This window comes from Vanacampus margaritifer, chromosome 9, assembly GCF_051991255.1.
Source record: "Vanacampus margaritifer isolate UIUO_Vmar chromosome 9, RoL_Vmar_1.0, whole genome shotgun sequence".
In the NCBI taxonomy this organism is placed as follows: Eukaryota; Metazoa; Chordata; class Actinopteri; order Syngnathiformes; family Syngnathidae; genus Vanacampus; species Vanacampus margaritifer.
In genome coordinates this window covers 5,194,738-5,338,916 of record NC_135440.1, presented here as the reverse complement: position 1 = coordinate 5,338,916, position 144,179 = coordinate 5,194,738, and the positions used below count along the sequence as shown (strand labels likewise).

Genomic DNA, 144,179 nt, shown 5'->3' with positions numbered 1-144,179 from the left:
CAGTATCCAAGAACACAAGGAAATGATGAGGGACAGGACATGGGTGTGACAGCGACAATGATCCCACAAGGACTGACCAAAACCAGGGAACCAAATACACACACTAACGAGACAAGACACAAGTGGCTGAGGGCACGGATTGGTTGACATGATAAAACTTGACGAGACATTGACAAAGGGAGACACACTAGGAAAACATGACCAGTAAAACAAACCATGACAGTACCCCTCCCTCGAGGGACGGCTCCCAGATGTCCCTAAAACAAAAAAGTCCAAAAACAGGGCGGGCGGAGGCGGGAACCTGGCTCACCCATCAAGGCCAGTCCGGGGTAGTCCGGAGGGCCTCCTGGACGCCAGACGAGGGGAGCCTGGTGGCGCCCCGGACGCCACACTGGAGCAGAAGGCGACCACAACGTGCGCTGCCAGACGAGGAGAAGAGGACGTGCGCCTCCTGTCCACACTCATGGCCTTGAAGCCGCCATTAAAGAGGCGAAGAGACTTTGCACGAGAGCGAGGATGCCAGGGGGCTTGAGGCTGCCGTGGAGCCGGCACGGGGACTTGATGGGGTGCGGCGGCAGACGTGGTTCGGGGACTTGGAGGGGGGGGGGGGGGGGTGCTGCGGCAGACGTGGTGTGCGGCGGCAGACGTGGTTCGGGGACTTGAAACTGCAGCAGACGTGGTTCGGGGACTTGAAACTGCGGCAGACGTGGTTCGGTGACTTGAAACTGCGGCAGACGTGGTTCGGTGACTTGAAACTGCGGCAGACGTGGTTCGGTGACTTGAAACTGCGGCAGACGTGGTTCGGTGACTTGGAACTGCGGCAGACGTGGTTCGGTGACTTGAAACTGCGGCAGACGTGGTTCGAGAACTTGAAACTGCAACAGACGTGGTTCGAGGACTTGAGGCTGGCAACTCAGAGTGCCACCAGCCGGAGCCCGGCGACGCCAGACTTCATCCAACAACGCCGATAGTAGGGCTCCGGAGGCAAGTATTTGTTCCAGGGGTGACAGTGCTCCTGCTGGGTCCTTCTCAGGTGGGATCATTCTGTCAGAAAGGCTAGAGTTTGGTGGAGGACCCAAATGCAGGGAGCAAAAGCACCCAGGCAAGGATGCAATAAAAAAGGGGATTTAATTAAGAAAAAGGCAAACAAGGTACTTGGTGAAAATAACAAAGTCAACAATATCCAAAAACACAAGTCAAGGCAAAAACCAAACAGGAACACTGCGAAGCAAGGAAATGATGGCATGGCATGGCATGGCATGGCATGGCATGGCATGGCATGGCATGGCATGGCATGGCATGGCATGGCATGGCATGGCATGGCATGGGTGTGACAGCGACAATGATCCCACAAGGACTGACCAAAACCAGGGAACTAAATACACACACTAACGAGACGACATGACACACCTGGGCCAAGACACAAGTGGCTGAGGGCACGGATTGGTTTACACCGGGATGACAAGCACAGGAGGACATGATAAAACTTGACGAGACATTGACAAAGGGAGACACACTAAGAAAACATGACCAATAAAACAAACCAAAACACAGACCATGACATGTTGATGAAATCCAAAACATTGGTCCGATCGCTTTTATGTTTTCACAGGTTGTGACCTGTAACATCAAGACATACTTCTGTGCCTAATGCGTCACAAATAACTTTGTGTATTGTCCTGAAAAAAGTGTGAGGCTGACTTTGAGTTTAAAGTGGTGAAAATCTGGTCTACCATTTTGCTCTTTGAGTGCAAGGTGTTGATAATGATGTCATTCTTTTGTTTTTAGTGTTTATGCAATAGTAAAAAACAACAACAACAACTGTAAGACAACCAAGAGCAGCGTGAAAAGGCCTTAACTCAATTTAAAAACAAACAAAAAAGATATTGGTGCTCTCCAGTGTAACCACAAACACTAGTGATGCTGCCACCTGTTTTCTCAGAGACCAATAGACCACCATAACAAATTTCATGACGTGGCCTATTTCAGATATGATGTAAAACTTTTAATGGGTGTTTAGCGACCCAACGCACAGTGTAGCAACATCTTCATTGTGTTTATTTTTTATTTGATTTTGGTCTCTATGCTGCTGTTTGTTTTTTCTCATAACTGAACACTATGCTATTGTGCGTTTGTGGAACGAGCAGCTTCAAGGGGGTTACAAAGAAAAGAGTGGGGTAGGTGATGTTGTGGCATTGTGTGTGTGTGTGTGTGTGTGTGTGTGTGTGTGTGCGTGCGTGCGTGCGTGCGTGCGTGTGTGTGTGTGTGTGTGCGTGTGTGCGTTTGTGGAGTCCTGGGAAGAGGTTGACTTCAGAGGAGGGTGTGAGGTGTATTACAATTATGAGGTCAAAGGTTGTCTTATATTCCAGAGGCGCTGGTCCTTCCCAGCAGATCTTAACAACACGTCTGACGAAGAAGAATGTTCGCTTCTTGGCATGTATCCCCAACAACCAATTAGTATGAATTAAGTGTAATTACAGTGCTATTGTAATGGGCTTGTTGGGATTTACAGCAAAGAGCTCTAACTACTATGTAATGTGTGTTCTAATGAACATACAGTGCTTTCTCATTTTTAATTTTTAACAATTATATCATCTGTATTCTCCAGGTACTGTGATGTTAAAGTAAGTGGGCATACGATCAATTAAAATAAAATGGAACTTGAATGACCTGACTCAAAACATATATGTTTCTGATGTTGTATATGTCTGATAGTAGTCTTTATGGTTTGCTTTTAGAAAATAGTTTTCGCTAAGTAAAGAAAAAAAAACTGATGATTCATATATTGTAATACAGCTCAACATAAAGTAGGATTAGTGGGAGAGCTGCAAAATGGTCCCATGTGGGATGGATGGCAGACAAATGTGACACCAGAAGCCACTTACCACATTAAAGTGATATTTTATTTTGAAATAGCCTGGTCACAACCATCAAAAGCCCAAAACGGGTCACAATACAAGACAATTAAATTGTCGATACTGGACTCACCTGTTGTGTGTTATGTTGAAAACTCTGCCTAATTTCAGCCTAAATGCAGCATTGTTTTTTTTTTGTTGCTTTAATCCTTTTCCTCATTTAAAAGCAGCTCCCCAGTCTGGTTTTGGTCTTTTTACACAACAAATGTGTTCATTTCTATAATAAGAGTCAGTAGATGTATTAAATTTTGATAATAAAAAAAAAAAAAGAAAGATCTTCTTTTGCTGTGGCCCAGTATCAAATGTTCCACTTCTTAGTACTGGGCCACAGCCCAGTAGTTGGGGACCTCTACTGCAGGTCATTATTGGCCAATCCTACAAAACATAATTTCTTTGATCGGGGGTGGAAATAACATTTTGGTCCAGGTTTCATGCGGTGTGAAAAACGTAAACAGTTGAGTTGGGAGAGTAGTGAGAGAGGTGATTCGATTCTCACTGTGAATTTAAATGTAAGACAGATGAAGGAAAGTAATATGTGTCTAGGGAAGGGTGTTAGTCCACTTCCTTCAATACTTCCATTTACAGCATTTTGTACAGATGTCTTATTCAGTTTGGTTATCTCTAACCTGTCCTCCAGCACCGCCATCAGATCCATATTTTCACTGTCCCAACTTTCATCATTGCTTGTGAACCAACTACATGGACAGTATTTATGAAACCTCTGATGTACCAGAGGAAGAATGATTGAGCCCCAATGGTAATTTAATACTACTATTGCTGTAAAGATGTTTATATGATGTACAGTATAGATGGTACAATGTATAAGCCAAGTGAAAAACCGGGGTGTAGAATAAGTGCAGCATAAAGAGGCTAGTATGTATCAGTATGATTACATGCACTAAAGAAAAATTAAGAATTGCATTAAAATCACAATTACAACCACCTTCATGTGACCATTTTGGACTTGTGAAAAATGATTTAACATCCAGACTTTTCAATCAGAAGCCAAATTTCAAATGTTGTTTCACATTGATCAAGTATTAAAGCCGACTTTCTGTTCATTCTCCAATACCCGTGGCTGCAGGGCTCCAAAAACAATTAATTAAAAAAAAAAAGTAAGACTATGCAGGTCAGTTTAAAAAGTGGCAGAATATCTAATGTTCTATTTTCAACCGTCACATTACATTCACATTCGAATGAAAATATGTATGCTTGTATTGTGTATGACAAAAAAGAAAAGAAAAAAGTAAACAATATGCAGGTCTCCTCTATAGAGCCCTTATGTTTTGGGGCTGTCGCCGGGCAACACAGACTTTCAACTCACTTTACAGATTTTCTTTGGGGGGTAGGCCTAGGAACTGGCTAGGCCACTCCTGGGGCCTCATTTATCAAGCATGCGTACACACAAAAGTAAGCGTAAAGTCACGTGGGCGTACAACGTTTCCACGCAAAGTATGGGACTTGTGCGTGAGGACGTGCGTATATTTGTGCACAGCTCTGACCATGTGTACACACAAAACTTTATGGTAGAACAGTAAAACTACAGATAGAACGGTGATACAGCCACCAACAAGCTAAAATGAAGCAAGGCAAACATAGTTGGAGCCATCGAATAACTGCAGCCACATTTTAATGAAAGCACTATGACCACTGGTGTAGGCAGAAGGGGGACTGGAGGCGGGGCACTGCTCCGAAATGTGATTGAACACCTACCCCCACCCCCCTGAAATGTGATTGAACCCCCCAAGTGCCCAATAATTATCATAGCATGGCACCAAACGCAGTGAGGCCGCACGTCTTCCTAATGCAGCCTGCCAGCCTTTTTAAAGATGACTTCTAACTGTTATGCCCCTCCTGCACAGTAGTTGGTGCTATGTACCACAAAATGTTGTAATCCACCTCACTAAAAGAAGGAGAATCTCCCAGGGAGAGGATTCATTTGACATATTGTGGGCATTCTAAACCAAATGTCATGTTGGTTTTCCCGTGAGACATGAGTCACAGTTTAAAATCACTTATGTTCAGATGGATTGTTTTGGGCGGACATCGATAAGATTCTATTGTTTTGTACAAGCTAAAAATACATGCATTGTTGTTATACAGTATAGACCCTTCTAATGTGATGTCACGCAAGCCACAACGCAAGTGAATGAGAAATCAAGTAGTGTGACGTAGAAAATAGATCAAACAGTTGATAAATCAGCGACCAATGCTATGGTGAACTTGTGCGCGGTTTACGTATGCTCAAATTGCTCAAAGGGGGATTAGATCATTTTTTTCGGCTGCTGGCAGTGATTCTAAAGCAGGCAGAAGACAGTGAGGAGTTGAGTGAAAGACGAGCACAATGGCTAGATAAGCTACGACGCAACTGCTTTGCACCCACAAAAGGTACGAGGATATGCTCAGATTATTTTACATCAGGTAGTTTTTCCATATACAGTACAGTCATAACATTAACCTCTGTATGTTAATTCCAGGCAGATGGATGAATGTGCCATATATTAGTGACACAATCATTCATACATTTATGTATTTATTGCATAAGTATTCAAGTAATTTTTAGCAAAAATAAACAATTTTAACACGATTATCACAATACAACAAACATGCAGTCTCTTTGTTAGCAGCTAGCTAAGACTTCGATATACATACAGCAAGGCAATTATATCCTGACACGATTTAATGAATGGCAATTTACACCATGAAAGTAATGAACCACGTACTGTTTCAACCAAAAACAACATAGTTTGGCTTCCACTTCCACCTTGCCCTCCAACCAACTCCATTTTTTGTTGCTAGCGGCTCCAAATGGCCGGTTCCAATGAGTCACAGTAATGTAGTGTCCTACTAGGGACGTTTTTTTGTGACACTTAAAATATCCCACTTAAAATGGGATATTTCCCACCTTTTAACGAAAACGCTCGCCGAAAATCAAGCTCTCTCCATATATTCCTTATGGGGGGGGGGGGGGGTTGTCCTTCAGGAGGTGGAGCGGTAGCTAAGCAGTGACGTCACTGAGAAGGGTCTATAGCAGCACTCTTCAATGGTAGAAAATTCCAACAGATGCTAAATCCAGGCTTGGGGAGTAATGGATGGAATACATGTTCTGGCGGTACATATTCAGAATACAATTACATTTTATTAAACTGAAAAAAAGAAAAAAAACATGTCATCAGATTACAGGTACATTTATTAAAAATGTGGATTATTTTGTATGGCACAGTCAAGTCCTCGCCGCCAAGCAAGATTTCGTAGAGTTAAGTGGATAACTGGTCACAAATTAACAAGAGTTGGGCACTTCTGTTCATCAATTCACGTCGATGACAATGCTCACCTTTTGCTCAGTGCTTCCGCGCATTCGGCGAATACTTTATGATGCAAAGCTTCACAAATATACACGATATGAAAGAGACTCTATGTATTCACCCTTATCGACAGATGTAAACATGCTTCAGTCGGTGGCCAGTCCGTGTATTTTTCCGAGGCCTCGCGTCATTGTGCACTCGACAGAAGTGCCCAACTTTGAAAATAACTCAATGGGCCACTGTTGGTGGTCCCACATATAGGTTTTTGTTGGCCAGCAATTAACACAGTCAGGTCAGGAGCGCGCAAACGCATATCTACTGTTAAAACCGGGAGATCTCCAGCGCTCTTCTACCTTTAAAGCCGGGAGAGCGGTTAAGTCATTTTGTTTTGACCAATTCATGGCCTCTTAGCCGATGAAATGCATCAAAATACGCATGAGAGGGTGACGTAGGACTCGCAGCATGTTCTAGAATTTTATTTGACGCGATTGATGACGTGCGAGAGGACTTCAAATCAGTGTAACCAGCCGACAGTGGCATATTGTTAAGAAATATGTTTGTAGACAATGATGATGTTGAAAATTTCAACGGCTTTGTAACAGAATGGACGACGAATAATCACCACTCGATTCCCCGAGGGTAATATAACTGCGCTCCAGTGTTGAAGGTAAATATACCCGCAGATGCGACACAATTGTTTGTGGATTTATTTATTTTTAAATAATGAGGGTTTATAATAATAAACTTAGGTTTGTGTGAATGCTACAGGTGTAAGCTCTGAAATGTTTTTGCAATTATGTTTTTAACTGCTTCAGGAACTAAGATATTAATTGTTTTTAATATTGTTCAATTTCCAGGAAAACTTCAGGTTTTCGGGGGTTTTAGAGGCATGTTTTGCCAAGCGCTTTAGGCCTTAATGGGTTAAACGAGGTGGGTTAGTGGCTGGATATGTGTTTGTCTTTCTAGTGCGTTCTGTTTCCAAAGTGACTCAAAGAGAATGGATGGTGTCTGTTTTATATCATATATAGGATTCATTCATTGATTTTAAATAATAATGGATGGATATACAAAGAAACTTGATTTTGCATTGTAGGTGCTCAGGCTTCCTCTGGCAAGCCAAAATCATGCACATTAAACATCCATAAGACAAAAAAGACCAGACAAAAATGTAAAATATATATCGTATTGATTATTTTTGGTTTGGTCATTAGAAACTTGAATCATATTTGCAATAGGAGTAACTACTAATGGTATTGAAGTTACATTACGGAATACATTTTCAAAGTAACCCGGTCTGATTCCATCTACAGTAGTCTATGTTACCGTTAACGTTTTTAGTCTAGAAGTGGGCGATTTAATAACATTATTTATCAATAACATTACGTTTAATAACAACTATGTGCTTGTAACTAAAGTAGTAGTAGAAGGAGGAACAATATTATTTTTATCATTGGGTCTATGAAAGGCAATAAATTAATTAAAGGCAATAGCACAGAATATAAGTGTATTGTCTGTTACCGTCAATAGGATGACACTATACCAGAGGGAGTAGGAAAACTGTGTCCACCGCCCTTGTTTTCCCAAGAGTTCCCCCTATGTACCCCATTCTGTGAGACCCCTGAATGTGAGGCTGTCCAGGTTCAAATAAACACACACTTTCATGCTCAGATAAACACAAGAGTTTTCTGTACGAGTTTGATAATACATGCAGACATTTGGCCCTCATGAGGACACGGTAAAAAGCACACACACCCTGCGTCAGGCCAGTGGAGATGATGTCACTTTAAGATATACAAACATTGCACTCACTACATCTGCTCACTAGTCCGATCTATAAAACATGATATGGGATTAAACACACTCATCTAAGGCTGTGTTAAATGTAGACTGTCAAAAGGTGTGTTTGCATTGGGCTTTAAGTAATGGATTGTAATTACAGAAATATTGACTTGCAGAACACTTTTTCTACTCCATAAGTAATATTTTTAGTGTTACACTGAAGAGCACAAGACACCAACAAAATTATAGTTAGAAAAAAATACATTAAGTGGGAGAGTGTTTGATTCATATGCACTCAGGGTCTTATATGAAATGGTAATAGGTTTTAATATGGTACGGCCAGTGGGCTCATGGAAACTTTGATCTTTTACTACACAGCTTTTCTCTTTAATGGCTGATTCACTGGATGGCAACACACGACGAAAATGCTTTTGGCTTTTTAGCAGCACTTGACAAATGGCTTGACTTCACAGGGAATATCGCTAGACAAATTTCCCTGAATGGCTGCAAACGTTGAATATGACTAAGCAGCAAGATTGTTACATTAAATCTATAAAAATATTTGATTCTATCCATTAGGAAGGCATTTACAAATGTACATGCCACGTTGCTGTATTCAAAGTAAAACATGTGGGTTGGTGTGTGTGTGTGTGTGTGGGGGGGGGGGGGGGGGGATTCATCCATCATAACAGATGCATCTGCTATCAAGGGTACAGGATATAAGAAAAAATTATAATTGCATTTAGCTGAGACATTAACTGTGACCGAACTGAACTCAGTAATAATTATTTTAAAAAGATCATTGTGGGAATTAATGTTGTTTCTAACCTTTATTGTGGGAATGCTAAAAAGGATAATTGCCATGAATATATTTGCAATTTACAGTTGGGTGAGAGATTTGAACCCATGACCTCCTGTTTACTGGACAACGCACTTTGCCAAATGTGCCACTGAGCAGTATCAGAGAGCCAGTAATCATGAGAAGTTGTATGTATGGATGTGGCCGTTAAAAGTGGTACTTAGAAAAAGTTCAATGTCAGTCCCATTGAAAATAAATAGGGAAAAGTTGATATTTAACATGAAAATGTGCCAATACAGTAAGTAATGTGGAATCAGACGATATATTTCAAGGAATGCATGAATTTTTGAAGCAAGTTGAAATTTGAACAATGTAAAACGGATGTAATATGTAGGAGTTTTGCGCATCAAAACTTTCAATGTCCATCCCATTTAAAATGAATGGTTAAAAAAGTTGATTCCAAACGTTAAATAATGCGAAAACTGTAAGTAATGTGGAATCACATGACATTTTCCAAGATTGCGTGAATTTTTGAAGCAAGTTGAAATTTGAACGGTGCAAATCGTAAGTAATATGTGGGAGTTATCGCATGGCAAAAAAGTGTGGAGGATAAAATGCTATAAATACATAACAATCCCAAAAACATATGTGGGATTTTCTATGGCAGCAATGGCCAGTGGTCAGTCCAAAGGATCTTTGAGCGTTAAACAGCAGGTGAGGGTTCAAATCCCACCTTCACCAGATTACAGTTCAACTTTTCTTTTTATTAATTTATCTTTCAACTACATTTAAAACTTTGCAATTTTCACATAATTTATCTTTCAATTTACTTCATAAGCATTCAGCTATCATCATTCAGATTTCATCATTCCCACACAATTGCTGCAATTATTAGTGTTCTGATTTTAACTTAACATGGGAGAAAAGTGTTTCATCTAACTGTATCATTTGTTGTCAATATGTTTGTTTGTTTTAATACTTTTTCTGAGAAACTGGCGATGTATTGCTCAGCTCAATTTGGTGCCTAAGCCTAGTAGCCTGACAAGCCAGACCCACTTATTTGAAAGACAGAAAGTGGGTCTGGAAAGACTTCCATTGACCACTGTTCAGCCCTGTTCAAAACGAATCATACAATGAAAATGTTTTATTTGCTGTGACGTATTCTTCGTGAAGCAACGTGTCTCAGTTCTCCGACGCATTTTGAAACACACTCGGAGAACTGAGAAACCCTACACACTCGCACCCATTAACGGGAATGCGCAATAGAGGGACACAGCCTATTATGTCGCAACAGTAACCGGAAACAGCATAGGTGTGTGACGTACGGAAGTCGGAAGTCCCGCCTCCTCCGTCGCATATACCCCATTTGAGAATTGTAGAGGAAAAGAATGATTACGATACACTTGAAGACATTAAAATTAAGGTTAATAGATTTCGAGTCTGAAGACTCAAATTTTTTAAACCGACTCATAGAGTAAATAGATTCACTTTTTTTCCATTTTCAAATGCATAAACGACAATGTCATTAAGTGTTTACGTCAAGACAGAGCATGCGCAAACCAGATGCAGCAATCAATTACTTTTCTGGAAGGCTACTCACTACAAGAGTTGATCTTAGAAATATGGTATCCAACATCCCTATTAATATACAGTTTGAGTACTTTGGATATGTCTATATATTTGAACTGAACGTGATGGGTTTAAAAACACACACACACACACACACACACATCAAAATTGGGTCCCGTAAGCCATGAACTTGAAAAATTGTTGACAGGTCTTGTATTTGTCCTTAGCAAACTCCAAAGTCAGCCATGTTGACAACCAGCAGTCGTTTAAACCGCATATTGCTTTTTCGATAAGTATGTTTTCTATCCAGTCTCACTTTTGATTTTTCTTCCAAGAAGAAAATTTGATAGATTTAATGTGTCAAGGTTGGTTACAAAATTCATTTTAGAAGGCCCCAAAGTTATAAACAGGGTAGTGAACAATACATTGAAGAGGAATGTTGACGTACTTTTGGTATCAGAACTGAGCTAAGGGTTGAATATAAAATCACGTCTTTGAATGTGTGTTCATTTCCTGCACATCAAAGGGTGTTTTTTGGGGCTCCTGAGGTTCTCACAGACACCACACTGGTGTTTCCCTTCAGTTGACTCACAGTAAGAACACTTGAGGCAAAACACAAACCCTACAAGGAAACCCACATCCTAAAATTTTAAACTCTCTCAGCCTCCAAACAGATGTGCATCAGCTTCTAGCAATCCACATCTGCCTATGTGAAATGTCAGGTGTGGCGCATGCTGTTGCTATAACAAATGATAAACTTTTAAAGAAAACCGCTTCAAGTTATTTACTTTGTCACCTGGCTTTAAAAAGTAATATATGCACATTACAAAGGCATTATGGAAAGAAAAAAGCAGTGTTTTAAAAGAGACATATGTTAGGTAATTTCTCCATAATTTAACACAGTTGTGTCAATGGGGATGTGTGGATGTATCAATGACATACTGAGGACCAAATACACCAAGCATCTAAAACTGCAGTACATACACTTTTTGTTCTCTTTTTAGAGCCCTTGATGGTAGACAGACTTTTACCATGCTTGATTCCATTCATTTGAAGGAATCATTCATTACCAGTAAAGGGGTAACGAGTAGTATTAGCCTAGATCTTGAGACAGACAACATGGACTCCTGTCACAACATCATGATGTCTGCTGCTCAGTCAGACAAAGGTCATGTAAATTATATCCCACTCAGCATCCATTGCAGCCTAGTCATCCTGGAAGGGGGATTTACGCATTTGGGGCACCTTCTCAAGGTTTCTTATTTTTCCCCTGATGGGTTTTTGTTTGAGTTTTTCCTTTCCGTCTTGTCGTTAACATTTGTCAACTGTAGATGTGTGAAGCTCTTTTTTTGTGTTTTAGGGCTATATAAATAAATTTGACTTGATTTGACTTGACATATGTGAAGCACACACTAACAGGACTTGGCCACTGACCTCCTTCACCTCCTGGATTAACAGTAACAGTAACAGTAACAGGCAATGTTTTGTGTCTGTATAGACAACTCCATGGTTGACTGCTCGGCACACTGGCTGGCCACCTCTGACTTTTGCCGCGTTTCCACTGCAGGACGTTCGGGTATGGGGAGGAGGGTAGAGACTTTCACAGGAACCGTCCTCTCAGCCGGCCCGCTTGTGGCTGTGTCTCCACTGCGGAGTACGACCCATTTTGCAACATCGACACGTAAACGCCGTGCGACGGTTTCTCCCGTGACGTCACCTGAGCACCGCGTGACGGAAATCACGAGGAAAGAGAAAAACTTTAGGTGGTTGCTGTTTTTCTCTGCTTTTTATTTTATGTACTTGGCATGGATGGATGGTTTGAGTGAGAGGAGACGGCGTTTAGATGAAGAATTTGAAAAGGCTGACTCGCAAGTCACGAGTTTCGATCGAAACGTAATCGCCTTGCAACGGTTTCTGTGACGTCACCTAAGCACGGCGCCGCAAAAATTGGAACAACGAAGAAAGAGACAAACTTGTGGCGGTTGCCGTTTTTTTCTGCTTATTTTTATGTACTTGGCGTGAATGGATGGTTTGAGTGAGCGTCTAGATGAAGAATTGAAAAATCCTTTTTTGCCTTGTCAGGAACAACAGCATGACATGGTTCCTGACAAGGCAAAAAAGGACAGCGTGACGTGGAGACAGACTTACAACAACAGCAACAGCAAAAATGAACCGACACAGACAGGGGGGAGACAACCAACTAAATACACCAACACTAATGACATGACAAGACACACCTGGCTGAGGGCACTGATTGGATGACACATGAGGGTAATGGGGAAAGGTGGACACAATCAGGGTTGACACAGACACCACATGAGGAAGGGCAAGTGACCAGAAACGAGAGGAGTCAGACTTTTCACAATAAAACAGGAAATGACAAGACAAGGGGAAAACATGACAGGGAGTAAACAAGACTGAAAATAAACATGACAAATGTGTTTTCGCACAAAGCGCTGAGAAGGAACTTTTTTAGACTAAATAGTATGTCCCAGCTTAAGGTCAAATTATACTGAGTGCAACACTACTCTACCTCTATAAAACATTTCAACATGGTTAATAAAGAATTAAAGTGTTAATAATGTATAACAATGGTTAATATATGAAATGAAGAATTAAAAATGTTATAATATCTATCACTCACTCGATTTTTATAAACACACAGCTGACACCGCGCCAAAAGGTTTGAATCAGTTACGTAATTTCCGGTATCTCATTAGCGCGCATAAAGCCGCATACGTCATCAGCACGTGATCACGGAGGTTTCATCGGGGCTTTAGATACATTGTTTCGAGCAGTCTGTCTCACTCAGCTGACACATGCTCCGGAGTCTCAGTGTCAAACGTCCCATCTCTAATGTTTTTATCTTATTTCTAGAGGTGTCAGTCGATTAAAATGTTCCCAATTTATATCTAAATTTATAATAAAGTGTACAATATTTTTTCTCTAATTAAATACTCTTGTTAACATAAAAGTGGGAAGAAATGTTAACCTAATAGAAATATGGTTGCATTTTTTTAGTAATTGAATCAGTAATTTCATAACAATTCATTTAAAAAAATTACAATTAAAAATAGGTACTGTACTGTACTGTAAAAAAAAAAAAAAAAAAAACCAGCGTGACATTGATTTTCACTACACTACATGGCATAATTGCGTTTGTAAGACAATGGCGACAGCTCAGTGCATTTTTGTTTTTCATATTAAGAGCTGACAAATTTTTATCATGGAGTAACTTGTGAAATTCTGCACATTTTAAAAACTGTAAAATACAACTTGACGCCACTCCCCACAAATATATGCATTATTATTTAATTTATTATGGCTAAATTGTGTTATAGTGACGCCTTTGAACGACGTTGAATGCTTTTATTTTGTTAAGTACTGGGATGCGCTTAATTGTAAAGTGATACCGCTTTACTACAAGACAGAGCCGCTGGCATGTCTATGTGTTACACTTAAGAGCTATTTTCTGGAGTTGCTGAATAAAATACGCCTCCCATCTAAAAGATCAAGTGGCTTGGGGTCACTCCAACTGACAAGACTGCGTCCATTCGGCTCTTGGCTCTCACAGGGTTTGAGAGTGCCACGGACACCTCGTTGCTAACGGCTAACTGAGTGCGTTCTTCCAAAGCAGAGAACTGGTGTTCTGTCAGATCAGCATACCTCGTCAGATCAGCATACCCCTATACATAGTATTCACATGACTTCACCGACCCCCACCTACGCCTTTGATGGGGCAACAGCCAGCGAGACGCAAGCAAATGCTGAGGAGCGCTAGTGTTGCTTACTACAAGTTACTTTGATTCATTCATTTTGTTCATTCATTCCGGATTTTTACAAACCGCTTCACAATGGTGCACACGTGCCGTTCACGGGTGCAAAATTGGGCGAACAAAGATGTGAAATGAAACTTCTAGACAGTATTCACATGGCGTAATTTGCCCCACATTGTGTGCTGGTGTACACCAGTCCATGGAATGTCAAATGGGAACGACAAAGTGTCCGGAATTACAAAGATACATCAAAACGATTTCCAACCGACAAAGTCTACCAAAGTGTGTTCTGAACATTTTGATTAAGGTAAGTGTCATTGCAAGATGGTAAAAATGCTTTTACTATAATGCGATCGTAATATGTGAGCCGCTAGCCGTGGCTATTTCTGGCTAAAAATAGATTTGTGGTCAAGCTCTTCGATTTTGAGATATCTCCAAATACCCTCCTTAAGGTCTCTGATTTTCCTTTTCCAGCAGCCCAAAAGTTGAAATTGTTGTTTAAGTGTACGAAAATAAGTGATTAATCAACAATGTTGTTGTTGTTGTTGTTTTTGTTGTAACATGCTAGTGCTAGTAGCTAGCACCTTCGGGGAACTAGTTATTTTGGTTTAAAAATAACCCGAGATTCTTCACCTCAAGTTCACAAATGATAAATGCACATAGCAACCAAAAAAAGCCGAAAGACAGAAGCCGCTTTGAAAACAAAGCCATCCTACCTTGGAGCATTGCCATGTCGTCCGGTCCGGGCAGTATCCAATCGATTTCACTAACCAAACTTTTCAATGTGTACCGCTGCAAAGAATGTTGAGCTAAATCTTCTACATACATCTTCCTTACACAAGTGATGTTAGAGGAAGCTGTGGGTGACATTCATCAATAACAAAAGAACATTCGGTGCAAGCACAATAGAAGCAAATGAATACCATGTATAGTAAACTCTATCTATTGCCTCACCCTAAACTTAACCAAACACCCAACCTGTTCTTACTGCGCATGACCTGTTTCCTACAGCGCATGCACAGATGACTACTTCGACGGGTATGCTGTTTTGTCGAGACACCGGCGGTAGTGTTACACAGTTCAAATGGCTTCTCCACGCTAACATTCTGCCCCTTAAACATTGTGCGGTTTAGCTCCAGTGTAGTATAGTGCATTTCTATTGGGTAATTTTGACGTGGACGTTTTTGCTGTGTCATGACTAGAATTCCCTTCAGTAGAGGCTTTCCAAAAAAAGGGGCGGTCGTTAATCGAGCTTTTAAAAAAATAGTGCTGTTAGAGGCCCTTTAAGTTAACAAGATATTAACACGATAATTTTGACACCTTTACTTTTTTCATAAGCATTCCATATACTGTAGTTCAAAAGTTCATCGTATAATTTCATGCAGGGAGATGGCGGGATACAGTCACGTAGGTTGTGTTACGTGGAGTTATGTCAAATATTTATGAATGAAGAAAGCTATCTAGTTTTATACTCGAGTAAATTGTGTTTTACATCACGGTCTGTGTTTTCAAAGGGATCGCCATTGTAGAGTGACGTCACATTGTAGTCTTCGCAAGTGGGATTTACGAGTTCAAGGGGGCGTTTCCGTACACACTTTCTGTTTTGAACTTGGAAAAGTCAAGACTTCCGACCATCCTCGAATGCAGCATAAGCTCCCGGCTTTCTTTCAGTCCTTGTCGATTAATTGTTTAATCTTGCTTAGGTCACGCCCTTGCCATGTCCTGTCACTTGTGTTTCCTACTTTGAATCTTGTTTTGTACTTTGTTTGAGTCTATGTTTTTGGATCCCAAGTACCTTGTTAGATTAAATTACCTTTTGTCTTGGAGCATACCTGCCTCCCCTTCCTGTGTTTGGGTCTTCAACACCTTGAAAACTATTAGGAACATTGTTTTCTTCTCCCTACCCCCTTTCAGGCAAAATCATTTTTTTTTTCCGTTTCCCTCTCTTTTTTTTCTGTTCATATTATGAAACTACAATATGAATTGTTGCTCTTGTGTTCAGCATTAAGTCATTGCCTGAAATAAATGAAAATGAAATGAAACCTTGACACCATGCAATTGAATAGCCTATGTTTAATGCACAATTCCCAAACATCAATAATATTGAATTGAGCACGTTTTTAGTTTTGTCAGTTCATTTAATAACTACCAATGGAAAACTATTCCCCTTGTGTTCTTTCTGTAAGTCTTTTTCTCAAGGTCAAATGTTTGCCCTGATGATGTCATTAGCCACGGTGGAGATATAGTAAGGATGAATCATGAGAGGCTCATTAAAGATGTGGATATAATATCAGACAGGCTGCAAGAATCTGAAGAGAGATGTCCTGGCTCGGTCAAACAGCTGGGTCAAATCAGAGTATGAGTATATGATGCTGCCCCACCTTAGGTCACATGCGTCAAACTTCTGCAAACCAAAACCAGCCTGAGATGTAACATGACTGAATTGAATGGTTCTGTGGTTACCAATTAGAACTACTTATATATTCTGAGGAAAAATAAGTATTTTGGCTTTTGTATGAACTGCTACACACTGACAGTTAGGATTTAATCCAATTATCCAACCATCACTCTATTAAGAGCATATCCTCCCATGTGCTTAAAAGGGTACTCAAAGCCAAATCTTTTCTTTTTTTTGCTGATTAACTGTATAAATTGGTGTCTATTAATGCTGTCTACACAACCATGTCATTATTTTAACATTTGAGTGCATGTTTGTTGAAAGCTTGAATTTGGGGTATGTGTGGTGGCGCCATCTTCGGGTTAAACGTTGGGATGAACACAATTTGGCTGTTTGTCCTCTCATTGGATGAGCAGAGACTACTGACGTCACTTCTTGAGTCGGATGTATTCGCTCTGCCAACATGGTGTACACAAGCCCAACAGTCCTGGCGCTCCGGGTGGCAGAGTGGTTACCGTCACTTGCCTTTGGTGCAGATTGGCGTGAGTTCGCTTCCCCGCCTGGGAGATCAAATATGTGTGAGAGAGCACAAAAAAAAAAAGAAGCCCAACGGTCCTGCAGGCAACACCCCATTTGAGCGCCATTTTCAAATATTAGTGAGAATCTAGTCGGGGGTTGAGTTGCACTTTAAGTCAGAAAAGGGCGTTCCCTGTCAAATCTTGCTGGTGCGCGTATTCTCCCAGAGTCTTAAGCATTTTTTCTCTCCCGCACTCAGGAGGCTGTACTAGCACCTCTTGAAAGTGTGTTTTGATTCAATTAACTGTTTCCGTGCTCCACTGATGTCAGTCGCCGCTGACTAGTGCTGACAGCTTGGAGTTTGTCTGAAAGCGCCACACACAACAACTGCAGTCAGTGTAATTTTGGTGATGATGAGTTAGATTTTGAATATTTACGAAAGTAGTCACGGTAGATACATTGGCGCGGTTATCTCCTTCCTTAAATCCACTGTGGTTCGTAGCACTTTGTTGTTTTGCTGCCACTGACACTGTTATCTTTCTTTAGGCCCATGGCGAAAAAAATTGTCATGGAAAAATCAAAATGCACATTTTTTGGGTCAAAGTCCGATTTGTACGAGTTCCGAGACCTTCTAACTCCGAGGTTCCAATGTATTTACATTCCACAATTTGAACCAAAGATCAACCAACAGTAGTCAATGTTTATTCTTACACCTGACATACCTCAGCTCACTTTGATAGCAAAACATTGAAATAGATGGTTTCCAATTGGTTTGACTCCACAGACTAGGGGTCAACTGTGCATGTGTGAGAGATTAGGGAAAGGCCAAAAAGAAAAGATTCACAACAATGGCTGCCATTTATTTTATGTCATCTTCATATCTAAACATCTGAATAAAGTAAAATATTTAAATAAAAAAAGTATGCAGACGCACATTCAAGAAAAGTGAAGTGTCCATGCGTGGTCATGAACTTAAGGTGGACCACACCTAAATGACATACCAGCACCTTTTAACTTAGTCTCTGCTTGACCTGTCTGCATGAGCCATCCAAAAGTCATGTGTGTGTTTGTGTGTGATACGGTTATAACGAATCATCAGGGTCTACAGAAGCTTAATAAGTAACAATCAAAAATAAATCTGGACCAGGATTTCTCAGGCCCCTCGTTAGAAACTAATAAAGCCTTTCACACTGGACAGTAAACACACACTAATTTCTGGCTTGTAGGAACGTGTACAATCAGCGTTCATTACAACTCACATGGAGACTCTGAATCTTATTGGCGCAACTCTGCCACCCCTGGAGGGATATGATGTAACCACCACTGACTGGTGTTTGTGCAACTTACTTTTTTTTTTCTTTCAGGATTTGACTGCCAGTCCAGTATGTGTGTGTAATTACATACAGTAGGTCTCAGAGGTACAAGGTTAAAGTGGCTTTGAAGTCCCTGTCTAACCTAATAGATACCACAATGTGGTTTCCATCAATACGGAGAGTGACTCTGCAGGAGGTCCAGAGCCAAGCAGTGGAAACAGTGGTAACTGCTATAATAACAACAGTACATTGTCAGTCAAAGGCTTTGCCTCTGTAAAGTCACAAGGCACATACACCAACATTATATGAATACCGCAAGCCAGACGATAGGCAAAGTAAAAGTAAGAGGGCTGAATGAAACACAAAAATAAGTCTTCTGAGAGGATGTAGAAAACATACCGATGGCTGGAAATAATTTCACATAGTATGCTTCTTTTTTCCTATGGGAAAGCCCAAAGTAGAAAGGCGGTCAACACTAAAATCTTAGCCTTAATCAGTCTTGATCTGCCTGCATTGAGAGGTTTTAGTTCCATATGAGCATTATTGCAGAAATGAGGTGCCAGTTGAGGCCCAACAGAGTAGTTTGTGTTTGGTGAACTTGTCAGTCTTTGCAGATTGATTTCAGTTTTTGTGCAGTGAATTATGATGTTTTTGTTTAAACCTAACTAATACTAAAATGTTCTACCTTTGTGACACAATGGGGTTTAAATTAAGCTAATTTTATTGTATTAACTGTTGGATGTGGATCCAGGCTCAAATAAGTAAACTTATGACCAAACCACATGTAAAGTATGTAACAAATCTAATTTCCACATTTGAACAAATAAATACATAATAATAATAATAATAATAATAATATTGATGATGATACATTTGAGTAATAGTTTTCACTTCAAGATCATTTGAACATACTGAAACTTAATTTTCGCCTCAAATTTCTACATTTAATTTTACGTGAGTCTATGACCTTGTTGGATTTGTTTCCCCCCTACTACTCTTTAGCTGTAAATGTAAAAGTAATTGTAGTTATCCAACTACCTTCAATTTGTTTCACTCTTCTCCACCATCTGTATTAGAACTAACTAGGGGCCTGACTTTACTCTTAAAAGACACTTGCGGTTGTGTGCACATATCCCTGAGAATTTGAGTGTGTTATTTTATAATCTACAGAGACCCCAAATGAGGTTAAGGACTCTGATTGTCTGAGAAAAGCATTGTAAGGTAGTCTTGAATCTATCAAGCGAATAATTGTAAAAGATGGGTTAAGGGCATAAGTTGATTGAGTGAGTGATGTGAGCACACATCATGTGGCTGAATACTTCAGCGATACAGAAAACCTAAACAGCGATACACTTCTCGAAAGGAAAACCATTACCATAGTAACTCTGAAAACTCTGACATTGGTGGTACAGGGTTTGAACAGCCCGTATCAGGGGGTTCGGTAGCCCGTACTCCCGAAGCACCCACCAAGATCTCCTCGAGGGACACGGTCGAACACCTTCTACAAGTCCACAAAACGCATGTAGACTGGGTGGGCAATCTCCCACGCACCCTTGAGGACCCTGCCAAGGGTGTAAAGATGGTCCACTGTTCCACGGCCAAAAACCACACTGCTCCTACTGAATCCGAGATTCGACTTCCCGATGGACCCGCCTCTCCGGGAAGCTGAGAAATGTGATCCCTCTGTAGACACACATCATTCATGTCAGTCCCCCTTCTTTAAATGACGGACCACTATTTTGGTCTGCTAATCCAGAGTCACTGTCGCTGATGTCCATGCAATGTTGTAGAGGGGTGTCAGCCAGCACAGCCCCACATCATCCAGAACCTTTAGCAACTCCAGGAAGATCTCATCCATCCCCAGGACTTTGCCACTGAGGAGCTTTTTAACCACCACGGTGACTTCAACCCCAAGCCAAACCCCCACCTACCTCATTGTCCCCAGATTCTGCTTCCTCAAAGGAATTTCCTTGAAACCGTCTGGTAGTCATTTTCCATGGCCTCGCCAAAATCCTCAGATGCCCAGGTTTTTGCCTTTGTTCTGTGTTCCACTTGGCCAGCCAGAACTGCCAGCTGCTCTGGAGTTCCACAGGTCAAAAAGGCATCCCTTACCTCCAATGTCCACTAACGGGTTCAGGGATTGCTACCACGACCTTACAGCTACAGCTCAGAACAACCGCTTCAGGAATGGAGGCACAGAACATGGTCTACTTGGAGCCTCACAAAACATTTGGGTCTGCCAGGCTGGACCAGCATCTTCCCCACCATCGGGGCCAACACACCACCAGGTGGTGAACCCCAACATACAGGTGCCATGCTGGGGGTATAAGTATGCCCACACCTGCTCTGCACCTCCCACCGTGGACAACTCCACAAGAGTGGAAGGCAGTCCAACCCCTCTTGAGAGGACTGGTGCTACAGCCCAAGCTGTGTGTGGAGGCTACGTCTAATTGGAACTTTTCTGCCTCGCACATCTGCTCGGGTTGCTTCCCTTCCAGAGAGGTAACATTCCATGCCCCTAGAGCTAGCTTCTGTATAGCAGGGGATTGGATTGCCAAGGTACCCGCCTTTTGGCCGCTGCCCATTTCACAAAGAACCCAATCCCTTTCGCCCCTCTCACAGGTAGTGAGCCCATCGGAAGGGTGACCCACGTTGCTTTTTGGGTCCCCCATGGATAAAGGCCCGCGCACCAGGTACAGGTTTTCTTGGAAGGATTGATGGATTTTTTTATGCCTTTTTTTCCAGACATTTAATACCAGTATGAGTTTTCAACTCTTGAGCAGTCACCAATATTTAAAAAAAAAAATTCCCCAAAACAATTACAGATCATTTTAAAGAAAAAAATATTTATTGTGGTTTTCTAAAAAAACTGGTCATAAAACAGCCACAATAGGTATCGGCTGCTGTCGTGAGTACAGATACCTCAAAATATGGTACTTGCCCATCACTAGATGAGTTGGATGAGAGAGCCAAGAGAGAACAATTACACAGAGTATAATAAGGTTCCCTGTCATCTTAGGACAGACATTGATTCAAACGTTAACACAAAAGCTGTTAAATTGCCCCTCAGTATTCTGACATTCTTAACATACTGGGGGCATAGCAAATAAGATTTTGCAAGACAACCCCAAGTGCTCTACAACAACAACACCATGTGTCAACAAGCCAAATGTATGGCCTTGTAAAAGCCTCATGTGATGTGAGGAGCCTCCAAACAAAGGAGGGCTCAATTCATCTATGTTTAGATTACCTACAGCGGGCTTTTGTTAAATGAAGTTCGCAGAAAATGGGTTTTTTTTTCCCCCGTGAAAGATCATTTTAGGTTAGTATGCAGTGAAAGATTGCACAGTTTATTGAAGTTCCCATAACGTCTCAGACACATGTACAGTTTTTTTTAACTGTGCTGATTTTAAGACAGGCAGTTATTATTGCTCATAAATTTTAATGATATCTGAGGAGAGCACAGTGGAGCATTTGGCTAGCAAGGCTGCCTGACAGTTTATGTGCTCAAATGGCCACTTTGACCTTCCTGTATTCATTCATTCATTCATTTTCTTGACCGCTTTTCCTCACAAGGGTCACGGGGGTGCTGGAGCCTATTCCAGCTGGCTTCGGGCAGTAGGCGGGGTACACCCTGAACTGGTTGCCAGCCAATCGCAGGGCACACAGAGACGAACAACCATTCTCACAATCACACCTATGGACAATTTGGAGTGTTCAATTAACCTGCCATGGATGTCTTTGGAATGTGAGAGGAAACCGGAGTACCCGGTGAAAACCCACGCAAGCACGGGGAGAACATGCAAACTCCACCCAGGAAGGCCGAAGCCCGGACTCGATCTCACGTCCTCTGCACTGGGAGGCGGACGTGCTAACCAGTCAGCCACCGTGCTGCCCCCTTCCTGTATTGAGTTTGCATATTCTCCATGTGTTTGTGTGTTTTCTCTGGTATACACCATATTCCCTGTGTATGCTACCTCTGGCTCAAAGTCAGCAGTCTGGCCAGTCGGAAATGAACAGGATTACCAGTATTAACAATTTGACAAAACAATTTGATAAAACAATTTGACAAAACAATTTGGCAAACTATTTACAAATGTGTGGTGGATGTTTCAAATACAGTTTTTCTTTTTGTAACACTCCCCTGCGTGGAAGGGGACGCAGCAGGATTTGCACAACAGATTAGTTTCACTGCGATGGCCCCTTCGCGTGCAGACGATACACTTTCTTGCCGGCCTTTTTTTCCAGGAAATAGCAAGTATATCCTGCAGTGTGTGTTTGGCCATGTTGCCATCAAGTCTACTCTCAGGATCATGATACGGTGACGTTACGGTGGTGTTACGTCTGGCTTCCTCATGTCCTTCAGTTCCTATACCGGGTTTTAAGAGATGTTCTGATCCATCTTATCCGCTCCATTCATGGTGGTATCGTAGTCCATAACCAGTGTCTTCTCCGGGATCAGACTGTACCCACTCCTCCGATGAATATGCATTGGACCCGGGGCACTCTTCGTCATCCGATTGAACGTCCGCCTGTGCAGAAGTGCTCGGTTGTGCTCCGCGTATTCCGGCGTTAGCATCGCTAGCCGGTGAGGCTTTATGACGTGATCATAGCCGCCGCGTCAACGCTTCCAACTTCGGAGTCACCATCATCATCATCGTCGTCATCAATGTGCTCTTTAGCACTGGTTGATGCTTCTCTTCTTTGAAAAAAACGATCAAGTGTGAGCTGCCTGCCACCGGTCGCCATTTTCGCTTTCCCAGCCATTGTCCCCTCAACACTCTAGCTCCGCCTCACGTCTTCTACTACTGACGCCTACCCGATCTTGTCCAAAGAGAGTCATCGCTGCCATCTAGGGGCCAAAAATAGTCATTATACTAACTAGATCTGCTTGATACTTTCAGCACAGTTGGCCAAGCAAGGCTTTCCTCCACCCGTTTCCCCAAAAAAACAAAAAAAACTTGGTGAACGTCTTTTAACGTCTTTGGCGCTCCTCCGTAGGATTTTACTAAACGTTAAAGGCGGTCAAAGAGTTAAATTACACCGGCAGTGTATGCGCTGCAGATCGACTGCAGAACAGCTCCATCGTGCCGGAGCCTGCCGGACAAATAGACCTATTTTCTATTTTTTCCGGACAACGCATCCGTCAAATGGCAAAGTAGCACAGAACACAATGAGTGGGACAGGAAGACCAAGGCAGTTCCAAAATAAAAAAAAAATCGGTTACTTTTCCGAATAAAACACTCACCAAATCCAATCATGTCAGCCAAACGTCATAATGATTGACGCTTAATTCACGGTTTTAACACCAGCAAACATGGATGAGGAGAGATTTATAATGTAGGTGGAAAGCCACAAAATTATATATGACACGGCACATCCTTTTTATAAGGACAACCTAAAAAAGGATGCTGCATGGACCGCCATAGCAGAAGCTATGGGAGTGGACGGTGAGTTCAACCAAAGGAAGTCCACCTCTCTTTCTGCTTCTCTGTTGAGCACAGACTTTCTGTGTGTTTGTCGTTTTTAATGCCACATTATCACGCACGATCATGCGAGAGACAGCGGGAAGTTGTCGGCGACGGAGTTGCTGTGGTGTAATCCCAGTGTGACACATGATGTATTCTTTCTGGTTCGTTTGCAGTAAAGTTGCATCACTTTAAAATGTGCATCCGTATTGAACTTAACAAAATAAAAGCATTCAACGTTGTGCAAAAGAGTCACTGTAACACAATTTAGCAGTAATTAATTAAATAATGCATATATTTGTGGGGACTAGGGTCAAGTTGTATTTTACAGTTTTAAAACTGTGCAGAATTTCACAAGTTACTTCATGTAAAAAATTCAGCTCTTAATATGAAAAAAAAAATGCACAGAGCTGTCACAAACGCAGTTATGTTTTTCAGAGAGATCAAGTGGAAGCGGATGATTTTGAGGAGGAACTGGAGTAATAGTTATGGCAATGATAGCATTAAGCACTGTATTCTTTCATATATTATTGATTATTTTACCCGCAACAATCATTAAAAATGCCTGCGAAATCCCGGAGGGACTGACTGATCATTTGCAGGTGTGAGTGTCCTCCAGAAACTGCCCCACCCAGACTGAAACAAAAATGCAACTAACTAACTAAGTAACTAACTAACTAAGTAACTAACTAACTAACTAACTAACTAACTAACTAACGACACTTCACAGGAACTACGCCCGCCAAAATAAAACAAAGTAAACCAGTGCAAAAAGAGCACAAGAACACCATTTAAAAAGCAGCGAATGATTCCAAAGATCCTCCTTTCTGAAAACAATACTGTCTCCCAGCTGAACTTGGGCGGGAAGTGGGATATACCCTGGACAGGATGCCAGCCAATCACATGGCACATACAGACAATTTCACAACAGTTCACGCTCAATTTCTGAAAAGTTAGAGTTTTCAATTGACAGAACAGGCATGTTTTTGGGATGTGGGAGCAAGCAACAATGAACAACAAATGTGAGGCATTTGTGCTGACCACTTGGTCACCGTGCCACCACATACATCACCATATCGTCAAAAAAAATCCCTAATAAAATACAATAAGACCACAAGCAACATTTTCCATGCTAAAAATGTGCAATTTGTCAAAGTCAGATTTTATTTTTTTATGTCGTGATCCATTTTCACACAGTTACATGTGCCGTTATGGCATTGAAAAGAGCTGGCACTTTTAACTGGACTCATCTTAGAAAGTCTTTCAGCCAAACATTTCCTCACCAAATGAAATCAGGTCAGAAAGAGTGGACTTTTTTTTTTCTCCCGGCAACGATCAGACAAGCTGGGCAGCTAATACAATTTGAATGAGTCTAATTTCTCGGCAAGACAGCATGTTTACTCAATATATTCACTGACATCCCTAATTTCAGTTGTGGCATCATATCAACAGGATGGTATACAGATTCTGAATGCAAATTAAACTATGAATTTATAAAACCGCACACTTTCACCTGTTGGCCTCTGGATGTGTTTTTAGCCACACTTTAGAGGTTTATTTAGAGGTAGTTTTGTGTAATGAAGCAACAAGCCCTCCGAGACATGGACAGCGACAACACGAGACCGTGTGCAATTTGATGGCGGTAAATTGCCTGAAACCACACTGTGTATACAACCCACACAGAGAATGGTGCAAGGAAGAATGTGAGTCAACCGAGTGAGGGAGAAAATGACGGGACAGGTAGGTGGTGGTCTTTGTGAGGGGTGGGGTCATAAACTGGGCGTTTATGGATTGGAATAGTGAAAACAATAATTTACGACACATTACCTTGTGACTCGGCCAAATAGGGTAAAGGGTATTTCACATTGGGAGTCACCTCCTCCCAGCCGAATTGGACTTCTTAACTGTTACTAATCTGTAATAAAAATGATGTTGAAAATTGATAAATGTTAAAAGTCTATTAAAAAGAGTAGAATGATCTTGTCTGGACTGGACATTTTCAGATTAAAAAGTAAATACCAAGATGTGATGATTAGCTCAGTGACAACTTAATTCCCATTGTGTGAAGTAGTACATCCTCATTGCAGTCATTATGTGTAAACATGCTACTTATTTTCTCTTACCATTTTCTGCTCCACCCTTGGAATTTAATCAGCAGATGTTGCAATATTGTCCCTGGATTTGAAGACTAGTTCCCTTATCGCTATGGAGATGCTTGTTTGCTAAACAAGGAAAGAGAAAGGTTGTGTCTCCTTTACATGTCACACAAGAGTGTGTGTTGTTGTGCTCTTTTGCTGAGAAAATTCCAATTCATCAGCAATTGTGCACTCAGCTGATGCAAAAATTATATTAATAATTCCTTTCCGCTTGGATTGGATTTATGCATTAATAACAGCAATTTTAAATTGAAGATGATTATACAGTATGTAGGCTACTTTATATTACACAAGTTCTCTCTTGTCTTCAGTTTGAAAACTAATATTCACCCAGAACAAGAACTTTTGTTTGCCTGCCATCGCACAGACAGTGCAGAAGAAGTTAAATGAATTTGATTTTGTCACAGATGTGAATTATTGTATTTCATCAATGTCAATGGGTTGGTGCCCTTAACAAGCTTTCAAATAGTTCCAATATTGTGTATGTGTGTGTTTTTTAAAAAAAATCTTTCTCCGGAATATGGATTATACATTTATTACAAAAAACAGAGCTGGCCAACGCTCGATGCCTTCTTTGTTGAGTGCATTTCCCCCCCTCATTCTCTTATGTCCAGATAGCGAAACAGAATTTGGGTGTAGGTTTACATGATGCATGTTGAGCTAATGTTAGTTAGCTGCCGGCCAGCTGTTCTGCAAATGTTTCACGTTGGCTTGAACGCTGTCTTTTGGAATCAACGTACAATCAATGTGTCCGTATACAATAGTTGAAAACTTCATGCTTGAAACCTTGTACTGTATTATATTGAATTATGGTATCTATGGTATTCCAAGGTACATATGGTTGATGCAGTGACGTTGAACATGTTTGTTCAGTACTAAAAAAAGTGTTTTACTCTATTGTTAATAAAGCAGAAGAAAATGGGGTGGGATAACAGCTGCAGTTATTTCTGTTGAATCAGAGGGAAGAGCACTCTCATAAATTAAAAAGAAAGAAATGATATGACGTCACTGTCATCAATTATTTGGACGGGAGTTAGCAGTCTCTCCCCAGAAAATACCTTTTTGTCACATTTTTGAAACCTATTAGTATGACTTGACACTAGTATTATATGATAAATATGATTTGATATACAAGAAACCACTGTGCCTAAAGAAAAGTAACAAATCAGAGACAGAAGGTATTACTTGCGAGGCGTTATTCATTTGTTCTGCATTTGTACACCCTCAGCCTTGCAAAACCTTTAGCATGTAGTGTTACTCCATTTAGTGCGACTCCATTACGATTAAGGCCTTTTTTTGTGGGGGGATAACATAGAGTCGGAAAGTTACATCTCTCACTGATGTGAAATTGAATCAGAAACACAACTTTTAAAATTATACCATTGATAATGATGCCAGATTGTTTGCGATTGGAAATGAGTAGAGATCTAATTATAACATTTTGAAAAATATGCAGCCATGCATGCTGACTCATCCTTCTTCATAAAATGGTTTGAGTATCTTGAGAATATCATCTTACCATAATTCCCAGGTGAGCTTGGTGTGAGACCAAATGAGTCACAGAAGCGCACCTTGTAAAATAAAAGATCTTAAATGTTTACTGCAAATATTGAACTCATAGCGGTTCCCACTCGGTATTTGTCATCATCTGTTAAAGTAATTTACTGCATGTTATTTTAATCCCCCACACTCAGTGTCATAAAGACCTCCAATAGAATGGAAAGCCCCTTTCATGGTCCTTGAGTGAATAGCTCATTGATTTTGTCATCATATTTAGTTGCATTCGTTTAAAAGGGAAGTCAACCTTAAACATTTCTTGACAATAATATATTATATGTGAACTCACTACTCTAAACATGACATTCTGATTAATATTACATTTGTGGAATATGAGTTTTGCAGCAAAATTTATCCGATTTTATCCATCTCAGGGTGCGGACCATGTTGCCACTTGCTGTTGACTGAAGATGACATCACAGTTGCTCAGGGCTCAGGCAACGACCAATCACAGCTCACCTGTTTTCTGAGCTGAGCTGTGATTGGTTGTTACCTGAGACATGAGCAACTGTGATGTCATTTTCACGCGACAGCAAGTGGCAAAATGGCAACCTTCTGAAAAACTGCTGGATTTTGCTGTTTAATTCATATTCCACTAACGCAATATTAACAAGAATATCATATTTGGACTAGTGTGACTGCATAGAACATATTGTCAATAATTTTTTGGGGGGATGATTGTCAATTTAAATGTATCAGGGGCGTGCAGTGACCTTTAGAGGGGCAGGTGTTCAATGCAAAAAAAAAAAAGGGGCACATGATAACGTGACTGCACTATCCACTAGAGGTGTTAAAAAATATATTACAGTGCGCAATTTTCAAATCGATTCAATATGCGGCCGAATCAATTTTTAAACATCACTTTTTGATGGAAATTGTCAACAAAATGTCTTACTTTGGGTTAGGGCTCACACTTTAAGCATGGAAGAATGTTGTATTAATGGAACATTAAGCCTTAGTATTTTATTTCAGTGCTGTTCAAGCCTGAAACAGACTGCAACCTGTTTGTTATATACAGTGGTTTATAAGCCTTAAGTTTCAGATAAATGTACATTTTCATACAAATCTTGCATTGAACATGTACAAGTACATTAGTATTTTCTAAATTTGAGTAAAAAATAAATAAATAGCAATAATCAATTTATAGATTCGTATCGGGATTAATTGAAATTGTTTGAGGATGTCTATGTAGATATGTGTGTGCGTACGTGTGTATATGTGGTGGTGTGGGGGGGGGGGGGTATCCATTTTAAAATTCTTAATTGAAATAACGGCTAAACAATAAATCACACATAATTAAACTGTTGTTTGTCTGCAATGCCAATGCCAATCACCATAAAAACGTTTTGACATTTGTGTATGAAGAATCATTTATGCAATCATTTATAACAACAAATTTACATGAATAAAAACGATTATGTAAAATGTACATGAAATTGACATTTTAAGTAACACAATTAGGATTTTCCTTTAGTGCAAATAGCATAAAAATGTCTTACTTTACATTTAGCTTGATTCAGGTAAGATCAAATGCCTTTTATTATTTTTCTGCAGGTGTAGATACAATTACTGTAACTGCCACATCTCAGCAAGCTACATTAGTTTTTGATAAAATGCTGTGATTGTTTTCTTCTTCAACACACTGCTACCTGTTCCTTATTAGGACCTTACTTTGACTGCCCCCCGAGCTGGTAGTTAAAATAAAAACGAAGATCATGTAGCAATTTCCACTTACATTTTGAATTCATTGAGAACATGCTACAAGGAGTCTTCAGGAAGAGTTTATTAAAATTCACAGCAAGAGTTACAAACTCCGACATATTCTGTGTATCTTAAACGCATCGTCCCAATGGAGGAGGAACGTTAATTTTACCAGGAATTTTTGCCGCAGTAAAAGTGTATGGGAAGGATCGTGGTCTTTATGAAACTGAGGGGGACATCTTGCCCACGTCCTCAGAAACAACTGCGTCCAAATGTCAGACTTCATCGTAGTTACGAAGCTGATTACAACTTGTGTCACTACATTCCAATTGAAGCTAGGCTTCAGCATGCTCTGTGATCATGTCGACAAGGTCTATCAAATAAAAGCATTAGTTTTGCTTGAGTTTTCTGCATTCTATGACCTTGGCTTTTGTTTACTGTGAGTGAGACTACATAAATACAAACAGAGAGACCAACTTACCGACGACCGCAGGTGTAGTGGCAAGAGACCTGGCAGAATAGGGCGCCTCTCGTAGTTTGACGTCATCCAAGAATAACGTAATAAGTTGTTTTATTTAAATTATGTTGTTGAATTTTAGTTTTGAAAGGCAACAAAACTACTTTCAAACTATTTAAAAATATATATAAAATAGATAAATAAATAAATGGACAAAGGGGCACTTTGGGCATCAGTGCCAAAAGGGCACCCAATAGGGACCCCACCATAACACCTCACCCACCCCTTCTGCACGTCCCTGAAATGTATGAAATCCCATTAAAATTAGTGATCGGGATATTATGAGCGCCTCATGATATAGCTTTCTCTCATGGTGAGCCTTTGAATCCTCCCATATGCAAAAAAACCAAAATGTTTTTGGCAGTTTTAGAGGTGGACTGCGGTCTGTGCTGTTACTTTCAACAGGCAATAAGCAAGATAAACATGCAGGCAGAATGGAGCGGTTACACATGATGCTCCAATCAAAAGGATCTAAAGAAACTGAGTGACAATTAAAAGGAGCATATCACTTAGAATTACGAACCGCAATTAGCCGGGACGTACACCGACATTTTTGAAGGCAGGTGCGCAAGCCCCATGCCCCCAAAAACAAACAAACCAAAAACAAAATTATTCATAAAATTAAAGCCATAATGCATAGCTTCTTTCTCTTTGTGTGGATGGAGTTGGCAAGCCTGGCAATTTGGTGACAGATAGAAGACCCTACAGAAACTAATACATTGAATGCATTACCATCGTTAAAGTTAACAGTACGTGTGTGTGTGGGAAGGGGGTTGTTGTCACACAGAGAAGCGTGATCGGTGGCCAACTTGACATCATCCGCAAGTTTTGCAATTCCTTCTAAATGTACTTTGCGCGCACTAATATCCTGCATTGACTCCAACAGTTAGCAAACATTGAGCCAGTAGTCATGCAATGTTTTCAAGAATCAAAAAGAAGAATGTTTTGTGGTTAATTTTGCACTAAACCATATCAAGGAATGCACATTCCCAGCTGTCTGATTTCAGTTTCCCAATTATATGTCAAACGTATCATTCCTGACATGATTTATATGAAAATACGACAAGGGATATGTATATGGCTTTGATTTAACCCTAAAAAAATACCAAATTGTTTATTAATATAGCAAAAAAATATTTTGAAACATAAATGCTTTAATGTCATCACTGATAGTGTAGTGTTGCACATGAGTGACTTTTGTGCAGCCAGCATCGATGCTCACTAAGTGACTGTGGTTGAGATTAATGGATGGTGCTTAAATTGTTATTTTCAGAGACAATATGGCTCCATTTATGTTCCGGAAAACATGGCCTTTGGTAACACTCAGTTGCTTTAACATTTACAAGTGCTGTGAAGCCACTGTAAATAATATGACCAATGTCAAACATTAAACAGCATGTGCATTTTTGGCCAAGTCCCAGTTGGTGATGTAATTAGGACTGCTGCTTTTTCTTGATCAGTTTAAGGGAAATACCCAATGTCTGACATTGAACTTAGTGTCATCAGAAATCAATGTCAGCTTACTTTAATTTAGTGATAATTGAGCAAAGCTGACACTTTAGCTGATGCAATTTTTGCACATTTTCAGAAGTTTGTAAAGGCTAAATCAACCAATTTGTGCCATGTTATTTATTTTTAAATAATGTGGGTTTTAAAGTTTAGGCTACACTCTAAATTGTAGTTCAACATAAATATCCAGATGTCACTGTTGCAGATGTGGTCCTGAACATAGTTTTGGGTTTTTCGTTGTAAGTTTTTATTTCTTCTTGAGTTTAGTAGTTTGGTATCCAGTTTTTCTCAGTCGCTTTGGGACATTTGTCAGATCAGAATTGAATTTCTCAAAACTACTACTACCATTCTGAGGTCATTATGTCACTTGTGCACATCAAAAAAGGAGTTTTTCCTTTCTTGGAACAATTTGCAATTGCTTTGGCACATCCATGCAAATGTACAATTCTCTGCTGTTTTCGATATTATCAATTGCTTATGCCATGTTGATCATGATGTTAACTCTTTGACTGCCAAAAACGTTAAATAACGTTTAGTAAAAACCTACGGAGGAGCGCCAAAGACGTTAAAAGACGTTTGCCAAGTTTTTTTTTTTTTGGGGGGGGGGACGGGTGGAGGAAAGCCTTGGCCAGCTGTGCTGAAAGTATCGAGCAGATCTAGTTAGTATAATGCCTATTTTTGGCCCCTAGATGGCAGCGATGACTCTCTTTGGACAAGATTGGGTAGGCGTCAGTAGAAGACGTGAGGCGGAGCTAGAGTGTTGAGGGGACAATGGCTGAGGAAGCCATAATGGCGACCGGTTGCAAGCAGCTCACGCTTGAGCATTTTTGCAAAGACGCAAAGCATCGACCAATGCTAAAGAGCACATTGATGACGACGATGATGATGATGGTGACTCCGAGGTTGACGCCGAAGTTGGAAGCGTTGACGCGGCGGCTATGATCACGTCATAAAGCCTCACCGGCTAGCGATGCTAACGCCGGAAAACGCGGAGCACAACCGAGCACTTCTGCTCAGGCGAACGTTCAATCGGACGACGAAGAGTGCCCCGAGTCCCATGCATATTCATCGGAGGAGTGGGTACAGTCTGATCACGGAGAAGACACTGGTTATGGACTACGATGCCACCATGAATGGAGCGGATAAGATGGATCAACCACCCGGTATAGGAAGTGAAGGACAATGAGGAAGCCAGACGTAACACCACCGTAACGTCACCGTATCATGATCCTGAGAGTAGACTTGATGGCAACATGGCCAAACACACACTGCAGTATATACTGTACTTGCTATTACCCGGAAAAAAAGGCCGGCAAGAAAGTGTATCGTCTGCACGCGAAGGAGCCATCGCAGTGAAACTCATCTGTTGTGCAAATCCTGCTGCGTCCACTTGCACGCAGGGGAGTGTTACAAAAAGAAAAACTGTATTTGAAACATCCACACAATTGTAAATAGTACCACGGTTGCACACATTTGTAAATAGTTTGCCAAATTGTTTTGTCAAATTGTTACACTGTTGAATGTAAATAAACGTATTTTACTATCAAAAAACACTTTTTCATTGTTGGTGGTAGTGTTTTACAGAAGTAAAGCACTGTTTAGGTGTTTGTGGCATCATTCATGGAAAAAAAAGGGTCTCAAATTCACTAGAGTGCATGAAATAATATAGTTTCACAAAAAGCTTGATTTCTCCGTGTTTTGTTTCAAAACAGAGCATTTGGGTGAAACTAACAATTTTCTATTGTTGATTACTAAAAACGGAATAAGGTAGAAACAAACTTTTTTTCTGATGAAAGATGAGAGTTCAATCTTTCATTTGGTAGTATGTGTGTTTCCATAGTCCAAACAAAATTTTCTGTGGACCTTGAAAGATCAGTCAATAATCTTAAATCGGGTGGCACCCACGGCATCCCTTTTCTGAAAACGTCTGGCAGTCAAAGAGTTAAACAAGGTGATAGAATGAAAACCAGTCGACTCCGCCGCCGGAGGGGAGCGGATCCGCAACACGCGCATGCGGAGTTATACTTTAACACTTACAATCTATTTTCTGGCGTTGCTGAATAAAATACGCCTCACATCAAAAGATCAAGTGGCTTAGAGTCATCCATTCGACGCTTGGCTCTCACAGTGGTTTGTTTGAGAGTGCCCATGGACACCTTTTGGCAGACAGAACAGAAGACGTGCAAGTTCACTCTTAAACACTTCCAAGGCAAATTGTACCATAACAAGCAGAAATGCAGTTATTACATACAGCAAATTCAGACACATTTCCACATTTCACAAGTACATTAGAGCCGCAAGTAGGGATGTTTGATACCACTTTTTTTAGACCAATACCAATACTCAAATCTTCAGTACTTACCGATACCAAGTCCGATACCATTATTACTTATGATACCTAAATGAAAAATAAATAAATAAATAAAAACAATGACAGATAAAAAAAAACAATTAAATTACCCTTCTCAACTATAGCAAATTTCCTTAAAATTGAAAGAAATTAATGGCAATTATATTTTTTTCAATTTGCTCATAAAAGTCTTTTTACATAGAGCACACGATAAAATTATATATTTTTTTAAATATCCATAAATATGATAAATCAAATAATCTAGTTGCCAGGGGAAAAAACATCCCAATCAAAATATGTGGTTTTACAACTTATTTTTAAGAAATACAGTAAAATGCAAAGAATTAAATTCAATACAATAGGGCTTCAAGTAGTAGTTAGTAATATCTAACATGCTAAGAATTCCTCAAGCTGTTTAGTATCCATCCATCCATCCATCCATTTTCTTAACCGCTTGGTTTTAGTATGTGATGTTTAATTATATTTTGTTTTGAAATCCATGATTTTGATTTGGAAGGCTGTTCTGTATTTCTGTTCCCTGTTGGACGTTCTTCGTTCGTCACTCATCTCATAGCAGTGATATGAAAGATAAAGATATGACTGCACTTTGGAGCTAATTAAATTGTTGAGTGCAACTTATGTGCTCTTAACGGAGCCCCCAGTGACGGTCAATAAATGCAAAATAACCATTTCAAAAGGCACAGTTCTATTTTTTGCATCGCAGCTCGAGACGTTAACGAGGCAATTAATTGCGCTGCAAACATAAACGAGGCAATTAAACAAGGCAAGTTACGTGAGCTACAAACCTATATAACACACATTGAACCACAGATATAGGTGATATTACTCACAACAAAAGTACTTACTTATTCTCAGTAATGCACACCAAAATGGTGCTGCTGGAAGTAATGAAATGAACAAGTGTTACCTCATAAGGAGACACACAGGAAACGAATGAGACGGAACAAAACTTTCGTCCCAACAGTCTTTCTAACAGTTCCTGACCGAAAAATGTCCACAAGAGTGGGGGCCAAAACCAGTGTAGATACAGTATATCCGTCGCGAGTACCGATACCATGTAATGTGGCCTGGTATAGGCTCGATACCGATATCTGGTATCGCCCATCTCTATCCGCAAGTTTGCTCTTCTGTGTTATTGAAGTACACGCGAAGCAATTGCATTGGGATTATGACCACAATTGACATAATGTTTCTCATGAAACGCGTAATACTTTCTAAGTCTCACCAATAACTCTGTTACTTTCCTTTAGTGATGTTCAGTTACTGCATGGTCTCAATAGCATTTTCTAAAAGCCTCAAACATCTGTCTTGCATTGAGCATCATTGTCTTACCACTGAGCACACAATGGTGCCTGTGCTCTTTAACTTTTCCCCGCATCATAGCTTTTTATCGACCGTGGGAAAATATTAGATGTGGTCTTGGTGGTCGCCAATGGTGAATTGAAACATGGTGTGGCGAAGTGACTATTTCCTACATTCGCCACGCTGACAAAGGGCCAATTTGGCTTATCAAAATCGCCCTGGAGGAACCCAAATCAAAAGCTCTGGCTTGAAAGTAGAAAATCTGCAGGGGGCCGTCCAGCAAGTACCAAATTTCTCATGCCCTCCGTTGCATCGCGGCTATCCCTCAGTTCTCAATCATGGCTCCAGTTCAGGAAAGAAAACCCTTCCAGCCGCGGTGTCGCCAGTGAGGCGCTAGCGAATGGCACAAATGTACGTATGCAAATCTACCAGTGAGACATGAGTAACAGTATAATCACAACATCGCTTATCAATCAAATATTAAGCATTATTGATAGATGCTAACAGTGGCATGGTGCCAATTTAGCACAATATTCTGATTAACATTGCATTTGTTGAAAATTAATTAAGCAGCAATCCATCCAAATACATTTTGCCACTTGCTGTCAACTGAAAATGACATCACAGCACCTAAGGGCTCAGGTAACGACCACTCACAACCAGTGTTGGGATTAACGTTTAAACTAACGGTGTTAGGTAACTGGGTTTTTTTTCTTCATAAACGGACTAATCCAACTGATTATTCTCCCCATATTTGAAATGCCGTTATCGTTATTGTATGTGAAATGCGTTGTGTTACAATTCATTTATTAGTTTCAAGGCTCGAAATAAGCAACAATACGATGCGCGGTCGTGTTGCTCTTTTGCGGAAATCTTGCTGCTAAAATGTCATTTGCGCACAGTTAGAGGTACTTTTGTTGTCGGGCCTCGTCAAAATAAAAGTATCTTGATAGCTGAACTGTATAGTGACTTATATTTTGGAGGTGTCGCGGGAAGCGTGTCACAGCGTGACAGGCGTGTCTACCTTTTGGACCCTAGCTTAGCATTTTATTTTATTTTTTTTATTTATTTATATGTCATCATCATTGCTCTCCTTCTTTTTTTTTTGTATGTGGGTGTGTGTTTGTGCGTGTGTGTGTGTGTGTGTGTGCGTGCGTGCGTGCGTGTATTCGTTAGTGTATTCATTAGTGCACCTAAAACCTGTTAAAAAATTCCATACTGTTCACCTAAACTGAACACTTCAGAATCCAGCCAGAGTCGTGGGGCCGTCAGGAGACCCGAAGAAGGACCAAAGAAAAGAAAGGAAAGTGAAGTCCAGCATCGACCAGACATCACCCACCAGGCCACCAACCAGAGTCCTTCACCAACCCCAGAGACATCTGAATTCCAACAAATCAGGGAGACCTCAAGGGCCCAAAGGAGAGATTGAAGAAAGGTAGGAAGGACAGACGAAGCAGAGTGAGATCCACAGACACCAGCCTCCACCGATTCAATGACCTGAGGAAGAAGCAGATTGTGTCTGAGTTTCGGTAGATGCTGGTGTGGTGGATCTGGCATGCATGAAAATCTCCACCAAAGAGGGGAGCCGTCGACCCCCGCCAGGACAGAGCAAGCGCAACACCTCAGGGCCCCCCAGGCCGCTGCAGCGCCAAAGGACGACCCCCGGGCCCCGCAGGGGCCACCGGCCGGAGAGCAAACCCAGGAGCAGGAGCGCCCCCCCAACCCAACGCAGCAGGACGGGGCACTGCAGGCCCGCCAGGCACCCCACCTGTCCACAGCCCCCGCCCCCCCACAACCCCCCCACCCCCATCCACCCCAACCCAGCCCCAGCCGCCCCCAGGCCCCCAAACCCCCAGACACCCCCCCACCCCAGCACCCCACCAGCACCCCCCCCAACCAAGCCGCCCCGCCCCCCGATCCCGCCCCCACCAACCGACAGCCCCCCAGACCCACGGACAGGGGACCGCAGCACTGCTCCATACTGCGGTCTGCCCCAACCGATGGCGCCCCCCCCCCCCCCCCCCAGTTGTGTTATGTGCCCTATATGTCTATAAAAGTGTATTGTGCAAAACTAGTGCAGTGAGTTAAGAGGAGCGACCAGCTGGGAACCACCCCCCCCCCCAACCGGGCGGGGGCGGGAGGCGCACCCGCCCACCAAACCCCCATCCACCCCACCGGGACCCCGGCGGGCATATGGGACCAGCCCGGCGGGGCGATAGGGCTCGCCCCCCGGATACTGGGGGGGCACAACACCAAACCAACCAACCCTCCCACGGATGGAGCCCCCGACCCAGGGGAGGGGGAGGAAGGCGGACAGGAGAGGGGGATGGGACGGGGGAAGGAGCCGACAAGAAGAGCAGGAGGCAGCGGCAGGGCCGCAGAGAGAGGGGGAGAGGAGGAGGAAGGGTGACGAGGGAGGGACAGGGAGGCAGAGGACGGGCGGGGAGAGGCGAGGAGCGAGAGGAAGCAAGGAGGAGGAAGGGGGAGGGGAGCGGGAACCACGGGGCACCCCGGTGGCCCACAGGCCCCGAACCGCGTCGCCGGGCCCAGAGCGACGGACCGCGCCGGGGCGGCGCCGCCCCGAACACCAGGGAGAGCCCCGCAACGCAGCACCCCCCAAGAGACCCAGGGAACGGCCAAGACGCAGCCGCCACCCAGCAGCCAACAGAGGGGCAGACCAGCCCACGCCCAGCCAGTGGGGGACAACACCTGTAGAATTAGCCCCTTGGCATGCAGTGAATCTAGCTGAATGCTAGCTTAGCATTTTAGCAAAGAGTCCACGTCCCTTGCCTGGAAGTTATTCGTGAGTGACACTAATCAAAATAACAGTAGAGATTTGCCGAAAAATTGCCACCATGAGGAGTGATTTGTTGACAATTCAAGAGCCAGTAACATCGCGACTCCACAAGCACCATAACAGTGATAAAGAACAAGATACCGGTGTTTGGTAAGTCATAGCAACACGCTCGCCTAGTGTAATTAATAGCGCCAACAATTGTATTTCACAGTGACAGAGGCAAGGGAGTTTACATTTTTTTAAACTGAGAAACGGTGTGCAGTTATATAACATTTGTATGTGAATGATGCAAGCCTAAAGTTGGGCAGTGTTCTGATGTAAATCAATCATTAAACACTTATTTTAATGTGTATAATTATAAACTGAAGTTATATCACCTTACTCTCTTAATTGAAAGTGTGAGAGATCAAGGGGAAGCTGATGATTTTGAGGAGGAAATGGCATAGTAGTTATGGCAATGACTTTGGCCATGATAGCATTAAGCACTGTATGTTTCATAGCATTGGCAATTTTTTTTAATATATTATTGATTATTTTAGCTTGCAACAATCCTAATAAATGCCCATGAAATCCTGAAGGGACTGTCTAGGACTGTCTACAAATTACCTATAGATGACATATGTGCCACAAATCACTATACTGTATATCCAGTATTTATTTTTTTGAATTATTATTATGATTGCTGTAGTAATTGGCACCGGTAGAACATACATCACCACTCCAAATTTAATAAAGTAATATTATTATTGTTATTATTATTATATGTCATTATGGAGTGAGGCATTTGTGTGACTGCAAATATTCACAAAAATAAATGAAAACACCCTATATAGCCTGGACATAATTTGAATTCCTTGTATAAAAATAATAATAATAATATATTTAAAAAAAATCTAATTATTTGGTTTAAAATATTTTAATTTTTTTTAAGTAGTGAAAATAGTTACGTGGTAACGAGTTACTTTTATTATGAAGTAATTCAATTACCGTATTTTCACAACTATAAGGCGCACTTTAAAGTCTTAAATTTTCTCAGAAATCGACAGTGCGCCTAATAGTGGTGCACCTTGTGTGTGGACCAAGTTGTAAAATCTGACTGTGTGGAAGGATTTCCCGTCGACACATTGCTTATATACACGAAAGGCGGACCTGACTGAGGACAGACATGAGAGCACGAAAGAGTCTTTTTTTTTTTTGTTACACGCCCCCCAGCGTGCTTGACAGTTTGGTGACAGAAAGTGAACTAGACTTTAGATCAGGTGAAACCACGTCACACACAGACGCATGATTGGGGGTTGAAGGCAGTCTCCAGTTGGCAACTTTACATCATCCGCAAGTGGAGCTCTTGCAGTTCCTTCCTAAAGTACTTTGCTCGTGCTGATTTCCCGCATGGACCCCTAGCAAGTCATTTACAGTATGCTTACATGTGGAGCATGCACCTCACTTGCACTAAATTTAAAGGGAATAAGAGGAGCCGCTTTGATTGGCCGGGAATCAAGTTAACTGTGTTTACTGCCATAAAGTGCAAACATTCATTTCTAACTGTGCCGTCTATGAAAATACCTTAAGCCCGTATCTCACTGAGTGGCGCCGGCTTGCGAGGGTGCGTGCATGTAGCGAGTGTTACTTTTTCAGTAGCTTTTTTTCTTGTCGCTATCACATTTTTATCCCATTGACTTTACTGTAAATGTTAGAATCATGAATACATGTTAATTTGGTTATATGGATTCCTCAGTAAGTTGTGTGTTTTATAGTGTTATGTGGAAATAAATTGAAGTTTTTGTTTTGTTTTGTTTTTACAGTTATGAAGAGCATTTTGTGCATTCTTACAAAGTAAAGAAGGGAAAACGTTGAACTTCCAGAATTCAGTGGATGAGTAAACAATTGAAATGGTGATGTGCCTCACTGTATCCATTGCTGAATTACATTTGTGAATAAAAGTCTTTAACCCAAACAATGATTTATTTATTTTTTACTCATTAATGGTTGAAAACAAATTTTGGTAAATAATGTCAACAATAAGCTAGTGTTCACAAAATACAATTTTAAGATTTGGATGAAAAGGTTTGGGTTGATTTCAGCATTAAGACCCAAATACATCTGTGGAAAAACTGTGCCGAACAACCGTCAGTTACTTTGCTTTGCAAAATGCCCTAAATGAAACTATATCCACAAAACGAGTGGCGTTTTCAAACTTGGCAACTCTTTCAAAAAGTGAATGCAATTCTTTTCCCTAACATGCATGAAATGCTGCAGCCACATACATCATATGTGTAACATTGACTCACAAATTTCCCAGCACAGTTTGAAGCTGGTTCGCCCACAAATGCCTAAAGGAATGTGTCAGTGGAATGATATGGACACAGTCATTGAAAGGGTATTGTGCAAACTCTCAAGACAGATAATTATTGTAAAACGCTTGTTTAAATTCCATGAGAACCATTTTTGCCTAAAAGCTCCATTAAAACCTATCCAACATGTCATAGAAAGACCATGAAGCGCTAACCTTAAAAAATAAATAAATATACCTATATCTTCTGCATTCAAAATACCAATTCTTAAACATAATATGGTTATATTGATTATTAGCTGTTTTGTTTTGTCTAGTCTTGTTTTATTTTTTTGTTATTTTGACTCCCGAGTGGTAATAACTCTAAATAAGGACATGCCATCACAGAGAATTAAACAAATCCAGTTGTCTTCTTCAATCACAAAAACATTTGTGTATGGGCAGATATTAACTTGACGAGAAGCTTCAATCATTTCAAAAAGTAAGTTGTGTCGGTTAGAGTCCAGCAACTCAAACTCAAACAGTTATACTTCAGGTAATGCAACATTGGCATATTTTGTTCAGTCACTGTGGGATATTTGTGTAGATGTTGATGGCTTTAATTCAGTCTCTACACTGTGGAGTAATCCTCAATTATCCAGTCAAGCCTCAACAGCTTGACTGCTGTGTGCGTGTCTAACAGGAATCGGCCGCATGGCCAACTGTGTGTGTACGCTTGTTGCTTCAAATGTTCAGCAGGAAGTGTGTCTGTAGTGTTATTTGACTTCATGCCCATGAGCTGCAATTCTTGTTGTTTCTCATCACACCGCTGCAGTCGTCTAGAACTAAGAGCTTACTGGCCAATTAGTAAATGACCTCTGGTTTGGCACTGCCAGCCCCATGGTGCCCTCTGTCCTGACAGGCTGTGACACGGTAGGCCAGCAGCTAATTGGATCAACGGGATTTCTCACATTCCTACCATGCTGATGTTTTGGGGAACGCGTTGGGGGGGGGGGGGGGGGGGTTGGGTAGTTGTAGCAGAATTTGATCAGAAAGCGTGAAAACACGTAAACTTGCGCATTACAAAATATATATATTTTTAAAAACTTATAAGGTTTTGGAATGCAAGCTAATCTTTAATGACAGGATGAAGCATTTAGTGATTTGGTGACAGCTGCAGGAAATCCTTAGCCTGGCACTCACTATCTTGAAAGACAGAAAGTGGGGCTGGAAAGGCTGTCATTGACTACTGTTCGGCCTGGTTAAAAAAATTAATCATGTAATCAAATTCATTTATTTGCTGTGACGTATTCTTTGTGAGCAGGGTCGGTCACTATTCAGCGGCGGAAGCCCATTCAAAATGGCGCGTGGGAGAGACGATAGTTTGCTAGTATCTGCGTGTCTCCACTGCAGGAAACTTCCCGACCGGGCCACATTTACAGGAACTTACGAAGACTCTGCCAGCCCGATAAACTCCCGATCGGGCTCCGGCGCTGATTGGCTAAAAATTATTTAGTATAAAAATATAGGTCATTCTTGGCTAAAGTCTCTTTCACCAAAAATAATTCTCCTAATAATCCTTTGAAGAGCCGTCCTCTTCAAGCAATAGAAGATCAAGAACGCTTCAGGGCTTGAAGTATCTCCCTCCTGCTGAATGTCTGCGTTGACCAGCTGACTCCAGTCTTCACACAGATCTTCACCAGATTCTTGGAGCTATGTAAGGTCCCATCCTGCTTCAAATGCTCCACCATCATCCAAGTCCCCCAGAAATCAGCAATATCAGGACTGAACTGAACTGTCGCTCTGACGTCTGTGGTCATGAAGTCCTTGTGTAGGCCCACCTAATGAGCATCTATTTACCCCTGCTGCATCCTTTTAGCTTGCCTACCAAAAAAACAGGTCAGTGGATGACGCAGTCAACATGGGGCTGAACTTCAACACTACAATGGTGTAGGGACCTACATGAGGATCCTGTTTGTGGACTTCAGCTCTGTGTTCTTCAGCTTTATAACGAAATTTAATGTCATGAGAGAGACGCTTGCTCTGCTGCCACCAGGTGGTCAAAACCATGAAATGATTAATTACATAGAGTGTGTTTATCATGTTAATTAAATTGATTTTTAACATTGGCGTAGACTTGATTTTATAGCTGCATTACATGACACACCTCACACTCACTCCTTAGCCGCTAAGGAATGAGTGTGAGAGAATTGGGGTCCAAGCATCAGAGCAAACCACTTCCCTTTATCTGCAGCCCATTTGGCTCCAATTAGCAAGCAGACCCTTCTAGCTCCAGCTTCCTCTTTATCTCTGTTTTCTTATGTTCTTTCTTCCAGCTACCTCCTACACCACAAAACTGACACAATTACCTCAAGTAGCTTTTGCGATCAGGCTGCCTTTACATGACCAAGAACAGAGTGTGAGCATGGATGCAAATGTGTTTTCAGTCAATTTTGTGTGTGTGTGTGTGTGTGTGTGTGTGTGTGTGTGTGTGTGTGCGTGCGTGCGTGTATGTGTGTGTGTGTTTGTGTGTGTGTGTGTGTGTGTGTGTGTGTGTGTGCGTGCGTGCGTGTTTGTGAGTGTACTTAACCTCCCACTTAGTTTAACAGGCCACCACCAAGACAAATCCCATCTGTTTTGGGATGCAAGTGCACACACTCACAAAGTAAATAAAGTCTGCTAAGTGGTTAAAGATTGAACATAGATACATATTGCAATGTTGTCATACAAGAACATTTTAAGAGCCTGAATGTACTTTAGCTAAGTTGGACGTGATTCTCTTTCAAGTTTGTGTGTGATTTAAGTTGTACAGACATTGGAACTTCAGTTTTTGACACTTTTCTTTTATATCTCCTTAATTTGTTATAAATTAGAATTGCTCTTCATCGCTATACTTTCTACTGACTATTTGTTGGCTAACCAGCAGGCGGTTATCGGATGTGAAAATCCACCCGTTCATCCATATGCATTTCCTTGTCCTTGCTACTAGGGTCGCGGGTGAGTTGACTTTGGATGATAGAAGGGGTAGACCCTGGAGTCACCATACAATTGCAGGGCGCATATAGAAAAACAACCAGTCGAAATATAATTCTTTGTAAGTTATATGGAGTGTTCAATCAACCGAAGAAGCACGTTTTGGAATGTGGGAGGAAGCCAGAGTCCAAGCAAAGGGAGGATTTCCAAACTCCACACAGAAAGGAGCCCATTTGAACCATGCCCATACATAAATTGCGCCACCCTGTTGAAACATGTCAGATGATTTTCTAACACCATGTGGTTCCAATGTGGACCACTTAAGTTCAAGAAAATGGTTCAATTAAATCAAGTGAGCTTGACAATGTATGGATTGGATGTTTTCCATTTTTCCTACCAGTTCAGGGTCATGGGGAGCTGGAGCAGATCAAAGCTGACTTTGGCCAAAAGGTGGACTACATCCAGAACTGGTGGCCAGTCACGTACAGGGCACATATAGACAGACAACCTTTCACACTCACATATACACAGTCAATTAGTGGGAACTGAATTCACACTGCCTGTAAGTTAGACAAATTAATCCTACACCAATAAATTTACGTTTAAGCAATCGTAGTAAGTCAGTGCTGAAGAAAATAACATTCAGGACAAAGGTCACTGGTAAAGAAAGTACTTATGGATTAAATTAATTGGGTAACTGGCATAGCTGCATTTCTCCACATTTTTACTTTTTTTCTGAAGTCCCAGTTCACATGCACTGGGTTATATTTGATTTATTTCTTTATTTTGCAAACATACCCCTGTGAATTTGGACACAGGTTATGCCTGCCTCCAAAAACTAGGTAGCGATGGTGCTCCTTTCAACATTGTGTGTGTGTGTGTGTGTGGGGGGGGGGGGGGGGGTTCAACAAGTTGCTGCAGCAGTGTTACCAAATGAGTAACTTTGTCGCTTTATTTAGGAACTTTTCCGATCCTTCTTGACGAGTGACAATTCTCGTGACATAGTCTTGCCATAATAGGCTGAATCCTCCTTCCTCCCGCAAGTTGACAACCTTAGTCTTGTTGTACTCGGCAGATCAATCACAGCCAAGTAGATGTTAACATGAATTTATTTCCTTGTCTTACAAAATGCCCACTACTGGGCATTCTTCTTCTTCACTTGTAAAAACCCACTATTGATTTTGATGTTGGTTTGTAAATATGTTCTATCACATCAACGTACATTTTTTATACAGTATAGTTGTAGGTCTAATCATCACTAATTAAATTACATGGCTGGAGTCTCACGTTACAAGAGGCTGAAATGTTTCGCCACCATCTTCCTGCTACAGATGCCAAAAGGACAATTTCGCGAACAGTTAGCCCTGGTGGTGCTTGCATCTAGTGTCGGACCCAAAGGGATCGACTGCCGCTTACCTTCCACAGCTAGGGCCAGTAGGTGGTCGTCGCTGAGTCCTGTGATTCAGTTTACCATCGCTTGTCACTTTCTGCTTTGCTCTCGCAAGCTTTTACTAGCTTTTTTTTTTTACTAGCTTCTCTCGCTAGCCGCTCTTGTTAGCCACTCCGTCCTATGGCCCTGACTAACTCTCGCTAGCCGTTTGTGTTAGCCACGACATCCTTTGGCTCCGACTACTAGCCGCTCTTGTTAGCTGCTCCAGCTAAATCCGTCTCGCTGAGTCTTTTGCCATCGCTCACTGGGCTTCACACCGACTGCCAAGTTGCCGCCGCTCGCCAAGATGCTCATTTGCTCACGTAAAATAAGAATTGTTGGTAGGCGTGCAAAGTGTGGTCTCTCTGAGCCACCGTAGTGTGCATGCTTCGAAATACATGCGCTTTGGCTACATTCTACGATTTAGCGACATCTAGTGGTCAACTATTACATACTGTTACTCAAATGTACAGTATAATTAAATTGCCTTACTGGTGTTTATTGAACAATTTATGTGACAGCTGACTGATGTAACAAAATAAATCCACTATTGTGTGTTGACCTATAACTGTATAGCCAGTGTCTGCCCACTGCCATTCTATTAGAGCTTGGTTGATTGGTTGGTTCATTTTATCCAGCCAACCTCAATCAACAGAAATATAGATGCAGTCTTTTTTCTAAGCAAATGTTTAGAACGTTTTATGATTTGTTCTCACTCAGTAACTTTGTTTCTATGTGCTATTATGTTATTTTGATAACTTTCAGGAAAGTTGCAACCAATGGGACTGCCTTAGTTTTGTAGGCATTTATTCCAAACCTTTATTGGATCATCATTAGGTTTATTTGCAAGCTTGTGGTAATACCTTATAAAGAATGTTCCCAGAAGCATCTGGGACAATTCTAATACATGATTTATTTATTTTTTTTTTTTACAAGTGTGGTCACTCTTTTAAAAAGTGATAAGGTGATGTTTTTGGGAAAATAAACACAGGATGCATTCAAGACACATGGCATCATTTCTGTTATAGTATACTGTAGGTCTGTTTTACAGATAACGGCAAGGTTCTCTCAGCTTTTAGTCAGCGTACAAAATTCAACTCATTGGATTTGATGGGTGCACGTGTGTGTGTGTGTGTGTGTGTGTGTGTGTGTGTGTGTGTGTGTGCGTGCGTGCGTGCGTGCGTGCGTGCGTGCGTAGTTACTGGATTTGTGTCAGTCTTATCTCTTGTTTGGGACAGACCATCTGTAGAGGAAGTTAAAAAGTTCACCAAGGAAAGGAGTGTCAAAAAGGAAGATGAACAGCCCCTGAACACAATCCAACAGTTACTTGGTGCTAGGTGGGATGCGCAGTTATGTGAAGTTGTGGTGAGTCGTGTGATGATGCATACTGTAAAATGCAAGTCACGTCCGGACTTCTGAAAACTGCAGTGACAACAACTGTTAACTTTATGAGGATATTTTAGATTGTGGAGTATCAAATACTCAAAATTAAGAGTTATCATGTACCTTAATGATATATATACACATATATACATATTGTGTGGGACTCAATAAAAAGTAATAAGCTTGCTGTTCAGGAAACATTTGGTTTATCCTATAATAATTAATAAATACATGTACGATTACAAGTGCCCAGAAGACTTACAAGTAACACTGTGAGGAACTGAATCCTGCCTTAAGCTCAAGTGCATCAAGTCATATTAATATTTAGAAAGATTTTTGAAGTCACCAATCAAAGTCATTAAAATTTCCCTCCTACAGTCTGTGAGGGTGCTGAAATGTGGTTCACATTCAAAGCTGGCGCAGATGTCCCAGCGTTTTCATTACAAGTTAGACAAGGGAAAGAACCTGACCAACTGACACATAGAAAATGGACCCCCGGCGAGGATATTAAGCCAGAATGCCACTTCACTTCCTTTAGCTGCAACAAGCACACACACGCGCACACACACGCGCACACACACGCGCGTGCACACACACACACACACACACACACACACACACACACACACACACACACACACACACACACACACACACACACACACACACACACACATCCAGAGGTTGACATACTGTGCATTCATGTATACTAAAACTGATGAGGAGGGGGATTGACTGGGTTAGATGAACATGAGTCAGCAGCCGAGGGAGATTTATGAGAGATCATATTTCACATGGTGGTTCTTGAATATTCCTGCACCAACTTCATTTGCATTTGTACATGACTTTCAGAAGAATAAGAACAAAAGACCAAACATGAGGACAATAGCACTGTGTTATTACGGTTACTGTTAGGAGGAGGGCCTTAATGATGAAAGAAGTTCAAAACAAGACAGGGGGGCGGAAATGTGTCATTAATTATAGACAATTATTATGTTGCAGCCATACTTGACCGTCTTGAGAGCTCTCCAAGATCATGGTTGTCCCACAAAGTTACATAACCATCAACAGTTTCTTTGAAAGTGTTGCGTCAACAAAAGATAAATCGGGTTGACTGGTCCTCATCCTCAGCCGTTCCGCCAAATCTGGCCATTAGCTTGTTGTAACGCTGTCAAAATAAAATGTAAGGACGACAAATGTACATAAATTAGTTGACCTTACATGCATGTATTTTTGGGGAATGTAAGAGAAAGCCATACGTCTAGAGAAAACTTCTGTGCATTTTTTTTCAACGCAGACTCTCTCAACTGAGAGGCCGGTGTGTTAAGCGCTACTGTACAGTGTCTAAGATAACTATTAAATAAATGAATGGTCATATCATATGCTAGAACAAAGGTTTACCAAAAACATAAACACTCTGCGCAAGGACTTAGCAGCTGTTTCAAAAGATGCGCTTATCACACCTATTTCAAAGTGGTCACCTCCTCAGCAATTATCCTAAATTGCTACAAAACAGACAAGAAACAGCATGAAATCAAGTAGCAAACCACATCACACACTAGACATCAAACACTGTTTTCAGGGTTCAACCAAATTTTCTCCTTCAGTGACCACACCTCCATCCATTCCACTTCTTGCCCTATTATTCCAGAAAGCCGTTTACCCGTGTCTGTGACCGTGGGTCAGTCTTTCAATTAAACCAGTAAATGCGAGTGAATCAAGCTGGAATAAATCCTGCTTTCCAGGTGAATTCAACTCAAGTTGACTGGCTCAGACTGCGGTCACAGCAGTGCCCCCATTCGCTCCTTTGCTGGGTTTGACTCACTTGGCTGTAAAAAGACACCATTAGCCAAAAGGCTCGTTAAGCCATTTTCGACCAATTACTTTTCCTTTACACGCAACACTCCCAGCCGGCGGGCTCATGTATTTTTTACAGAAAGAATAAGAAAATGTATGCTCTGTGTAAAGTGCGAAACAATTCTTTGAACTTTGTAGTCTCATTCCCTTTCTTCTTCCATTTAAAATGCACTGTTATTAATGATTGTTACCAGTCTACTAATCAGCACTGTCATAATAATTTGGACTAGTTATGTTTGTGCTGAAAAGTGTACATGGTATTCTAGGAAACAAAGCTGAGAGTTCAGGTAAGGTGAGATGGAAAAAGACAAACTGCATTGTGGAAGAGTGGGAAAGGAAGGGGACAAGTTTCTTACAATGGGATATTTTTCAGCATTTATCTGTCAAAGCAACTTCAGTCACACCAGCATTCAAAAAGAAATGTTGAAGGAAAGCATAGAAATGGGGTGAATATGGAAAGATGTAAAATTTTACTAACTAGGGCCCTATTTTTGTTCCCAGCGCAAGTGTAGTGCAAAGTGCAGTCTAACTCTGCACATGGGTTGAGTTTTCTTGCTTTTGGCATTTTCATAGACTTTGCGCCGAACGAAGGAGGTTTTGGGTGTTTGTGCCATTGTGCACCTTTGTGGGATAGAACAAAAAAAGAGTTTTCCTGGCCAATCGTAGCACCATCACTCATGTACATTAAAATCAGGGCGGTTGGCGGCTCGGAGCGCAGTACACCCAAGTACATGGCTAGACTTTGCGGAAATAGAAATAGTTGGCCGTGCATGTGATGTAGACAATTGGAGACCGCCTTGCACCTGCGACCGTGTGCTTTTAATAAAATACAAATTTGAGAGTGTCATGTTTTTGTTTTTGTCATGGTTTTAAAATAGTTTTTATATGGTCTTGGTCTTGTCACGGCTTGTCTGGGTCTGGGTCTTGACTTGGTCTCAACTCCCAAAAATCTTGGTCTAAGTCACAGAGAGCTCTTGGTCTCTGGCATATTTTATTCTCTGATAGTGTGGACTTGAGCACAACACTGTAAGTAACTAAATACTCCTGACATAAAAAGGCTTTATTTACTAAAACTATATGCGGAATGCTAAGTTGTATGATGTACTGTATATAATGTTTAATTTTAGACAGTACTGTAGCTAAACATGTTAAGTTCCCATCAGACAGGAAAGAACAGGCTCTCTATAACTGAACCATCTTAAATGAGAGGATACTTGGCCAGCACATTATAACAGATAGCACACCAGTGATCTTTCATGCTTCAATTCGCCTACAGACTTTCTTCAATATGTAAAAAAAACAAGTCAGAAACATAATCAATGTAAACAAAGGGAATGCTTCATGCATTTTCAACGAGGAATCAAGATTTCAAAGAGAAGCATGATAACACGTTTATTCTTTGTTGAAAACATTTTAACCAATGATGTTTTTTGGACAAACATATGCATTTAAATGAAGTACAAAGAAAGCTATGTTTCTGTCTGTAGATTGTTTAACTCTCTTGCTTGGGCCCATGGTGAACTGATATCCAGCATTGCTATGCAGTTCTCCAAAAATAAATCCTGACTTGAATAAATGAAGTCATCTTTTGGTAATCATCCATTCAAATGTGATATGTGATGCTAATACCATAATCCTTACGATAAAACCAATTCACATCATATTATATCAATATAATGTGACCAATGATGATATTTACCCACTAGTTTGGATTATACCTTTTTCCACAAGGTATTTTTTTTTATTATTCCAAAGGTGCATCAAACTATTTGTTTAGTGCTACTTATCAGATAATGGTTAACTCACATGAGTCATTTTCATATATTCAAAAACGGTTTGACCATGTTCACCATTATTTACCATAATTTTTAGATAAACTACATGCTATTGACTTTTAATATGGTTGTTCTTTTGATCAGCTAATAAATTCCTAACAGGAAACAACAGTATAGACTAATTTGCACTAGCCAGCATTTTCACGGCTGTTTCCTCGCACCAATGCAGTATCAGGGGAGTTAAATCTGAAATTTGACAGCTACCAGTGTACTCTTAGAGAGGTAACAGAGGCGGAATGCTACCAGCCAAAAATCAGACTGTGAAGTTTAACACCTGTCCATGTCCTTCTGTGTCGCCACACATTAAATTATGCTAATTTGGCAACCCATGTCGGCAGTGTGAATGCGTACTTTGGTCATGGCAAAGTGATTCAGTGAGTCTGAGAGACATACAGTAAGTGAATAAATCCTGCTCTGCTGTTACACCACTGATATGCCAGTTTACCTAGAGTTTAGTGGCTAACTCTATCAAATGCTGTACATTTGATGAACAAATAAGTGTCCCTCAAGGCTCAGTGCGAACAATAGCTCTTCTCCAACTGTATAAACAATATAAGCACTCTGCAGTTTTTTTTTTTAATCAATGTTTATATAGTGGATATATTTTCAGGTCTTGGGTACTGGTAACTTAACAGATAAAGTTTTTCCAGGTTTTCAAATTGCATCACATCAAATGTACATTTAAGTACACTTCAATTTGTGAAATATTTGCACAAGACATCAAACCTGCGGCCTTTCTGGGTCCACCTTCTTTATGGTCCAAGTCATGGAATGTGACTACATCTCCTCCACTGACTAACCCCGAAAAAATAATCTTGTGTTATATCATTGGTGCTTTTGCTCATAAAATATGACAGATTTGAGGTTAAGTAGATACAGAGACACATACAGAGAAGACAATGAATATATATTTGTTTCTGTTGTTGTTTATTTTTACTTTTCTCATCTTTGTTTTGCATGTCATGCTTATGAAAAGTGACAGTAACCTAAACCATACCAGAATATTTCACAGGAATCAAAATGGGGCGGTGAATCTTTACTTAACTGGCCCTCTTCCTCTTTTGTGCCTTGGGAAAACATCTAGTGACAGGTTTAGTGCAATTTGAAAGAAAGAAAACTGAGTTTGATTTGTAAATTGGAATATATTTCAAAGTACACTAAGCTGTCAGGGTGGAGGCGCTGGAGAAGAAGCCGCCGCATAATTCCATTTTCAGTAAGGACAACAATCACTGCCTTTGTCCAAATTCACAAGGCTGGGTCCTCTGAAGGCCGAATTTGTCGGCTGCATGACGTCACTCCTGGCGCAACTTGACAACACGCACAGACTGACACATGAATGGAGTGTCGGTCAATGCGCTACCGACAAGCAGCATTGACAATCCATTCTTGTGTAAGTCTGTGCATGCTGTCGAGTCGCGTCGGGAGTGACGTCATGCAGCCGACAAATTCGGACCCAGCCTTGTGAATTTGGACACAAGCAGTGATATCATTTTAGAATGCTTCCAGTTAAAAGTAGAAAAGGCCTGCTTCTGAGATTACAAAATTTAGAAGAACTCGAGGAAAAATACACAATGTGGCATCATTTGTTTCACTGTAGTTGGTTAACAGCATAAATTCCCAAATTGAGTTTCTATCCCCCTGAATGATACTTTGGCACTAACGAGCCTCACCCTTCACACTGCACTAATACTTAAAATAATTATCTACAGTGTTAATAATTTTTTCTCTCAGCACTTATCTGTTTTTCCTTCTTTGCTTACTGCCCGCTACCTCATTTCCACTCCTCCGCACTTGCTGTGTCATGTTTGAACCTGAACGTGGGAAGGGAAGTTGTTTTGAGTTTGTGAGAGAGATTTCATTAATCCCAGCTGGATACGTTGTCTGTGAATGCATCTTTACCAAACAGTTTCTTGACTACTGTCCAACCCTTTGCTATTTGAATGAGCCAAAACAACTCACTGGGGAACCACACACATTGACACTAATGCTCAGTCTCACTAAATCAGCATGTGTCACTCAACAAGCAATTAACAAGATAGTAATAAAACTAACCAAATACTAAACCATGTTACTCTGGTAAGAGCATGACACATCAGTTTGCAAAGTACTATGCCTCTTGAGTATTGTTCCTGCATACTTATCTCAACATTCATGGCAAGTTTTGGAACAAAAGGGGTTTTGTTTTAGAAAAATCAGAAGAGTTGCAGCAGGCAGCTGCCTACACACCTCTAAATAGATTTGTGTTATTCCTCTTTCTCTAAGATGTTTACACTCCAATATATCATTGTGCACTCATTCCAAGGATGCAGAACTGGACTACAAAATGCTGTTTATACATTCAGCTCCTTGAAGTGGAAAGTTCCTTAACCTTAAACAACCCTTGCGCTGTCTAAAATGATCAGACTGGAAGGTAGCCAGAGGTGTGTCTGTCTTTAAGATGTAATGCTCGTCACTGCATGTAACCATTATAATTCCATAAACCAGCAAGTAACTCATTAGTGACAACTAATAAATTATTCGTTACTAGTAATAACATTACTTCTAATGTCTCACTGATGACAGATTTTTTTTTAATCCTATTCATATTTCTCTTTTTCTATATTTTCGTGACTAGCTCAAGTGCAAGGCGGCAAGCTGCATAAATCTGCAAAGAGGCGTGTTAGACTGAGTGCTGGTAGTGCAAGCTGGCACAGTTTAAAAAAAGAAGTGTACTCTGCGCCGTTGTGGGCGTGAACACAGTTGACTTGTTTTGCCACCAATCAAAGGAGCTTCTCTCATTCTCTTTAAATGTGGTGTGCCAGGAGCACACTGATCGTCCTTAAAGCGATACTTGACTCATTGAGCCATTTTCAACAGTAAAAAAATATTTTTTCTAGAAAAAATGTGATAACATTATTTTTCACAAACAAATGATACCTTTAAAAACTAATTTTGCCACTTGCTGTTGACTAGGGGTGTGAATTGCCTAGTACCTGGCGATTCGATTCATATCATGATTCATAGGTCATGATTTGATTCGATACCTATTAATCTCGATACGAATCTATAAATTGATTATTGCAAAAAAAAATAAACTCAAATTTAGAAAATACAAATCAATAAACTTGTAAATGTACGCTGAAAGATTTGTATGAAAATGTTGTTATTTATCTGAAAATTCTGTCTTATAACTGAGCCACTGCATTTAACAAACAGGTTGCAGTCTGTTTCATGTTTGAACAGCACTGAAATAAAATATTAAGTTATTAATGTTCCATTAATATACCCTTCTTCCATGCTTAATTTGTGAATCCTAACTCTAAGTAAGACGTTTTGTCGAATATTTCAATAAAAAATTGAGGTTTAAAAATCGATTCGGCCGCATATTGAATCGATTCGAGAATTGCGTGCTGTAATATTGTGATATATTGCTGAATCGATTTTTTCTAACACCCCTACTGTTAATTTGATAACTTCATTATTTTTCATGTGCAATTAATACCTTTAAGACACATTTTCCCACTTACTGTCAACTGAAAATGACATAGCCCGTGCTCAGGAAATAAGTAAGGACCAATTATGGCTCAGTTTGCTGACCAAGCCCAGAAAACAGGAGAGCCGTGATTGGTCGTTACCTATTTCCTCAGCACAGGTGATGTCATCTTCAGTTGACAGTAAGTGGGAAAATGTGTCTTAAATGTATTAATTGCACATGAAAAATAATGAAGTTATCAAATTAATCCTGGACAAAATATTTACTTTTTACTGAAGAAAATGGCTCAATGAGTCGAGTATCCCTTTAACATGGTAGGAACTATGGGCAGACCTCAACAGGCGAATGATGTAAAGTTGGCCAGGGAGATGACAGATCTACATTGTGACGCAGGCACTTGGAGACCGCCTTCCATCCTAGTCATTTGTGTTTGTGTGTGTTGTGCAAAGCAAAGGAGATCCAAACAGTCAGCAGCACACACAAAACTGAAGCAGACTTGCATATAAGATGCAAGATGCTGCCCTCTGGCTTCACATATAAAGGGGCTATTGGCAAGCCATTCATATGTAAATCTAAGCGGCAGTGTCGCCCTTGGCATACAGTTTAGATGACTTTTGTCGTCATATTGTCAGATGCGCTAGGAGGTGCACGTCAAAGGACTAACCCTCAGTTTGCCCAGGATGGTGCGGAGCAAATTCCCTAAACAGGCGCACCAAGGCTTGCACCTGCATGAAAATCAGGATATGTCAGCATGTCCTCATGCAACGGCTACAAAAATGGACCCCTAAGTGTCTGTCCTGAAATTCTGAATTTGAATAATATCTGCTTTCGGGTATATGTTTGGCTTGTTATTTTGGAATGATGGCAGCATGCTGGCCTCGTACTAGCATGTCTCACTATTTGTTGAAGAGGCTAGGTTTGGACTGTATAGGTTTGATTCAATTGGAGTACTTCTCTTTTTGCCCTCGGGGTGTCGGTCAGAACACAAAGGAACAGTGGAGCAAAGATGTGGATTGGCATCTTTAATCCAGGAACATCAGCAAGAGGCGGTTACAGTAGTTGTGCTTTAGTGTACATGCATATAGGCATAGGCTGTTATGATGCAGGCACTGTGGCTAACTATGGATGCTTGTAATCCTGAAGTCCTGTGTATGCATGGGCTGATCATCTATGTGGATGTGAAAGCATGAGGAAGCGTGAATGTGTGTGTGGTTCAATGTGTGGTTCTGCAATAAACAGAAAAACAATACAGCGTATGAGTGTGAATACTTGACTCCTAATAAACACAAATACAGTATTGCATTGCTTAATAGCACTCATTGATTGGCTAAATAACTGGGCTGCAAAATTACTAATTCACATGAACAAGCACTATGTTAGCTGTGCACATGAATGACTATAAACACACAGAAACGTTGTACAACATACTAAACATGAGCTAATTACTCAAAAGTATGACGCACGTAACGAATCACTAAACATTATTGTGGCCGACTACGGCCGTGGACATCGCGTAATGGCGTCACGCATTGAGAGCATAATGTCCCAAACTGACGGCAGACATTACGTGCATAATGGGACAAAACATGCAAATAAGTACACAAAACTTTAGTGCACTTCTCTACTAATGTCTAACACACAGAAGAGAACACATTTATGTAGTTAAATGGCGTTTAAGACACTTAATTAGTTACGTAGCGAACATCAAAGAGGTACTCAACTATCTGTCAATCAAATTGGCGTCGGAGCTTAATAAGGCACACAAGACATACGGTAGTGCGACAAATAAACACGATACAAAGTAAACTAAAACACTAATTAGTGTACTCACTTTTGGGTTAAAGACGCACACGATCACCACAGCTCGCAACACATTCTGTCATGGCTGCGTACAACTGCACAATAACCCCTGCGCAACAAGTAATATACCCAGAATGCAATGCGCGCATCACAGAGGTAAATTAAATGACGTCACTCTATTCTTGACATAGAATATGAAAAATAGACAAATATAATAATGATGACCAATAATATTTGTAACCTTTCTAACACTATTGAAAGTGTTTGAATCTACGCTCAGGCAATCCTACATAACAGCAGTGGAGCTTGTATGTCAATTTAAGACTAAATTGTCTATTGGTTTTGGAACGTTCACTAACACAAAAGTTGATGATCTAGGGCTCCAGTCCTAGCTGAAGAAAAACAGCTTCAAAGCATGATGCTGTCACCAACATGCTTCGCTGTAGGTGCAGCTTTGTGTTCTTTTGGTGATGAGCAGTGCTGTGTTTGCTCTAAATATACTTTTTGGAAATATGAGTAAAACGCTCATCCTTTTTTTCATTGCACTATAGGAGATTTCAGAGATTCAGCGGCACTTAAATATGGTAGCAGCACTTCCCCACTTGTTTATTTAAATTAAAACAACAACAACATATGTTATGTGCCACAAATGATTTTTTAAATTGGGTTCATGTTTTTGATATCACAAAAATCTGTCCTTTGAACAGGAGTGTCATTGTGTGTGTATATATATTTTTTAATACACACTGTATTTCCCACGTTAATGTTTAAATTGCTCAAATTGCTTTAATCCTGTCTTGATTTGATGTCTTGTATATCAGGTGAAAATGTAGTGTTTTTAGGACGGAAATCCCGGTAAATCAATCCACACATTTTCTAAAATAAAGTGATACAATTCATCTCACTGACAGCAACTATTACATTTGCTCGGAAACATTCCGCCATCCACATCTACTCATCGCCTTGGCAACTGTGAAAACTGTACACGGGAATGAATCATCCCGCAACCATTTAGCACCATCTAGTGATTTTTAGCTTCCATCACAATTAATTTCACTATTGAAAAAATGTTTTTTTGTTTTGTTTTGTTTTTAAATATTGAGAAATGGTTGTTGTTTTTAAAATCATGAGAGAGAGAGAGAGAGAGAGAGAGAGAGTGTGAGTGAGTGAGTGAGTGAGTGAGAGAGATAGAGAGAGAGAGAGAGAGAGAGAGAGAGAGAGAGAGAGAGAGAGAGGAGTGAGGGAGAGAGAGGGGGAGTGAGGAGGGGGGCAATCTCATTTATGCAATTTATTCACTTTTTTTTTTTTATCTAAGTCAAAACATAAGATGCAGCATCATTTCCTTGCTGCAAAGTGTCAAACTGTAAGAGAGAACGTATGATGGCAATCATCCAAAACGCAGAACACAATCACTGCATTTATACTGAAGAGATGTTGAATTTATTTCAGCAGGTTTTCATGGCAAAAAAATGACACAGCATAACACTGAGTTTCATGTTTCATAAGTCTCCTATTTGCGGAGGTCTGTGAAGGCACCTTATTAGTCATGAAGGGAACGCTGTACGAGACATTTGGTTGGACGAAAACAAGGAAGTATGCAAACACTGAAGTTCGTACTTTGAGAGGCTCTAATTATTCCATTCAAAGATCCTGACATAAAACACGCACTGATAACAGTGTTTTCAGCAAAAAATCGAGCAAAAGTTGTCACTAACAGTGGCTACGCAAGATGGTTGCCCACTGGCTTCAAATCTGTGATGTCAGCGCGCTGTAGCCGCCCTGCTAACCGACGTGTCTATTTGGCGACCATATTGGGAGAGACAATGTTCTCATTCAAGGCAAACCATTATCATTGAAATTATGTTGTAATTTGCTGATTTCTCAACCGATTTTCATTAGATTAATTTTTTAGTCAGTGTCCATATGTGCTGTCAGTACATTATATTTGACATACAAAGAACATATATTTGTTTTTTAACCAATAAAATGTTATTTTCTGTTCCCATGTCATAATTGTATGACATTGTGCGATATGGTACCTTATGCAGCGCAATGTGCCAGTTTTTTTTCTTTGCTATTTTCTTACCGTCCACAATCATGGAATGTGTGACGTCCAGTATCACTGGGGCCACGCAGCTCAAAGGGGCCTGTGTAATACTGTACATATCTATACTGGCGGGGGCAAACTTTCCAAGCAAAGAAAATTGCATGTACATTGGAAATAAATCGTAACTTGCTCATTTCTCAATTTATTTTCATTAGGTTTACTTTATTGTCAACTTCAAAATATGTGCTATTAATACTGAACATTTGATTGAAAGAAAGAAAGAAAGAAAGAAAGAAAGAAAGAAAGAAAGAAAGAAAGAAAGAAAAGCTTTCTAATAATTTGGCCCTGCTAATTTTGTCTTTAGGTGTAGAGGCCAGTAAATATTCTACATTCAGCCATAATCCTGTGTGTGTGTTTGTGTGTGTGTGCGTGTGCGCGTGTGCATATATTGGGTGACCCTCAAGAAAGGTCTATCTGTTTGTCTGTCCATCCATCCATTTATCCATCTATCTATCTGATTTGGCAGTGTATTGACTGCCACGGATAAAAGAAAGTGGCCAAGTAACATGTGTAATGTGCAGAAATCTTCTCAAGGGGAACAACAGCCACAAAAGTGAAAGCCCACTTTATAAGTTTGAAACTTTGCAGCAAGGAAAGGAAAGCGAGACCATCCTAATTGTATTTAAATTGAAGACCAGACGCCTCACTCATTCTTCAATATGCAAGGATTTCAATTGGTTTTGATTACAGCAATGGACAGAAGGCTGGGTAAGTTCCATCCAGCCATCCATTCTCTGTAACAGTTAACCTTATGAGAAAACAGTACAGCATGTCTTAGGAGTGGTTTACTGTGTGTTTTGAATTGTGATGCAGTGTTATGCACTGTACTATTGCACTTTAAAGTGTGATGACTGTACCTGTAGTTGTACCTCTGCCTGTATTTGAGAGGACATAAAGAAACATTTTTGTATATCCACTTCTCCCACAACTACATTGATGGTGGGCAACTGTAAAATTGGACTTTCCTGTATAATGTAAAAACCCATTAAAAAAAAAAAGCTTAAAAATCCACGATATATATATATATAAATCCACAATATAGTGGGGCAGTGAACAATGATCTGCGATATACAGCAGTTAAGTTTGCTGTAGTAAAAATGCAAACAGTGACTCGCAAATAAATAAGCATGTGTACAAGTGTAAATAATTGTGCATGCCACCTAATTAATTACAGTATTGTCAGTAAGAAATGTGTGATTTATAAAGCAATGTCTTTAATTTAATATTACACAAAAACAACCCCCAAGTACTGTAGGGCAACATCAATAGAAACACACCGTCATCTGAGTTTTAATGAAGAAGATGCATGAATGATGAGGGCTTGGGACGCGTCTGTGGGTCAAGGTCACCATCAGTTCAATAATAAGTCCAGGGGAGGTCACTGTTGCGTGATAGTTTTCCAGACCCAAGGATCAGTCAGTTTGTGAGTGTGTCACGAACGCACAGAGGGCGCAAAGGAGAAATGACGTGGAGGGGCGAAGCTTGGTTGTGAAAGCCACGCCCCCTCCTGATGATTTCATATTCAATGAGGTCGGAACAGACTAGGGCAGACATCAGCACAGTAACAACACGGACTTCATTCACCTTAACACCGGCCGTCATGTTTCATGGATGCGTCGACACATCCTCTGTCACCCGGGCAGGAGAGTTGGTCCACTTTCTACCGCCCTTCTGTGAACTTTCTACGGCTACAGCAGCACGCAGTCGCTATGGACTGATACCGGTGCCCCGGTGCGGCATGCAAATACGTACTCTGACGTCGGCGATCATGTGGCTTTTGGCGTAGAAGATCCTCCTTGTGATCGACAAATTTTCTGCCTCCTGTCGCCTGTTGTCTGCCCAGCTACTGGAGCTATATTCTGTGTTTTTCAAACATCTTTCGCGCATTCTGTGCTTTGGGATTGTAACGCACGCTACCCGAGCATCGCTCCAGAACAGTGGACAGGTAAGAAATAAATCTAGTTTCCATGTAGCTCAAAAGTCCCGCAAGTCATAAGTGTATGTAAGCGTATTTGTGTTTAACCATTCTATCTTCTCAGCTTCTGCGCGTTTTCTAAACAGCTCCACGTTTGCGGCTAAATATTTAACTTGTCTCGCTGAGTGAACTTTGCTTGCCTGCTTGCTTATTATCTCCACCTGCGCGCTAAATGTGTCCACCAAGTTTTTTGGACATTTTCGGTGTCCCCCTCCATGTTCGGGCTTTGCTCTGAAACGCCGTCGCCAAGTCGACAGAAGGAAGGAAGCCAGGCAGAGAGTCACGGAACGAGAAACGTCGGGTCTACTTTTCCTCCTCCTCCTCCTCCTCCGTGTGTCGACATAACCAGCAAAACATGGCCGTCCTCTGCCGACATGTTGTTACGTCGCTGGCGAGAAGGAGGGGGACGTTTGGAGAGCGGGAGAGCGTTTCCCTGCGCGGCTATGTCACACCTCCGTTGGGAAGAGAGCGTTCGGCTGGGCTCCCCCGCTGCTGCATCCGCACAGGGGTCTGAGTGCAACTTTAGGAGTCCCGTGTTGTTTATCTACTTCGATTTGTGATGTAGGCGGCGCGGCCAGCCGGTGACGCCTCCTCCCTGCTTGCAGGCTTGCTGACTGAGGCTCACTTTCACTGCAGTGGGCCGCTGCAAAACACCAGGCGCCGTTCTTTCTGTTCCCAATGTCAACTTTGGGACAAGCTGATTCCCTCCCGCTTTAGACAACGCATTGTAGCACCCTTCGGTGGTGGTGGGCATGCATCCCAACACTGTAAAGTCACAAATGGAAACAGGGCAAACACATGGCACAATAACAGAACCATAATTTTGCTTTTTCAGTTTGTTTAGTCTGTCAGCATGGAACAGAACAGTTATTATGTCTAAGCAAATGCTAGGAAACCATCAAGTCCATAGAAGAAACCAGACAAAGTACACAATTAAAGATCTTGCTTTAAAAGATTTTATTGTCAAGTGTGTCCGTTTCACAGAGGTGTTGGTTTCAAATGTACTGAATCTTTGGAGAGTGTCTAGTATTTCCACTCATGTAGCTAAAGGAGATAAGGCAAAATATTAGAAACACCTTTATGATGCAGTGCACCACTATAAACCACACCTGCAACATTTTTATAATTTAAATAGAATCAAGTTCATTTATCAAACGATTCTCAAAGGGATTCATAAGCCCACAGTTTACAAAGATTGACAAAATCCCCATGTCTAAAACCCACCCGGGCAAGGGAAACTCTAGGAAAATCCATTTAGGGGAAAAGAACGCTTGAGAAGATATCACAGATGGAGGGATCCCCCTTCCAGGATGATGGATATGTTACAATGATGGTGAATTTCAATAATTTATACACATGGCAATGTTTCTTGATGTTATTCTCACTAGGGTCACATTGCCCATGGGCACCAGGTATCCCCTAATGTTCACACAAGTAAAAACTAGATTACCAGGGAGATGCATCCTTTTTTTCCTCATGTTGCTATTCTAAAACATAGAATAGTGGCATTTACCAGTAAGCTGTGTGTGACTTTTTTGTTCCTTTTCTATTTTTGAAAGCACAGTTGCATTGATGAAAAATTGTAAATAACAAATGATAATAATAAAAAAGCATAGCAATCAAGTTAGTGGGCACAATAACGATGAGATGACTTGTCCTCGAATAATTTGAAAAAAATTGTAATATTGGAAGTGTGTATCGAACTCGTAATCTTTCACATTAACCAGAACCCAAGTTCTAGCTTGAAGTGTCAAGAAGGTTGGTGACATCTATGTGAAAATCATACTGTCTTGTCCTCATACATGCTAATGTTGTTTTACTCTGTCAGTTAATGTACAGTACAACAGTGACGTGCAGTGAGCTCTAGGTTTGGGTAGGCAGGCAGTCGCAAATTGAGACGCACACACCAATTACAAATTTGTGTGTCGGCAGGCGAGTGTACAACCTATCCTAGGGTGTCCTAGGGTGACCATATTTTTGTTTCCCAAAAAAAGAGGGCACTCAGCCCAATCTCGAGTTATTTGATACTCAAATACAAGATGCCATACAGTCAAACTATTTTAACATATGCCTCCTCTGTATGGGTAGAAAAAAAACATGAAATGTCTTTGAAGTCTTACATTTTTTTTGCTCCGCAATATTTATTTATTTTCTACTTCGAGCGGTGTTAGTATCCATCGCCTTCGGTGCGGCAGCTCAGCACTTGCCACTCAGCTAAAGTTCTGGGCCACCATCACAGCCAGCCACAGTAAACGTTGCAGTGCTTTCTGCCTCCCATTTGCCGCACAACGAAAAACTGCCAATTTCGAACCCGCCTGGACGCCCGGAAAGATATAGTATAGCAAGTAATAAAGTGAATATCTCCCTGTAAAACAGCCTAATTCCTCACAAAATCAAGCTAGCAATAGCAATGCCAAACACCATGTAAAGTGAAACAGCCAGTTAATCGAAGCACACCCACAAAGCCAATATTTGCTTTTGCACCATTTTTTGTAAAAAGTACGACGAATAATTCTTTGTCCCTTACTTTGCTGAAGATCCGGTAGCTAAGGCTTTGTTCTCCCATCCTTCAAAAGATGACATTTTCCCTCAAAATAAAAGGCGTGAAAATAGTTTTATATTCTCCAGAGTGGCGTCATCTTACCGCTTTGCTGTGTGTTTTGAATTCACGAATGCACTGTGCGAACGTACGTTCGCATAGGAATAATCCCGCGACGTAAAAAGGCTGCGTAGCGATCTGCCTATTTGCGTAAACGACTTTTCTACTGTGAAACTGACTGCGCATGCGCGAACACACGTCACTATGCGGACAGGGCTGGGTAAAACACAGTAGCGGCGTGCCTTCAGGAGGAACATTGTTGCAGCATTTTTGCCTGCAGGCCAGACGAAGTATAATGAGTCATTTTTAATTGAGGTATAGAAATCACAAAATGTTGTCATTTTTAAACCTATAGGTAGTGTGTAGGCTTTCTGAAATGAAAAAAATAATTAAAATAAATAGAAAAAGCCAAACAGTTTCAACTTTCATTTTAGCCTGGGGCAGGCAGTGCCTACCTTGCCTATCCTGACCGCACATCACTGCAGTATACTGAATGTGTTCATTCAAACATTTTTTGTAGGTTTATTTTCTGTTGTAACCCCCCCCCATCTACCACATACATGTATTTGTAATGTTTTCTACATTTTACAGTTCTAGAAAGTAGAGTAATTACAGGGATGTGATTTTTCCGCTAATTCGCGGAATTCCGCTTTTTTTATCTCCAAAAATAGAAATTTAAAATTTCCGATTTTTTAAGTGGTAAAAAATCCGATTTCGTCTCTACAGCATTCCATTGTAGTGTTTCCGTAACTGAAATGAAACGGATCCTGCGATTGGCTGAAGTCTCCGCGTTGACCAATAAACGCGCTTGTTATAAAGGCATAGGAGTTTGCCATTGTTCATTTCTCACACGTTTTTGCCGGGTGTTAAAAGAAAGATGTCCGTGATCGAACGCAAAGATGCTCCGCGAGTTAAGGAAATTGACAAGATCGTAAAAAACAAGTTTCGATGGGACTGGTTAGAGAAGGATATATCTACAAATGTTGGAAAGAAGACTGTGACGAATTTGTTCAGTGACTTTATTCGGAAGATCGATCGTGCCGGGAAAGCGCTTTGCATTTGGTGCCATGATACCATTGACTATGGTGGGAGAGGTTTCAAAGCTCTTGAAAGTCACGCAAAGAGCAAAAAACACGTGAAAGAACTCCAGTCAAGAACAACAAATTATTCCATCGCTGGAAGTTTCGGTGCCCAAACGAAAACTCCAAAACTTTACAGCCTCCATCCCTTATTGACATCACAATCGGAAGCGGTAATAGAGAGACGTGATCCACCCCAACAACCTGTACCAGTTGCTGATAGTTGTGAATTTTGAGGTAGGTGGTAAACTTTTCAAATTAATTTGACAGTTTTCCCCTTTTTTTCGAAAATATTATAACGTAATAATGATCATGTTTGCACTTTTCAGGTTTCAATATGTTGACTGTCTTGATGTATGCAGTTACAGAGATGATCTTAGTCGAATATGCATGATTGTGTTTTTACCAGAGCTTGCTGCATGAGGTATTTTATGTTTTTGTTATGCATTATGTATTAAATTAAGAATGATTGATTAAATGATTTATTGCATGGTTGCATTTCCAATGGTTAAAGATAATTTATTATTTTGTAGCTAATTTTCAACATTTTTTGTTACCATAATAAATACTCTGACATGTGAATGTGCATGAAAGTTTAGACTAAATCATTTTTTATTTACTTTGTTCGCATGACATTTTGGATTATAATTCAAATAATTATTTAATTGTTTACTGATTATTGTTAAATGTCTTTTATTCTTCAGGCAATGCTATTGAGAGTGCTGGCCGAAAATTCTCTTCCGTTCACCATGGCCCCAAAGCTCATCACACTGGCAAAGGAACTGGCAAGGGATCCAAAAGCTCTGAATGGACTGTCCATGGATAGAACCAGTGCATCCTACAAAACGAAGTATGGCCTTGCTCACACTATGCTTGATGAGACTTTAACAAACTTAAGATCCTCCCACTTTTCAATGAACATTGACGAGTCCACCAGCAACAATCTACACCGTCTAGGAGGAAGTAGTGTTTGTGTCATGTGAATGGATTGTGCTCAAGAATGAACACTTGTATATTCCTGTAAATATGTTGAATGTTTTAATGAGTAGAAAATAGAAAACAATATTTGTGATATTAAGTGATGTTATAATTCATCTAGAATGTGACAGAAAATATAAATTTCAGAACTTTGAATGAATTTCATGTTTCTGCATGGCCAGTGATTTAGTAGTTCATTGTGTATGCACATGACTCCGACAGATAACATCTTCTGCTATAACAACGACATTTGTGGTATGTTCTAATATGAGTTACTTTTCATTTGGTCATGATACAATTATTTGTTCATGAAATTTGAACTCTTCAACATTATTTATGTGTTAACTTAGTAATCACATTAGTTAGATATGATGATATTCTCAGTGATAGTTTTTAAAAGCAAAGGCAGTCCAATGTTTTTGAATGTGACTGATTTTGAGTTGACTAAAACTGCCAACGGCCCTGGACCTAGCTGGGTGCCGGCGGCCCCCAGACCCCCGGCTAAATTTTCAGATAATTTCACTTTGGTCAAATCACATCCCTGTAATTATCAATGGTAATGCAGGATGCCGTGCACAATAGATTTCACCAAATGTACACACTCTTCGGGAGCTATGTGCGTCTCGTTTTGCTCGGCGTGAGTGTCAGATTTTTGTCTGGAGTGTTATGTGAAATGACATACGTCCTTTTTGAAGAACAATGGTGTTCATGTGCCAATAACCCCCTCATGCTGGGATGACCTAAGCTTCCGTGTTTGTGAACGCAAACTATTCAGCTGCGGCACCCAGTCAGCCTGAGATCTAAGTGGGTTTGATCACAGCACAGTTAACCCTCCTGTCATACTTTCTAGTACCTGCAATTCCTCAGGGTATAAACTTGTCGCCTCACACTCTTGCTCTTTACATGTGAAGAGCTATTTTGCTCATGTTTGTTCGCATGTTCCCCGCGTGTGATGTGCCTAATCTGAGATAATGTGTAATTTAGAGTGACAGCGGGCTCAATTCCTTTTGTTGCATTAATATTTCAAAGAAGGTCTCTTGCTCATCAAAGTAAATCACAATCTTTCTGTACATTGTTTGGGCGTATTCAGAGTGACTATAGACCAAATTGGCACATTTTTATGTAGCTATATCTGTTGTAAATAAAATAATTAAATCCATACAAAAAGTTGATGACAGATGTATTTTGTGGCGGGGGGTGGAGTGATGACAGAATTGCTCAAAGGATTACTCACGAGCGTACAGATGTCGCATCATTGCTACACAGAGAGCATTTAAGTTCAACCAAAAATAATTTTATTTTTGTTGATGGTACTGGATCACACAGCTGGTTTTGTGCATCTGGGAGTGATCGATTGCCACTCAATGCGCCATTCACAATCAAATGCCATCAAGCCCGCCACTCACCCATATTCAACTGCGATAGGTTGCATGTGACCTGGAACAGTTTTGTTTTGTTTTTATTTGTTAATTTTTCCTTTCGGACAATCATTGTGACAATTTTCAACTTTAATTACTATAATTACACCCGAAAAGAAAAAGAGCTGACGGTATGAAGCCAAAGCTTTTTAATTCCCGTCCCCAGAATACATTAGGACACAGATGATAAAGATGTTAATTCGTCAAATATCTAGTTGTGTAATTATCAAGTTGTTGATTGATTCCAAAAGTTCGTCTCCCCGGTGGTATGGGGTCGATCCGACGGACTTCCGGGTTTCACACATCAGCGTCGTTTCCGGCCACTTAGGGCCGCGTTCCAACACTCGAACCCCCACCCCTGCGCCCCCCAACTGCGCTCCTGCACATCATCTCAGCTCTCTGAAATGTTTCGGACAACTGAGACAGACACACTCGCACCCGTCGACGGGAACACGCAACCAAGGGGCACAAAGGTGAAAGCGCAAGAACTGGGATATGACCCACACGTCGCAAACAGGAAACGGAAACAAAGCTGATGTGTGAAAACCAGGAAGTCGGAAGTCCCGATTCCTCCGTGGTATATACCCCATTTGTTGATCAAACGTTGATTAGTTCCCTTGTTGTTTAGTTCGGTCCAGGATAGTTGAGGATAAATGGCAGCCCGTGTCCAGCCACACCCGTCAGTCCGTTTCTTCCTCATCTCGATTCCTGTTCACCGCTGCTTCACGTCATGCAATCCTCTCCAGATTGCTCAGCTTTGTAGCCATGTCCATTCCCATTCTGGTCGTGGCGACGTTGGTTGCAGCTAGGTCTTTTCTCACCCGTGACATGTCGTCACAGGCCATGGACAGGCCGTCTTGCACTCCAGTGTTAGTGCTCACAGTAGACATTTCCACTGCCTTTTTTTGTCCATCATCCATTTTCCTCAGCATCCGATGATGCCAGAGGGCACCAATCCCTAGCAGAAGCATTCCAGCCACCAGCGTGACCAACAGGTAGAGATCTTCTGCGTTTTCAACTTCAAGTGAGGCCAGACACAGCATAGTATGAAGCAGTATAGAAAATGGATTGATCAACACATACATGAATTCTTCTTGTTTTATTATTATTATTATTATTATTATTATTATTATTATTATTTTTAAGTTCAAGCTTAAATAAGAAAACCATTGTTTCTCAGTTTTATCTCTGTGTACTTCAACTTCTAAGAATATCACGGCCAAACATCTTGCTGTGTGGTGATCCACTCTGTTGCTTTCCTGGAGGCGTTTCCTTCTCTACTTTAGTCAGAGGGTGGAAAAGTGAAGAAGACTACCAGTACTGTCTGTCAGATTTTGTGGGATAGAAAATCTCTATACAGGAAGAGGCGCTGTCAAGTTTTAACCCAGAAACAGAATCAAAACACAAAGATCCTTGAGCGCAATCAGTTTAGAATGTACAACTTGCATGTCAAATCTATTGTATTAGCATTGTACATTCGTTCAAATGAAGTCAATGCATTTTGTTTGTTTTCTTCTGCAGCATCATCAAAATTATTTTAAAGATATAATGTATTGTATGCTAGAAAGGTTAACTGTGATGTCATCAAACTCTCATATATTGCATGCCATTGGACAAGGAAAACCTTTGTTTTCATTTAGCTTTCTAAATGTATTTTTTCACTGTGTTGGTTTGAAGAGTTTGGTGTGTAAAAATTTGATTTCTTGTTACAGAACCATTGACCCAAGCCCCCTCACACACCTTTTGAAATGCACTTGATTAGAACCAAAATTTTTAACAGCGCTCTCACCATTCAAATGTTCTTCTGTGTGATCAGACAAAAATTCACAGGCACACTTCTGTATCTTGTTGAAAGTATTCCCAAAAGGTATTATACATGCAAATGGGAAGCCAAATTCATATTGTCTTCAATTTTCACCTCCTGTAAATATATTTAGCAAGTGTCCCAATATTTATATATGTCAGTCATGCAGTAACGTGTGTGTGTGTGTGTCTGAGAGTGACATAGCTGTTAATTTAAAGGCCTGTTTTTGACTTTTTACATTTGTCTTGCAATGAAAGTCATTCTACATGTTTAACACTTGCTGGTGTAGTCAGTATCTTTGTGTGGTCATGCTTATTTGTTCTGTGGCAATATAGCCCAATACATCCATTTTAGTCTTTTGGGCTGACTTTCCATACTGACATCAATAGCGCCCAGCATCCACTGGATCAAGCATTCAAATCAAGTTTTAAGCTTTATGAAACACAACATAAGTCATAGCACATTCGAATGATGAATTTGCTCAGCTTGGCACTGTGATGTGATGCTTTTGTTTCAGGTTTTCAGACATGTTGTTTAGTGACTAATGCTCCCAGAGAAGTTAGGTCATCACCTGTTTTATGAGGCAAGAAGGGTGTGGACATTAGGAGGCGGGAGGGGTTGGTAAGAGCCAGATGGAGAATTTGTGGTAGGGCTGAACGATCAATTGCGTTTGCAATATAATCGCAATATGATAAAAACACAATTTGCTAATTGTAAAGGCTGCAGTATGACTGGTCATTTGGGAATGGAATGGAGGGGTTCAGAGCGTGTGCACGTAGCGAGTGTTGCTTTTTCGGCAGGCTTCTAAGCACAAGCAATGAATAAAAACAATACCGATAGCTGTGGTGCGCTGCTAGCAATAATGCTACATGGCTATTAGCAGCGCGACTGCCGCGGCTCACAAATGAGAAGACTCGATGGAACACATGCGAACCAAAATGTTTAAACTGGTTTTAAAAGCCGCTTTATGGGCTCCGGGTGGCAGAGTGGTACCGTGGGTGCAGGCAGCATGGGTTCGCTTACCTGCCCGGGAGACCATGTTCGTGTGTGCGTGAGTGACAGAGTAAAGCAACTGACCAGTGCGAATGTTAATGACGTATGTAAACAAACACGCACGTACATGGCTGAGAATTATCGCATCCGGCAAAGTTATCAAGCTAATTTTTTTATCATCGTGCAAATAATTGATTTATTGCATATCGCGACAGCCCTAGCCATAAAATTGTTTCGATTCTTGAATAAATGTTATGTTCTGTAACATGCGAATTTTCCATCATTCGTAATGTAGGCCATAGCCACCTACAGTGAGGACAGACAGAACAAGGTCAAAGCAGTTCAACTCATTATAGCCTTCCACAATATTTGCTTTCAAAAACGTAAGCTGAAGGTTATATGGTATTGCAAAAATATCAGTCAGTCTCTTTATTGGTGAGACTACACAAATTTAAATTTCTGAAATTCTCCACAGAAGAAACCGACTTCTCCAGACTGTTATGCACCATAAATGTGTGACTTTTAATTGGGGTTGGTGCCCACTGCTTCTATTTTTGCCATTAATAGAAATTATGGTTTGACTTACGGTTAATATTTTTATACCTTCATGCTCTATGTAAAATTTCAAAATGTGTTCATTTAACGTGTTGGTTCTCGTGAAAATAACCCTGCTCTGTTGCTGTGCAGAACATAGTACGGCACTTGAGAGCTCAGTGCAGCACTTTGCTTTGCCCTAGAGGAGCCACGTGATGAGGTTTGAATTAATTCTGTGGCAGTCCAAAATGCTGCCTCATACACTCCTGTTAGAACACACCACGTAAGTGGTAACAGTGCCTTTCCTCGCCCACACTAATTGCCCTTAACTCTGTATTGGCCAACTTGTTGAACAAGTAGCATGGATTGGTAAAACACAAGCAGCAATATTTGATGTGGCTTGTAGCTTTCAGTTTCTATAAAGTCAGTTGTTCTTGTCATTTCACGTGTGATTTTTGAGCTTGTTTAAGCGGCTCAGATAATGGATGGATGGACAGTTAAAATGATAGATATGGGTTTTATCTTCAGTGTGGTTTCAAGTTAATGAGCTGTGGCCACTACTGTGACAACTGCATACCCCAAAACTCACTGTGAGGTTGACCGATGCATACATTTACCTAGTTCTTTTTAAACGAGAGAAAACAACCTCGGCTGAATTCTGCAAGTTGCTCAGTTCACTATGTGTTCAGTATTTCTCCCTTGCCCACCTGATTAACCTGGCTGTTTTTTGCCATTTGACATCATTTATATTTGAAGGAAGTTCATGTCCTTCTGAAACATGTCTTCAACATGTCTGTAACTTCCTATTCCTTCTTACTGATAGTAGTCGTTATCTTGTGACCTTCATTAATGACGAAAGCACAGTTACCATCAAGGTTTGTCAGCTGGCATTGTTATTAAAGTAAACCCCCACATATTTGTGGCTCGGCATTCGTTCAGCATTGGCCTACCAGCCTTCAACTGCTTTAATTAGAAATAACCGCTGCTCCTGAATGAATATAACGGCAGCAAAACGGGGGTCCATTGGCAACGGACAGTCCGTCATTCCTGACCGACTGCCTACTTCTGGTAATAGCTATATGAGATAATGAGTGAGTGTGGCTGAAATGTGCAAAGCCCAGTGGAATCTCCAATTTTGGTACGCACCAACTCTAAACCCTAAGTTGCACTTACTCTTGTCAGAAGTTCAAACTTGGAACCTACTAGTTGACGAGGAAGTGAGATGGAGAGCCTTGAGGTTTTCTTTGTTCAGCACGCCCTAGTGGGTTCAGAAACATCCACTATTAAAGAGCTAATATCTCTAGAAATAGTACGCCTATGGTCTTTGTTAATGCAGATTTTGATAGACAGGGCCAGAATACATAGATATAGCAATTTACAGGTCTGTACCTTTAGATGCGAGCCTCCAAATATAGTCCAAAATGTATTGTGCAATATCCGGATCCCAAAAGTGGCAGTGGCACCCACACTTTAAAGGACCATAACTCGAAAACCATTTGAGCTAGGAGGCCCAAATTTTGTATTCTTTCTTTAAGGCACTAATGGAATAAAATAACCGTGCCAGCAAGCTGAATTCTCGTGGTATTTGTGAGTTCACAAACTCCGGAGAATACATATTGTACCGCTCCCTCTGATATGTTTGCAGCCCCAATTTTTTTTAGGTTGGACCAATTAGGCGTTGTTTTGGGCGGGACGAAACCAATAAGCGCAGATTGTGGAGGGAAACAAACAAACCTAACAGACCAATGGACAATGTTCTTGCAGAATTACTCACGTTTCCTGGTTAAATTTGAACAGCGAGATGCACTTTGTGCATTTTTATCTGATTCTGCGTTCTTTTTCAAGAGCCAATTCGCAACTCAATTCGAGTCACTGCACCAATTCGTGCACAGCCTTAAATGTCTACTCTTGTCTCAAACTGTTTATTTCTTTCTTTTTTTAACTTTTGTTGCTAACCAGAGATGAATAACCTAGCCAAGGAAATTAATCTGTGAAGATGCTGGGGGGTGGGCTAAACGGTACTACCTAAGCTTCTAAGCCTGAGGAGGGTATTTTGACTTGACTTGGTGTGTACCCTGAACGGCAAAGGGGGGCGTGCTGTGCAGACAAACGATGATTGCTTGTTTTTTAAATTTGGTGGGGTGTTGCGCAGCCGCCATTAGCCTAATTGCGAGCATACAGTTGTTGTTGTTTTTTTTACTTTGAGGGTACAATATTTACTAGTTATGATGTCCTCATTAGTCGCAATAATTTCAAATGGAGGAAAAGCGAATGGATAGGTGGACAGAGGTACAGGCTCTTCTAAGCATTTGGGAGACGAAGGCATGAAGCACGACTTTGAATCGGCGTCACAGAAGCCACCTTGTTATTACTGCTAAGCTTGGTGAGGTAAACAACTAAAATGCTCACATGACCCCCAAAAAGTCTGTAAAAGTGGCAAAGTTACATCAAGATTTTAAAACGCTCATGGATCACTACAGCAGCAGCTGGAGTGGAAATTACTGCCGATTGAATGGGACAGCCAATTTGTCGCCACGGCTCATGGACACCGGAGTCAGCGCGCCACGGATAGACAAAGGTAAATACGACAATAATCTTACAGAAATACTTGTAATATTGTCATTTAGTTCGCTACCTTGTGTGCCGCTTGCCAGCAGCTTAATTGTGTGACTGTGTCACTCGGTACTGTATTTTGTCACAAGCAGAAAATCTCCTGTTAGTGTTATTTTGCCGTGAACAGTCGGAACAACAAATTCTTGGCCTACCCTGCCATGAATACCACGATTGTTTATCAACATTTACAAGCGTATATTATTAACAGAAATGTGCACGCCCAGTTTGCTGCGCCGCCGTGACTGCCATTTTGTCCAGTCAAACACACCTCACCGGCAGTTAGCTTAGCACTGCATTAGCTTAGTGTTAGCACCGCAAAGTCCCGTTAACGTAGCGCTGGGTAATAAATCAAATTAATTTGATACATTCATTTCAAAAATCTAATTAGCTCAATCGAATTTTGTCTTTTGCATTATTAAAAGCTGTTGTTCTTATGTTGTGTTACATTCAAATGTTTTTGTAAGTTGTAATTTTGCACAAGTGACAGAATGCTAAATGGGTGGTTTACAATATATGTTTACAATAGCTACCAACTACTTAATTGTGGCGTTTAAGAAAAAAGTATGAATGTTAAGTTTATGTTCAAACTCATTTAGATTCAGTAGACATTTGTACAGTGTACATTTTGGACAGGTATTATTTTTGAATAAATTAAACCTTTAAATAAACGTTTGTTGAGTTTATTAGATTAAAATCGTAATCATCCTGAATGTCTGTAAAAATCGATATTTTATTTTTTGGCAATATCGCCCAGCACTATGTTAACGTAACGAAATACTGTAGAAGCTTATTCCACTCACCGTAACACTCGATGGTGAATTGCCGGTCACAAATATAGTTCCCGTCACGAAAGACCATCTTATTCCGTGACAAAACAACACTCTGTGGCGAGTTGCGGGTCACGGCAAAAAACAACAATCCACCATTGCCTGTGTTTTAATGACCATACCACATTGAAATTGTTTAAGTACCATTCAATTATTCACACAAATGTTTTTGTTTACCGGTTATCAGCAGCACTTTATAGTTACATAAAGCAATAACGGGCTGATGCCAAAGCTAAAGCCGCTACCTCCCTAAAAAATAAAAAGCTTTACTCACCACCTACAGTATATGGACCCCAAGTATTTAGCCAAGTCAAGTAATAAACAATATGGAGAGTTTAACTATAGACACTGTGCTTAGGTATAAGAACAGACAATGAATGTACTTCAATAATGATTTAAATAAAATGTATTGCAAATTAAATAAATAAAAATGCACCTGAATAAATATTAAGAAGCCAACTGTTGAAGATTGAATGCAAATGTATGCAGCCATCACAGTCATATTCTCTAATACTAATTTGTGACATTTTTTCTGCATGTGTTTAAATTTAGAGCTGTTGTGGATGGATATGTTAAAGTTTCCGATGCAAGCACAATTGTGAGCTCATCATCATGCTACCATTCAGTGTTCACCTGTCTCGGTAAAACATTTTACTTACAGTAGCTTGCGGTACTTGTATTGCCAACTGTAATAATTTTGTGTTTCTATGTCAACAGGAAAGCACACAAGGGATAGATTCAGTCAGTGAAATGGACATTGTAAGCCAGGAACTTAACAGGACAAGAAATGATGTACGGCCAGGTAGATGTCCTCCAGGTTGTGGACATGCACTGAAAATTCAGCCGAGCTTCTGGCTTTGCTTTAAAAAATAATAATAATAATAATTTAGGTGCACAAATAAACTGTTGCAATCTACAATACAATTTGATCTACAATTTGTCCCCCCCCCCCCCCACCACCACCACCACACACACACACACACAAAAAAATGCCATGCTAACATTTAAAAAGATTAAAAACTCGAGTTGTCAATCAAGTCATGTACACTTAACTTTTGCCAGGTGGCAAATACATGATCAACTGTACGCAGGGCTGGCCCTAGGCGAGAGTGTAGATTGTAGCCCCTCCCAGACAACTACAAGTAATTCAAATAAATAGCATAAGTACAGTGCAATACAACTGTTTAGTGCAATTTGTGCTGACATTATTAACTACAAAATGTTTTCAAACTATGTACAATATATTTGTGTAAGATACATATAAAATAGGGATGCACGATAATGCTATTTTCAACCGATACCGATAAATAATTTAGAAAGTGCAAATGTCGATAACCGATAAGCCAATAATTGTTTGCAAAATTAACTTGAATACAAATATACTTTCAAGTCCTACTATAAGTGTAACATGTACAAATACATTGAAATATTGTGTAAAGTACCATGAAGCTGAATTTTATTGATATCTCTGCTTCAAAGACAACCAGTAACTCATTTTGAGTTTGCCAAAACAATCATGTTTTAATAATGCAACAAAAAACTGCGAGGGTAACATTTTAGGCAGACACAGTAAAGAAAGCCCACACTGGCGACTGTCATGTCGCCATGATGCATCTTTTGTAAACACGAGGTTGCTTGCATTATGTCACAAATATGCGACACTACCATAGGAGAGGGGAGGGGTTGAGGAGTTGGGCACAACTTGAGCCACAGATGGACCAACATGGCATGTCTATTATTATCGGCGGATTTCTTTATTATCTTGTTTATCTGTTTGACGTCAAATTGGCCGATAAATGCCAATAATTATCGGTCACCGACATTATCGTGCATCCCTAATATAAAAAGTAACAAAAATAATGAGGCCAATGACGGACGCCCATTTTATTAAGAATTGACGAGAAATTTCAAAAAACTGATGAAAATTAACGCTATTTTGATGTTTATTTTTATAAACAATTCTGATTGACTGACATACATGCCGCTTTTCCTCCTCCTCCTTTCGCCGCTTTCCTAATGCAGTACCTGAAGGCTTGGACCTTTTCATTGTAAAGGTTTTTTATGTATAGACAACAACATAAACGAACCATCTATCTATCTATCAATAGCGCTAACACTCTGAGATGATGCGCGACCCCTCCCCCTACCTTTCACTGTAAACAGCAGCTGCAGGTCAGATTCAAGGTGCCAGGTCATGATCTCATATTTATTTGGACTAGAAGTCATAAAAAAATAATTATATAAAATATATATGTAATAATGTAAAATAAATAAAATATATATGCTCTATAACATTTTGTAGCATCCTTGGTTGAAATAAAGGTGGTCTCTAACTAGTTACACAGTGTACTTCACCTCCTATTAGTCACGCAATGCCAACCGGACATTTTTATGAATTTATAAAAAACCCGGACGCAAACAGGACGTGAGAAAATGGTCTGTTCTCCCAAAAGAGGACACATTTGGTCACCCGACCATATACTATAAATGAATTGCCCTAAATTATTATCTTTTATAACCTTGACAATCTCTTGAGTACAATTTATAGTGTAAATAAACATTTTAACCTTGCCTGTTGCCTTTATAAATACCTTAAAACAAAAATAAACCATACAGTTTCCTAGTCAATAAAACAGAATCTTGAGCAATAGCATTGCTAAATATTTACCAAGGACCGTTTAACTATGCAGTAAATTACACAATGAACATGAAATATAGCAACATTAGTTAAACAATGAAACATTGCTCCAATACGAACCTTGTTCCCTTCTCAGCCAGGTGCTAAAGAATCGTTCACTGAATTAGTTGTAAATTTCAGTTTTCTCTGATTTCCTGTGGTGCGCACATGTCTTCTCTGCACTTGGAAGACGGCGTTACTAAGTACGTTGGTTTCTTACGTCAGTTCCTACCGGTTTATGAGACCTTTTCCTGTACCTTTTCCTTTATCCTATAAGATAAAAGTATCAACTATATCATAATAGCACAATAAAACACAATTCTGCAATACAAAAATGCAAAAACTAAAATAATAGCAGGGTAATTTAGATAATTTATTTTAGAAAACCTGAGGGGGGTGGGGAAAATATTTTTTAAATCTTTTTTTTGCCCTGCAATTTGGCACCCCCTCCACTAGATGGCGCCCTAGGCGACCGCCTAGTTTGCCTATGTCCTGACTGTACGTGATTCTGCAACCTAGCTTCTTTTGTTGGAACTACCTGTTGGACAGAAGGGGTAGTGCAGCTTGTTTCTTCACTGCATTATGCTGGGCAAGCTAGTTCATTCAAATGAGATTGATGAATCATCAGTCTCATTTGAATGAACTACCTTGCCCACTGTTGCTGTGTGTGAACACAAACGAGTGGGCCAAACACAACTTCTTAAGACCAGGAACTGTCTGTACCAGGAATTCTAAGTTATTGGGCTTTTTGGTGTGAAAGTGCCTTATGTGATCTGTAATCTTCATATAGTTGCCATTAAATAGTTAAGCATATGTGCACCACCATATGCATTACTAGGAGTGTTCTGGTTTTGGTGAAACATTCTAATCATATCTTAATTTTTTTCCAGCCTTCCCACCCTATATTTTTTATATAGCATTCTCTAACACATTAAGACCTAAAGCACCTGCCAAAACATGCCTCTAAAAGTTTTCCTGGATATTCAACAATATTGCCAAAGCCTACTAAATAATTGATATCCCAGCTCCTGAAGCAGATACATATTTCCAAAAACATTTCAGAGCTTACATCTGTGTTGTACACACACACACGCACACACACACACACACACACACACACATATATATATATAAATTTTTATCTTCATTGTCTATAAACATATTTCTTACCAATATGTCACTGTCTGGTTACACTGATTCGAAGTCCTCCCGCGCCGTCGTCAATCGCCATGATTTATTTCATAACTCCTGCGAATCTGCATCAGCCATGAATGCTCGAATAAAACTCCCAAGACATGTTACGAGGCCCACATCACCCTTTCGTGTATATTCTGATACATTTCATTGGCTAAGATACCAAGAATTGGTCAAAACAAAACAAAATGACGTATCGCTCTTCTGGCTTTAAAGGTAGAAGAGCGCTAGAGCACTCCCGGCTCTAGTGGTAGAAACACGGTAATGTGTTCCCTGCCTTAATGGGTTTAAAGTCATATAGCAATTATTTATTTCACTGAATTTAATCTTGTTTGGCTGTCAAAAATAAGTACAACCTAATATTACCAGAGTGCTCCATTAGTAAAGTTATGTAGAACACTCGACACAAACTGTGCTTGGTTTTACACATAATGACACTGGCTTACACTAGTCACGTTTTTCAGAGGGACTGTGAGGTTTTTTTTTTTTTTTTTACCCTTCCACGACTCGCTTCACTGAGTGGGATGTGTTGCTGTGACTCACCCACACAGTGTATTTATCAGTTTGCTGATCCTATAAGAGTTATACTCTAAATGCAGTAGTTTTCTGTGGTGTCATCATTTAGGACTTAATACATTAGACAAAGTCTCTATCGATTTCCCCTGTGTTCTTTTCTCCCCCAGTACATGCTGTAATGCAAGCCAATGTTCATCAGTGCTTTTGCTGCCATCTTCTGACTCCCTCCAAATGACGACTGCACTCGTCTACGACACTGTTCTCACATAGAGCTGCATTAAAGGCAAAAAATAAAAGAAAGTCTGGCAAGTGACTGCCAGGCTGAATAGTCATACAAATTTAATGAGCATACAGACAGTCGGATGTTGGGGCTCCAGCAGAGAGCTCCCTCTGCACACAGAAATCAACTGGAGGACCAAGGTTAGGCACACCACAGTTGGTGAGCATGCTTTTCTTAAAAGGCCCATATCATGCTAAATCTTTTTTTTTTTTTTTTTACTTTTAGCCTTATTAAAATGTTAAGTCTTCACTAAAAATACCGGCAACGTGTTGTTTTCCTCCATTCACCCATCCCTGAGCATCCATGCTTATTCTTGCTCTCCAAGCACCACCTCCACCCAACCCAAGAAAATGACAGGATCCTCACTTGACGTCATAGGTGTCGATAAGTGAGGACCCACCCCCGTACCTCCCCTGCAGATGAAACACACGCCCATGCACACTAATGAATACTGGTGCGAACCAAGACACACTTTTTTAGGTGGTCTCTTCCAAACGAACTTGGTGCGGTTTGCTTCAAGTGTGAATACAAAGTACTGCTGATTCGCATCAAATGCAGGACACATGCGTCATATGTTGGGCTTAACAAGCCACCGTAACCAAGCGTCGTGGATAAAACAAAATTGCCCCGGTAGTGAATGTTGTACTAAATTCATTCAGAATCCTCTCCATTCTGTTTAGCAATGCATATTGTGGGTCGGGCATCGCGGAACCTGCGTTAAATGAGCTGCTCTTAACGCGCACAATAATTAAAAAAAAATTCATCTACAGACAAATATGCAGAACGGGAATGCAGCACATAGGAATTTGTTTTCCCCGATTTCCAGATTGGTGTTCTGCATGCCGCCCTCGTCATTTATTTCCAATGGGAGCACAGATTGTCATTTGCGTTGATGTATTTTGGCAGAATATAGTTCACTTGCAAAAAGTACAGTGTAAATACAAACGAACCACACCAAACGAAAAAAAAAAAGTCCGCCTTTGGTCCAGACAAAAAAGAAGACACCACTAATAACTCATTTCCCAGTATTGGATTAGTCGTGTATAAAGAATAAAAGGGCAAATATCTCTGCCATCTTATTCCGTGAATTTTATTTTAAACCAATTAAGTATCAAAATAAAAAACATACCGTGGTGAACGCCATTATCCTGGTCACATTTCCCGTACGTAAACGACAGCTGCCGTCGTTCACTTGAATGGGAGTTTGCTGACGGAATGTGCAAGAAAAAGGGCGCCTTCTATCCCAAATTCTGCACCAATTCTGATCAAAGTCAAATCCTTAGTACGTCAGGTTTCATGTAATTTTGTGTGGGGTCGACTCGAGTCTGACTCGAGTCCAAGTCACATAACACCTCTGATATTCAGTATCTGACATTAACCAGTAATTTCTTAGTCAGTTAACATTGAATATCAATATCTAGCAGTTGTTATCACAGCTTACTAATATGGATATGGCATAAATTGAATTGCTCATCTGATCTCCACTCTTATTGTCTGGGCAGAAAAACAAGTGGGAGGAATATACCCAGCTCAAGCTTAACTACAGCCTTTTTTCCCTCTTCCATCATTACTCAAAAAGTGAGGGAAATAATTCATTCATAATTGACTGATAAGGGGCGATGGCTAGCTCAGTGTTGAGCACCCACACCATGTGTAGAGGCTCGTCCTCTGAGCAGGTGACCTTGGTTCGATTCCCAGACGGTGTGGTCCTTTCCTGCAGGTCGTTCCCTCTCTCTCCCCCGTTTCCTGTGAATTCTTCAGCTGCCCTATCAATTAAAAAAGGCAACAAAAAAAATAAAAATAATTGACTGATAAAAAGTTTGTGTCAATCATGAAAATACATTGTGTCCCTGGCATCAGGTGGAAACCTTACATCTCAAAATTCCAAAATCATCACTTTGCAGGAAACCAAAAAGACAGTATGTTCGCTCAGCCATTAACTGTGCATCATCAAGGAGAGTGAGGCATTTTCAAAAATTTAGATCGGTCAATTATTTGTGAAAATAACATACACACGTGGGGACTAAAATACCAAATTGACCAAATTTTGGCACAAGAGGTTTTGGCCTCACGTCACATTTAATGTTATTTGAGATTTTGTAGATTTATTTTATTGTTACAACAATGCAGGAATACATCATTTCAAAATGCAGCAACACCCAGCAATTAATTATATGGTCTAATTAGTTTGTGGCCAGAAAGGCTACCATAGACAGAATTAAAAACTAAGTCTATGAACAAAACATGGCATAATTTGTTGTGGAACAGTTTCAAATTTAAAACAATTTATTTTATTTTTTTAAATACAAAACGGTGACAAAACATACACAGATGAAAACTTATATGGAGTGAAAATCCCCAGCCTGTCAAAGTTAATGTGTGAATAACTGCATTAGCACATGTGGAGCATGTCTTGACAGCTAGAATGTGTTTGTGTTACACTGTGTGCTTTTAAATATGAAGGCGTTTAGCTCACAGCCTCGGTGTCTGCTTCTTTTAGACGAGGCAGTTAATTTTTATTTTTCCAAGACGTGTGATGAAATAAAATAAAAAATGTATAGGAATAATCCATCCATCCATTTGCATGACCATTTATCTTGTTTAGTTTTGTGCGGTGCTGGAGCCTATCACTGCCGACTTGAGGAAAAAGGCGGACTACAACCTGGACTGGACCCCAGTTTATTTGTAGGGCATATTAAAACATGGACAACCATTCACACTCACACCATGTGGAAACTGAACCTATGCTGCCTGCATAGTCGGCTGAATGTAGCACACTATACCATCAGTGATTCCTATAGAAGTAATGATTTCATTATTTCTTCCATCTGAAATTTTAGTACTTGTACTTACTTGCTTCTGGAGTTTGGTCAAGAGGTGCAGAGGAGATCAAGCATGCTGTTCCAACATTTTCCTCACTTGGTTAAGGCAGTGAACAAGACATAGGGCCTGATTTCCCAAGATTCCAAATAAGGAGTGCTAAATCATGTTCACTCTCGCCACAGGTCTGATTTCCTTTTCTTCCAATGCCAACCGTTCATCAGCAATGAGGCAGCAGCAGTTGTGCCTGATACAGCGGCTTGCAAAAGTATGCATCCCCCTAGGAAGTATTCACGTTTTAATACCTCACAACCTGCAATAAAAATGTATTGTTTAAACATTTGCATCATTTCATGTACAGAACATGCCAACGACTTTCAAGATGTGAAATATTTTCACCCCCTGAAAGTCAGTACTTTGTCGTGCCACCTTTTGCAGCAATTACAGCTGTAAGTCTCTTCTGATAAGTCTGTATGAGCTTGCCACATCTTGCAACTGTGATTTTTGACCATTCCTTTTGGCAAAAGTTCTCCAGCTCCTCCAAGTTGGATGGTTTCCGCTTGTGAACAGCAGTCTTCAAGTCAAACCAGAGATTTTCAATTGGTTTGAGGTCTGGGCTTTGACATTTTACTTCTTCTCCTTAAACCATTTGAGCGTAGCTTTAGCAGTATGCTTCTGGTTATTGTCCTGCTGGAAGGTAAGCCTTCGTCCCAATCGCAAATCACAGGCAAACTGAAACACGGTTTTGCCTCCAGAATGTCCCTGTATTTAGCACCATCCATCTTCTTCTGCGGACCAGTTTCCCAGTCCCTGCTGCTGCAAAACATTTCCACAGCATGATGCTCCCACCACCATGTTTCAATGTGGGGACGGTGTTCTTGGGGTGATGGGATGTGTTGGGTTTCCGCCAGACATAGCATTCATTTCCCTTTGTGGCCAAAAAGTTCAAATTTTAGTCTCATCTGACCACATAATCATCTGCCATACATTAAGCGGGTCAGCCACATGCTTTTTGGCAAACTCAAAACGTGCCTTCTGGTTTTTTTTTTTACACTTTTTTCCTGGCCACTCTTCCTGACAGCCCAGCTCTATGGGGTGTATGGCTTATTGTGGTACTATGGACAGACACCTCTGTGTTTGCTGTAGGACTCTGCAGTTGCTTCAGGGTTGCCTTTGGTCTCTCTGATCAATGCATTTTTTTGCCCGGTCTGTGAGTTTTGGTGTTCGGCCAGGTCTTGTCAGTACTGTATTGTTGTTGTTTCCATTTGACAATTACGGATTTAATGGTGCTCCAGAGATAATCAAAGATGTGGATTTTTTATTTTTTTTTTATAACATAGTCCTGACTTGTATTTCTCTATAACTTTGTCCCTGACTTGTTTGGAGAGCGCCATGGTCTTCATGATGTGATGCTTCTTGCTAAGTGGTGTTGCTGCCAATTGAGGCTTCTCAGAAAAGACTTGAGAGTAATCGATTGCACCAGCACTTTTTAAGGGGCTTCATGGCAAAGGGGGTGCATATGCACAAGCCAATTTTCATCTTTTTATTTCTTAAAAATATTCTTTTATAAATATTTTTTTTCTCATTTCACTTCATCAACTTAGATTACTTTGTGCAGATCCATCACATGAAATATTCAGATGAATGATATTTAAATTACAGGTTAGAATCTAACAAAATAGATCAAAAGCAAAGGGGAGTGAATACTTTTGCAAGGTTCTGTATATGTACTATATCTTCACGTTGTTCAGTCTGGAATTTTATTTTTTATTTTTTTTACCTAATTCTGATTTTGAGTGGGAAAAGTGATACTGGCACACCTTTTCACTTTGCATGTTGTTTATGCCTCCATATTTTTGAGTGATGATGAATGATGATTCTCCAAACTGCATTAAGTCACGCTGCAAGAACTTTACAAAGTATGTGAAATCCAGGGGAGAAAATCTTTATGCTGAACGCATATGGCAAGCCTAGCATTTTCTTTAGATATTTTATCTGGACTTATCCATTTCCCACTAGTGTTGTTCCGATACCGGTATCAGGAGAGAGGCCCCGATACTGCATAAAAACAGTGGTATCGGCATTGGCCAAGTACTAACAAGTAACATACAGATACCTTTATTTATAACGCTAATATAGGACTTTGGCTGCAGCATCTTGTGTCATCAGTGGCATCGACCGATACTGCAAAACTGGATATTGGAATCGGTATCGGGAGCCAAAAAACGGTATCGGAACAACATTATTTCTCACCTCTGTCTAATACATAATGCGGTCACTGTGAATACTGTCACTGACTGTAGCTGCTTCTAGACTAGAGCGCTACCTCCTCAGTTGCTATAGCGACACCATTGTAATGAGTGCATTATAATGACTTCTCAGTGGGTCGTTTGAAGAGTTACGTTATCTGGGGAGGAACTTTGATTTGTGAGGTTCTGTCTCAGATATCGCATCAACTTTATGACACTTCTTATTTTCATCATGTATGCAGAGACACAATTATTGTTATGAAGGTGGTATGCAAATTGTAAGAGGACATTCCGATATCCCCCATTGACTGCTTTATAGAAACTCACTTGATAGTGGAGCACTGGCTGCTCCGACTCCTTTGATTTGTACTTACTTGGGAATATAAGAATGTAGCATCAGTGTGAAGCCTCTAGAATATCAATCAACTTATTCCAGTCTGACTAGCGTCTTGACTTCTTGTAATGTTACCTTGGGAAACTGCTCCCCTTGCTATTGATCACTGACTTTGCTTTGCCTCTTTCTTTTCTATCTGCAGCACTGTCCAATACATTAAGTCATTACTGTCTCAATGTGTCAAGCACAATTTGCATGTTTTGTATTTGCACTGCAGCTACGTAATTAATTACAAAGATCACACTTCTTGGTCCTACCTGAAGTTGCATTTTGTGTAGAGCTGTTAAACAATTAAATTTTTAAATCAGATTAATCACATCTTAGAATTTCGAATAATCATGATTAATTGCTTAATTATCAAAATTATTTGCTCGCCAAATTTAAAGAGCACCTTTTATGTGTTAATTCTTTCGAACATTTAATGTTATGAGGACGTCTTCAACAAGTTTTTATCCACTGCACACGTTCATCCTCCTCTTTTTCTAATCAGTTAATTACTTGCATAATGATAATGAAAAATGAAAATGACCCCGATAGTTTGACATGAACAAATATTCTGAATGTCATACGCAAACATTTATTAAATGCTTTACTTTAATGTATGTAGTTATGTTTATTGCTCAAACACAACCTGTGCTACCTTTAACGTATAACCATCCGCTGTCACCTAAAGGATCATCTGTGGTCAAAATTAATAGTGTGATTAATCTGCGTTGTTTACATGTTTAATGCGATCATTTTTTGTGATTAATTAATTAGTTAACTCTTTAACTTTGACAGCCCTAATTTTGTGACAATGAGGTAGTAATGATCTACTGACCTTTATCAGTTGTTGAAACTATACATTTCAGTTAAATTCCTGTTGATGTTCCATTGTTTTCCAGCAGTAGTCAACATTTGACTCATGTTCACTTTGAGCTTTACGGTACTTATATTATGTTAATGAAAAGAATAATTGCAGAAGAATCTGAAAATTCCCTTAAAAATGTTTCTGATCCATTTGTGATAGGACATCAAAGTACTAGCCTTAAGCCCTGATTTTACTGAGCGGTGAACTAGCAAAGTAACTGAAGTGAGTAACCAAATGTGTTTTCCGCTTTTAATTTTGGGTACCAGCCACAGTGATACAGTACTTCATTGGTCAATGGCGAACAATCAATCCTTTTCTCAAACAAAGCTGGTCTTATTCTTGTTTTCAACCGTTACATTCCAAGATGAAAGAATGCAAAATGCTAGATGTCCTCTTTTGCTCACCTTTGGAAACTGTCCTGCTTCTCTTCTTTAATTAATTAATGGAATCCATTGCCAGGCTTCTAGATGTCACATTATTTGCAACACTGAATCAGCAATCGTCACACCACCCACATACATTGAAAGAAACGCAAGCCAGGTCAGGGATTTTCATTCCCAAACCGTAACATTGCGAGATAAACAGAAAAACTTGGTGTTAATGTGACTTTTTTGTGATAGGAACAGTCTCTGTGCTGTGCTGATGTACCAAACCCAACTGAATAGAGCTATCAGGCATATTTATGAGTAGAACAGTGTCTCTTGCAATTGAATTTACTGTATCTGGCTCTGTCACTTTCTTGTGAAGCTAAAAGCCGAACTTTGTTTTGTGTGTCCAGGTGGTGTCCTGCCATGCATTTGCACGAGGTCATCCTGCTGCGGAGCTGACACTGTCAGCGAGACAAGTCCAGAACTTCGCCCCCGATTGCTCCATTCTCTGCTACTCATTGTGCCGCAAGGGACAGTGGCACTCCTGTTGTAAAAGTCTGACCGGTCCCAGTACAAGTCAATCCTCCTGGCTAGTGGACACATCTTCTGGGCATTTGTCCTGCCTCTCTGGCTCCTCAGTCTGCCAAGTCAAAGTGTAGGGACCGTTTATAATTATCCATCATCATGTCTAGCCGGCGAAAGGCTTCCACCCCCTGTATGATCCGCCCACAGGAGACGATGGTAGCGCTGGATGATGATGATGAGGTACCCTATTAGCTCATCCAAAACGTATAAATGTTTTTAATACTTTGTCTTGCACTCCCAAAAACATATTTATACGGTTTTTATGTTTTTTTTTTTATGCTAGAGCATACAGAAGGCTTTGATACAGCTTCTGACATGAAGAGGTTACTTAAAGCAATGGTAGTTATTACAAAAAACGGCCAGCAGGTGGCAGCAGAGTATAATTAAATCAGACAGGGCCATGCTCCTTTTCTCCAGTGTTTTCAACAGGTTTGTGAATAATGATGAAATTTAGCTATGTTCTCATGCTAATTGCTGCAAAACGGAAACAGATACAAATATACTTATTTTTCCTGATGAAAGAAGAGATTCTAATCTTTTTTTTGGCATTTTTTTTAAATTTAGGGTAAATATAGTGTACATGTGAAAGTTGAATATATTGCCATGTCTTTTGTAATCTAAATGTGTGACTTCCTCTACCAGACTTCAGAGAACCATACTGAGGAGGAAGCTATGGAGACAGATCCATCTGGTGACCTAGACCTGACGGGGAAGACCTCTGACTCCCCAGCTGCGCCTGAAATCCCAGTGTCAGAGTCATCAGACAATTCCAAGTCTTCACGTAAACAACAAAGGGGCTATGAGTGCAAGTACTGTACCTTCTCCACTCAGAACCTCACCATCTTCAAAGAACACGTGGATGCCAACCACCCCAACGTCATCCTCAACCCACTGTACCTGTGCGCTGTTTGTAACTTCAACACGAAAAAGTTTGATTCCCTCACGGAACATAACGAGAGGAATCACCCAGGGGAGAGCAACTTCAAGTTTAAACGCATCAAAATGAACAATCAGACAATCTTGGAACAGACAATAGAGGGCTGCAGCAACAGTGCAGTCATTTATAATAGTTCTAGTGTCACATCTGGTAAAGCAGAGGGGCAGAGCACTGCGCCCCTCAGCAAAACCACCGCAGTCAAGATAGGGAAACAAAAAGTCCTATCTTCAGATAATAAACGGACGGAGCCTCAGTTGTGTAAACTGAACCCCGACTTTACTAAGAAAGCTATCACAGCACTCAACGTCAATGGGACAGTTATCATCCCGGACTCGACTCTCCTCAAAGCTGACGGCCTTTCTCACATCATGCCTTCCCTGCAGCGGCCTGTAAACTACACCCAGGTAAGTTATTACCAATATTATAAAATAGCCTGTTGATTGTTGGTGTAACCTAGCATTATTATTTTTCAATTCTTTATTTTACTTTCTTCCAAGTGTAAATATTACTCTCCAGGGTCTGGTTTCGGCCTAGAGGCTCATGGCCTGTGGTGGACATGGGAATGGTGGGGGTGGGGGGGTTAAAACATCCATCAAAGATCCATCTACAACTGTCACGTTCACCCGCCATGTGTTTATTTTTCATTCACATTTCCCACAATAATCACATCACTTTATCTGACACTCAATCACTGCCTAGCAATGTGTTGATAAGGCACAGGCAGCAAGCTATGCTACGCTAAGTTTGTTGGAGAAGCATTAACATGCTGAAACAAGGTTAACCGTTCACGACAATTTTGTAGAAGACGATTGGCTCCTGTAAAATAGTGATGGGACATACTGTGAAAAGACCTAAACTCGTTCAGTGCTAATTTAACAACAAACCGAATTATTTGCGTCGAGCGGCAGGCGTCCACTGCACTGTGGCCAACTCGTCATCATGTATACATGTTCCTGTGTTGCCATCTCCAAACTCCATCAGCTCCACTTTGTAGTAATTTCGTAAAAGTTTTTGTCCTTTTGAAACGACCCCAAAGATTAGGCATATGCAAAAAAAAAAATTGTTTTCCAAAGTAAAAGCAAATGTTTTATTATGATTTAACACAAAGATAATCTGCTTTCATGAAGGTGTACAGAAATTGGAAAATATTCACTGTTCAGATCCTGAAATTTGGAGCATTCAGACTATTTTAAATAAAAAAAAGGTATCTAAACAACTGTGATGTTAATTTTCGGTCAACAGAATGTAACAAAATGGTTGCCCTCTGAGATGGATACAAATGGATCGATTTTGCTGCTTATTTACACAAACGCAATATTGCCGTGTTTAGACTGGTTTGGGGCACATACAGCATATCATTTTTTGGGTTGTCTTCCCTTTTGACGTGCAGTTGTGCAATTTATTACCTTCGTAGCCGCTTCCATATTTTCAAACAAGGACATAACCATTTCAATTATTTCTCTGCATATTAAATATCACTATTTGTGCTTTATAGCAAATAAAGCTATATGAAGTACAAAATATCAATATTAATAGTTGGAATTTGACTATAATGAACAGTACGACGTGTGTCATTATTATTCCAGGTGCCGAAAATTGCTATTCCCCTCAACACAACCAAATACAATCCCTCTCTGGACGAAAACCTGACCCTAATCTCTTCCTTCAACAAGTTCCCATACCCAACACAAGCTGAGCTCTCTTGGCTCACTGCAGTCTCCAAACATCCAGAGGAGCAAATTAAAGTTTGGTTTACTACCCAGAGGCTCAAACAGGGCATCAGCTGGTCACCGGAGGAGGTACAAATGGTCCATTTCTTATGATTATTATTTTTGTTGTTGTTATTTTTATTTTTTTTCAGTTGTTTGAGGCCGGCTCTGTAGTCAGTCAAAACATGGGAAGGAATTGTAATTAATGTATTAATTAATGTAACAGGAATTCATTTCTCCTGCACCAGGTAGAGGAAGCAAGAAAGAAAATGTTCAACGGTACAATCTCCTCTGTGCCTCAGACCTTCACAGTAGTAACGCCTCAGCTTACCACTCAGTCATCCACCAACACAGCAACTGTAACAACGGCAGTCTCCAAATCCGTGCAGCCTGCAGCCTCAGTTCTCCAGTCCGTCCCTTGTCAGCTGCTGGGACAGACCAGTCTGGTGCTGACACCTGTTGCTAACGGCGCCACTGTCACATGTGCACCACTGGCACTCACGTTAGCTAACCAGGTGCAAAGCAAAGACAGAAATCTTAAGCATATATATATATATATATATATATATTTTAGGGGTGTTAGAAAAGTCGATTCTGCAATATATCGTGATATTACATTACGCAGTTCTCAAATCGATTCAATATACGGCCGAATAGATTTTTAAACATCAATTTTTAATGTAAATATTCCAACAAAACGTGTTAAGTAGGGTTAGGATTCACACATTAAGCATGGAAGAATGTTATATTAATGGAGCATTCAGCCTTAATATTTTATTTCAGTGCTGTATGATGCAGTTATGCAGTTATAAGCCTGAATTTTCAGATAAATACATTTTCATACAAATCTTACAGTGTACATGTACAAGTTTACTGATTTGTATTTTCTAAATTTGAGTTTAAAAGAAAAAAAAAATCTCAATAATCAATTAAAAAATTTGTATCGGGATTAATAGGTATCGAATCGTGATACAAATCGAATCGCCAGGTACCTGGCAACTCACACCCCTATTTATATATATATATATATATATATATATATATACACACACACACACACATACTATACATACTATACATACAAACCCTATTCCAAAAAAGTTGGGACACTGTACAAATTGTGAATAAAAACTGAATGCAATTATGTGGAAGTGCCAAATTGTAATATTTTATTCAGAATAGAACATAGAGGACAGGTCAAAAGTTTAAACTGAAAAAAATTATCATTTTAAGGGAAAACTATGTTGATTTTAAATTCCATGGTATTAACAATTCTCAAAAAAGTTAGGACAAGGCCATTTTCACCACTGTGAGGAATCCCCTCTTCTTCTTGCAACAGTCTGCAAACATCTGGGGATCGAGGAGACAAGTTTCTCAAGCTTAGAAATAGGAATGCTGTCCCATTCTTGTCTAACACGCGTCTCTAACTGTTCAACTGTCTTGGGCTTTCTTAGTTGCACCTTCCCCTTTATGATGCGCCAAATGTGCTCTATAAGTGAAAGAAGTAGACTGCAGGCTGGCCATTTCAATACCCGGATTCTTTTCCTACGCAGCCATGATGTTGTAATTGGTGCTGCATGTGGTCTGGCATTATCGTGTTGAGAAATGCAAGCTCTTCTCTCTTCTATTCTGAACAAAATATTGAAATTTGGCACTTCCACATTATTGCATTCAGCTTTTATTCTATATATATATATATATATATATATATATATATATATATATATATATATATATATATATATATATATATATATATAAGCAATGTAAACAAATACAATTTCAAATGTGACCCAAAAAAAAGTAACTCAAGTTGCTTTCCACAGGTTGCTCAGTCACTGAAACGACCCTTGGCCTCACCCTCAACTCCCTCAGAGAGCAAACGGCCCTCCATCATTCAAGCCATATCTGCGCCTATCCCCACAGCCAAGCTTGCATCGCCCAAAGTGTTAAATTTCACTGCAGACCCCAACAAAACAGCCGAGCAGCTGTCAGTGCTGCGGTCCAGCTACATGCAGTGTCCTTTCCCAGAGGAAGAAGAGGTAGGAATAATGAAATAACCACTCTTGACTGATATAAATATAGATCATGATAATCACATGCATTTTGTCGTGTGACAGATCTACAGGCTGATAGAGACCACCGGGCTGTCCAGAGGGGAGATTAAGAAGTGGTTCAGTGAACAAAGGCTTCTTAATCTCAAAGGTATTTGGTGTCTTACATCTGAAGTTATGAATTACCTACACCTGTTGGTTTTCATTTTAAGCTCTCAAACTACTTTTCAAACAACAATGTGCAGTCCTAAAATAACTGCTTCATAATAATTTTGGTACATTGGTTTGGGACAAGGAAAATATTGTCATGGCAACAACATCTACTTACAGAGGACTAATATTGATGGGTCAACTTTGACACAGTGTTCAAGGAAGGATTTGCTGATGCCATCTTAACAACATAAGAGGATAAGTGGAAGATGATAGATGGAAGATGGATAAATTATTTGCCTTTTTCGACAATCTCAAAAATTTTGTAAATTACCGACCATACATCGTCCATGCAGTTTAAACTCACTTTCATGGAATGTTTTTTATTCTGGAGTGCTGTGTAATGACATAATTGATGCTTATGATTGCCAAACCACTTAAATGTTCTTGTGCCACTGATGAGCAGTCATAATGAGCTTCAGTTTTAAGAAGACGGGGGGGGGGGAAGATGCTTCAATGCAGAGAAAATAATTTACAAGATATATATATATATATATATATATATATATATATATATATATATATATATATATATATATATATCCTATATACTGTATAATAAATAAAATAATTGATTTTGTGGAGGTGATAAGTTAACGGCTAAGTTAGAAGCTCACATTTAATGTCAAAATATATATATATATATAGATTGTGCCGATTGCTTTTATATTTTCACAGATTGAAAGTGAATTTTGGTGACTATTGGTCACAGTTATGGGACACTCAAGCGACAACTAGACAAAGACCAAGCGAGACAGTTAACAAGCAATGCTCCATTTTGTTGACGAGCAGAAACAAACAGGCGGCCCATAAAGAAGAGGTGTTCTGGTTGTGCTGAAAATTGTCACCAAAAATACCTTAAATCACTACCAAGTTTTTCAGGGTGGGGGGGATTTTTGTACTGACATCCTTTTTACATATTGTCCGATACTCCTATTGCATGAATGCCAATATTCAGGCCATTCAATGGTCCCTTTAAAAGTAAAATAAATATGTTAATAAATACAATCTGTTTTATTTAAGAACCTGATGCCAATGTATTTAAATGTGTATTTTCACTTTCTTAATTGAATGTTCCTCAAAAGTAATTTCCATACAAATATCTGTGGTGAACACACATCACAATTTATACAAAAAAAAGTCTTCACTTTCAAGGCTTGATGAACATCTACTTAAGCAACTTCAGCTCAACTTCCAGTGTTTGCACTGCATGTGGAACTTATCATGATAAACAGTGGGATACGTTGAGGTCATCTGTGGCCTATATATCTACTGTCGTTCACAATTGAATTCAATTCCTGGGTAACAAATATTTGTTTGTCTCTGTACCCATTTAAGGTGTTCCTCCGCCTCCACTGTTGGTGAAAGCTGAGGTGACTCCAGTACCTAAAGATGGACCCGTGAAGAAAGCAGTGCCGAGCCACTTCCCCTTGCTGGAGCGTGTGAAGGGGAAATCATCGGAGCAACTGAAGGCACTTGAGGAGAGTTTCCAGCGAAGCAGCACTCCAACGGATACTCAGCTTGGTACAACTTCACTGTCAGACTTTTCACATGGTAGTAGAAAAGAAAAGTGATGATTTAGGGCTATTGCCTGCATAGTAAAACCTTGGTGAGAAGTTGAAAATACACTACATAGATTGATTAAAATTTCACAAAACTCCCAAGATTTTTTCAAACAAAAAAACAGCTTTCTTTCACAGCAAAAGATGTGCAGGATGTGTGAAAGATTTTGTTTGATTAGCAGTGGTTGTGGTCTTGATATAAACATAGCTCGAAAAGTAAGAACATTTGTGTTTTGCTAAATAATTATCATTATCATTATTATTATTATTATCATTATGACAGGTAGTTCTCGACTCATAAACACAATGGGTTCCAAGAGACTATTTGTAAGTCGAATTGTTTGTAAGTCGAGACTTGTTAATTTTTTTTGTTTTTAAGTTAAATATAATTAAATAGAACAAACGCTTAGAATAACAAATATGAAACTAAATAAAATGAAATTATATGCATTGGTATACTGTATAGACCTTTGCTTTCCTGGAATTTACAATATTCATTGACTGGTGTCTTGTTACTTCAAATTCAATGTAACGGGAAGCAAGTGTCATTGAATGGTAACAGCAGAAATAAGCTGGAAATTTTGTCATGGGTACAGCCCACCTTTTCAGCTCTACTGCTCATCCCACAAATATATGTTCCTAACAAATGTGACACCATTTTACTAATTTCCTCCCAAAAACATATAAATACGTTCTATTTTAAATATTTTAATTGTCCCAAAGACGTATTTATACGTTTGTTTGTTTTAAAATGTTTTTTATGCTACAGCATACAGAAGGCTTTGATGCAGCCTCTCTACTGTAACCTTGCCAGCAAGATGAATTATTGTGGTATTTGTGAGTTCACAAACTCCGGAGAATACATCTTGTACCGCTCCCGCTGATACGCTTGCAGCCGACCTTTTTTAGGTCGGACCAATCAGGCGTTGTTTAGGCAGGACGAAACCAATAAGCGCTGATGGCGGGGGGAAACAAACAAACATAACAGACGAATGGATGCTGCAATTAATTTTGTTCTCGCAGAATTACTCACCGTTTCCTTGTTAAATTTGAACAGTGAGAGGCGTTTCGTGCAATTTTATCTGGTAAAGATGTTCGTGCTTTCAAGGCAAAACGGCAGCCCCCTGAGATGAATAAAAACGGGTGAATTTTTCTTCTTAATTCATATTTCACAAACACAATATTAATCAAAACTAGAAAAATTCCCGCGGAAATTTTGAATGGGACTGCTGACTCTTTGGTAATGAGCTGAACAGTTTAAAATTTAAACCACTGGAATCGCTCAAGAAATGTGGACGTTAACCATAATCAACATCAACTAAAAGTATCTCACTGTCCCTGAAAATGTATTTTAAAAAATGTAAATGAGCTGAACATTTTAAAATTTAAATGACTGGAATCGGTCAAGAAATGTGGAAGTTAACCATAATCTAAAAATATGTCACTGTCACTTTAAGAGCACATACATTTTTGACTTGGAGACGTCACGCGCCCCACATTGCATTGAGATCGCATGAGAGAAGCACCCCTTGTACAAAAGCCTCTCACGACTTAACGGTTGAAGATACAGATTCAAGAAATGGCTCGTTAGAACGGCAAGGGTTTGGGGAACACGAGCATGTTCTCATTTTCTTAATCGGATAAAAAATGACCAAATGAGAGCAGGTTGAAAACTTATGATTTATCAGAAATGGAGAGAGGAAGGCGCCTGAAATTAACATGTACAAGACAGGCGAATTAGTCCGACTTCTCTTGCTTAAGGTGAAAATAAAGGTACTAAATGACACCTTAGCCAAATAAAAGTTAGTTTGTCTGAAAGAAGACACTCGTGACTACAAAATGTGAGAATTTGACGTCTAGTGACAAAAGATCGTTGCCATGGTGACGAGTTGAAGTGACGTCACGCACCCACATTGCATTGAGATTGAATGAGAGAAGCACCCCTTCAACAAAAGCCTCTCGCGACTTAACGGTTGAAGATACAGATTCAAGAAAGGGCTCGTTAGAACGGCAAGGGTTTGGGGAACACGAGCATGTTCTCATTTTCTTAATCGGATAAAAAATGACCAAATGAGAGCAGGTTGAAAACTTATGATTTATCAGAAATGGAGAGAGGAAGGCGCCTGAAATTAACATGTACAAGACAGGCGAATTAGTCCGACTTCTCTTGCTTAAGGTGAAAATAAAGGTACTAAATGACACCTTAGCCAAATAAAAGTTAGTTTGTCTGAAAGAAGACACTCGTGACTACAAAATGTGAGAATTTGACGTCTAGTGACAAAAGATCGTTGCCATGGTGACGAGTTGAAGTGACGTCACGCACCCACATTGCATTGAGATTGAATGAGAGAAGCACCCCTTCAACAAAAGCCTCTCGCGACTTAACGGTTGAAGATACAGATTCAAGAAAGGGCTCGTTAGAACGGCAAGGGTTTGGGGAACACGAGCATGTTCTCATTTTCTTAATCGGATAAAAAATGACCAAATGAGAGCAGGTTGAAAACTTATGATTTATCAGAAATGGAGAGAGGAAGGCGCCTGAAATTAACATGTAAAAGACAGGCGAATTAGTCCGACTTCTCTTGCTTAAGGTGAAAATAAAGGTACTAAATGACACCTTAGCCAAATAAAAGTTAGTTTGTCTGAAAGAAGACACTCGTGACTACAAAATGTGAGAATTTGACGTCTAGTGACAAAAGATTGTGGCAGTGGTGACGAGTTGAAGTGAAATTTTTTCTAATACATTATTTGGTTCCCGGCACTGGATGGCTAATTAGCCAACAGAGTGTGTGAGAAAGCTAATTCAGCCACTGTCTTTGAACCCGAACAGGGGGGGGGGCTTTCATTCCTTAAAAAAGATTTTGACACTGAGCTAAAGATGGGAAAAATTCCTACAAAATGAGCTAAATTTCGTATCGGTCGGATAACGTATGCGCGCGCAGCGTGTCTTGGAAAAAGGTGCTTGAAGTGTGATTTTTTTCCCATTCATTCCTAATGGGGAGTTAATTTGGGAGTTTTTTGGGAATAGCGTCGCCATGGTAACTGGGAATTCTTAGAAAAATAATAGCGCAGCGAGTCAGATCGAGCCGCATCGTTTGATACCTCATTTGTGCCGGTGCGATGTACGGTACGGGCCGCATTTTAGCGGAAAAATCGCTGGAATAATATATAATAACTAGAAAAATTCCCGCGGAAATTTTGAATGGGACTGCTGACTCTTTGGTAATGAGCTGAACAGTTTAAAATTTAAACCACTGGAATCGCTCAAGAAATGTGGAAGTTAACCATAATCAACATCAACTAAAAGTATCTCACTGTCCCTGAAAAAGTATTTTAAAAAATGTAAATGAGCTGAACATTTTAAAATTTAAATGACTGGAATCGGTCAAGAAATGTGGAAGTTAACCATAATCTAAAAATATGTCACTGTCACTTTAAGAGCACATACATTTTTGACTTGGAGACGTCACGCGCCCCACATTCCATTGAGATCGCATGAGAGAAGCACCCCTTGTACAAAAGCCTCTCACGACTTAACGGTTGAAGATACAGATTCAAGAAATGGCTCGTTAGAACGGCAAGGGTTTGGGGAACACGAGCATGTTCTCATTTTCTTAATCGGATAAAAAATGACCAAATGAGAGCAGGTTGAAAACTTATGATTTATCAGAAATGGAGAGAGGAAGGCGCCTGAAATTAACATGTACAAGACAGGCGAATTAGTCCGACTTCTCTTGCTTAAGGTGAAAATAAAGGTACTAAATGACACCTTAGTCAAATAAAAGTTAGTTTGTCTGAAAGAAGACACTCGTGACTACAAAATGTGAGAATTTGACGTCTAGTGACAAAAGATCGTTGCCATGGTGACGAGTTGAAGTGACGTCACGCACCCACATTGCATTGAGATAGAATGAGAGAAGCACCCCTTCAACAAAAGCCTCTCGCGACTTAACGGTTGAAGATACAGATTCAAGAAAGGGCTCGTTAGAACGGCAAGGGTTTGGGGAACACGAGCATGTTCTCATTTTTTTAATCGGATGAAAAATGACCAAATGAGAGCAGGTTGAAAACTTATGATTTATTCGAAATGAAGAGGAAGAAGTCGCCCAAATTAACATGGGAGAGATAGGCGAGAGAGTCCAACTTCTACTCGCTTAAAGGGAAAATAAAGGTACTAAATGACACCTTAACCAAATAAAAGTTAGTTTGTCTGAAAGAAGACACTCGTGACTACAAAATGTGAGAATTTGACGTCTAGTGACAAAAGATTGTGGCAGTGGTGACGAGTTGAAGTGAAATTTTTTCTAATACATTATTTGGTTCCCGGCACTGGATGGCTAATTAGCCAACAGAGTGTGTGAGAAAGCTAATTCAGCCACTGTCTTTGAACCCGAACAGGGGGGGGGGCTTTCATTCCTTAAAAAAGATTTCGACACTGAGCTAAAGATGGGACAAATTCCTACAAAATGAGCTAAAATTCGTATCGGTCGGATAACGTATGCGCGCGCAGCGTGTCTTGGAAAAAGGTGCTTGAAGTGTGATTTTTTTCCCATTCATTCCCAATGGGGAGTTAATTTGGGAGTTTTTTGGGAATAGCGTCGCCAAGGTAACTGGGAATTCTTAGAAAAATAATAGCGCAGCGAGTCAGATCGAGCCGCATCGTTTGATACCTCATTTGTGCCGGTGCGATGTACGGTACGGGCCGCATTTTAGCGGAAAAATCGTGGAATAATATATAATAATAACAACAAGAAAAATAAACCACTGTCCTAGGTAGAATAACAATATGTGCCTGCTTGCTTCGCAAAGCAGTCCCATAATAATATTAACTAGAAAAATTCCCGCGGAAATTTTGAATGGGACTGCTGACTCTTTGGTAATGAGCTGAACAGTTTAAAATTTAAACCACTGGAATCGCTCAAGAAATGTGGACGTTAACCATAATCAACATCAACTAAAAGTATCTCACTGTCCCTGAAAATGTATTTTAAAAAATGTAAATGAGCTGAACATTTTAAAATTTAAATGACTGGAATCGGTCAAGAAATGTGGAAGTTAACCATAATCTAAAAATATGTCACTGTCACTTTAAGAGCACATACATTTTTGACTTGGAGACGTCACGCGCCCCACATTGCATTGAGATCGCATGAGAGAAGCACCCCTTGTACAAAAGCCTCTCACGACTTAACGGTTGAAGATACAGATTCAAGAAATGGCTCGTTAGAACGGCAAGGGTTTGGGGAACACGAGCATGTTCTCATTTTCTTAATCGGATAAAAAATGACCAAATGAGAGCAGGTTGAAAACTTATGATTTATCAGAAATGGAGAGAGGAAGGCGCCTGAAATTAACATGTACAAGACAGGCGAATTAGTCCGACTTCTCTTGCTTAAGGTGAAAATAAAGGTACTAAATGACACCTTAGCCAAATAAAAGTTAGTTTGTCTGAAAGAAGACACTCGTGACTACAAAATGTGAGAATTTGACGTCTAGTGACAAAAGATCGTTGCCATGGTGACGAGTTGAAGTGACGTCACGCACCCACATTGCATTGAGATTGAATGAGAGAAGCACCCCTTCAACAAAAGCCTCTCGCGACTTAACGGTTGAAGATACAGATTCAAGAAAGGGCTCGTTAGAACGGCAAGGGTTTGGGGAACACGAGCATGTTCTCATTTTCTTAATCGGATAAAAAATGACCAAATGAGAGCAGGTTGAAAACTTATGATTTATCAGAAATGGAGAGAGGAAGGCGCCTGAAATTAACATGTAAAAGACAGGCGAATTAGTCCGACTTCTCTTGCTTAAGGTGAAAATAAAGGTACTAAATGACACCTTAGCCAAATAAAAGTTAGTTTGTCTGAAAGAAGACACTCGTGACTACAAAATGTGAGAATTTGACGTCTAGTGACAAAAGATTGTGGCAGTGGTGACGAGTTGAAGTGAAATTTTTTCTAATACATTATTTGGTTCCCGGCACTGGATGGCTAATTAGCCAACAGAGTGTGTGAGAAAGCTAATTCAGCCACTGTCTTTGAACCCGAACAGGGGGGGGGGCTTTCATTCCTTAAAAAAGATTTTGACACTGAGCTAAAGATGGGAAAAATTCCTACAAAATGAGCTAAATTTCGTATCGGTCGGATAACGTATGCGCGCGCAGCGTGTCTTGGAAAAAGGTGCTTGAAGTGTGATTTTTTTCCCATTCATTCCTAATGGGGAGTTAATTTGGGAGTTTTTTGGGAATAGCGTCGCCATGGTAACTGGGAATTCTTAGAAAAATAATAGCGCAGCGAGTCAGATCGAGCCGCATCGTTTGATACCTCATTTGTGCCGGTGCGATGTACGGTACGGGCCGCATTTTAGCGGAAAAATCGCTGGAATAATATATAATAATAATATTAACTAGAAAAATTCCCGCGGAAATTTTGAATGGGACTGCTGACTCTTTGGTAATGAGCTGAACAGTTTAAAATTTAAACCACTGGAATCGCTCAAGAAATGTGGAAGTTAACCATAATCAACATCAACTAAAAGTATCTCACTGTCCCTGAAAAAGTATTTTAAAAAATGTAAATGAGCTGAACATTTTAAAATTTAAATGACTGGAATCGGTCAAGAAATGTGGAAGTTAACCATAATCTAAAAATATGTCACTGTCACTTTAAGAGCACATACATTTTTGACTTGGAGACGTCACGCGCCCCACATTCCATTGAGATTGCATGAGAGAAGCACCCCTTGTACAAAAGCCTCTCACGACTTAACGGTTGAAGATACAGATTCAAGAAATGGCTCGTTAGAACGGCAAGGGTTTGGGGAACACGAGCATGTTCTCATTTTCTTAATCGGATAAAAAATGACCAAATGAGAGCAGGTTGAAAACTTATGATTTATCAGAAATGGAGAGAGGAAGGCGCCTGAAATTAACATGTACAAGACAGGCGAATTAGTCCGACTTCTCTTGCTTAAGGTGAAAATAAAGGTACTAAATGACACCTTAGTCAAATAAAAGTTAGTTTGTCTGAAAGAAGACACTCGTGACTACAAAATGTGAGAATTTGACGTCTAGTGACAAAAGATCGTTGCCATGGTGACGAGTTGAAGTGACGTCACGCACCCACATTGCATTGAGATAGAATGAGAGAAGCACCCCTTCAACAAAAGCCTCTCGCGACTTAACGGTTGAAGATACAGATTCAAGAAAGGGCTCGTTAGAACGGCAAGGGTTTGGGGAACACGAGCATGTTCTCATTTTTTTAATCGGATGAAAAATGACCAAATGAGAGCAGGTTGAAAACTTATGATTTATTCGAAATGAAGAGGAAGAAGTCGCCCAAATTAACATGGGAGAGATAGGCGAGAGAGTCCAACTTCTACTCGCTTAAAGGGAAAATAAAGGTACTAAATGACACCTTAACCAAATAAAAGTTAGTTTGTCTGAAAGAAGACACTCGTGACTACAAAATGTGAGAATTTGACGTCTAGTGACAAAAGATTGTGGCAGTGGTGACGAGTTGAAGTGAAATTTTTTCTAATACATTATTTGGTTCCCGGCACTGGATGGCTAATTAGCCAACAGAGTGTGTGAGAAAGCTAATTCAGCCACTGTCTTTGAACCCGAACAGGGGGGGGGGCTTTCATTCCTTAAAAAAGATTTCGACACTGAGCTAAAGATGGGACAAATTCCTACAAAATGAGCTAAAATTCGTATCGGTCGGATAACGTATGCGCGCGCAGCGTGTCTTGGAAAAAGGTGCTTGAAGTGTGATTTTTTTCCCATTCATTCCCAATGGGGAGTTAATTTGGGAGTTTTTTGGGAATAGCGTCGCCAAGGTAACTGGGAATTCTTAGAAAAATAATAGCGCAGCGAGTCAGATCGAGCCGCATCGTTTGATACCTCATTTGTGCCGGTGCGATGTACGGTACGGGCCGCATTTTAGCGGAAAAATCGCTGGAATAATATATAATAACTAGAAAAATTCCCGCGGAAATTTTGAATGGGACTGCTGACTCTTTGGTAATGAGCTGAACAGTTTAAAATTTAAACCACTGGAATCGCTCAAGAAATGTGGAAGTTAACCATAATCAACATCAACTAAAAGTATCTCACTGTCCCTGAAAAAGTATTTTAAAAAATGTAAATGAGCTGAACATTTTAAAATTTAAATGACTGGAATCGGTCAAGAAATGTGGAAGTTAACCATAATCTAAAAATATGTCACTGTCACTTTAAGAGCACATACATTTTTGACTTGGAGACGTCACGCGCCCCACATTCCATTGAGATCGCATGAGAGAAGCACCCCTTGTACAAAAGCCTCTCACGACTTAACGGTTGAAGATACAGATTCAAGAAATGGCTCGTTAGAACGGCAAGGGTTTGGGGAACACGAGCATGTTCTCATTTTCTTAATCGGATAAAAAATGACCAAATGAGAGCAGGTTGAAAACTTATGATTTATCAGAAATGGAGAGAGGAAGGCGCCTGAAATTAACATGTACAAGACAGGCGAATTAGTCCGACTTCTCTTGCTTAAGGTGAAAATAAAGGTACTAAATGACACCTTAGTCAAATAAAAGTTAGTTTGTCTGAAAGAAGACACTCGTGACTACAAAATGTGAGAATTTGACGTCTAGTGACAAAAGATCGTTGCCATGGTGACGAGTTGAAGTGACGTCACGCACCCACATTGCATTGAGATAGAATGAGAGAAGCACCCCTTCAACAAAAGCCTCTCGCGACTTAACGGTTGAAGATACAGATTCAAGAAAGGGCTCGTTAGAACGGCAAGGGTTTGGGGAACACGAGCATGTTCTCATTTTTTTAATCGGATGAAAAATGACCAAATGAGAGCAGGTTGAAAACTTATGATTTATTCGAAATGAAGAGGAAGAAGTCGCCCAAATTAACATGGGAGAGATAGGCGAGAGAGTCCAACTTCTACTCGCTTAAAGGGAAAATAAAGGTACTAAATGACACCTTAACCAAATAAAAGTTAGTTTGTCTGAAAGAAGACACTCGTGACTACAAAATGTGAGAATTTGACGTCTAGTGACAAAAGATTGTGGCAGTGGTGACGAGTTGAAGTGAAATTTTTTCTAATACATTATTTGGTTCCCGGCACTGGATGGCTAATTAGCCAACAGAGTGTGTGAGAAAGCTAATTCAGCCACTGTCTTTGAACCCGAACAGGGGGGGGGGCTTTCATTCCTTAAAAAAGATTTCGACACTGAGCTAAAGATGGGACAAATTCCTACAAAATGAGCTAAAATTCGTATCGGTCGGATAACGTATGCGCGCGCAGCGTGTCTTGGAAAAAGGTGCTTGAAGTGTGATTTTTTTCCCATTCATTCCCAATGGGGAGTTAATTTGGGAGTTTTTTGGGAATAGCGTCGCCAAGGTAACTGGGAATTCTTAGAAAAATAATAGCGCAGCGAGTCAGATCGAGCCGCATCGTTTGATACCTCATTTGTGCCGGTGCGATGTACGGTACGGGCCGCATTTTAGCGGAAAAATCGTGGAATAATATATAATAATAACAACAAGAAAAATAAACCACTGTCCTAGGTAGAATAACAATATGTGCCTGCTTGCTTCGCAAAGCAGTCCCATAATAATATTAACAACAAAAATAAACCACTGTCCTAGGTAGAATAACAATATGTGCCTGCTTGCTTCGCAAGCAGTCCCATAACAAGAAAAATAAACCACTGTCCTAGGTAGAATAACAATATGTGCCTGCTTGCTTCGCAAAGCAGTCCCATAACAACAAAAATAAACCACTGTCCTAGGTAGAATAACAATATGTGCCTGCTTGCTCCGCAAGCAGTCCCATAATGACATATTTAGACTAGTGGGGACGCATAGAACATATTGTAAAGACATTTTTTTTTACTTGACTTTAAGAACAGATAGGTGTGAGGATTAATGCTTTTTCTCCCAGTGACTCTCTTGACTCCCAAAACAAAAAACATTCATAAAAAAAGTATTCCCAGTTTTAAGTGAAAGCAGCTCACCTGACTCCTTGAACTGTGTTCTGTTCTAGACCAACTGGCCCAGGAGACCAGGCTTTCCAAGACCGAGGTGGACTGCTGGTTTTCTGAGCGCAGGGCCCTGAGGGACAACATGGAGAAGGCCTTGCTCAGCATGACCTCCAAGAACACAGACGACAAAGGCGACAGGCCGGGGGTGCTGCTCAATGGTTCCTCTCATCGCGAGCAGGACGGCAAAATGCTCCAATCATCAGCTGTCCCACCGTTCCTCTCTTCTTCGTCATCATCCTCATCTTCCCCTCCTGTGCTCGCGGCCTCCTCCCCTTATCCTCCAACCTTGTCTGCCTCTGCATCTCCTCCCATCCTTAATTCATCCTCCTCCTCTTCTCCGCATCCTCCCGTCCTCTCTCTGTCGACGAGCCCGGCTCCCATCCCAAGTGGCTCACTCACTCTACTGAGAGAGGTAACAATTGATACACTGACTGTCTTAAATCATGTTTAAAGTTGTAACAAAGACAAAATATCTCATTTTTAGGTGCATTGCTAATGATAATGAAATGAATTGAGTTTTGTAGCTTGTGACTAGAAATGTAATAGTTGTCTTTTTTTTGTATACATGCTGTGGTCTAAGTGACTAATCAGAAGGTGTTTTAATAGTAGTGTTTATTGGTATTATGTAATGGGATTCAGATTACAAGTATACTCAACAAAAATATAAATGCTCCCATTTTTTATGAGATGAACTCAAATATCAAAAATCCACATACACAATATCAGCATTTCTCTCAAATAGTGTACACAAACCAATCTAAGGCCCCGTCCAGATGCAAGCAAAGCCGGCTTGTAATCAGTCAATCAGTCAGTACATCGTAAACGGATCATAGAGGAAAACATAGAGGATAAATACACAATTTTAGAAAGCTTCACTTGTCCTTTTTTAACAACTGTTTTTTTCTCACTCACTCACCCAAACACACACACACAAACATGGTCTCCCGGGTGGGGAAGCAAATTCATGCTGCATGTTTTTTCTTCTTTTTTGACAACTTGAGGTATGTATGACATAAAACGATCACACACGAACGCGGATCTGGAGAAATATGCAAATTAAAGTTTTGGGAAACCTAGGTTTTTAACGAAAAAAATCCCCACGGACGTGTGGATGACAGGGCAAACTGCAGAAAAATATCTCTCGTTTGCAAAACCCCCGGCTAGAACATGTAAACAGGGCCTTAGACTGCCCATAATAAAAGGCCAGTCTTAAAGGTGCAGTTTTATTTTATTGGGGGAATGTCTGGGGACTGAAGCATGTGTTGCTAAGCTGTTTACATTTTTATTGTTAAAAATGCTAAAATCACTTTCAACCAGCCTGTGATATTCAAAGTAGCAGAGATCTCCGTCCATAACTGTGCCATCTTCACCACGTCATGGTACGACATATATCTTGTATCACAGCTCGGGACACGAAAACACCGCCTTAATAACCGCTATTTCATTTTCTGTGTGCCGTTTTTAATGTACATCTCCGCAAATACCTTTTACTGTTGTTACCCTCAAATCACCCCCCAACCCCACCACCATCTCTCCTATTGAATGTGCCAAGTTGTCACAATGTCCTGCCGCCGATTTCTCAGTTAAAGTGTGTCACACGTAAGCCACCTTCTCATGGTTGTAGAGCTTATTCTGCCACCTGCTGTCTATTTGCATGAACAAGAGTGCAGTTTTGTGAGAGTGCAGCACAGATTTATTGTATATTCTGGTTGAGAAGTAAATCAAATGAAATAGCTTTCTTATATGTGACGTTTTTGTTTTCCTCCTTTGATGTGTCTTGGCAGATGTTCTGTCGGACCCAATGGCCAACACCCGAGGAGTACAGCCAGCTGGAAGGGCAAACGAGCCTGGGCCGCACTGACATTGTCCGCTGGTTTAAGGAACATCGCTCGGCTCTGAAGAACGGTGAGACCTTGGACTGGTTGGAAGCCTACCAGAGCCAAAAAGAAGAGCAGAAATCTGGACAAGAGCAGAACGGAGACAAACAACAAAGTGTATCACTGGAAGGAAAAGGTTTGTTCCAGATGATCATTATGTCACACTTTGTCTAGTTTTCATGTTTAACTCCAGAAACTTTGATGTAGTGGACGAAGCTGGTGAGAAGAAAGCAGCAGCTTCATCTATGGAGAACTCCAAGCTGTCCAATCCAGACACAGTACAGTGGTTGACTGAAAAACTTAATCACAGTGTGTCGGACCTGAGCCAGGCCAGGCTGGACCAGACCAGCTCTAGCATTTCTGAAAAGGGGAGGTGGGTGTCTCATGCTGTTAAAAAAACAAAATACTGTAAATATTTCTCAATTCACACCATTCAAACTGCCTACACTTACATCTATCAACATTACTAAAAGAAAATTGCTGTGTCATGATTGACACCGTCAGTATCTAAAGTTCTCTCTGATGGTGCATGAAGTCATATTTATTATTGCATCAGCTCTCAGTTTCACAGACATTTAAACTCCCAGAATATACACAACTTCATGCATCTGGCTGTGTTGAAATTGGTGCATTATGTTTTTGGAAGGTGGGTTCAGGTGACGGTGGCTGTGGGTGAAGAGAGTGAGGGAGGATTACAAAGACAGAGACTGGCAGCAGATGCTGATGTTTTGACTATGGAGCAACCTGGGAAGATCACTGGCTGATGATTGGTAAGTACATTTAGTTTATTATACATTGATCATTTGAATTGACCAAACAAAACAAAGATACAAATTGTGTTTGGTAGATTATTTATTTGTTGTAACAAGGCTTGTTTTATTTCCCCTCTCCAATAAATGTCATACTGGTAAAGCCTGTTTAGTTGTTTTTCATTTGCAAAGAACATACATTGTTTGGATGAGTAAATGAGTATTGGCATTGTGTCCATACAGCTTGTTCTGCTACCATGATTGGATGATACATTGCTATTGGTATACTCGATGATTCAAGTCTTATCAGTAACATGGACGAAACAAAACATATTGGCACTAATGGAAATAAACAGGCTTTGCGATGTTATATACACGCATGAAAGGAAAACCCATAGTGGTCACAGAAGCAACTTGAATCTGGCTAAATGAATTAATAAGAATTTTATGAAAATAACCAATGAAAATCAAATGTTGCCTTTGAATTGTGGCTCAACAGAATTATATATATATATTTAAACTAATGAAATGGACCAGGACAAAAATAACAACCCATACAAAAGATTGAAAATAATTTGACCGTAGGAACCAAAGTATGTCGTCTAATTGGCATCACAGTTGTCTTCAAACTTGTAATCAGTCAGTTGGCCTATTTAAAGGGTGGTAGGTTGCCACTTTGCTGTTGGGTGACATGGTGTGTGCCACACTAAACATGGATCAGATGAAGCGAAGGAGAGAGTTGTCTCAGGAGATTAGAAAGAAAATGAGCCACAAAACCATCTCCAATCCAAGCAGTTTGATGTTCCTGTGACTGTGGTTGCCATTGGGAATTTTGTGAGTTTCAGAATAGGCATCGATGTATATCGTTCTCCAGCCACTATGGGAGGAGCAACCTTCTATGGAGCATGGCGGCGACAGCGATGCTGCAGTGGAAAGCGAGCCGGCATGCTAGTCAATATTTGAAAGCATGGATTTCTGCCCCCTTTGACGTATAGGAATGCATGGCCGCATGTCAATAGCACATTATATATGTGTCATACATAATATATGCGTATAACCTTTTAGCCTACTATTTGCTATAGTTTATCAACAATTAAGTTTAAAAGAACATCCTTAAACATCACCTTATCCTTGTTTGAGAAGTACACGACTGTGTGCACCATGTGGTGCAGCTATGAAGGATCTAAACAAGAAGTGACTGCTGCCATCTTGGCTTCAGCGCTTTCCTACTTTTCAGTAGATTTCACGCAGAGAGGAGTTTATCCTCTTATGACCCGCACCAGAAATTACTGCCTATGATTGGCTGCGGCCATGAATGGTGGACTGGGCCTTTAAAATGCCGCAGCTGCAGCCTCATCCACCCAGGAAGTTATTTGTGTCTAATTAACTGTGATTGGTCCATTTAATGGACAGTTTGACGGCATGGCGTGATGTGAGTTGCACTACGCCGTCATTAGTGTGTGCACGCAACACACACACACACACACACACACACACACACACACACACACACACACACACACACACACATTATGTTAGTGGGGGGCAGGCAGCACTGCCATTTCAGTTAATGATGATGTCATGTTGCCTGTAGCATTAGTGTGTCAGTGACTGGCACTGTTGAAGAGAACGTTTGTTATACATTTTCTGGCTATTATAGTAGAGGGTGGGGTAACTAGTGCCAATTTTACTTAAGTGTCTTTTAAGCAAGAGGATTACAGGAATGCCTCCAACTTAAATATGTTCATATAGTTTAGGATGTTGTGCATCCCTGGGAACAATCACTTTGGATCTTCAATAAACTTTGAGAAATATAGCTTTAAAAAAAGTGTTTTTGTGGCAAAACTTGCTGCTATTGTGGGGTAGGTTGTGCCATTAGTCAGAACTCAGTAGGGTAAATTGTGACATTGATAACTGGAGTAAAAAAAAAAAAAAAAAAAGATTGTTTCAATCTCAAAAATGATCATGCTATATAAAAGGAAGACAAATTCAACACACAAAAGTTTTTTTCTTTTTCTTTTTTTCCTGTTCAGCCTTTTTATCTTCTCTTTCTTTGTGAGTCTTCTCCAACTCCATCTTCTCAGGTGTGTCAGTCACAATTTTATTTTTTTTACATTTCTGTTCTTTCTTTCTGTGGATTTTGGCAAGGGAAAAATAACTTCTGAAGACACATAACCCAAGTGAGCAGAACAACAACATAGATTTGTCAGTGCTCGGTAGGGTAAGCCTAAGCCTTTTTTTTTGTATCCCTTTATATGTTTTTATTGCCATCCTGCAGATTTTTATCTCCTTTCCAACCTGACGTATGGTCTTCCCCTCTGTCACTTCTCTTTCCAACTCCTCAAGAGGAGTTAAAACCCTGTCTGTCTTCCTTTTGTATCTGGTGGCATGATGAATTTTGGTCAAAAAGGAAGAATGACACATACTTTTCGTGGTCAAATGCAAGAATACAATTTACAATAACAATAAAATACAATAAAGTAATATAGAGTAAATAAACACAATTTAGGCCATTGGCACAACTTAACCCAGGTCTTTTAGCACAAATTACCCCAAACCCACCATTTTGAAGAAGAAAAAAAATGCATTCACCAGCTGTTTTAAGCCAGCGTCATGCTAACCATATAGACTCAGCATAGCTTACTAAACATGTGTGAACTGTTTTCAAAGTTATCTATAATTGTTAAAACACAGCCATCAAAAAACCTTAATCATATAAGTTTTACTTTGGAGGGCAAAAAATGTTTCTGTAATTTATATGTGCTTATCTCTCAAGCTATTTGTCTCCCTTTTTTACCGGATGAGCAAAATGGATGTCTCTTCAAAAATACTGTATGTGGTCACATGACTAACTTCTTCTATGGTTTTCTAAATAACGGGTGGAACTACTTGCCCCTTGGCATAAATTACCCCACTCTCCCCTATTGCAACATTAGGTTATTTTACTTTTTCACCCTCAAATGTTATTTGTGGGAAAATAATGAATAATGGCCCAAACTTACTGTACAGAGTCCTTCAGCATTTTTGGTTCAAGTCAATCAGCAGTGATGAAATCCACAAATTTGCTTGTGGGCTCACTTCCTGTTTGTGTCTCATTTCTCTTCTAGATGATGTGAATCCATTCACAAAGGTCACGTACAAGATGCCAAAAGAAAGTGGAAGCAGGGATGTATCGCCATGCTTGTAGTGTGGTCACAAAGCAGAGTGGACGTCTGCCCGCGTTTCGCCCGATGTGTGCTGCAGATGCGCATGTGGAGGAGTGCCAAAGCTGGACTTAAATCTTTTCTTTTTTTTTAAGAAGTATCCTTGTAAATATTTTTCTGTATTGCTCATAAAATAAGTTGTACAGTTTTGATGGAAGGGAATGTTTTTTTTTTTTTTTTTTTTTTTAAAGACTTGTGCCCAATAGTGTTGTTTAAAGCTTGAAGTGTAAAATAGCTGTTTATTTGCTGAAAATCAATCCTATTTTGGAAGAAAATTGAACCTGCTTTCTGCTCAGTAGGAGTACTCTTTTTTTTTTTTTTTTTTTTTTTTTTATGGACTTGTATTACTTTAAGGCTTTCTTGTGCTCGGCCGCTTCAACTCCAGCTGGAATTTTACTCAGCTCCTTGTAAAAGGAGTCTTGGACAATGTTCTCGAAGGGAAGTGAGAGAGAATGGATTGTGGGAGTGCAAGCTTGGCCTTCGGTGTTGGGGACATTTGCCACAAAAAGCCATGTGCAGAACTGCATAAGGCCAATGAATGATAGAATGCACTAACTTGTATCTTTTTGAATCAGCTGGTGTGCTCCTGCATCAGCACCTGAGGCAATAACAGTGCAGAATGTTCTTCTTTCTGTTCTATTCATGTTTAATCTCATAGTCTGTCTGATCGCACCATGCTGCCTTTTCAGGTCTTTCTGCTTCAACTGATGGTTAATTTTGATGGAAAAACAAAACTTGGGACTATTTTTGACTGAACGTTGGGGACATTCATTAATGGCAATTAAACAAGTAAAGCCGTTTCAAGTGTGACTCTTGTTCAGCTGTGAAATGTGAACGTTTCATCCGCTTTCACCTGTTTTTTTGTCTTCTCAATTGAGTTGGGGGATTTTAGTTCATTCTAGTTAACGTTCAAACAAGGTCAAATGTCTTTTTTTTAAGTGAAAGATCAAACCTGTGTTTGCTGCCTTAGAATCAAACTTTTTTTTAGCTTCTACTCAAGATTTAAAGAGATGTTGCATTTTGTTTTGTCTTATTGCATCCTCATGCCTCATTCGAGATAGAGTTACTTCTATATGATAACGCTGGTTTGAAAAGCAGAATGAACATGTTTCCGCTGCTTCAGTTTCATGTACAAGCATATTCTGGCTTCTGGTTGGCTTTTCAGCAATACTGCCTGCATTTTCATTTTCTACTTTCGATCTGCTCTAACTCAATGAATACGTAATGCTGGTCTTAGTCTTCATGCATTAAAACCTGGAGATTGTTCAACTGTCTGCTTACTCAAGAACAATTGTTTTATGAGAAATGAGTTGAGATTGCTGCGGGGTGGTTTAAAGTACCGGTCCTTGGTTCAAATCTGAGTTTGCAGCGGAATTTAATTTAGCTTCTCTAAGCTTTAGAATGAATGCACTTGTCCAACTGTTTCACTACTTATTGCACAACTTATTTTCTAACTAGGAGCTTGAATGACAAAATTGGTGGGACATTTGTTCCATGAATTGCACTTTTTAATTTGGTGGGACATTTATTCCATGAATTGCACTTTTTAATTCAAATTATTTAAGCAGCCGTCTTCACGTGCTGTTCACATTTTGACATCATGAGACTAAGGCAGTACACCCTTGACAATTTCTTGTTTGATTCATGGACTAAAGATCCGATGGGATTTTTGCTATTCAGCTTCTTAGACAACAGGTTTGTTAGAATTTCTCCCTAGAAGTGTGTAATGCAACCAGGGACCCAGCAGAGAATTTGTGGCCCCATGGGGAAAAATGAGGGTGAAATAACCCACTCAAACTAGATCATCTTTTCAGTCACTTGTATTTACAAAAAAAAAAAAAAAGTGGTAATAGTAAATCTGTACCACCAACACCCACAACAATTCTTGGGTTTGCCATGTCTGCTACACACAAGCATTCATCCAGCATGATGGTGATCCCCAAAGTCATATTATACACAAACTGAGAGGGTGGAGATATGAAGAACCAAAATCACCTAACTATGGGATGTGTAGTTTCTCTCAACCTGACTTTTCTGTCAAAGGGTGACATAAGGCAGTAAACAAAAATAGGAGATGAATAATCACATAAAAAAAAAAATCATGTTGAAAGTTATCAAAACAGCGTTCCTACTGTACGTTGGGAGTTAAAATGCTTGCGACCTTTACTTTTCACTTGTCAGACTTAAATGAACTAATTCCTTAATCAAAGTGAAGATGCAAACATTTGAACCGAAGTGCAGATTCTGAAAGTAGGCGATGGGTGGCGCTTGTCATCTCTTATTAATCCCCCAAACGGAAGCCTTGGCCCCAGTTGTAACGTCCGCCGCCACCCCCGCCGCCGCCTCCTCCTCCTGCCTGCTCCTGAGGCGCTGGTCTTCGAGGAGGAGGGGCTCCGAAGCCTGACACCCCTCCTCTCCTGGTAGGGAGCAGCTGATACCTGTGGAGGAGGATTACAATTACATCTAATAAAAAAAAAAAAAAGTAACGTTTAGCAGGTATAACACCCCCATTGATATACACTTACCAGCTTTAAGATTATTACCACTTGCAATATATATAAATATGTCCAATGCAAGAGCAGTATCAATTACAAAGACATTTTCTCAATTGCATTTCATTTGTAATTCTAATTCAATTATACATCCTTTTGGGTGGAGTCAATTCAAATTCATCCATTGAAGTGAATTCTGAATTTTGCACAGCCCCGAATCTCACTAGATTGTGCAATTTACAACATTATTTTTGGCCTGTCATTCATCAGCGCCGATGTACGCCCTTCCGCCATCGTAATTTTTTTCAAGCCGTACCAAACTTTTTTCTTCAGGATTTTGCCTTTTATTTTTATACATGTTCAAAATTTCTTCATTAAAACTGTTATCATCAGTCTGTCTTTTTAACCACACTTCTGCCATCACTTCATCGACACCATTTTAGGACTGACAGAGGTGGACATTCCGTTAGTCCGTCAATCGTCAACAAAATGGGCGTCTGTCAGTGACTGACAGAAGGACAGTCCCATCAGTGCTGACAGAATGCCCACTTCTGCAACTAACCTAACCTATACTCATTTACACTCCTTTAATAATCCACCTAAAACATGTCATTGCTTTTCAGCTTTTAAGAGATCCATTTAATATCCAGAAATAAAACTGAAGGTCCGAGTGACTTGGAAATAATATTTTCTTTGAATCTGTGCCGTTCAATACATAATAGCACTTACAAGAACTGTGGCGTAGACAGAAAGGAGCGTCCTCCTAGGTCCATGGGATATTTGAACATGAGAAAGAAGTAGAGGTGACCCACCAGGTTCCCAATGAGCTCATTTACAAACCTGCAACAAAACAGTTGACAAGCAGGTCGTCGTGTAAATAATGATAAACACACAAATATAATTACTTTTTTATGTCTCTTGGACAGGTTGTACTGTTTGTGGAATTCAAGTAAAAAATGTTCTTTACAATAATAGGTTCTATATGCGGCCCCACTGGTCTAAACACGGTATTCTTGTTATATTGCATTTGTGGAATATGAATTAAGCAGCAAAATCCATTTTATCCATCTCCATGGGCGACCGATTTTTTTTGTGTGTGTTTTTTTTTTTACATTTATTGAACATAGAAGAATAATTTACATGAATCACATAATAAAATAAAATTACAATTATCGGCGGGAAAAAACAAACCAAATTTTTTTTTTTATAATTCTGCATGGATATTAATTATCAAATGACATTTCTTGTTTATTACAAATTTAAGAAACATAAAATAATTGTAAATTTCAATCAAAAATAATTTGAATAAAAGGTTTCAAGTTTTTAAATTTTCATTCATGAATTATGGATATAAAATTTCCCCAATAAAACTTACAAACTAACCAATGGGTGGCCATTTTGCCACTTGCTGCCGGCTGAAAATGACAAATTTTGCTCAGGGCTCAGGCAACAACCAATCAAAGCTCACCTGTTTTATGAAGCTGCGCTGTGATTGGTTGTAACCTGAGACGTGAGCAACATTGATGTCAACTTCAGTCGACAGCAAGTGACAAAATGGCCGCCCCCGGAGATGGATAAATACAAGTGGATTTTGCCGGTTAACTCATACTCCACGAACTCAACATGAATCAGAATGTCATGTTAAGACTAGTGTGGGCGCATAGAACATATAAATGAATAATTTTTTTTATTTGACTTCCTCTTTCTAAGTGCAGTTTGTTGCTCTGTACTAGTGCATGTGCAATGACAAATTTCCATTTATTCCATTACTTACGAGCCTCCAATGATGAAGTTGAAGATCAAAATGACCCACGGCAGATAATGTGCCTAGACAGAGCATACATGGACCATTAACACCGTGGCTATGGATTTGCTGCACACGTTTAGCAAGAGTGTTCATAAATAAATGCATGGATGTGATGTGTTCTAAGATGTTACCTTGAATCTTGTTCCAAACCAGAAAGACACAATCGTGTCTTTATTGAATTGAGCCCAGATGTACAGTACAGACATGATCAACGGGATCATCAGCAGCTATAAACAAAAGCAACACATTGTAAGCATCCAGACAAACATCGTTAACATTCTTTTCTGGTAACACTCGGGTCTCATCATGACAGTCTAGTGACTTCATGGCGTTTCAACTAGTTGCCTGGCAACCGCATCGCTAGCTGTCGTGTCACACTTTGCATGCACACGTGAGCACAATACAGCAGATATCAGCTTTCTAAACAAATCTACACAACCTGTTCAATTACATTTTTTTGTGATGTAAAAAAATTTAACTCAATTTCAAACTTCTTACACATTTACTGTTAATCTTGTAACATGTACAACCTGATAGCGTAAATATGCACATTCTCCAACTAATACTCCAACACGCCACTAGCATTCAATTTCACACTTTTCTGTATGAAAACACTCTTTCCCCCCCAGAAAACTTGCGACGACATCCAGCGATTACGATTCATCGTTGGGGTGAAGCGAGTGTGCACAGCGCCTTTCAGGTCTGGATTCTGGCAAGGCCATTCCAAAATCTGCATCTTTTTCTGGTGATGATTTTGTTAATATAGGTGTGTGTTTTACATTTCTCTTCATCTTTCTATCAGGAGCCTGAAGGTTTTGTGTTTACACTGACTAGAATTTGCAACTATTCATAATTCTACCCCATTTTCACCTTTGGTTTCATCAACCAAAACAAAGTTTTCCACGTGTTTGGGAGAGTTCAAGTTAGAGCTGAGCGATATGGCCAAAAAATACAATTTCTATTTTTTACAGTCATTCAGGACGATTACAATTTTAATCAATTTTAATCTAATAAACCCAACAAAAATGTATTTAAAGGTTTCATTTATTCAAAAATAATTCCTGTGCAAAATGTTCAGACAACAATATGGTATACTGATTCTAAATCAGTTTTAACATAAACTTAACATTCATAGTTTGTGCTTAAATGCCACAATTAAGTAGTTGGTAGCTGTTGTAAACATGTCTTGTAAACCACCCATCCAGCATTCTGCCACTTGTGCAATATTACAACTCACAATAATAGTTGGATATAACAAAAGATAGGAATAACAGCTTTTAATAATCCAGAAGACAAAATTTGATTTCACGATTTTGCAAATTTTCAACGATTCGATTTCTAAAATGACAATTAATTGAATTAATTAGATTTATTGCCCAGCCCTAGTTCAAGTGTGTGTGTTTTCCCAAAAATGCAGTCAGGCTTGTCTTGCTATATACTAAACAGCCAATACTTGTCATCAATTCCTGACTTTTTCACAATGCTTACCTGCATGTCCATAAGCAGCCCAGTTATCTACAACCAGAGTCAAGGACAGCAACTTCAAGACTCACTTTGGTCGCAGCTGGAGACTTTTGGATGGAAAGGAGGTTGTCACTCGTAATCCTATCACTCAAGCCCACTTTCACATGCACATATTCTACTTCCCCTTTGTCAAAGCAGCTAAATTGCATGTTGTCTTGTAAAGAGTCAACACTAATAAAACTTTTTTTTCTTTTTAAATAAATAAACACTGGCTAGAATGACTGTGTAGAGGTTTGGAGATACTCTGGCTGCATATGAAGTTAAAAAAAATATTTAAGAATGAAGGAAAGGATACAACAATGCAGATCCAGTTGAAGAGGAGCATGAAGACGTAGTCAGCTGGTCGCCCATCAAACGCTCCTAAAAAACACAAAACATTAAGATGCATGACACACACATAAAATCATAACTGTGTGTGTGGATGTAAGATGTCTCACCAGTCTCTAAGCGGGTTGAGTAATTGTAGAGGAAATATAGGTTGACTAGGAACAGGAAGCCGGTATTGGGATACACTGGGAAATACAGGGTGGCGGTCACTGGTCTCCACAGCTAAAAATAGAACAGGTACATCTAATAGAAATGTAGTCCAACTCTAAACAAACTGCTTTGACAGGAGACAGTCTTAAGAAAGTATTTTCCACATCATCATTATCAAGACTGCACACACACAAACACACCCACCCACTGGGTAAATAAAATCATTTAGATTAGAAAGTGTATTTTATATATATCATTGCCTTGGATTGTCCACTTTCAGTAGCATCTAATATTTATCGAATTTAAAGTACGCTGTTGAGGTCTATCAAGAGTGGGAAACATTTTATTATCAATGGTTGTAATCTGACATAATAAATAATTCGTGATTTTCAGTAAAAACATTTAAAACGGCTATTGAGACTTTAAATTTAGGACGTGTTTTGTTGTTTTCTTTTATTGTACACACATTGCATTTTAAGCAAAAACTCAAATGTGTGTTGTTATTTGTTTGCCTGCAAGGTATCCGGAAGTCTTAAATTAGCCCCTACGTCGCAGGCGATGATTGGCTGACTTTCGCTTGGCCTGTTGAGTGAGCCAAGCTAGCCACCTGCTAACACCCCAATATTTTTGTAAACACAAACATTAAAACATTCACTTGGATCTCTTAAGCCAAACCCAAGAAAGACTTACGTGTAATCTTCTTAAGAACAAATCTGGCCTCAGTGCAAGGTTCCTGGGATCAATCAAACCTAGTTTCCCTATAAGGGGAACAGCAATCGAGGCAGCAAACCAGCCCCTGGTGATGAGGGGGATGCTTTTGAACCAGTCTCCGATATCAGACATATTATCATAGAATTATTTCAGCGTGCTAACCATAAAGTTCAAAATCTGATTATAAATCAAGTGAATTATCCCGATTGCGCCAGCGCTCATAAAGTGTTTGATCGGTACCACTTCAAAAAGTTTACATGACGTGGCTAATCACAAACGGCTAGCTATGCTTGTTAGCACTAGTGAGGATCAGGACATCCTCATCCGGTCAAGATTTTCAAAATACATTATGAGTTGTAAATCACCCATTACCCAACTATTAAATTACTGTATATATTTAAAATAACATGCCCTTTAATGCTCACAGCCTGAATATATAATCTGTTCGTAATACACACATTTAGACAGACATAGAGGGGGGTTTATGCATGCACAAGTTGTACAACATAAAAGTGCACTGTTTTGGTTTTATTTTGAAGGCAAGTTTATGACCTTGTAGTCGGTGTATGTTTTTGATTATTGTTTCCGTTAATTCATACTTCCAACTTGGATTGGTAAAACAGAGAAAAAGCTATTTAATAAAATAGTAGTCATGCGCGCTAAAATTAATTGATGAAATGCTGGGTGATGGGTGATGGGCGGTCCTTTAAAACGACATCTCCCGTGGTGCACCTCTCTGTTTATGTGTTACGTTGACTATGGGCGACACAAATGAATGCCCACATCACTACGAAAACATAAGTTGGAGGAAATTAACTTATGATTTAAAACGCGGGGTATGCCTTTAAATGTGGCTTAATGTCAGCGCGTTTTCCTTATATAATTTGGCACTTGTCTGTTTGTACATAAAAGAAAGCTTTGGTTTTCTTTTCAAATATTTCCCGCTGCCCGGCTGCTAACGGAGATTAGATAAACCTGTTGGCGTTGCAGTTTGTCATGTTGCTCCAACTGGAGCTTCATTTTTAAATACACTTTTTACAAGCCTTACGAAAATGGATGCAACCGACATTGGAAACAGAGAAGAAGGGAAACTCAAACATCGAAAACCAGCTTCTGGAAAGGGGTAATTATTAGCTATAGCTGAGCTAAACCGTTTATAAATCACTCATTAAAATTCAAATTAATTAATTAGTATTGTACAGCATTGCAACAAACGGTGTCAATTGTTTTGAGATTGAACTATAACAGCGAACTACCGAAAAAGTGTAATGTTTGATTTGATTTTGTTTTCATTAGGGGACTTACGAGTTTGACGTACAATGAGTGAGTTAGAGATTATGTAAGAGTTTGATATCAACCCAATTTAAACCTACCGGTAATACTTTAGTCAGATGTGTCGATCTGGTGGGGAAATGTGAGTACATTCTGGTTGTCAAGCCCCAAAGCTTCTGAGAGAATGTCCTATGGACATACGTGACAAAACTGAAACTTTTTGGCAAGGTACATCAGCTCTATGTTCACAGATACTAAAATTAAGCATACCAAGTAAAGAACACTGCCCTTGTTCTAAATCAAGAAAGAGGCGCTGTTGTATTCTGAGGCTGCTTTGCTCCATCAGGCACAGGCTGTCTTGAATCTGGTTTGGTACAGTAAAATCTCAAGACTAACAAGGTATTCTAGAGCCAAATGTGCTACATACAACTTCAGAAAGCTTCATCTCAATCACAGGTCATGGCTTTTCCAACAGGATAAGGTAAAGTATGGCTTAGAGCAAAAGATTAGACTTTTTTTTTAAGTGACCTTCTAGAGGCCTGTTCTAAATCCAAATGAACATCTGTGGAAGGAGCTGAACATAATCATTTATTCCATACATGCTTGTTGTTGTTTTTTTATTTTAATGACTCGATTTCTCTTAAAATCCAAATAATCAATGTATCTAAAAATGCCTACAACAACATATCAGGTTTTGAGAACCACTTTAGAACAGCTGTGATTTCTATTTTTTGTTTTCGTCTTTCCTGTTTTCTTTTTTAGTATGTGGTTTGTCTTTCCACAGTGTGTTGTTGAAGGTGGTTCGTACTGCTCAGCAGGCTAAGGTACGTTTCCTCCATGCAGCGTTTAACACCACAGGAGAATCCTTCCTGGCTGGTGATCACCATGGCAACATCTATGCCTTTGACATTGGTAGAAACCGGTGAGTCGATTCTTTATTTCCATAAGGAGCCCAACCTTATTGCATAACATTACACTTTTATGAAGCCGCCATGTCTGATACGTATTTGATAGATGTTTAAATGTGTGATGCATACTCTGACAACACATTTTCTCTTAGACTCTCCATTGAATTTGTTTTTGTCTGTCTTATCTTTGGACAGATTTCGTCTAGTGCAGAAGACGGGACAGGCCTGCACTGCTCTGGCATTAGGCTTGCATCGGAGCACAGAGTTCCTGGTGGCGCTTGTTGACAATACCATTAAGTGTTTTGACCAAGGCATGGCTTAGACCTACACACCATGTCTTATCATCTTTGTGTCCAGTTGTATTTTTAATGCAAGCTTCTTCTTTTTTTTTTTTCACATAAAGCAGCTTCATTTGTCAATCACTGATATGTCGCTCTCACTTATTTGAACCACCCTGCTAAAATACTTGTCTGCTTGTGTTTTTGTTTTGCACAGACACAAATCAACTGATTAGTTGGATGCGGGGCCATGAAGGGGCCGTTTCGTCCATCTCAATCCATAGCTCAGGCCGGTATGCCGTCACCACATCTTTAGACACCGCTCAGCTGTGGGACCTTGACACCTTCCAGAGGAAGAGAAAGCTCAACGTGCATCAGTCAGTTGGCGTACAGAAGGTAAAGTTCTACACAGAGGATCAACTAGTCACACACTACTTTAAAATCGGCGGTTGTACTGATTTAAAGTCTCTCTCACACTTTATAGGACAAGGAACCATATTTGGTCAGTTAAACTTAAATCAAAATTATGCCACTCGCCTCACTGTTATTCAATAGAACTACATGATTTGTCCCAGCCATTCAGCAATGGACGTTAATGAATATTAGTGTTGTTCCGATACAGTTTTTTTGGCTCCCGATACCGATTCTGATACCCAGCTTTGCAGTATCGGCCCATACCGATACCTAAGTTGTTGTTTTTTCTCAACATGAAAAAGCTGTCCTGCCATTGGTTTAGAGGATTCAAGGGCCAATAGGATATCATAGCTCGACATTCAGTGAACACGTCACACATCAGTGAATGTCGTGCATGAGCAAGACACAAGATGCTGCAGCCAAAGTCCTATATTAGCGTCAGAATTAATGGTATCGGCATGTTACTTGTTAGTACTCACCCATACCAATACCACTGTTTTAATGCAGTATTGGGGCCTCTGCCAATACCAGTGTCGGAACTAGTTTTGCTCGGGATACCGGTACCAGTACAGTACTTTGATGTTTTGGCGTCAAAAACGGCTCGGTATAATTTTTTCTTAGTACCGGTACTTAAAAAAATAAATACGAGACAACCCGCCAACTTTGTTTTAAAGGCAGGTACACATACACGCATGGCCGCCTGTCTACCGATATGTGGAAAATGCCTTAAGTAAGCGACGCGCCTCTTTCAGCGTGTGTGCTAGAGGGTGCAGGAAGATGGCTTCACGCACTGTAACCTTGCTGGACGTGCACTCCTCTTGAGAAGCATCAAGCGCTAATTAAGCATATTAAAGCTTATTAAGTGTAGAGCTTGCTGACAGTCCACTCCTCGTTGAGAAGTATGACACGCTAATTAAGGCTCCATAGGAGCTCGCAAGCAAAGTGGAAGCCACGAGACAGCATTGGCATTGCCTACGCATGTTTTCAAAAAGCACATGAAGAACACACGAGTGGTTTTCAATGATCAGTTTTAGAAACGTTTTCTAACGAGCAAATGTTTTTCACGGAGAAGCAGAAGAAAAAGCAGCAATCATTCCTGCAGTGGATTCAAGGTGCGTTCAATGAACACAGTAGGAAGTCACAGTTATGCATAGAAAAAGCTCAGAGGACTGACGGAGCAACAGACACAAGTTGTGACGCATTTTTGACACTTCCCTTAAAAATAAGTGGAGTGTGAATTATTTTGTTCCTAGTTTGATCACGCATTTGGCTAATTGGGAGCAGAGACATGCACGCACACTCAAGCAATGTTACATTGAGTCATTGGAGTGCCACTGTATTGCCAATATTTAAAACGGATGACATCAAATGCAGTCAAATACAGTACTTCAAGAATATGGTATGCAATATAAAAGCAAATGCAGTATAAACATAAATATATACAGTATTTACATAAATTAACATGGATACATCTCAATATTTTGAATTAATAATAAATACAAATAATTTGAAGTTCTTTTGTCAGTTTTAATTTTGACAATGTTTTAGAGTTTTGTCGAGGTACCGTTTCAGTACCGGTATCGAGGTATTTTATGCAGGTATAGTACTGAAGTCAAAATTTTGGTATCGTGACAACACTAATCGGAACAACTAATGAATATAGTAGCAACAAAAGTTGTTATAGAATGTAATGAACAAAAAAGTTAATATTTAATAGTATGAATACAATAATAGTAATTATTATATTCATAATACTACTGACAATTATTATATTTATAATAATAGTAATAATAACTTTTTGTTCATTATGTAACAACTTTTCTGTCCTTTGACTGTATTTTGACTGCACAGAATACAATCGTCTTGACTGGCTAAATAATAAAAAAGTCGTCAATTAATTTGATAATCAATTAGTTGTTGATTAATTGATTCAGTGGACAACAGCTTCAATAAAACTAGGCCAAACAAAGTTCCAACAAGCTGTGGACATCCAATAAGCAAAATAGTGAAGTGATGTGCCCATAGATTGTGTAAATCGTACATGGGGAATCCACAAAGTGGAGCGATATCTTCAATGGACAGTGTGGACGCCTAACCTCCAGCTAAATGTGTATGTGCCCCTCAAATGCATCTTTGTGTTTGGCAACACTAGGTTAGTTAGCCCATCAATAGGTGTTCAATAAAATGGTTTAATTACCTGCTGCTTTATTGTATTTTCTTCAGGTTCTCAAAAATAAAGCTCTCTTTTTGTGAAAAAAAAATCTAGTTCATAGGTTTGCTATTAATATACTGGTTAAAAGCCCTTGAGCAATGTTCACAAACAGGTAAGAGTTCATGAAATTACAAAAGCATTGAAAACAGAGAAGTTAATACGATTTCATTAAATAAATTAAAAATAATGGTAACACTGGTAACCTCTCTCTTTTCTCTCTCTCTCTTTCTCTCTCTTAAGAATAAAAATTGTGAATCATTAGGAAGTGGAATTGAATTGAGGAACCAGAATCTAAACCAGAAGCATCTAAACACAAAAGATGCCCAACCCTACCTGACAGTACATTTCGAATAAATACCGTGCTACGTACCCATTGGCAGTGCAAATTCTGGTATTTCATGTTATAGTCCAGAGTAAAACCAGTGTGAAAAAACAATGGATAGTTTGAGGGAGGTAGATAAAACTGCCGAACTAAAGTAAAAAAATTAATAAAAAGGCTGGAGTGTTTAGGGACTCTTCCCAAAAATATCTTTAAAATAGCCTTTTTATTCGACCATTTATGATTGAAACATCTTCTAATTAGTAGAGTAGCACCTTAGCTGTTCACAATGGGTACTCCTGCAAGCCTCTGGCCAATAGTTTTCAGACTGGATTCGTGTTTGAATTTCCCACCCTCTGTCTGCGGAGCAGATTTGAAGTCACGTGCGCATTGTGTATGTGAAGAAGGGTGTGTGCAGTTTCATTTTTCGTCAACAGTTGGCAATAGCGATTTGAAATTGAATTTCCTGTGTTCACAGGTACCTTTGGGGCAGGGGTGTCAAACATACGGCCCGCGGGCCGGACTGGGCCCCCAAAGGGGTTTAATCCAGCCCGCGAGACTATTTTGGAAAGTTCAAAAAAAATTGTAATGTCGGACCAATTAATCAGCCGGCCACAACCAAAACATATAAATTCGTAATTTTACAAGCAATCCTCAGATGAGCAATGCAACTTGTACACGGAATCGTCCTGGATGTCATTATTTCACACACAACCTGAAGTTACGGTTTGTTTAAAAAAAATAAAAAATCATAGACAGACATAAGCGTGTTAAATATGACACAAATTAAATTACTGGGAGCACAAATACATATGACAAGGATTAACACCGTTATAACTTCATTTACTGCCTCACACAATTCATTCTGGGAACAATATATATGCAAAACAGGTAGCTTTAACACATCTGGAACTCATATAGGCGAAGTGTTGCCGCGTTCCATTTGCATTAGTTATTTTTTGGAACAATATAATTACAGACAAGCTCCGTAATTTGGGCTTGGCCCACAAATAGTGAAATGCTGCGTATAATTGATGGCAATTGTTTTTAAGTTATATACTTTTATTTTTATTTTTTTACCGATCCGGCCCACTTGGTAATATATTTTCCTCCATCTTCATCCGGCCCCTGAGCTAATATGAGTTGGACACCCCTGCTTTAGGGTGTTACCAGCCACATTGGTTGGTGGTCAGAAAAGTTCGTTTAGAAACATGCTCATAATATGAAAGTTGCTACACTTTTGAGTATGAGCTTCACAGTTTGCAGAATAATATCTTTAATTCAAACATACACACAGTACTCAAGTCAACTTTGTTTGCACAATATAGCACCTTATCCTAAGTGTGCAACTCAAAGTGCTTTACAGTTTAAAAAATTTTTTTGCAATTGAATGATAAACCAATAAAACCTGACAACCAACAAAGCCACCACCCCCCCCAAAAAAAAACACACATTAAAAACTGCTTGTTAAAAACGTGGTTATAAACAAGACTGAGACACATGGTTAGCACAGGGAACCAGAGTGAGTATATATCACTACTCCTAAGCGAATGTCCAGGACTGTCCAGTGTCCACTTACCGCAGTAGGTGCCCCAAATTCATATAATTATCATCCCATTCTTGAGTTTCATAATCAGTATCATGGTGGTCCTTGTTTCAGGTTTTCTTCCTTCCTCTCAGCAACACCATCCTCAGCTGTTTCAGTGACAACTCCATCTTTGCTTGGGATTGTGACACATTAGTGTGCAAATACCAGCTTCAAGTTCCAGATCACGGACCCCGGCTTTTCTACAAGGTCTTTGCTGTGACGCAGTGAGTCTCTTAACTTCTCAGCCACACCAGTCAATGTCTGTACACCAGCACTCGAGCATGGTTTGCAAGGCCTCACCAAAACTCGACATACAGTACAGCGGATAAGGACGAGAAGGAAAAGAGACAGATGAGAGGCCCTGATATGTGGCGCAAAAGTGCACATATACTGTAGCATCCTATAATATTTGGAAAAGATTAGGATTACCATTCGGAAGGGTGGTCATATTTTGCCAAGAAGGACTCTAAACTGAGGGAATGCTATAATTAAAGCAAAAGAACAAAGGATTACTTTAGGGCTACTGCACATGTGGTGACCGGTGGCATAACGAGGGGCTATTTATTTATTTACTTATTTATTTTTACCAGTTATATGTGTTTTATACTGTTTATGAACACTATTCAGGCATGCTGCCATTGATATTCTGGACAATTTGGTCTTGTATAAAGTATCAGTGTAGAGTGTGGTCACGTTGCCAATTGCCCATCGCTGCTCTAATTGCAGAACTTGATGTATGTTTTTATGTTTGTTGATGTTCTGCTTGTCTTTTAATGCTGCTCCCCGTGCCTTTTAAATTGGCCCTTGGGGACAAATAAAATGGTTTGAATTGGATGAATTGAATTAGGAAAGGCGTGTCTTTGAAACAAAATTCTGTTATTGTTGAAAAACATTTTTAAAAAATGATTTATCATCACTGCCTATATCCACGTTGCTGCAAATGTCTGGTGTTTGACAGAGATAGTAAGATCCTGGCAGCGGGGGGCCGGTCCAACCTGCTGCACTTGTGGTGTTTGGGCACCAAAAAGCTGGTTAAGGTGATCCAACTGCCTGCTCAAGTTCGGACTGTCAGACAGCTGGAATTCCTTCTCGACAGCTTTGATGGCGGATCCAGTCAGGTATACTGTAATTGCTGTGTGCCATCCAATAGTTGAAGGGTAATGGACTATATGCCACAGAGGAGGCAGGACTTCTGACTCCGGATTTTCACCCATCAACTTTGTTTCCGTTTCCGATTTGCGACGTGTGGGCCGCGTCAGTACTTACGCCAGTACTTAGCCAGTACTTACGCTTCCGCCTTTGTGCCCCTCGGTTGCACGTTCCCATCGACGGGTGTGAGGCTGCGAGTGTGTAGCGTCTGTCTCAGTGTCCAAAGCATTTCAGACAGCCGAGACGCCCTCCCACTCGGTTGGGGGGGCACAGTGTTGGAACGCGGCCAGCAGTGGCCAGAAACGGCGCTGATGTGTAAAACCCGGAAGTCGGAAGTCGGTGGCATCTACCCCATTAGTTACAATTAACTAAGAATACGTGATTGAGCTTGCTTTTACTTTGCCGCATGAAATTCTAAAAGATTATTTCATTAGGTAATCATTTCATAATGTCATTTCTTTTGGTAAATGTTAAATATAGCAATAATATCGATCTTACTATATTCCACTACTCTATCGCATTTGGCATCGTGTCGTCCTTATAGGGATGCATCAGGACATGGAGCATGTAGTCACACTTTCTCTTCCTGCTCACGTTACAGACATTGGGAGTGTTGGGCCAAGATGGAATTATGCGTTTTATTAACATTCACACCTCCAAGCTGCTCTTCCATGTCGGATCCCACAACAATGCCATAAGCTCGGTGACCATCAGCCCTCCTGGTCGTCATGTGGTAGCCATCTTGGATGACGGCAGCATCAGCGTCTATAGCGTTCAGAGTCTCACAGAGGATTTAAATAAAGTAACACATCTGATCAACATCTGGCTTGAAATGAGCATGCTTTTTTGTAACCTACTGTTCTCCACAGGTTGGAGTAGTCTGCGAGACTGTAGCATGTCAGGCACCATCAAACCAAAAAGTCAAATCTGATACAGTACAAAGACCAGCCAGTCATACTGGCGGGCCAAAAAGGGTGAAGAGCCGTGCCTCCGCTGCTGGGTCAATAGTCGAGGATAAAGAGGTAGGAATGCAGTCAAGAACAATATTTTGTAAAAAAAACAACAACATTCAGACCTTTTAATCTGTTAAATCAGGCCAAGGGTGTCCAAATTTTTTCTTTTGCGGGCCACATACAGAAAATCAGAAGGATGGAAAGGCCACATAAAAATCAGGAAAGCAATCATATTTTGTGTATTTTCAAGTTAATTTGATAAATTGCTAGATAACAGCGACAAATTAAGGATTTCTCAAGATTTTAGGGTGGCCAATGGGCCTGCATCCCACAAGACTAGATCTATCGACTACCCCTGCGCTAAACACCCAGTCGAATCCCATCTCTACATTCAGAACCAAAACAAGAGCAAAACATAGTAACCTGACCATTTTTAAAAGCAGTGACTTGAGGATCAATACAAAGCGCAAAGTGGAAAAAGAAACAATTTTTTCTAAAGTGAATGATCTTACTCACCACAGTGTTTTGAAGAGAATTGTGTTTGGTCCTTAAAAAAAAAAATACAAATAATGTATCTGTGGTTTTGCGTATCTAGAAAAATGCTATAGTATATAAACCAATTTATTTGTAATAATAGCACCTATTTTTTCAACACCCTACCTTCTTTGAAAATCTCCAACTCCAAACTTTATTTATTTATTTATTTTTAACTGTGTCAAATGCCATTTTTAGTATATACCTAATGTACCACTGAATAAAGGATGGTGGGCTCAATTTCTCAAATTGAAAGTTTTAACCACTCAATCTATCACATCTATCATCTATCTCGATGGCATTGCGGTAAAATGGATTTGAACAATCTTACAATAATACTTACCTTAAACAAAATGGTCAGAAAACACTTTAGGAGACTTTTGTCGGTTGGAAATCATTTTGATTTATCCTTGTAGTCCAAGTGTTTCTTCTCCGGACACTCAGCTTCGTTGTTTGTTCACATTCGACATTCCCTGAATCCGTGAACGACACACAATGTGGGTTTCCGGGTCGGTGGCCGTGGTTCGGTGACGTCGTGAATGTTACACATACAATATGAGAAGTGAATTGAATCAACCTAAGCAACAAATGGGGAAAGTACTTTTCTACTGTTTACTTCCTCGGGATGTAATAGATCTGATATCTTAACTTTTATCAATGTTTGCATTATAATGATTTTGTTGTCATGGAGGTTTGTCTTTCTTTTTTAACAGAACCAACTGCCTAGTGGTCTGAATAAGACACGACTGGTGGGTCTCGTGAAAACATTTGGAGAATATCCTGCTAAATACAGGTGATACAATTCTCTCTTCATTTTGGAGCGTGTTGAATATCCTTCTCACCTTCAAAAGCTTTTGATCCTGCAAAAGAGATTCTGCAGAATCGCTACTTATAGTAATTCGGTAGCTCATTCTGCACATCTTTTTTAAAAAATTACCTAACCATTTTTAACATAAATGAATATAGACTTTGGATGCTTGTTTACACAATCCTGTTTCAGTCTACACAGATACCTTTCTTTCTTAGAGATTTTTTTTTTTAGTTTAATAAGGAAATTCATCATCTCAATACAAGATATGCAAATCAATTGCATCTCCCATTCTGCCGTACGGGTCTGTGTCAGTTTTCAATAAGATATAGGGGGGTCCAGATATGGAACAAATATTCGCTCAGTCAACGTCATTAAATAACTTCAAAATCAAACACAAAATGTTTTTACTAAGCAAAAGTAAAAAAATGTATTGGTATTGGTAAGTCATTTTCTTGAATGTTCTTAAGTGTACTAAGTGTATTTGTTAGAGCTGTCAAACAATTGCATTTTTTAATCAGATTAATCACATCGCTTAATTAAAAAGGCTTTTTTATCAAAAAATGTTTTGCCAAATTTGACGAGCACCTGTTACATAGTAAAAAAAAAATAAAAATACATTTAATGTTATCAGGACATCTTCAACATTTTTTATCCACTGCACACACTCATCCTCCTCTTTCTATAATCAGTTAATTACTTGCATAATTTAAATGGGGGGCGGGATGACCCCAATAGTTTGACATGAGCAAATATTCTGAATGCCATACATAAACATTTATTAAATGCTTTACTTTAATGCATGTAGTTCTGTTTATTGCTCAAACACAACCTGTGCTACCTTTAACGTAACCATCCACTGTCAGCTAAAGGATCATCTGCTCTTTAACTTTGGCAGCACTAATTAAAAAAAATATTGTTTCATATTTGTTTCTGTATATAATATGTATACTGAATCTGACAATTATGTACGAGGTGAGATGTTTTTATAAACCCGATATGGGTTTCCTGATCTCTCCTGCACAAAAATTCTTTCAATGTTACTTTTACCATCCAGAATATTGTGCAACCTTTTAGAACGTTTGTTTGGCGCTCCTTGCTGTGCTTGCCTGAGAACTACACGGCATATAACAGTCTGACTGATAAAGGCCCCCACTCGGCCTATCTCATCATCCATGAGAAGTATCCCATCAAAAGTGAAAAGCTCCTGAGAGGGCTGCAGAGGTACACGTCCTTCTACTTGACATTCTCAAATGAAACCTTCATCACTTTTTTGGTCCTAATCCTCTCGTTCCACTCCCAGAGTTTTGTCTGCACTTTCTCATTGGGCTTCCATCTTTGGAGAGGCGGAGTATCTGCCGCTCTTAACCTTTCCATTTGTCAAGCTGTTCCAGAACAATCCTCTGCTGTGTTTTGAGGTGGTGGCCTCTGTTTTAGGTACGTTTTGATCATTTTGATTATGACACGGAGCTATGTCACGCGCTAGCTGCAATTTTAGCGCATTTGAATGTGCTGTGTCGCAGTCAACTGGTGTCAACACTGGTTTGAGTACTTCCCCAACCCACCTTTAAACATCCTCAACATGGTAGAGAACATTCTGGCGCATCACGACAAAGAGCTGCTGCAACACCTGGTGGACTGTGGGATCACCTCCCAGGTAATGTGACACACAATGTGGAAGAGGGGGCGTGACCCTTGTTTGCTTTTTTTCTTCATGAATTTGTGTCTTTGTGTCAGCTCTACGTGTGGCCCCTCTTGGAGACTTTATTCTCGGAGGTTTTAACTCGTGACGAGTGGCTCCGCCTCTTTGACAACGTTTTCTCCAACCATCCGTCCTTCCTGCTGATGGCCTGCGTGGCCTACCTGATGCGCTGCCGGGAGCCCCTTTTGCTCTGCGCCCAGAAACAAGACTTTGAGGTGTCATCTCTCTCTTTCTGACGCTCGCTTGCAGCTTTGCAAAATGTGCAAATTATTTTTGATTTCTCCAATGAGCTGTCGAGCAACTTTTTAATTAAGACCACCTAAAGGTCCGTCTTTGCCCGTCTTCGACATGAGCAAAGGTCATCTTCCACAGGAAGTAAATAAAATGGAGTTAACTGCATTTTTTTTACGCTTTACACAGTCATTTAACGCCTTTACTTTAACCACCCTAGTTATTATTAACAATTAATAATGTTCATTAATGTCAAAGATTTCTCACTCACCCTTCTCAATAATTGGAAAACTGATAAATCAATATATCAATATGCAAGACGTTATTTCTATAAATCTCTGGAAGCGTTCATGTTTTCAAATGATCACTTATACAACATTTTTAGAACAAGCCTGCAGGATACTCATTTGGTCCTTTCTGGTGACCACTGACGTGGACTGACTCGGCTCCGTTGTGAGGGCAGAATGTAAATGTTCAACTTTGGCTGGAATTCAACGCCCGACTCCAGCATCAACTTTTGTATGTACAAGGGCCGACTCCACGTCAAACTTTTAAGGAGTCTATCAGGGTATTGGTACTCGCAATAACAGTATTGCCTGCCCTCTTTTGGTAGTTTTATGATAAGTAGAAATTGGAAAACTAGAAAATTGCCATTATTTTCAAGCACCGATCATTTTAAGGAAAAATGCTATAATTTGATCTATAGATCTTTCTTTTAAATTATCTTTCATTGTTTTTTGGGGGAAACTTAATGTATCAGTAGTACAAGTGGCTTCTGTACTTGGTATCAAGGTTATTATAGTTTTGGAATTTTCATTTTAGTTAGTTTTATTTTGTTTTGAGGTTGTTCGTTTTATTTATTTAGTTTTAATTAGTTTTCAGGGCAGCTCTGTTAGTTTTTATTACTTTTAGTTATAAAATGCTTAGTTTTAGTATTAGTTTTCTTTTCTTTTTTTAATGTTCTCTATTACTTGTGTGCAAGATTTAATAAATACCATGGTAAAATGAAAAAGTAACATATTTGTTAAATTAAGTTAAATGAAAAAGCATGCAAGGCGAGCCATTGGAGCCAAAAGTCAGACATGCAAAATGGTCTGCTAGGATCGAGTGACATCATCTGAAGGTGCTGCGAGATGACGTCACTTCTGTGCGACACACTTTCAAACGTCCTTATTACATTTAATATTGAAATAAATATACTTAAAATCACATTTAAAATGAACCCCAAAGGCTTATGTATTAAATTAATTTCCAAAGATGAAAACTAAGGACATTTTTGCTATACTTGAATGAATGAGAATTTTTATTCTGTTCATTGACAAATAAAAAATTCAACATGGTCAAAAACAAAAAACAACAACAAACAAACAACAAACAAATTCCATACATAAATATACAACTAGCACTACAAAACAGAAGAAAATAAGAAACAATCATTAATTCAATAATTGTACATTTTATATTGCACCAAATCAAAACAAGGCGCTCCACAGCAAGGTTTAACCTTGCTCGTACCCTCTGAGCAAGCACAACAGCAAGAGTGGTAAGGAAAAACTTCATTTTCAATTGTAGGAAGAAAACTCACGCCGACCGGGCTCAGAGGATGACCATCTGCCCTGGTCATTCTAACAGCAGTAAAACAATACAGAGTACAATGATGCGGTTTAGAACACAGATCATCCAATGGAAAAATGAAATCATGAACAATGGAAAAGAATACCAAACATTCAACACACATCAACAGATTGACACCTTTTACTGACACACAGTGACTTTTAATATTTGTATATTTTAGTTTTTCAAATAGTAGGGATCCTCTGAGATTATTTTCTTTGTCTCTGACTTTAAACAATGTCTGGATATTTGGTGGTAACTGTCCATTTTTTGCCTGAAACATAATTTGGAGTGTGTTAAGACTTACTATGTCATTAAATTTTAGTACATTTAACTGAATAAGAAGTGGATTAGTTGATTCTCTAAACGCTTTTTGACTAATAATTTGTATTGCTTTCTTTTGCAACAAGAAAATAGCATTTGTATTTGTTTGTTTGTTTCCCAAACCTCAATACAGTAAGTCATATATGGAACTACGAGTGAATAATATAATATTTTTAGGGAGTTTTGTAAAATTTTGTGCCTTGTATAAAAGATAAATAGATTTTGACATTTTCACTTTGACATAGTTTATATGAGATTTCCAAGATAATTTACAATTGATTATTACCCCTAGAAATTAAATTTTGGTCCCAGTATCAATTTCAACCGCAATTTTAATCTTTCTGCATTCATTTGATGCCCAATTTCTAAAAACGATGCATTTTGTTTAACCCAGGATGTAATGATAATTTGTTTGCATCAAACCATTTCTAAAAACAATTTGTAATTCATTCTCAACTATATCCAGGAGTTGTTTCAGGTGATCCCCACTACAAAAAAACATTGTGTCATCAGCAAATTAAACACCCTTCAACGAAGTGGTAACCAAATGTAAATCATTAATATACAAAATAAAAAGTAAAGGTCCAATAACTGATGCCTGTGGAACACCACGTTACATTAAAAATCTTTGAATTTGTTTTGTTAATATAAACAAACTGTTGCCGTTATTCTAAATAACTAGTTAGCCAATCATAGGCCAGTCCTCTAATACCATACCTATGCAACTTTAACAGGAGCAATTTATGATCAATAGTGTCAAAAGCCTTCTGCAGATCCACATTTTAGTTAGTTTTGTAAACTGTAAAATGTAACGTAGTTTCAGTTAGTTTACTTTCTTTAAATAGCATTTTTGTTTTTATTTTATTTCATTAACGAAAATGTTTTTTATTTTTTATTTTAGTTGACTAAAATAACCTTGGTGAGTATGTAAGAGTTGTAAGAGTTGAGCTGTGGTGAGGTGTTGGTTAAAAAAAAAAAAAGTGGTGCAGAGAAAAAAGAAAACCACCCTGGGGTTTTGTCATCCTTTATGTCTCACATCACGTCAGGCTGGTTTGTTTTTAGCTTTTGAGGCCTCTTTTCTTTTTCTTTTTTTTTTAGAAAACGTTAAGTGAAAATTTGACCAAATGTGGTTCCTGCGTGAAGTAAACCAAACCCGTTTTTGTTTTCCCACGATTCAGTATTTTTTCCACCATCGCAACAACTTGGACATGGAAGCCATGATCAAAGACGCCTACCGTCTGATGAGTAACACGCCGGCTGAGCTTCATCCGAGCAGGATGCTCTCCGACTTCATGCCGCTGACTAAAGGCCAGTACCCCGTGTTTAACCACTACCCAGAGTTCATTGTGGAATATCAGACTCGGGAGAGGGAAAGGATACGACTGCAAGAGATGGAGTACCTCCACCAGAGGTGATATTGCACTTTGCAAAGATCTTGTTTATATAGTAAAGATGTGAACGTGTGCACACTGGCTCTCATTAGGCAGGAGATCATGTCGCAGCATACAGATTTGGTGCAGCGCCAAGCTGACGAGGACACCTACTACGTGCAACAGGTGGACCTTCAGACAGCCATCAGGTTGTGAAGAAGAAAATTAATTCTAACTTTTTGACTTGACAGGAGCTGCTGCAGAAGGCTGAAGATCAGCGCAGGAATATGTTGGCACAAGAGGAAGAGAAACTTGCACAGCAAAGGAAAAAGTAAACACTCGCAAATGCACGTCATTCCACTTCCAGTTTGAAAAATGGTGACATTTTCACGGTCCTCTCACAGTTTGGCAGCCATGAGGAGGGAGCTGAAGCTGAAGGAATTACAGCTGCTAGATGCAAATAAAAGTCGTCTTCTCAAACACCAGCAGGGCATCAAAGTCTCGCAAATCCACAGACTGGACCAGGAAATCGTAAGGAAGGTGAGATGGATGTTCCCAGGACGACAATTAACAATGACGCTCAACTCCTCGTGTTGTATTTGCTGTTTCAGAAAATAATTCATATTACTTTTACCATAAGATTACTCTTCATCGACCCAAATTCCCAATGGCCACCAAAAATGATTCTTAATTGTCATGTTTTGGCTGAAAATGAGACTAGAAAGTGGCAACAGACTTATGAAGACAATTTTATTCTAAAGGTTTCTTGCAACTTGTAGGTATAATATAAGCTTTATAAGCAACAATACATTTACAAAAAATAGATTCATGTAGAAAGGATATGAATCATGGAACTTTGACAAAGTGTAAATAAAAATGTGTACATTTACAATTACGTCAAAACTGAACATTATCTATTCAAACGAGCTGGCTCTCTCTAGTCGAATTTGAAAGAATCACTGATCAAGCGAAGTTCAGTTGTGTTTCACTTATAAGTTCAATACATTTGCATTGAATCTTAAAGAACTTTTTGTTTAATTGAACATTGATTTAAGTAAAAAAAAATATATTTTTTATTCAAATTTTCAACAATCAATCAATCATTCAAGTATTTTTTTCTTCCCGTGTTTCAAATTCAGTGTTCACTGCATAATTTTTTAAAATAAATTAATTAAAGACACAAATATTAAATATACTGTTTAAGAATAAAACCCCTGTTCCTTTTTGATCAACATGCTGTTCTCGTGGTACTTGGGGAGATAAAAAGAACCAACTCTTGATTTATTCGTGAAACAAGTTTTTTTTTTTTTGGTCAGTAGATGGCAGCATTGGCTGTTTTGGATGAGCTCACAATGTATCAAAAACAATTCAGTATGAATGCTTGTGAAGATGGCGGATCTCTGGAAATTATGAGCAGCTTGGGATTGATCAAAGTGTTTGTCACGTTGACTGTATGACTAAGAGGCATGTCACAAAAGAGAGAAAATAATGATGGCAATGATTTTAATTTTTAAGTAAAAGCATACATGCCATACACGCATGCGCACACACGTGACATTCTACTAAATACTACTAACGTGCAAATATCTTTTTAACAAAATGAAGAGAGTGTCATCTTTTATTTGGCGCTGTAATTTCTTTCAGTTGGTAGTTTCTGTGATTACATACAGGTAGTCATACAACACAATATTCTGTGAGGCTTGGAAGACCAGTCTGAATTGAATGAATGGCACTCAATAGGTTTGAATGAAAGGGTTGAAAATCACTTTGTATTACCGCTCGCTCATTAGAATGTGCCAGTGCACCTAATGTCGCGGCTAGTAAGTAAATGTTAACCCATGTTGGTGGAGTTCATCAACTTTGGCCGATAAGAAGTGTAACTGTTTGGCTGCAGATGGATCTCCGTGAGCAGGAAACAGCTGCAGCCGTTCAGGATCTGGACCTCAGGCAGATGGAGCTGGAGGTGCGGCGGAGGCAGCTTGAACAGGTGACACTTTACTTTCTTCTTCTCCTTCTTTTAATTGATCCATTTTACAATCACTGTTGGTTTTAAATGGCAGTCATTTCATGAGCCTCTTGTTTTTTGTCAGGAACTGTGCAAGGAGCAGCTTCGCATAGAACGACAGGTTGCAGACATGTGGATGAAAAGCCCAGAAAGAGAGAAAACAAACAATCAAATGCAGGTGAGGTCAGAAAAAACAACATTGTTTTGTGGGGAGGGCCGAAGTGCGGAAATCCTTTATTTTTGGTGTTATATTATTGAAAAATAGTATTAACCCCAGGGGGTGGAAACACCGTCTTCGCCCTACAACCCCCCTCCAATTTTAATGCACCACACAACTGTGTGTGGGGGGGTGCATTGGTTGGGGCAGACCGCAGTATAGAGCAGTGCTGCGGTCCCCTGTCTGTGTGCCCCCCACCCCCCCTTTTTTTTTTTTTATGCACCACATACGCTCACTGACATGCCTGGGAGGCGGGTGGATCGGAGCAGGGGGATATAATTTCCCTCTGCTCCGGTTCACCTGCTCCCAATTTTAATGCACTACACGCATACACTTGTATATACATTGGGTGGGGTCACATTCAAGGTTTAGGGGTAGAGTTCGCCAGTCTGCGAGCTGGCGAACTCAGTAACAGGGTTAACTCTCACTAAGAACGCTGGAGTGACGACCGGGGCCTTTCCCCGCTGGGCCTGGGGTACGGGGGTGCCGCCCGTCCTCCGGTGCCCCCATCTCCCCTTCTGCCCCCGGTGTTCCGTCCCTCCACGCGGTGGGGCATGGGGTGGGCGCGGATGCCCTCTCCGCTCCGCTGCCCGGCCCCTCTTGGGTGCGGGGGATCCCCGGGATCTGGGGGTCGGGGGCTGCCCGTTGGTGGGGGTGGCGTCGGGGGGAGGGGTTGCTTGTTTGGGGGAGGGGGGGTTGCTGGGGGTGGGAGGGTGTCTGGGGGCGGCTGGGGCTGGATTGGGGTGGATGGCGGGGGTGGATGGGGGGAGCGGGGGCTGTGGGCCGGTGGGGTTCCTGGCGGGCCTGCAGTGCCCCGTCCTGCTGCGTTGGGGGCGCGGGCTGCGTTGGGGTGGGGGGCGGTCCTGCTCCTGGGTTTGCTCTCCGGCCGGTGGCCCCTGCGGGGCCCGGGGGTCGTCCTTTGGCGCTGCCGCGGCCTGGGGGGCCCTGAGGTGTTGCGCTTGCTCTGTCCTGGCGGGGGTCGACGGCTTCCCTCTTTGGTGGAGATTTTCATGCACGCCAGATCCACCACACCAGCATCTATCGAAACTCAGACACAATCTTCCTCAGGTCATTGAATCGGTGGAGGCTGGTGTCTGTGGATCTCACTCCGCTTCGTCTGTCCTTTCTTCCTTTCCTCAGTCTCTCCTTTGGTCTCTTGAGGTCTCCTTGATTTGTTGAAATTTAGATGTCTCTGGGGTTGGTGAAGGACTCTGGTTGGTGGCCTGGTGGGTGGTGTCTGGTCGGTGCTGAATTTCACTTTCCTTTCTTTTCTTTAGTCCTTTCTCGGGTTTCCGGACGGCCTCACAACTCTGGCTGGAAGTGTTCGATTTAGGCGAACGGTATGGGATTTTTTTTTTTTTATATAGGTTTTAGGTGAACTAATGAATACACACACACGCACGCACACACACACACACACATATTCACCCACATACAAAAAAAAAATAAAATACAAAAAAAATATATATATATAAAAAAAAAAGGAGAGCAATGATGATGACATGTCAAATCGGTAAAATTACCGAATGAACAAACTGAGCTCTCCAGAAAAAAAAAAGCAAAAAGCAAAAAAAAAAAGCTTTTATCTTCCATTATAGTAGAGTGTGCGGACTCTCACACTCTAGTTTCTTTGGTGAGGGGAGGGCGGAGTGATGGAGAGTGACGTCTTGCGCGTCCCCGCGAAGTATCGGACATGTGGCGTGCACTTAAGATCGTGCACATACTCGCACGCGCACCATGAACGAGCCTGACACAGATGCTGCAGTTACGGTTTGGGCCAGAGGGGGCAGTAATAAAGTGACAAACTGCACAAAGATCCTTTAACACATTTTTATCACCTTGTTTCTGTTTTTTTATATATATATAGATATATATGTAAAGTGTAAATGTATCGTAAACTGGTTCATATTTATGACTTGATATTCAGCAGCCCACTGCATTATTATGGAAGCAATTTGCTGCCACACCAGAAGAAAAGTAATGCTGAATAAATTTCAAATGATAATGTGATAAATTTGACATTTTAATGTTATATATTGTATCATGTTATAACGTAATTGTTTTCACTTCTGCCATTTGACTAAACAAAACGAAGAATTTAGTTTATTGGAGCATCCGTGATTTGATTTTTTTCCACCAAAATCAGATCCTTGTCCAGGAGCAGCAAGTACTTTTGTAGTTTTTGCCATGGGTTGTAGCTACATAACTATAATATTTAGTTGTCAAAAAAATTATATTCATTTTAAAGGAAGATACATACAGTACCTACATAGGGCTTCAACAGTATTCTGAACTGTAAGGAATGGCTTTTTGTTTTTCCAAGTGTGAGAAGTCAAACTTAATTTGAAATGTATCATCCATGTGTCTATTTTCCTAGTGTGGCGGCAATATGATTCCATGCTTGATCACTGTTGTTTAACTCAAATTTTGATTAGGGCTGGCTCTGGCCGTGGCCTACAATATGTTGTTAACAATGTGATGTTTCTCAACAAGAAAGTAAATCAAAGCCACATCCCAGCGCCGCTTTGGCTCAAGCGTCCACTGTGGCTCAAGCGTCCACTGTGGCTCAAGCGTCCACTGTGGCTCAAGCGTCCACTGTGGCTCAAGCGTCCACTGTGGCTCAAGCGTCCACTGTGGCGTGGGTTCACGTTCATGTTCTCCCGGCACAGGAGTTGGGGGACTTCCCGGCCGCAGAGCACCAGCCGGCCTCCGACGACATCTGGCAACAGGACGCCGCGACCGAGCGCCACCAGAATGTTGACGGCGAGCTGGAGAAGATAAGGCGAACACTGGCAGAAGGCGACCTGCCAAAGAAGCGCCAGAGTGATGTGACGGGAAAGGCGGTAAGAACAACAAAAACTGAAGCGGCCATGAACAGAAAGAGCTGGCATTGCTTCATTTCTCGAAAAATGGGTGACGTGTGTGGCTTGCAGTGGGATGAAGTGATGAGTCAGAGAGAGGAGCGACAGCAGTCTAAGCCTGCAGCAGACACAAGTAACTATATGCATGCAGTCACACACACATTATCAGGATGTTTGTCATGCCTGACGACCAGAAGACGAGCTTCAACAACAGTTTTGACGTCCGTATTTAAAAAAAAAAATTAGGACCGGGTTTCAACAGCAATCATGTCAGGACGGCCACGCCGAAGCAGGCGGCAAGCGACATCATGGTGTGCCTCAACAGCTGCTCATCCGCAGAGAGCACCGCCACCAACTGTGAGTCCACACAGTCATGGCCGCTTTACAGAGTAGCAAAACCATTTTATAATTTGAATTTCCACTTGCCAGTTTCACTGGACAGAGGCCGGGCCCATTTGGACAGCCAAGAGAGGCAATTGATGCAGGAAATTAAATGCTTGCGAGAAAAGCTTGTGGCCAAAACCAAAGAGGACAACGCCGCCTCTTACTGACCTCCAGCAAAAAACTCAACTCTCCACTTGTCCTATTCAAACTCCAACTTGTAGTTGTTCTTTGTCGTTTAATTTTCATGTGCATGTTTTCATGTTGAATAATTCATGTACTGGTAATCTTAACATTGAATCATGTTGATTGAATGCATTTTTAAAGGCTGTTTTACATAGTTTTGTTTTATTTACACATATTTCATGTTAACTGTACAAACTTTCATACATGACTACTTTCAATAAAGAAAGCCAGCTTTTAATATTGAGATCTTGAAAAAAAAAATTGTTTACCTCATTTGCTCCCAATATTGCCATAGTCCCAAAAACGTGTTTATATGGTTTTTAAGGTTTTTTTTTATCCCAGAGCATACAGAATGCATTGATGACCGGAAGACGTAGCTTAAAGCAAGGGTAGTTGTTACAAAAAACAGCCAGCAGGTGACAGCAGAGTATAAGAGATCAACCAGGGCCATGTTGCAAAAGGCTAGTAGCTTTTTGCCAGTGTTTTCAACATGTTTGTGACTAATGATGAAACTTTGCGATATTCTAATACTAATTGCTGCAAAATGGAAGCCGATATAAATATACTTTTTTTTAATGAAAGAAGATACTCTAATCTTTCTTTTGGTAAGTTCTATGTTTTAAAAGCAATTAAACAATATTATTTGGGCCTTGCAAAATCAGTAAAAAAAAATCCAGTAAAACAGTCAGGAGCGAAGGAGGTTGCTTCAGTAAAAATGGCTGGGAGTGAATGAGTTATTTGCAAATTACTCTCTATTTGAAAGATTACTATATGGCTGAACATATTTTTTTTTTTGCTAATTAATGTCATACAAATATTTGTAAAAGAACAAAAAACAAGTCATACCATATTTAAATAATAATAATAATAAATCTTAGTAGCATTTAAATACAGATAGCATGTTCACGTTTTTTTAAATCCTAAAAAATATATATTTCAGGAGAATGACTTCATCTGGTGACTCTTAATCTGAAGGCACACATGACATTCAGGCAACGGCCTGTTAAATGACAATACAAACTCAGTCGACTAATTTTTGTCGTCCACCACACTTTGTGGTTGACATGACAAAAGCATCACGACTTGGTGTCGCTGGGCTTGTGACGTCCATCGACCTCCAGAACCCCACTCAGCAGGATCTTCTTCCACCAGCGCTCCTTGAAGCTTTGCACGTAAACATTGGACAGACTCTTGCCATCCTGGTAGTCCTCCCTCATCCCCTCTGGGTTCAAGTCCTCTGAAACTACCTGCCAATTAGAAAAAAAAAGGGCACGTGCTAACAAACCAAAGGTCTGCCACACCTGAAAACTTCTCACTGCCCTATTACAAGTTAGTGTTACTCACCTCAGTGATGGTGAGAATCGTTGTTTGGTCAGGATTAAGACGCGCTAGCGCTTCGTCTGCTGTTTGGATGACATTTTGGTTGTGTCGCAGCACAAACGACGACTGCTGCTGCTGTAGGATTCTCAGCAGGAGCCTGAAAGCAGATTGTCGCTGAAAACAGCCGCCGATGAGCAGCAGGCAAGCGTGCGCGTCGTTTACCTCGTCCGGATCAAGCACATGCAGGCCTTCAGCCACAGTCGCTCCTCGGAGAGTTCCTCATCTTGCTCTTCAGCTTCTTTGCCTAGTACAAGATTTCAGGGATAAGTGTCAGTTTTATTGACAATGAAGACCTTTTTGTAAAAAGTTAAGACTCAAAAGCATCTTGAAATTCGACTTCAGGAGATCTTGGGTTTATGACAGTCACCCACCTTTTTTTAATCACATTGTAACCGTATTTGAACACACACAAAATTGCAATCTTAAATAGTGAGATGTAGAGGCAGAGAAGGTTCCCAACTAAACTCCAGTAGTGGTTGTCATTGCCACAGCAGATAATATACGCCTGCGAGTGTTGCTTGTATTCAACGTTTGTATGTGTTGCTGCCCAGAGTGTTGAAATAGTAGTTGTTTGAATGTTTATATTACTGTGGCATCAATGCTAATTTCCGTTAGCCTAGCCTGTCACTCTTTTTATTTATTATTATTTTTACAATGGGTTTGTTAGTTTGTACTGATTTTTATTTTTTCCCCTAAAATGCTTTGTTTTGGTTATCATTAGTTTATGTATTGTTTTTTGTTTTAATAGGAGTGTTTATCAAGGGTAAACTTGACTCATTTAGCCATTTTCAGCAATAAAAAGTTAATATTTTGTCCAGAATTAATTTGATAACTTCATTATTTTTCAAAAAATAACAAAAACTGATCATTTAATGAAACTAAGTACATTCTAAATTTATAAAACTTGAGTGTCAATTCATTTCATTCATTGCCTTTTCTTTTAGAGAGATACTTGACTCATTTTCCGCAGTAAGAAGATAATATTTTGTCTATCGTTAATTTGATAACTTAATTATTTTTCATGCACAATTAATACCTTTAAAAACACATTTTCTACTTGCTGTCGAATGAAAATGACATCACAGATGCTCAGAATTCAGGTAACGACTAATCATGGCTCACCTGTTTCTGGGTTTGGTCATGTGACGTTAGCAAACTGAGCCATGATTGGTCGCTACCTGAGCACACAAGTGATGTCATTTTCAGTCGAAAGCAAGTGTCAAAATGTGTTTTGAAAGGTAATAATTGCACATGATATATAATTAAGTTATTAAATTAATTATAGACAAAATATTATCTTCTTACTGCAGAAAATGACTAAATAAACTAATTACAACGACCTTTGTTAGTGTAGGTAAATGATAAGACTATTTTGTCAGCACCATAGGACCAGAACGCCGTCGTAAACCACCCGAGGACGCCGTCAAGAATAAAGAGAATGTTACTCAAGGTTGTGGCGTTCTCCAGTAGCTGCAGACACATCTTCCCCAGGTTGTACCAATTCCAGGGGTTGAAAGGCAGCAGGCTACACAGCTCCTGCAGAGACAACATCCTGGGTCCAACAACTCCAAAATGTTGGTAGACAGTGACCTATGGGGCAAAGTAAATGGCGTGACCTTTAACGCAGCGTGTTGAACCGGGAGCACACATTTACCTTGAGCAGAAGCAGGCTGGTCAGGTGACATGTGTTGGAGGCTTCTTTACTCTGAACAAAAAGACACACATTTAAATCCAAATTGTCGTGAGACAGTGAAAAGTCTCCCATGTGCAAAAAAAAAAAAGCGTGCGTTATTCCAAAGGCGTACCAACAGATCCAGTAAGCCCACTGCCTTCTCTCTCTGGCCCAGCCTGGTGCAACATCGAGCCATTCCCTCCAAAATATCTCTCTTGATTGACAGGTTGTTGTCGGAGATCCACTCCAGGCAACTGCTGTAAGCATCCAGGGCTGCCTATCACACGCACATACGTTTGATATTACAAATGATGAGGAACATTTTGATATAGATGACAAGAGACTGAGCTAGAATTACATCACTGCTGGAAGTCTGGTTACACCCATTATTAGTGTTTATGTGGAAAAAGTTCAGATTGTTATTAGATTTAATGAATAAATACCTGGTAGTTTCCCTGCCTGGTAGCCAGGTCACCTCTAAACTTAAAAACTTTCTGCTTCTCCAAAGAATCTTCTGTGTCTAGAGCAGTACTCTCACAAAACCACTACAAGAGGACAACACAGGAAAATCTGAATGCAACCTGTCCTTTTACCATAAATAGCACAATTAACAAACAGCGCGTGCAGACAAGGTTCGGTTAAGGTATTTATAGTCAATATTTCTAGAATATGAAACTGGAAGTGAAGTGACTTTGAAGTCAATCTTATTTCAAACACAGCAGGTCTTCAGTTCATTTATTATTCTAGTCCCAAGCTGGTCCAGCCAGCGGATGAGTACACAAGCTCCCATCGCTCACCTCCGGCTCGCAGCATTTTGCGTTATAAGAAGGTACACACACGGAGTTTCGGTCTTTCGCTTCTGAAAATACAGAGTCGTCAAAATTGCTTCCAAATAGTTCCATCGCGAGCCACTGAATTACGGGATGTGTACATACAGAATCCTCGTAGATTCCGCTTTTCAATTACGTCCGCACGGACACAAAACTCAATGACATTGGTTCTGGGCAGTAACGTTCTGATCTATGAAAAATACGGCAAAGCTGCTATTATCATTCTTATTTTTTTTTTTAAGCTTTCCTGTTTTGTTTTTTTTTAAAGTTACTTGAAGATCAATTAATGTGATATGTTAATATAATTGTACATTGACACAGAGTGCAGTAACAGAAGGTCGAGGGAACCATTTTTGTTTCTGAAATGATTTAAAATGTATCACAACACCGTAAAGAATTATGTGGCTTATAATTATTGAGGTGAGGTGACTACTTATCCATTTCAAATTGGTATTTTTTCGAAGTGTGCTTATTGCTTAATGGGCACTTATGTGGTTTATGCGAGTCAAATACTTGCAGGTTGGTTTAGACATATTTCCCGTGACGTCACACGTTTTGAAGACGCCGCCATGCTCGAGGTCCACGCTTTGACTTCCTCTGGTGCTTTCTGATTAGTTTACTTGATTAATTTGATATTCAACAATTAAAAAAAAAAATTCTGTGTGGGACCTTAGACTGATATGCTTTACCAAATTATGTCCAATCAACTAAATTTACCACATCGTAAATTAAGATGTTAGGATGATCAGTGGAAACATGATGCACCTGAGCTAAATTTTGAGCTTCGTGGCAAAGGGTGCTAATACTTCCGCAGTATGTGTGATTACTTGCTTCATTTTTAATAAAGCTAAAAAATAAAATAAAATAAAGTTTTCACATTGTCATCCATTTTGGAATAAAATAACCTTAACGGTGTCACTGGCAGTTATATGAATTTGTAATTAGCAGTTATATGGATTTGTAATTAACTCTTTGACTGCCAGACGTTTTCAGAAAAGGGATGCCGTGGGTGCCAGCCGATTTTAAGCATTTTGACTGATCTTTCAAGGTCCATAGAAAATTATGTGTTTGGACTATGGAAACACACATACTACCAAAAAAAGATTGGACTCTCATCTTTCATCAGAAAAAAAAGTTTGTTTCTACCTTATTCCGTTTTTCAGTAATCCACAATAGAAAATGGTTAGTTTCACCTCTGTTTTGGAACAAACGTCTTTTAACGTCTTTGGCACTCCTCCATAGGATTTTACTAAACGTTATTTAACGTTTTTGGCAGTCAAAGAGTTAACAAATAATATTTTTAGGGCAATTTAAATTAAATTGTATAATTTCAACCCTGATTATTTTCAGTGTACCTAGGCACCCTGGTTGGGACGGTTCATCACTGCCTTTCCAGGCTGACTTTGGGAAAGCAGGGTTCACCCTGGACTGGTCACCAGCCAATTGTAGGGCCTTTGGGGCAAAACATCACAACTTCAAACTCACATTGACAGCTATAGGTAATTTAGCAATATTTAATAATAATTTAAAAACAAAAATAACTTAAAGTCGTCAATGACCCTAAAATGCATGTTTTTTGTTACGTGGGAAAAGTTGCAGTATCTCGAGAAATCCCATACATGCATGGGGAGAACAAACTCCACACAGGAAGGCCAGAAAAGAAATTTTGAATTTGTATGAAATCATTTCAAATACAGAGCCAGTGCTTAAATATAGGTGGGCTTTAAAATATAGTACAAATATCCCTGCACGACAAGTTCCCATCACCTTGTTTCTTTTAACAGGTAAAATTGAATGATCTTTTAGAATATCTGCATCTAATATGAGAGTTGAACAATCACTGTAGGGTTAAACACATCAGGTTATGTGACTGCATCGAAACAGACAAGAAATGAGCTTGAGATAGAACAAAAGTGATTATTGTGACAAAGTGTATTTCGTTGAAAAAGCTGTGGTGAAAACATTTGCAAAACATTCAAAGAGCACAGGTATAAACAAAGAGGATGAGAGAACGTAGTGAAAAAGGTATGCATATAATATTACAGCAGCTTAACTACTAACGATACTAGCTCTACTGCAAGTAGGATATATGATACATGATATGGAATCAAACCCCACCGAGAAGACACAGCACTTTATCATCATATCCATGGAACAAGTCAAAGAACAGATACATGTTGCAAATAGTTATTTGCACATATCATTTACTAGGGCCTTATTGTAACAGTAGCATTTTTAATGACTGTCTTAATCCTATTTTTTTTTATTTTAAATATTACCCTCAATAAAGTGCTCATCTTTTCAAGTGAGTCGTAATTTTATATTCCTTGCAACCAAAGTACCCAAAAGCAACTCCAGCAAAACCGTTACAGCTCAAAATGAATTTTTCGAACGGTTTTGTGTGCGCAGTAAACAAAATATTTGGTTTTAAAGACACTTGTCATTGATAAAAACATATAAAAGCTTTCCAAGCAGGCTAGTAAAAATACTTTGGGGTAGGCATAGACCTCGTCTGTGGACAAAAACAAGCAGCAGAACGCGCAGCATAAAGAACCCAAAACAACAAATGCTTATAGTAAGAAAAGGACTCAGGCTCGCTAACGAAAGTGTTCTTAGCTAACGGACAGGGTTGATTATACTGTTAATGATTTGGGAAAGAATTTTCTTGTTTAGCTTTAGATTAGCAAACCACTGCACCAACAATACCAACTCAACCAAACACACACATGTATGTACAAAATGAGCAGTTGTTCGACGTACTTATTGCATGCAGTAATTGACAAAACGGTATAAACGCTCGGTATACATTTATGTAAGGTACAACATCTTGTTCTTTTTCATGCCCAGGCACTTGCTATTCACATTACGACAAATACAGGTAATGTGTCAAAGGTTTCTGCTCATTCAGTTGCAATCAGCGAGCAAGCTTAGTGAGCTTATACCAGGCAGGCTGAAAATGCTTTTGAGATTGCTAAAAGGTGCTAGATAGCATGTAGCATGAATGACAAGTACAAAGTGGTAAAATACCTGTGCCCGGTTGCTAAAAACTCAGTTATATTTTTAACCACTGGCTAAGTTGATTTAACCGACCATTAATTACCTTTAATTGTTGTAAATTAAACTTTAACCGGCTGTTGACTTGACGTTAATGTTAACACATCTTAGGACCGCTGCTAAGTTATTAACAGTGTGGTTAACTCTCTAGATGGTGGATTGAAATAAATCCCACTTTAAACATATTGTCAGAATCTTTTGCAAAGTTGGGAAAATAGCATAGATTTACTCAATTTATAAGACATGACTGTGATCGATTTGCACATTTGAACAATCATTAGGTCAAAAACGAAATATTGGAAATAGGTAAACACCGCATCTGTATGAAACAACTGCAAAATTACAATTTTCTCTGTCCACACTAACTTGAATAACAGTCTAAAATGTAATTCAAGTAGATTTAATAATATTAAGGGTGTAAAAATTAGTGTGTTAATTTTGAGTTAATTTAAAGTACCTTTAATGCCACTAATGCGCGCCCCTTACTTGGAAAGCCTGTACTGGCAGAATTCCAGTTGCAACACAGCACTTCAGGTTAAAGATGAGCTAGCTCTTATTAATATGAAAAGAAAAATGCACTGAGCTGTCACCAACTTATTACAAATGCAATTATGCCATCTAAAAACGACTTAAGACAAATCAATATCACACTTGTTTTTTACTGAACGGTACATCTTTTCAATTTTAAATACATTTTTATGAATTATGAAATTACTGTATCAGTGGCTAAAAGATGCAGCAAATTTTAATAGACAAAACAAGCCAAAATAATCATCTCATGGTTTTATTCAGAATAGTTGATTAATCATGTTCTATAATGAAGTCAGTTTTTAAGTAGGAGGTACTGACAGAATCATATTACATCTAGGCACACGTAAAATACTGGTAACTATAAAGAATATGTGTAATTTAGAATATATATATAATAAATAATAATAAAATAAATTAAAAACAAAATCATTGTTCTTTTTTTCCTTAGAAGTGCTCAGGATAATTTGGCTACCCATTTTACTGCAAAATCGGAAGTAAACAAAATGAGGAATTGTGGGATATATTGGTGCAGTGATGTTAACTTTGCCGTCCTAACAATTAACTTGACTAAGCACGTTCTGAACAACACATTTTAACTGCCGGTTAGCTAAAGGTGGTTTAACAATGTAATGTTATAGGGCCCAAAACGCTTTGGGGTTAACCAGTGGTTTAGATAACTGAGAACTCAACAACCGTGCCCAGAAAGTAAATCAGAAGCCCAAGGTTTAACCAAGGTCATGGACAGAAGTTTACAATGTTTAACTTCAAACAGGCATTTGTGTGGGCAGAAAGCACATCTTGCTCATGCATCCCCATTTGCTTTGAGAAAGGCTACCGTAAGTGCATGGGGAGATCCTCTTGCAACAAGTTGACAAGCCAAGTAGGCACATGTAGGTACAGTATGTCTTCTGTAGAAGTTAACAACAGTCACGATGGTGCTGTTTATGGTCCATGCCGTGGTTGTGGAAACGGCAGCTGATAGTCATTTCTTGCAACAGTTCTTTCTGTCAAGCAAGGGGCTGTGAACGCACATTATAGCTATTGAACATGTCCTTGTAGTGTCAACTGTTAGTTTGCTGTGAGAATACAATCGGAAGGACGCTGCTAACGTGTCCTCCAAGTCCATCAAAAAGTCAAACGACACATGATTTGAAACAATACAAAACGTTATCTAAGCATTGTTTCCCCCCAAAAGTATTCAAAAATGTGGCTCAAAGTGTGCAATAAAGCGAAAGAAAGTGTCAGCTGTTCTACAGAGCCAAAAAAACATTCAACACATTTAAATATTATTAGAAAATTGGATGAACTGGTAAGATTCCTCCTCAGGGAAAACAAACAATGTGATTCGTTAAAAAAGAAAAAAAATACTGGTTTAGTCAAACAAATATGGGCTCTCAAAGCCTTTGCATGAGACAATAAGGTGCCAAATTCAAATTTCATCCACCATGTGGCAGAAAAAGTGCATTTGAAACAAGTTTAGTTCAGGTGCTTCATGATTTTAAAGGGGAAGTCAACCTTGAACATTTCTGGACAATAATATGTTATATGTATGTGACCTCACTAGTCTGAACATGACATTCTGATTAATATTACATTTGTGGAATAAGAGCTATGAAGCAAAATCCAGCCATTTTTATCCATTTCAGTGGGCGGCCATTTTGTCACTTCCTATCGACTGAAGATAACATCAATGTTGCTTAGGTCTTAGGTAACAACCAATCAGAGCTCGGCTTGAGAAAACAGGTGAATTGTGATTAGTCGTTGCCTGAGCCCTGAGCAACATTAGTGGGGTTTCCACCACCCTTTTTTATTCGACGTTTCAAGAAATGCGAAAATAAAAGTGAATGGAAACGCTAGAAATTTGGAAAAGGGCCCAAAATTCGCAATAAAGTTTTTATGCTTACATGGGGTGGATTTTGAAGCTATCAAAAAAAGTAAAATGTGAATTTTGGCTATGGAAACATAAAAAATAAACGTTGGGCTGGGCAATAGGTCAAATTAATTCAATTAATCGTCATCAAATCAAATCAAATTTGTCTTCTGGACTATTAAAATATGTTGTTTTTAAGTTTTGTTACATCCAGATGTTATTGTGGGTTTATGTTAAAACTGATTTATAATCAGCATACATTATTGTTGTCTGAACATTTTGCATAGGAATTATTTTTGAATAAATGAAACCTTTAAATAAACGGTTTGGGTTTATTAGATTAAAATTGATTAAAATAGTTTTTTTGCCATATCTCCCAGACCCGTCACAAAGCATTGTCGGACAATAAAGTAAGGTATGTTTGGGGGGGGGGAAACGAAAAACAAATATTTTGGGAATTAATTAAAGAAGCGAGTATTAATGCTATTTTAGATGGAAACCAGCAAAGAAACGCGGTTTATCAATAATTCC

At 39.9% G+C, this 144,179-nt stretch overlaps 4 protein-coding genes and 1 long non-coding RNA gene across 9 annotated transcripts; 2 read left to right on the top strand and 3 right to left on the bottom strand.

The window, feature by feature from the left end:
• The first annotated feature begins 58,394 nt into the window (after positions 1-58,394).
• Positions 58,395-107,243, top strand: zhx2a (zinc fingers and homeoboxes 2a). Of its 4 annotated transcripts, XM_077575199.1 has the most exons (15): positions 58,395-62,763; positions 62,856-62,950; positions 63,231-63,376; positions 83,452-83,806; positions 84,269-84,967; positions 86,150-86,362; positions 86,521-86,787; positions 88,099-88,314; positions 88,393-88,477; positions 89,875-90,060; positions 100,148-100,557; positions 101,930-102,158; positions 102,230-102,395; positions 102,669-102,792; positions 105,879-107,243. In XM_077575199.1, the coding sequence occupies exons 4-14, from the start codon at positions 83,726-83,728 to the stop codon at positions 102,784-102,786; spliced, it is 2,670 nt and encodes an 889-aa protein (XP_077431325.1). In that variant the 5' UTR covers positions 58,395-62,763; positions 62,856-62,950; positions 63,231-63,376; positions 83,452-83,725; the 3' UTR covers positions 102,787-102,792; positions 105,879-107,243. The 4 variants fall into 4 exon arrangements, with proteins under 4 accessions (XP_077431325.1, XP_077431326.1, XP_077431322.1 ...); XM_077575200.1 differs by lacking the exon at positions 62,856-62,950 and having other exon boundaries at positions 58,395-58,818; XM_077575196.1 differs by having other exon boundaries at positions 58,395-62,950.
• Positions 77,376-89,996, bottom strand: LOC144057525 (uncharacterized). Its single transcript, XR_013295277.1, has 2 exons — positions 89,866-89,996; positions 77,376-78,126 (listed from the first exon to the last, which is right to left on the bottom strand). It is a non-coding gene; the product is annotated as an uncharacterized LOC144057525 (long non-coding RNA).
• Positions 107,244-107,779: 536 nt separating the features above from the next.
• derl1 (derlin 1) lies at positions 107,780-113,294 on the bottom strand. The gene is made up of 8 exons (XM_077576746.1): positions 112,965-113,294; positions 112,235-112,346; positions 112,093-112,157; positions 111,762-111,788; positions 110,405-110,500; positions 110,241-110,293; positions 109,196-109,306; positions 107,780-108,412 (listed from the first exon to the last, which is right to left on the bottom strand). The coding sequence occupies exons 1-8, from the start codon at positions 113,115-113,117 to the stop codon at positions 108,256-108,258; spliced, it is 774 nt and encodes a 257-aa protein (XP_077432872.1). The 5' UTR covers positions 113,118-113,294; the 3' UTR covers positions 107,780-108,255.
• A 288-nt stretch (positions 113,295-113,582) lies between these two features.
• tbc1d31 (TBC1 domain family, member 31) lies at positions 113,583-134,549 on the top strand. The gene is made up of 23 exons (XM_077575783.1): positions 113,583-114,108; positions 115,042-115,179; positions 115,361-115,476; positions 115,661-115,839; positions 120,049-120,200; positions 120,935-121,094; positions 121,727-121,927; positions 121,995-122,147; positions 123,326-123,405; positions 124,498-124,644; positions 124,724-124,857; positions 124,944-125,077; positions 125,158-125,337; positions 128,470-128,702; positions 128,775-128,847; positions 128,913-128,992; positions 129,066-129,201; positions 130,556-130,648; positions 130,752-130,844; positions 133,553-133,726; positions 133,817-133,877; positions 133,991-134,101; positions 134,174-134,549. The coding sequence occupies exons 1-23, from the start codon at positions 114,038-114,040 to the stop codon at positions 134,293-134,295; spliced, it is 3,021 nt and encodes a 1,006-aa protein (XP_077431909.1). The 5' UTR covers positions 113,583-114,037; the 3' UTR covers positions 134,296-134,549.
• Positions 134,444-138,353, bottom strand: c9h8orf76 (chromosome 9 C8orf76 homolog). 2 transcript variants are annotated; one of them, XM_077575785.1, is made up of 8 exons: positions 138,161-138,353; positions 137,807-137,908; positions 137,497-137,640; positions 137,346-137,396; positions 137,137-137,227; positions 135,854-135,935; positions 135,656-135,788; positions 134,444-135,558 (listed from the first exon to the last, which is right to left on the bottom strand). In XM_077575785.1, the coding sequence occupies exons 1-8, from the start codon at positions 138,263-138,265 to the stop codon at positions 135,388-135,390; spliced, it is 879 nt and encodes a 292-aa protein (XP_077431911.1). In that variant the 5' UTR covers positions 138,266-138,353; the 3' UTR covers positions 134,444-135,387. The 2 variants fall into 2 exon arrangements, with proteins under 2 accessions (XP_077431911.1, XP_077431910.1); XM_077575784.1 differs by having other exon boundaries at positions 137,137-137,281; positions 138,161-138,351.
• Positions 138,354-144,179: the final 5,826 nt, after the last annotated feature.

Bases quoted from the DNA above. Each gene is read 5' to 3' on its own strand.
- zhx2a (XM_077575197.1), top strand. From the start codon at position 83,726: ATGTCTAGCCGGCGAAAGGCTTCCACCCCCTGTATGATCCGCCCACAG. The intron at 86,788-88,098 runs GTGCAAAGCAAA...TGCTTTCCACAG, and splicing joins CACTCACGTTAGCTAACCAG to GTTGCTCAGTCACTGAAACG. The intron at 90,061-100,147 runs GTACAACTTCAC...GTTCTGTTCTAG, and splicing joins TCCAACGGATACTCAGCTTG to ACCAACTGGCCCAGGAGACC.
- c9h8orf76 (XM_077575784.1), bottom strand. From the start codon at position 138,265: ATGGAACTATTTGGAAGCAATTTTGACGACTCTGTATTTTCAGAAGCG. The intron at 137,397-137,496 runs GTACGCCTTTGG...CTTTTTGTTCAG, and splicing joins TGGGCTTACTGGATCTGTTG to AGTAAAGAAGCCTCCAACAC. The intron at 135,936-137,136 runs GTAACATTCTCT...ATCTTGTACTAG, and splicing joins GGAGAACGCCACAACCTTGA to GCAAAGAAGCTGAAGAGCAA.
- derl1 (XM_077576746.1), bottom strand. From the start codon at position 113,117: ATGTCTGATATCGGAGACTGGTTCAAAAGCATCCCCCTCATCACCAGG. The intron at 112,347-112,964 runs GTAAGTCTTTCT...TTCTATTTTTAG, and splicing joins TGTTCTTAAGAAGATTACAC to CTGTGGAGACCAGTGACCGC. The intron at 108,413-109,195 runs GTAAGTGCTATT...CCTCCTCCACAG, and splicing joins CTGTCTACGCCACAGTTCTT to GTATCAGCTGCTCCCTACCA.
- tbc1d31 (XM_077575783.1), top strand. From the start codon at position 114,038: ATGGATGCAACCGACATTGGAAACAGAGAAGAAGGGAAACTCAAACAT. The intron at 129,202-130,555 runs GTGAGATGGATG...GTTTGGCTGCAG, and splicing joins ACCAGGAAATCGTAAGGAAG to ATGGATCTCCGTGAGCAGGA. The intron at 133,878-133,990 runs GTAACTATATGC...AAAAAAAATTAG, and splicing joins TAAGCCTGCAGCAGACACAA to GACCGGGTTTCAACAGCAAT.